This window comes from Cetorhinus maximus, chromosome 1 (genome assembly GCF_964194155.1).
Source record: "Cetorhinus maximus chromosome 1, sCetMax3.hap1.1, whole genome shotgun sequence".
NCBI classification, from domain to species: Eukaryota; Metazoa; Chordata; class Chondrichthyes; order Lamniformes; family Cetorhinidae; genus Cetorhinus; species Cetorhinus maximus.
The window spans coordinates 239,026,034-239,151,315 of NC_135879.1; the positions used below are offsets into that span (position 1 = coordinate 239,026,034).

Below are 125,282 nucleotides of genomic sequence, written 5' to 3' on the forward strand. Positions count from 1 at the left end.
GAGACTCCCATGATCCTTCCAAATAGCCAGAACGGACATGATGGGCAAATGGTCTCTTGTGCTCTAGGGTAATGCTTGTACAACAGCTAAAAATGCAGAGTGAAATGTACAAATGCAGAATTATACGAACGGATAGACAATACTAGCACCTAATTATCAGTGAGGGTGATGTGCCTAGATCCTGGAGGGAGGTTTGAACTCTCAACCATCTTACTTTGAGTGCCACCGCTGAGCTTAAGCACCTCCTTTGTTTATCACCGAGCACTTTCCCTGATTTCCTGACGGTGTTAGAACCACAGGACCATAGAAAAGTTACAGCGCAGAAAGAGATCATTCAGCCCATCGTGTCAGCCAAAAAAAGAGAGAAAAAGAATCTAGCCACTCATTTTAATCCCACTTTCTAGCATCTGGTCCGTAGCCTTGTGGGTTACAGCACTTCAGATGCAGATCCAGGTACCTTTTAAATGAGTTGAGCATTTCAGCCTCAACCATCAACTTAGGCAGTGAATTCCAGATGCCCGCCACCCTCTGGGTGAAAACGCTTTTCCTCATGTCCCTTTCAATCCTTCTGCCAATCACCTTAAATCTATGCCCCCACCCCAGTAATTGACCCCTCAGCTAGGGGAAAACAAGTGTTTCCTGTCCACCCTATCTAGGCCCCTCATAATTTTGCACACCTCAATTAGGTCACCCCTTAGCCTCCTCTGTTCTAAGGAAAACAACACCAGCCTATCCAAAACAAAAACAAAAATACCTGGAAAAACTCAGCAGGTCTGGCAGCATCTGCGGAGAGGAACACAGTTAACGTTTCGAGTCCGAATGACCCTTCAACAGAACTAAGTAAAAATAGAAGAGAGGTGAAATATAAGCTGGTTTAAGGGGGGGGGGGTGGGACAAGTAGAGCTGGATAGAGGGCCAGTGATAGGTGGAGATAACCAAACGATGTCACAGACAAAAGGAGAAAGAGGTGCTGAAGGTGGTGATATTATCTAAGGAATGTGCTAATTAAGGGTAGAAAGCAGGACAAGCAAGGTACAGAAAGCCCTAGTGAGGATGGGGTGGGGTGAAGGAAGCTTGCTTGTCCTGCTTTCTACCCTTAATTAGCACATTCCTTAGATAATATCACCACTTTCAACACCTCTTTGTCCCTTTGTCTGTGATATCTTTTGGTTATCTCCACCTATCACTGGCCCTCTATCCAGCTCTACTTGTCCCACCCCCCCTTAAACCAGCTTATATTTCACCTCTCTTCTATTTTTACTTAGTTCTGTTGAAGGGTCATTCGGACTCGAAACGTTAACTGTGTTCCTCTCCGCAGATGCTGCCAGACCTGCTGAGTTTTTCCAGGTATTTTTATTTTTGTTTTGGATTTCCAGCATCCGCAGTTTTTTGCTTTTTGCTTTTATCCCAGCCTATCCAATCTCTCCTCATAATTGCAATTTTCCAGCCCTGGCAACATTCCTGTAAATCTCCTCTGCACTCCCTCCAGGGCAATTATGTCCTTTCTGTAATGTGGTGACCAGAACTGTACACAAAATTCCAGCTGTGGCCTAACCAATGTTTTATGCAGTTCCATCATTACATTCCTGCTTTTGTATTCAATACCTCGCCCAATAAATTAAAGCATTCCATTTGCTTTCTTGACCACCTTGTCCACCTGTCCTGCCACCTTCAGGGACCTGTGGACATGCACTCCAAGGTCTCTCACTTCCTCAACCCCTCCCAATATCCTCCCGTTTATTGAGTATTCCCTTGCTTTGTTTGTCCTTCCCAAATGTATTACCTCAAACTTTTCCGGATTCAATTCCATTTGCCACTTTTCCACCCACTCAACCAAACCATTGCTATCTTTCTGGAGACAACAGCTATCCTTTTCCCTATCAACTACCTGGCCAATTTTTGTGTCATCTGCAAATTTCCCAATCATGCCTCCCACATTTATCCAAATGATTCATATATCATTAATAACAGTGTTGACTGTGTTGGTTCCCTCTGCCTTCCTCCATGTGATAGTCTGGACAGTGAGCATTGGCAAACAGTTCTTGGTGCACCTGGGGCAAATCCTCACGCCCTCATTCAAATCCTCCTGGATTGCATGAATCTCTAATTCTGCACTAGCCAACAGTGCTAGTGAGTGGTGGGGAAGGGGAGGGAAGGGGCTGCTAAGGCCACCTGTTGTACTTCTACTATCTCTAACTGTGATGGCCTATTGGCCTAGGTAGAGATGGAGGGCCTTTCCTAATCTGTGTGCATGAGCCGTTCATTGCCTAATTAGCTAAGGCACTGAGGAAGCCTCCGTTCCTTCTATTAAAGTCAGTCTTAATCTTGTTTGTCCAATATGCAGGATTTGATAGCCGGATAATAGAGTTTCTCCCATTATGTTCCAATTAACAGGCCTCCTCCATATCATTGCTACTGTCTTTATTCACATCCCATTAACTCCGTTATCAGAATCCTCCCAATGGATTACTCTCTCGACTGATCTCCTGTCACCTCCCACTCTCTGTGGCCCCTGCCTCGCTGAGTGGAATTAACAGTATCCATCCCCAGATTGGATTACATTACCAACCCTAGTTCTGCACTTCCCTTCCCTTTGGGAAAACCCTTGGCGCCGACTACATCAATCAGACACTTAAAAATTGGGCAAAATACACAAAGCCAGAGTGACAGTTCCCTCACTTCACTTTACAATCAGCAGGTTGGAAATGAGCCTGAGGAACATCATTAGCAGGAAAACAAACACACACACACGTTTATATACACACAGGCACACACAGACATACAAGTATATACACACAGACACACACACATACACAGAGACACATACAACTACAGACAAACACATACAAGTATACACACACGTGTATATACACACAGACACACAAATACACACATATATGCACACAGACACAAACACACACACAAACACACATATATACACACACAGACACACACTTCTATGTACAAACACATAGGCACACACACACACACATACAACTACACACATACATGTACACACACACACATATATACACATAGACACACACAAACACACACACACATTTACATCAACATACATATGCATGGAGGCAAGCATGCACATGCACACAAATGCAGAGACACACACATGCAGGCATATATAGATACAAAAACACAAATTGACAGCCACACAAATGAACACACAAAGATAGATAAACAGACATATAAATAAAATATACATACATACATGCAGGGATCTGAACACAAGGTCACACATAGACACACAGAGCAGGCACACACATTCACACACACACACAAACACACAGGACAGACACATAGACAAACATACACAAACACACCTATCGACAGATATGTCCATCGAATGCAGTGAAGCCACTGTTTAGAAATAAGAGGCCACCCATTTAAAATGGAGATGAGGTGAAATTTTTTTATCTCAGACGGTGGTGAGTCTTTGGAACTCTCTTCCTGAAAAGGCGGTGGAAGCAGAGTCTTTGAATATTTTTAAGGCAGAGGTGGATAGATTCTTGGTAAGCAAGGGGATAATAGGTTATCGGGGTAGGCCGGATGCCGATTTGAGGTTACCAACAGATCAACTATGATCTTGTTAAATAGTGAGCAGGCTCGAGGGGCCGAATGGCTTACTCCTGCTTCTTGTTCATATGTTTGCAAGTGTGAAGTGTTGCATTTTTGTAGTAAGAATGAAGAGAGGCAATATAAAATAAAAGGTGCAATTCTAATGGGGGTGCAGGAGCAGACAAACCTATGGGGTGTTTGTGCACAAATCATTGAAGATGCAGGTTGTGCATGTTGATAAAGTGGTTAAAAAGGCATGTGGAATTTATAAAGAGGAATAGAGTGTCATGCTCAGTACAAACGTGAGGATATTGGATATTATGGACTGCAAGATCATACGTTGTGAATGTGGACATAAACTCTTCTTTTGATGGCTGCAACTGAATATATCACTATGGACATTTAAAGTGTGGACAGTATTTGATTCTGTGGTCAATATTTAGTTAATCATGGGTCTGAGTAAAGGTACTTCGCAGGCATGTGAAGTTTACACATCTCATTGTGTAAGGATGAACCAGCATTTGAGGAATATGAAATCTCAGAGTGTCACATTTGAGCTCAAGTTGGAACAGAGATAGGAGTGAATGAGCGTTGCCAACTGCTATCATACATTGGTGGTCTGGACGCCAGAAGTGTTAACCCTGCAGTCATGTGACTGAAACTAACTTTCAGAGGCTGCAGTATACAATCTGAACACAATCTGTGTGGGTGAGAAACATCTGAAGCACCAGGAAATATCTGAAACAGTTGAGCCATCATAGCTGAAAGCCTTCTAATGCTGCTAAAGCACGGTACTTGTTTCACTTGCAACTCCACCTGAGAACCAACCTCCTGGCTATTCATCTACAAGAGGCTTTGCAACTTCATTAGAGTCCTTCATTTCTAAAAGATCGTCACTCCAATTAAAGTATCAACTCAAACAAGGAGACACCAGGCCTATATCCATATCAAGAATGAGCTATAAATTCTATTTTTGTAATTACGGCTTTAACTGCATCTGTGTCTAATATTTGCATGTGTGATGGTGTGAGTGAGAGGAGTGATTGAGATGTTGTGTTCAAACATCTGGGGAAAGTGTGTGATAATAAGTAACCTCCTTTACTTTTAAAAGTTACTAGAAAGCCGGCTCTCGAATTTATTGTAAACTGAGAAAAATCACTCTGAGGGTAGGGCAATACAGATACCTTACACACAAACATCCTGATCACAGACTGGAAGGGACCACGCAAATCCAGTCCATAGCCAAAAGGCATGACAAACCTTTAGAGAACACTGTTTTGGGATCCACTGGAGTAACGTGTCCAACTCTGGACACTGCAGGAGGACATAAAGACTTTAGAGGGAGTACAGAAAACATTTACAAGGATGGCTCCAGGAATGAAGGACTTCAGCTACGTGGATAGATTGGAGAAGCCGGGGTTGTTCTCTCTTGAGAAAACAAGGTTGAGAGGAGATTTGACAGAGGTATTCAAAATCATGAGGTGTCTGGACAGAGTAGATAGGGAGAAACTGTGCTCATTGGTGGAAGGGTCGAGGACCATGGGCACAGCTTTAAGGTGATTGACAGAAAAAGCAATGGCGACATGAGGAAAAACTTTTTCACACAACGAGTGGGTAGGATCTGGAAAACACTGCCTGAGAGTGTGGTGGAGGCAGCAGATTCAATTGTGGCTTTTGAAAGGGAATTGGATAAGTAGCTGAAAAGCGGAAGTTGTCAGGATGACAGGAAAAGGGTGGGGGTGGGGGACTAGCTGAGTTGCTCTTGCTAACATGTGCATGAAGGACCGAATGGCCTCCTTTTATGCTGTAACCATTCTCTGATGATACGATTCTACATGCGCACACAAACAGACATTATCCAAGAATAAAACATCAGGTTCTAAATATGCATAACTTTACTTCAGCACCACCTCTCTTGACCATTCCATTGTCTCTAAATTATCAGGCTGCTTGTCCAACGTCCAGTGCTGGATGAACATAAATTTCCTCCAATTAAATAGTCCTAATACCTCTTTAATTGACTCAGCTTCAGATATTTTACAACATGAAAGGCGCTATATAAATGCAAGTGGCAGTTGCTGTTCTTATTGACCGGCGGAGATGGGGCCTGTACAGGCCGGACGGGTTGCACTGAAACAGAGCCAGACCAATTTCCTCGTGGGGTGATTTCCTCATGCTATTGGGGAGGGTGTGGGAACCTGGAGGCAATACCAGAGAGAGATACCAAGGTGCAAAGAATACAGATAACACTAGAGTCGGAAATAATAAGGTAATATGTGAGTTCAGCATAAGGGGGATGTGATAAATCTAAATTAGGGTTACAGTGCATGTAACTCCAAAATAAGGCTGCAATAAGCTTTTAAATTCAGCACACTAATCAGGCAGCATTGGTGAACTGATTGTTTAATGAGCGCAGCTTGAAGAATGCTGCAGCCGGACCGTGAGTCGGCGGCACAACACATGGAGAATGCGCTAAAATGGAAAAAAAAATTAAAAGGAGAGTCAGAGCAAAATATAGGCTTCAATTCAATTCTCCAAGCTTAGGAAAGCGACTCACTGGTCAAAACAGTTCATTCAAAACATTTTATGCACAATCGCTGAAGTTTAAAACAGTTCCCTCACTATGATGGGAGCCCGCCAAATCTCGGCAAGCGCAGGAAGTCACTGCCAGACCAACTAAGGCAGACAGAAGGGCCAACCCAGGCACAAAATTGGGTGTTATGGAGAAGAGGATTTTAAGATATATGATGGCATCAGGCTTGAATAAGAAAACAAAGGCTGAACTAGTGAACACACTATTATATTCAGTTGGTCCAATAGCCAACGACATAATTGTCAGACCAGGAATAAATGAATCTCCCAATAACTTTGAAGAGGTCATGAAGTCCTTTGACACTTACTATTACCTGAGAAAATTTTGGAGCAAGCACAGGTTAACAAGAGTGCGCAGAAGCCTGGGGAACCCATAGACTCCTTCATAAATGGGTTATACAGATTGGCTGAAGGCTGTGAATATAGTGACCTTATACCCTACTATATTCCTTTTTTTCTTCCCCCACTTGGATGGCTTCCTGTACCACGCTGCCGTGGTCAGTTACCTCATCCACCCTGCTGCCCCCACTCTCATCCAAACAAGCTGAGAGAACCTCAAACCTGTTGGACAATTGCAAAGGCTCATACTCCTGCACTCCTGCCCTCTGGGTCCCCTTACCTGCCTCACTTGCAGTCGCACCCTCCTGTCCTTGGCCACTGACCAATCTGAAGACCCTATCCTAAGTGGTGTGACTGCCTCCTGATACAAAGCATCCAGGTAATGTTCCCCCTCCCTGATGCGTCACAGAGTCTTCAGATCAGCCTCTAGCTCAATGACTCTGAGCCAAAGTTCCTCAAGCCACAAATATTTACTGCAGGCGTGTTTGCCCTGGATCACAATGTTATACAGGAGCTCCCACATGGCTGAAGGCTGTGAATACAGTGAACTTAAGTCAAAGCTCATAAGAGACTGAACAGTATTGGGAGTGGCTGATGGTACTCTTTCAGATGTACTCCAATCTAAAGAAGAACTGACTCTGGAAAAAAAACATCCGAATTGCCAGATAATCAGAGATCCGCCAGCAAGACTGATCCATTTTGCATGACGAAGTTAAACTGTGGTACAGAGAAACCCCAGCAATCCAGCTCCAGGGCAAGGAAAGCAATACTCAAGCAAAATACAAGATGGTGACGGACCATGTCAGTGCTGTGGCACCAAAAGGCCACGCAGGCATGAGCAGTGTCCAGGAATCATTGCGCAGTTCTTTCACTGCGACCGCCTGGAAAGATGTGTAAGTTTCGAACCTCGAGATGTGCAGAGGATCCCAAACGAGATAGACAAGCCACACGATAAAGAAGTCCAACAACGCTTCTTGGGAGAAATCAAGGATCCCAGATTCCCATTTTGGAATTCTGACGTATCTGCAAATAGCCACTGCACAAATTTCAAGGTAGACGCAGGAGCCAGTGTGATGGTTCTGTCAGATCAGGAACCGTGGCTAAAAGACCTCTGGCTACGGATGACAGACACATCACCGTATGGTCCCAGAGGAATCCAACTACTGGTCATAAGCCTGATTCAAGAGTCGCTCCAGCAAGGCAACAAGCAAATAATTAAAATTCTGTACGTCACCCGCAATCAACCCTTTTCTCCCCTGAGCAGATGTGCCTGTGTTGGCCCCAACCTCCTCAAAATGGCAGAAGGCATCAAAACAACCGCTGTAGTCAACTACTGAATTGGAGACCCCCGAGAGGTCCATCTGTGCTGATAATCTCGGCTGGGACTTCAGTTCGGAATTGTCCTCACTCTTTGCTGAGGCAGTTATTCCAGCTCCTTTGCAGACGACAGAAAATACTCTTCTTTGGTTAGACCAGCCAAACCTTCAGATGAGCACCAACACACTGAAAACAGAACGTGCAGAGGAGAAGGAGCAGCAGCAGAAGGTAGAGCCCGAACTTCAGAGTCAAACAGCCACTGTCACAGAACCAGGAAAAACTACAGCAACGAAGCTGGAGCTTCAACTCACATGCACAACACGAATCCGATCCTGGAGCAGGAGAGAAGCGACCACCAACTCACCAGGACAAAACTCAGGGAGGCACAAGTGCACATGAGGAAACAGGGCACAGCAATAGCAGCCAAACTGTTGGCTGAGCTCAAAGGTGAGGAACATACAAATATAAGGCAGGTAAACCCTCAACTTCCAGGAAGAATATAACAGACCCCACTGAGAAAGAAAACCAGAGTCCACTCTATGAATGAACGGAGCAAACATTCCCTTTGGAAGAAGAGAGATAAGCCTATGGTATCCAACTAAGGAAAACAGATTGTCAACAAAAAAAAAACAACACCAAGGAGCACAAGAAGTGAATCAAATGTTGTCACCCGAGTATTTGAAACATTAAGTGCTACAATTCAACTCCAGACCAACAAAGTCAGCCCAAAGCAGCTGAGACTACCACTCCTCCAAACTTGAAAAGAAAAAGATCTGGAAGAGTTGTAAAGCCTCCAGAGCATCTGAATCTGCAGTCAGAGTCTTGGGGGTAAAGGGGTAGCATGTAAATATTATTGCAAATCCATTTGAGTAAAGACTTGGGGAATATTAGGGTGTTCAGTTCTGCAAGGGTTAATGCGGGACGGGGAAACAGTACCCGCCCACATTATGATGTAGAGAGTCACCTGGGAGTAGTAGAGTGTAATGATGAGTCTGGTAGAAGACGGCACGAAGATAGCACCTAGTCAGGAATGTATACTGTATATATACACATAGATATATATGTATTATTACTAAGCAGTTATGGTTCAACCAGATGAACCTCCAGACCTCTTCATGAGACAACATACAATCATACATATGGTACACACTGCTGTTACTGTGCATCAGTGGTGGAGGGAGTGAATGTTTGCGGATGGGGCACCAATCAAGCTGGCTGCTTTGTCCTGGATGGTGTCTTGAGTGTTGTTGGATCTTCACTCACCCAGGCAAGTGGAAAGTATTCCATCACACTCCTGACTCATGCCTTGTAGATTTTGGCCAGCATTTGTTGAGTTACTCATTGCAGAAATCCCAGCCGCTGACCTGCTCTTCTAGACACAGTATTTTGAGGGCTGGTCTAGATTAGTTTCTGGGTAATGGTAGCCTCCAAGATGGTGATAGCATATGGTGCGCTTCTTTCCGCATCCTTCTCAACTCACAGCTCCTGTCGGTCATGGTAGTGAGGATCTACTGGGACATTTCTCACCAGCTCTCCCCTTCCCTTTTTGTGTACCACATGGCCTCTGTATTTTATGAGGGTACTACTTCCAGGTCAAGGGTCACCAGATCACAGAGACTAGTATTTTTTATTATTCAAAAATTACAATCAATCCCTAACAAGTGATCTAAACTCTTAAAAGTACTTCCAAACATATTTTAAAACAATTACAGATTCCCCAAACATTTTGAAAGTAATACAAATTTTCATTATTGTTCCTGCTTTCAGGTCAAAAGCCATCACACTGTCCATCCGTTCATCTGTTATTCATATTTATACACAGTTATTTACATCTGTATCTATACCCTGCAATTATGCCTATATTTGTATTAATCTGTATCTATCCACATCTATCTAAATGTGTATTCTTCTATCTTTTTCTACCAATCTATATTTATATCTTTCTATCTGCATTTTTTTATGTATCAATAAGTTTCTGTTCTGTATTTATATCCAATTTTAGATTGAACTTTGGTTATGTATAGGTATTTATAGATATTTAGATCTATGTGGTCGTATTTTTCTATGTTATAGAATATATATATACATCTGTATGTATTCCTACCCATCTATAGCTTTATTTATATCTGCCTATTTGTATTTATATATTGTTAGCTATCCATTGTATTTCTGTACATCTCTTCTTAAAAATACACCTATTAATTTGTGTCTGCATTTCTATCTATCTGCAATTGTATCCATTCATTTGAATCCCCCAGGATCTGTCTGAATAATATCAAACTGTGTATAAATATTTTTTGGGGGGGATCCTGTGGAAGTGATGGGGGTCTCAGCTGCCTGCTCTTTTAAGGAAGGTCTGCCCCATCTTTTACCACTCAGGCACTTAACAGGCCAGCAGCGGGACTTCCCTGGGATCAAGGACCCCGGGGGCTTAAGTCCCACCCAGTGAGTGCAGCCAGCCAACCAGAGACCGGCAGCTCTTCTGAACTTAGCAGCGCCATCGTGGTGCTGGTGGCAGCTGCCAGTAATACAAAGACCCAAGTCCTCAAATCAAGGAGGGACCCAGGCCAGAGGTGGGCGATGGCAGGAAAAGGGTCACAGGTTTGGGGTCGCAGGGAGGGTGTGTGAGGAGTGTCAGTAACATGGGCATGGGGTCAGCGGGCCCTCTCCCTTCCTGATGCTAGGTCCCTCAATCAGGCACTGAGTACCATTGAATGATGGACCACCCCCTCCCGTTCCATCCCCTGGAAACATGCAAGCAAAGACACCAGGGCTTGCTTGTCATGCTCCCTGCATGCCAATGACATCCTTCCACCCCCCCACCCCTTCGCCTGGCACTGGGTTAATACCAGCAGCAGTGGATGAGGTGTTTAAGTGAGCATTAATTGCCCAGTTATGGGCCTCAATTGGCGGCAGGGCAGGACCCACCCCGGACTTGGTCAAGGTGCAGGGGGGAAGATGGTGGGTCCCTACATGCCAACATCCTGACTGATTAAATATCCACCACCACCATACTCACCAATGGGGAGGGCACAAGATTCTGTCCTGTGTATCTTTGTTTATACTCATTTACAAATCAGTATATATCTCCATCTATCAATGTTTATATTTACCTATCTTTATACTGATCAGTGTTTATATTTATTCGTTTTTGGATCCATGTATATTTACATCTGTAGGTTCTGTAATGTTTCTGTAATAGTATCAGATTTAAATCTACCTGTTTATGTCTGTCTGCATTTATATTTATTGGTATTTGGGTTTATGTATGTCTATTCTGTAATGTTTCTATATTTTTATGTTTCAGTTGTTATAACTGTCTGTACCAATCTATCTGTTTTTCTACTTATTTATATTTCTGTCTGAATGTATTGCTACCTTTATTTGATTTTCTCAGAGATTATTTCTCTACATTAGTGTCAATCTGTATTTATCAGTATTTACATCAGCTGTATTTGAAACCATCTCTACATATTCCTATCTCTATTCCTCTGTGTATTGGGGTCTATCTATTTGTCTAATTAACTTATGGATAGAGACAGACAAAAAGTGTTTCTTGTGATGGGGTGTTCCTCTCTCTGTCTCTGTCTCTCTCTCAATCTTTCACTTCTTCCCTCAATGCATCTCAATGTTTCTACTCCAGGTTCAACTCATCCTTCTGCAGGTTTCTGACTAGGTTTCACTAAAAGATGCTGGTTCAGATTTATTTCTAAAACATGCAATGAACTCATGAGAAACAAGAAAGCCAGCCAGGTGCAGAGCTTGACTGTTGACATCTCTGTTTGTTCAAGTGCACCAGCAGCGAATCTCCAGTAGAGTTATATTTGGAAATGGCAGCAGGTGGGAGAGTAACCGTGTGCGGAACAGGTCCATTCTTATCCTGACAATCTTCAGAATAGTACAATTACGCCGGGGAAAAGGGAGGGAAAAGATATTCAAATTAGCCGGTTGAAATGTCAACAAAACATGTATGAACTCCGTAGCAATGCACCTTCCCTCAAGGAGAGAAAGAAGGAAAAGAAGCAAAGGAAGGAAAGGAAGAAGCTTAAAATGATGAAACACCTTGTCACATATCTCAAAGTTCTTCACACAATTGGCGCAACAGGGATGCCCGTCCACCGACTAGAAAATCAGTTGGCCTCCGGGCGGGAAGACTACCGTCGAGCCTTCCCACCCTGGACTAAATTGGAAGAGGGGGCAGAAAGGCGGCAAGGAAGTTAAGTGTCAATGACATTGCTGTTGGTCTGGAGTCACATGTAGGCCAGATGGGGTAAGGATGGAAGATTTCCTTCCCTAAAGGACATTAATGAATCAGATGGGTGTTTACAACAATCCAATTGTTTCATGGTCACCATTATCGATAATAGCTTTTTATTCCATATTTTATTTAAATTTCCCAATTCATCTCATGGTCACTGGAACATTAGCCCAGGCCTCGGAATTACTAGTCCAATAACATAAGCATTCTACCATCATCCCCAGTTTTGAAATAGGTACTGAAGAAGTTGAAAGGGACCTTGGAGTCTTGATAAACTTCAATGATCAACATAATGAATGCATAGAGTGTAGCATTATATAAACTGAACTAAAGCCAATAGAATTATAGAGAATGTTACAACACAGAAGCAGCATGTTTGGCCCAACAGGTTCGTGCCAGTATTTATGCTCCACATGAGCCTCTTTCCCATTCATCTCACTCTTTCAGAATATCTTTCTTTTCTTTTGTGCTCATGTGTTTATCTAGATTCCCCTTAAATGCATCTATGGTAATCACCTCAACCCGTGTGATAGCGAGTCTGAGCAGAAACTCAAACCACATCGACAAGACAATAGAATACAGAGGGATAAAAGCAAAATACTGCGGATGCTGGAAATCTGAAACAAACCGACTCGAAATGTTAACTCTGTCTTCCTTTCCACAGATGCTGTCAAACCTGCTGAGCTTTTCCAGCAATTTCTGCTTTTGAATACAGAGGAAGTTGAACATTGCTGAAAAGAGAGAGATGTTGTCAAAGCTTTTTGTCTTGCACGCATCAGGACAAACACCTGGATACCATATTTCAAACGGTCACAACAATTTATACCGCAGCAGAAAAGGAAGCTGATTGGTTGGCAAGACAGAGGAAGTTATGGTCAAATTGTATAGACCACACCTCGACCACTGTAGACCATTACCATGGAACAAGAGAAGACACTCAGCATTGAAATCAGTCCAGAGAAGAGCCATGGGGCTGCTCACTGATTTTAATGGGCTATGATATGAGGAAAGAACAGAAGAAATTTGACTTTTCAGCCATCAAAAGAGGCACCTCAGTGTTGATCTTATGAAGGTATGTGATAATAAATGACGTTATTATGATAGCCTCTTCCTCACAGATGAAGATCATGGGAAGGCTTGTCTCTGTGGTATTTGACTGAAGAGACCAATTCTTGATCTGCAGCTTCTTGGGCAGTTGTGCCACAGGAACTCTGGGATTGGAGGAGCTCAGGTATAAGCAGATTCCTTCTGTTCTCTGCATCATTCTTCAGTAGCCTCACATCTGTTTGTCTTGGATTTGTAGGATGCTTTCTTGATTGCTGTGTGCCAACTGTCTCCATTGACAGCTTCCTGTTCCCCCATCAGTTGGCCGATGTCAGCCAGAGACAGCAGTCTTTTCAGCTGATCTTTGAAGCTTTTTCAAGCTGCACCTCAGTCTCACTTACTAGAGCAGAGTTCACCATATGGCATTGCTTTAGGCATTCTAGAATCCTCCATGTAAAACATATGTCCTGCCCAGCACAATTGGGATTGTAAGAAAATGCATTCAATGCCGGGAAAACAGGCTCTGTTGAGGATTTCATTATTTGTGATGTATACCTGCAATCTGACATGCTTAATGGATCAGGGTGTTAATGGAAGTGCTCAGTCACTGTCTTCTGTACAGAACCCATGATTGTAACCCATCCAAGAGGGTGCTGATGACCACCACTCTGTATACTTGAGTTTTGGGAGAGAAGCATGGTGAATGGTGTAGTGTAATAGGTTAATAGAGATGCTAATGAGTGATGTAGATGATGATGTATCAATGACATCAGACAATGAAGTGTTAGACTCTCTCTCAAGAAAGAGGATGGACCGTAAGAACATAAGAAACAGAAGAAAAGGCCATTCAGCCCTTCAAGCCCACTCCACAAATCAATGAGATCATGGCTGATCTTCTACTTCAATACCACTGTCCTGCACTATCCCCGCATCCCTTGATGTTTTTAATATGTAGAAATCTATCGATGTCAGTCTTGAACATACTCAACGGCTGAGCCTTCACAGGCCCTTGGGGCAGAGAATTCCAAAGATTTACCACACTCTGAGCGAAGGAATTCCTCCTCATTTCAGCCCTAAATGGCACACTCAGGAGAGACATACCTACTCCGTAACCCGTTTATATATAGTGTTAACAAACCAGTTTAAAGCAAGTACCACAATAAGACCACAGTCTGTCCAGGGAAGATAGGTCATGCATACCAGTAACTTGGAACCAAGTCAAGAGCCCACAGAACATGGTGGCAGTACAAAGCAAATGGTTTCACCAAACCCACTTCAAGAGGCAGCCAAAGGAGCTGTTGGCTTTGGACAGTCAATTGTCTATGTTGACAGTGGCACCACATGAGATGATGCGGACCCGGATAGGTAAACTGTTCTACTGCATTGAGGTTGCTGCTGTCAACTCTGATCCATGATGGATCAAGAAGCTTGACACCATCTAGGACAAAGCAGTCACTTGATTGGCACCCCATCCACAAACATTCACTCCCCCCACAACCGAGGCACAGTGGCAGCAGTGTGTACTATCTACAAAATGCACTGCATCAAGGAACTCACCAAGGCTCCTGAGACAGCACCTTCCAAAGCCATGATCACTACCATCTAGAAGAACAAGAAGAACAGCCAATAGATGGGAACCCCACCACCTGGAAGTTCTCCTCCAAGCCGCTCACCATCCTTACTTGGAAATATATCGCCGTACCTTCACTGTCGCTGGGTCCAAATACTGGAACCCCCTCCCTAACAGAACTGTGGGCATACCTACACCACATGAACTACAGTGGTTCAAGAAGGCAGCTCACCACCACCTTCTCAAGGGCAATTAGGGATGGGCAATAAAGGTTGGCCTAGCCAGCGACACTCACATCCCATGAATGAATAAGAAAAAGGCTGTGATTGGTACAGCACTTCTGTTTTCTCCAGACTAATAATAAGACCAAAGGCATTTGCTGCTTCAGAGAAACAGTTTATAAAGAGCTCATCCATGTCTGTCAGATGGGAGCAACTGTCAGTAAAGAGAAACTCCAAGATAAGCTGTTCAGTGGTTTTGATATGTGCCAATTGCTGTTAAAGGTTGAAGAGACTGCCATCTGTTCAGAAGTGATGTATATTTTCCTCATTCTTCCATGGTGTGTGGGTGTCACTGGCAAAGCCAGCATTTATTCCCTAATTGCCCTAGAGCTGAACATTTCAGAGGACAGTTAAGAATCACAGTGCAGAAGAGGCCCTTCGGCCCATCGAGTCTGTACTGACACATGAGAAACACCTGACCTACCTACCTAATCCCATTTACCAGCACTTGGCCCATAGCCTTGAATGTTATGACGTGCCAAGTGCTCATCCAGGTACTTTTTAAAGGATGTGAGGCAACCTGCCTCCACCAGGCAGTGCATTCCAGACTGTCACCACCATCTGGGTAAAAAAGTTTTTCCTCACATCTCCCCTAAACCTTCTGCCCCTCACCTTGAACTTATGCCCCCTTGTGACTGACCCTTCAACTAAGGGGAACAGCTGCTCCCTATCCACCCTGTCCATGCCCCTCATTATCTTGTACACCTCGATCAGGTCACCCCTCAGTCTTCTCTGCTTCAGCGAAAACAACCCAAGTCTATCCAACCTCTCTTCATAACTTAAATGTTTCATCCCAGGCAACATCCTGGTGAATCTCCTTTGCACTCCCTCCAGTGCAATCACATCCTTCCTATAATGTGGCGACCAGAACTGCACACAGTACTCCAGCTGTGGCCTCACCGAGGTTCTATACAACTCCAACATGACCTCCCTACTTTTGTAACCTATGCCTCAATTGATAAAGGCAAGTGTCCCATATGCCTTTTTCACCACCCCACTAACATGCCCCTCCGCCTTCAGAGATCTATGGACACACACGCCAAGGTCCCTTTGTTCCTCAGCACTTCCTAGTGCCATGCTGTTCATCGAATACTTCCTTGTCAAAAGTCGAACACATTGCTGTGGGTCTAGGGTCATACATAGACCAGACCAGGTAAGGATAGTAGATTTCCTTCCCAAAAGGACATTAGACTGTCAAGACTGCCTTTGTCTCTTGAAACATTATATTGAAGAAAAAAGGCAAAAGCCAGAAATACAATTTTACTTCACACCAGTGGAGATAGGAAAGCGCTCTGAGAGGGCTCCATTCTGTTTGACATTACTTTTCTGACCTTAGTGCAGTTGCTGGAGAATGGGGAGGAACCTTAGAAGGCACTCCCATTGAGAAAGTGTCTTCCAAAGTCCATCCCAGCTGACTGTATCAAATGCCTTGGTGAGATCTACAAAAGTAAAGATCAGCCCAGCTAGTTTAACATCAGTGGTGGGGAAGCTTTTCGAAACAATAATTCAGGACAAAATTAAAGTCACTTGGGCAAATGTGGGTTAATTAATGAAAGTCAGCGTGGATTTGTTAAGGGCAAATCATGTAAAACTAACTTGCTGGAGTTTTTTGATGAGATAACAGAGAGTGGTGATATGGGTAATGCTGTTGATGTGATGTACATGGACTTCCAAAAGGCATTTGATAAAGTGGCGCACAACAGACTTGTAGGAAAAGTTAAAGCTCATGGAATAACAAGGACAGTAGGAACATGGATAGGAAATTGGCCAAGTGACAGGAAACACAGAGTCGTGGTTAACAGATGGTTTTCATATTGAAGGAAGGTTTGTAGTGGAGTTCCCCAGGGGTTTGTGTTGGGACGCCTGCTCTTCTTGATAAGTATTAATAATCTAGGCCTTGGTGTGCAGGCCACAATTTCAAAATTTGCCGATGATATGAAACTTGGAAGTGAGGAGGGTAGTGTAGAACTTCAGAAGGACGTAGACAAATTGGTGGAATGGGGGGATATAAGTGGCAGATGAAATTTAACGAAGAGAAGTGTACAGTCATTCATTCTTGAGGAAGGATATGAAGGCATTGGAGAGTGTACAGAGGAGATTCACAGGAATGATTCCAGGGATAAAGAACTGTAGTTATGAGGATGGATAGGAGAGGTTGGGACTGTTTTCCTTGGAGAAAAGAAGGTTGAGAAGAGACTTCATAAAGGTATTCAAGATCCGGGGGAGTATGCACAGAGTAAATAGTGAGAAACTGTTCCCACTCAAGAGAGCATCAAGAACTAGAGGGCATGGATTCAAAATAATCAGCAAAAGAAGTAAGAGTGATGTGAGGAAATTTTTTTTCACCCAGAATCACAGAATTTTAATGGCACAGAAGGAGGCCATTCAGCCCATCGTGTCTGCACCGGCTCTCCAGATGAGCACTATGACCTGGTGCCATTGTACTGCCTCTTCCATATACCCTTGCACATTGTTTCTATTCAAATGATCATCTAATGCCCTCTTGAACCACCCTGGAGGGTGGTTGGAGTCTGGAACAAACTTCTTGAGAGTGTGGTGGAGGCAGGTTCGATTGAGGTATTCAAAAGGGAATTGAAGTGCTATCTGAAAAGAGAGAATGTGCAAGGTTATGGGGATAAGACGGGAGTGGAACTATGTAGAATGCTCTCTCAGAGAGCCAGTGCAGACCCAATGGACTGAATAGCCTCGTTCTGTACTGTAAAGATTCTGTGATTCTGATAGGAAGAACACGGAGAGACAATATAAACTAAAAAGTACGATTCTAAAAGGGGTGCAGGAGCCGAGGGACCTGGGTATATGTTTGAATACATTATTAAAAGTGGCAGGACAGGTTGAGAGAGCAGTTAATAAAGCATACAGCGTTCTGGGCATTATTGATAGGGACATAGAGTACAAAAGCAAGGAAGTTATGTTAAACTTTTATAGAACCCTTGTTCAGTCTCAACCGCAGCATTACGTTCAGTTCTGGACTATACACTTTAGTAAAAATGTGAATGCATTAGAGAGAGTGCAGAAAAGATTCATGAGAATGGTTCCAGGGATGAGGAGCTTCAGTTACGTAGATAGATTGGAGATGTTGGGACTGTTTTCCTTGGAGAAGAGAAGGTTGAGTGGAGATTTGATAGTGTATTCAGATTCATGAAGGCTCTGGATAGAGTCAATAGAGAGAGAAACTGTTCCCATTGGTGGAAGGATTGAGAATAAGAAGGCACAGATTTAAGGTAATTGGCAAAAGAAGCAATGGCAACATGAGGAAAAACTTTTTCACACGGTGAGTGATTACTACCTGGAATACATTGCTTGAGAGTGTGGTGGAGGCAGGTTTAATTGAGGCACTTAAGAGGAAATTGAATTGTTATCTGGAAAGGAAGAATGTGCAAGGCCACGGGGAGAAGGTGGGGGAATGGCACAAGGTGAATTGCCCCTTTGGAAAGCTGGGCCAGACATAAGAGGTCGAATGACCTTCTTCTATGCTGTAAAAATTCCGTGATTCTGCAAAGTCAAGTACAAGGCTTATGTTTTTGTTCTATACACATCTCCTGGATCTGAATCAGCACAAAAAACATGTCTGTATAGTTCCCCTATTGGGTCTGAACCTGCACTGACTTTCAGGGAAGCTTTCTTCGACTGTTGTCAGAACAAGTCTATTTAGAAGAACTCTTGCCAAGATTTCACCTTCAGTGAAGAGGAAGGTGGTGGCTCTGTAGTTTGAACAGTCAGACTCCACTCCCTTGTTTTGTAGAGGGAGACAATCATTGCATCTCGAAGATCCTGAGGTACTTTGCCCTTCTCTCGTTTTGTGATAAGGACCACATCTTCACCCCATTTAAAGACCTCAGCTGGAATACCGTGCATTTCGGGGGCTGTGCGTGATTTCCATGTCATTTTCATCCAATTAATCTTAATTTCTTCTGGTTGAGAAGCCAGCCACTTCTGCAGTTGTTTCTTGTGGGACAGAGTTCTTCAGTTCCCGCTGCTCTGCTGGGTTAGCATCACTGGCCTGGAGTCAGCTCACTGTGGAGTCTGACTTCAAGCTTGCTCTGGAAAACTGCTTTTACCTCTACTAGATGGAGTCCATGGACTTGTAGTTCCCTTGTTTGTCAGCCTTTCTTTTCAGGTGATGGGTTGATTCTAAAGGCAACATTAGCTCAAACCAGCCTGTTTCTAGTCAAACAGTCAGCACTGGGCATAACTCTCATGTGTAGTACATCCTGTATGTCACCTTGGAGCAACAGAATATAATTCAAAAGATGCTGGTGCTTTGAATATGGGCACTTTAGGGTGGTTATAGATCTGGCTTTCTGCTGGAATAGAGAATTGCTGATGTTGGATTCATGCTGGATGCAGAATTCCGACAGAAGTCGACTATTGTCATTACAGATACCAATGCTCTGTCTGGCCAAGACACCTTTCCAATGCTCTTGGCCATGCCCACCTCTTGCGTTGAAATCTCCAAGCATGATGAGCTTATCTTTGGAGTCAGCTTTCAGTAAAAGGTTGTGCAGGTCAAGGGTAGAAGCTTTCTTTTGTTACTATACCGCTTTGAAGGATGGGAGCATATCGGTTGATAATGGTGGTGAACTAGTTGTCCTGGATTGGTAGTTGTAGGGATATGCGTCAATCAGAAAAAAACAATGGGGGAGGGGACAGCTCTGAAGCCTGCTGGCAATGGAGTTCTTCCATCATAAATCCAACATCTTTACCATTCCCTGACCAGAAAAGAAGTGTATGACCTGCTCCATGCTCTGTCTATGATGCTGGGAATGAACATTACCGAGTGCTGCGATGTCAATTTCCAGCCAGGCAAGCTCTCTGGCTACCAGTGTGGAACTGAAAACGAGTCATACAGACTCAAAACGTCAACTCTGTTTCTCTCTCCACAGATGTTTCCAGACCTGCTAAGTTTTTCCAGCATTTTCTGTTTTTATTTCAGATTTCCAGCATTTGCTTTTATTCTAAAAAAAAAGACTTGGATTTATATAGCGCCTTTCACTGCCTGCTGACTCTGACAAGACAAAGCCAATGAAATGCTTTTCAAGTGCAGCCTTTGTTGTAGTCAGGGAATCGAAGCAGCCAATTTGAGCACGGCAAACTCCAACAGATAAGAATGAGGTCAGCTCTTCTGCACTCACTTTTCAGCTATAGTGACACCCCAAACCCTGGGCTAAAGTAGAGACGACTGGACAACTTGCCGTGTCAATTTGGCCAGAAGACTACACGACTGTAAGTGACTGGCATTGATATTACACATATCTTGGGACGATGACAAATTGTGAATAGAGATCTAAATATACACCCATTGTTCATGCTTGTACTTTCCCTTGGCAAAATTAACTCAGAGTGGAATATATGGCCACTGTTTTGTCAGCTGCCTAAACACGTTTGCAATCCAAAGATATTTATACAGAAAGAGCGCACTGTCTATAATGCCTTTCATGATTTCAAAACATCCCAAAGCGCTTCACGGTTAACGATTTACTTCTGAAGTATAGTCACTGTAATTAAACATGTAATCCGGTTCATGTTTTTTGCAATGGAAGGGTTCCCATGGCAACAATACCAGTTTCAGGCCCTCCCCTTAATTACTTTTCCATTGTCCTGGAAAGGCTGTCTCAGGCACGCTCGCACACATCCAGCGAGAGGTACCTGAAGGCAGTGGGCACAATTGCAAGTGGTACCCACCCAGAGCAGGTCAGTCTTCAGAAGATGAAAGATAGGAAGGAATATTGTATAATTATATAATGCCGTTCACAATCTCAGGGTGACCCAGGGCATTTTACAGCCAGTGAAGTACTCTTGAAGTGCAATCACTTTGTAACATAGGAAACATGGTGGCCAATCTGCACACAAGCAAGATCCCACACACAAAGGCAAACTTGCATTTAGGTTGAACCTTGCCATTTCTCCAAGTGCTTCACATATAAAGAGTCCAATACGCCAATACAGTACTGAAGGAGTGCTGCACTGTCAGAGGAGCCATCTTTCAGATGAAATGTTAAACTGAGGCCTCACTTGCCCACTTAGGTGAATGCAGAAGGTCCCAAGGTAGTATTGGAAACAGACCAGGCAAATTCCCCAGTATTCTGGCCAATATTTAACCCTGAACAAACATCACTAAAATATGATCTGTTCATGATCTCATTTCTAACTATGGGACATTGCTGTGCGCAAATTGGCTCCCACATTTTCTACATTACAACAGTGACTAAAATTCTAAAGTACCTCATTGATAGTAAAGCCCTTGATATTAAAGCCCTGAGGGCATGAAAGGTGTTATATAAATGCAAGTTCTTTCTTCCCTTATCAAGTGCATTGATTTTTTTTATGTATGCGTACACAGCATTCATTTTGAGCAGGAATGAGATGGATGACATAGTCCTGTTTAGGGAAGACAGGAAGCTGGGGAAGATCTCACTGCTCTTCTTCAGATAGAGCCATGAAATCATTAGCACATACACCAGAGTCACCATATCTTGAAAACCCCTCAGTTAAACTCTCATGTAAAGTGCAGCACCTCCTGTCATTGGAGATTCAGGCTGTAATATGTGTTCAGCTTCTAGGATGGGGCTTGAGGCCACACCTTCCTGACTTAAAGACCAACAGTGCAACTGTGTAAATAAGCAAGTGTCAAAGGCTTTGATATATGCATTTCATGTCCAATGATTTATGCCTGGGACTTCACCCACAACATTTTAAGAAAGGTTGTGATGTTCACACAGATCCTCAAGTGTCACAAAAAGATTACATGTTTTGCTTTAATTTGTTGGTTCCCACACCAAAGACACTGAGATGACTTCTCACGCAGTCCATAACATGGGCTGTTCACTCTTTTATTGCTTTGTTTGGGTACAGCTCTCAGAACTCTAGTAAACCTTCAGACCCTCGCCATAGTGTGTGAGGGTGAAGAGTGAATGACGACATTAAAGTGAAGAAAAACAAGAATTTGCACTTGTAGCACACCTTCCACACCCTCAGGTTGTCCCAAAGCCCTTTACGAACAAGTTGAAGTTGAGTCACTCTTATAATGTTAGAAACACGGCAGCCAATTTGCGCAAACTCCCACAAACAGCAATTTGGTAATGACCACATAACCTGTTTTTTGTAGTGTTGTTGACTGGGGGATAAATGTTTGCCCATACATTTGGATGAATTCCTCTGCTTTTCTTCGAAATAGTGACCCTGAGTGGCCCCCTTCTTTGCAGGGAGGTTCTATGATTCTATCCTAGATTGCGTCCTTGAGTCTTTAGTGGCGTCTTGAAGCTGCAAATGTCAGGACTCTGAGGTCCGAGGGCTATGAAGAGATCCACCCTGATCTGACGCCAACCGACTCAAGCCCATCTCTTTCATGAGTCATGTAAAATTGCTCTTGCTAGTGACTCTGCCCGCCTTATTCCATCCCCGTCTACAAATTTCTCTTCAGGAGCAAATGATGACTGAGTGCCTCTCCTTCTCTTGCACTCTCTCGTGTTGACTCCTTGACGTGCAGCTTAGAATTAACAGCTTTCTGACTGAGGGGGTGAGAGTTCCACTCGCTGAAAGACAATCACACTCCAGTGAATGAATTCCTCCATGACCCCCGATGGCAACATCACAGAACAGTGTCGAGTTTTGTCTAAGGACAAGAAAAATAAGACGTTCAGGTATTGCTGTGGAAATTGGCAGGTGAACCCATTATAAACCACAGCTCATCATTCATGACTGCCACTTGATTGCAGGGTTTGTATTTTGAATATTATTATTAAGAAGGTGAAAGAGGAAAGGAAAACTTTCTGTGTTGGTTTTGCAGAGCCTCAGTTGGATGTGCCCCATTATTACAGTTTGGGTGACATAATTGTTTGCGAGTCATTCAATAGATTTACTGCCACCAGAGATTACAGCTTTTCATCCACATCATAAAATATCCGGTATTGGACAGTTCACCTCTGCCTTTCTATCTGCTTGTGCATTGTTATTAGGGAGCCAAGGAGGGCCATTGAAGCCATCAGAGAATGGTTACAGCACAGAAGAGTCCATTCAGCCCATCATGCCTGTACCGATAGGAAATGAGGTCCGCAGTAAATATTCACTAACCATAAAATCATTGACTTAAAATGTACAAGAAGGCCATTCGGCCCATTATGTATCTTCCGGCTCTTTAAAGGTGACATTTAATCAGTCCCACTCCCTTACTCCTCCCCCACAATGATGCAAGTTTGTCCTTTTCAAGTATTTGTCCAATTCCCCTTGAATGTTACTATTGAATCTGCTTCAGGCAGTGCATTTAAGATCATAGCAACTCACTGCATTAAAAAAAAAATCTCCTAATCTCCCCTTTAGTTGTTTTACCAATTATCTTAAATTTGTGATCTTTGGTTATCAACCCCTTGCTCAGTGGAAACTTATTTTATTTATCCTTATTTAGTGTATGAAAACCGATCATGATTTTGAACACTCCTATTAACTCTCCATTCACCAGCCATTGAGTATATTCAAGACTGAAATCAGTAGATTTCTGCATATTAAAAACATCAAGGGATATGGGGATAGCGCAGGAAAATAGTGTTGAAGTAGAAGATTTACCATGATCTCATTGAATGGTGGAGCAAGCTCAAAGGGCTGAATGGCCTACTTCTTTTCCTATTTCTTATGTTCCCATGTTCTTAACTGCCTTTGCTCTAAGGAGAATAGCCCAGCTTCTCTAGTCTCTCCAGATACCTAAAGCCCCTCACCCTTCATTTTGCTAGGCCTCCTCTGCACTCTCTCCAATGCTGTAATGACATCCCTCCTACAGTTGGTTGCCCAGAAGTGGGCACCATTCTCTAGCTGAGATCTTAGCAGTGATTTATAAGGTTTTAGTATAACTGCTTTGATTTTGCAGCTATGCTTCTACTTATGGATCCCATACTGTTTTTTTAGCCCCTTTCTCAGCTTGTCATAGAAACATAGAAAATAGGAGCAGGAGTAGGCCATTCGGCCCTTTGAGCCTGCTCCGCCATTCATTATGATCATGCCCGATCATCCAACTCAATAGCCTGCTCCCGCTTTCTCCCCATATCCTTTGATGCCGTTTGCCCCAAGAGCTATATCTAACTCCTCTTGAAAACATACAATGTTTTGGCCTCAACTACTTTCTGTGGTAGTAAATTCCACGGGCTCACCGCTCTCTGGGTGAAGAGGTTTCTCCTCATCTCAGTCCTAAATGGTCCACCCTGTACCTCAGACTGTGACCCCTGGTTCTGGACTCCCCCACCATCGGGAACATCCTTCCTGCATCTACCCTGTCTAGTCCTGTTAGAATTTTATAGGTTTCTATAAGATCCCCCCTCATTCTTCTGAACTCCAGCGAATATAATCCTAACTGACTCAATCTCTCCTCATATGTCAGTCCCACCATCCCAGGAATCAGTCTGGTAAGCCTTCGCTGCACTCCCTCTATAGCAAGAACATCCTTCCTCAGATAAGGAGACCAAAGCCGCACACAATATTCCAGGTGTGTCCTCCCAACTTCAAAGATTTGTGTGAATGCTTTAAAACTCTGAAACTCCGGTTGTTAATATTGTAATACAATCTTGATGTTAGTTCATTTTGAGCTGAATTCTGCAACTACAGCTGAACTGAAACTAGAGTCCGTGCCTCCTATACTCTATGCAAACTACTGCTCCCTTTTTATGTTGCTGTTCTTTCAGCATCACTGGGTCAAATCCTTTAAGCTCCCTTTATAATAGCACCATGAGAGCACCTTCACTACGCAGGACTACAGCAGTTCGAGAAGAAGGTCCAACAGTAAAAACTTCTCGAGGACCATAAATGCTGACAACACTCACATGACTAATAATAAAAAAAGGTTTCCTTTTTAAGAGTTACAGGACATTGACCAGCAGAACTGCACTACACACACCCAAATGGAAAAGCAATCTCAGAGGTTAGTTGTGTCACAGCTCACTGGGGATAGTGCACAATAATATCGAGTCCCCACTGTTCCTCGAGCCACAACAAATGTGAAAAGTTTGACTAAACCACCAGATTGCCCCAATTCTACCTAACTGTTTAATTTAGGTTAACAGAATACGAGCACTAGGTTTGTAAACTTAATAAGTAAATAACTGTTTATTGAACAAACTGTTGTTAACCAGTAGCAAAAGAAAGAAATATGAACTGGTAACTTCTAACACTATAACTTAAACTTCACCCCCTTCTTAAGTCCCTATACACACACATTCAAGGCATGTAAGACACACAAAACATGGATTTTAAGGATGGGATAAAACAGTTCAAAAGCGCCAATCTGGAGTACAGGATTCAATGGGTTGGTTTTGATCGATGTCTTCCAAATTCCTTTCAGTTCTTGTTGATGACACGAGGTGGTCTTCCAGCACTTTCAGTATTAGTTCACTGGTTGAGAACTTGCGTTTCAATGTCTCTAACGATGATTTTCCCCTTTGCCTCTTGGCAGGGGTTTTCAGAGAGAGCAGGTTATAGAGATATGAAAGAAGAGACTTTAGATGTTTTCTCTTTACAGGCCAGGAGCTTTCTGCTGCATTGCTACCACACAAAACCCTGGTCACAAAGTCAGGAGCCAATTAAAATGCTGTTGTCAGGCAGCTCCCTTGGTCCAGGACTCCTTTCCAGCACCATCCTGTCTTTCATGGGAGTGAATGTTTAAGGTGGTGGGTGGATTGCCAATCAAGTGGGCTGCTTTGACCTAGGTGGTGTCGAGCTTCCTGAATGATGTCTGAGCTGCACTCATCCAGACAATGGACAAAATTCCATCACACTCCTGACTTGTGCTTTGGGGAGTCAGGAGGTGAGTTACTCTCCGCAGAATTCCCAGCATCTGACCTGATCTTATGGTCACGGTAATTATATAACTAGTCCAGTTCAGTTTCTGGTCATTGGCAATCCCCAGGATGTTGATAGTGGGGGATTCAGTGACAGTAATGCCATTGAATGTCAAGGGGAGATGTCTAGATTCTCTCTCATTGGTAGATTATCATTGTCTGGCACTTGTAGGGCATGAATGTTACTTGCCACTTATCAGACCAAGACTGAATGTTGTTTTGGTCTTTCTCTATGCAGGCACGGATGTTATGTTATGCCTGGTGGAAGCAAATTCAATAATAACTTTCAAAGAGAATTAGATTAGATAAAAGGAAGTGGAATCCCTATCTCTGTAATCTCTTCCAGCCCTTCATGCTGCTGAAAACTTTGTGTTCCTCCAATTTTGATGCACATCACTGACTTCTTCAGCCCCACCTCTAGTGGCTGTCCCTTCAGCTGACCAGCCCTCAGCTCTGGAGTTCCCTCCCTAAACATCTCCACCCCTTTATCTCCTTGAAGACCCTCTTTAAAAACCACCTCTTTGATCAAACTTTTGGCCACCTGTCTTTTAGCTCTTTATGTAGCCCAATAGCAAATCTTAACTGATCACACTCCTGTGAAGGACCATGGAACATGCTAAAAAAGCTCTACGAATGCAATTTGGTGTTCACTTCTGAAGCCAACTGCTACCTGGAGTTCCGATTTCCCTCTTATTTTTCTTTTTAATGCAAGGACTGAGGAAAAGATTTGGATCAGGCTCATTGTTTTTAACTTGACCAGTCATTTTGGAATGATTGTAATTGGACCTCACTTACAGTAATGCCAGGGTTCCAACCCTTTGAGGAATTTGGGAGATGTTTCCCTGATTCAGATAGAGGAGGGGTGGTATTACTCCCATTTTATGTGCCACACTAATGGATTGGCTAGGCGATGCCATACAGCTAGCTCATTGATAGACTACTCTGCACATCTTGAATGCTTTATAAACTGGATATGTTTAATGCCCTTTGGTACTAGATGACGTCAAAAATATAATATTTATCAATATTATATCATATAACAAATAATTAGTGTCAAATACTTTTATTCATCAGCAGGATGTGAGGGACACTAGCATAAATAATTATTGTCCATCCATGATTGTCATGAGAATGTGGTGGTGGACTTTCACCTTGAGCTTTGTACCAAGCATTAAGAAAATGGTGTCAGAATAGGATAAATCAGTTAGGGGTAACAGGTTCCCTTCACTGAAGGAGTTCAGTGAACTATCAGCATTCACAGTCATTCTTCCTGGTGCTGGCTCACATACTAAAAGAGCAGGGAAGGGGAAGACGAGATTTGATAGCGATGTTTAAAAATCATGAAGGGCTTAGGTAGAGAATAAAGAAGCGAAATAGTCACTTGGTAGTATAGAACTTGAGTATTACTGATAAACAAGACATGTTGTTGAAACTTTTCATCTTGCACTCATCAGGACAGATGCAAAAATACCAAATCTCAAAGGGGCAACAATTTATAGTGCATGAGAAAAAAGTGCTGATTGGTTGGCAAGTGGACTCTGATTGTTAGTGCTGTTGCCTTAGAGAATGCACCAGGGAACAGTTAGCTGCCAAGCTTTTGTTTAAATTCAAACCAGAGAAGTAGAATCTGAATGGTCAAGGCATTGTCATGAGGAATGAACCAGGGAATGACTGTCCCCAAGCTTTTGTTTAGTTCAAAAAGATGCAACGCATGGACACATTCTTTTTGTCTGCACAATCCTGATTGTGCTAAGAACTATATGAACAACCAAGTTAAGGTTATCAGTCAGACTCATAGTGTGGCTCAATTACACGAGCTAGAACACACAGGACCCTGTCCTTTGCAAACAAAAAGAACATGTCCATGCATTGCACCCTTCTCAACTAAAAAAAAACTTAGGGGGCAGCTATTCCCTTATTCATTCCCCAAGGCAATGCTATGACCAATCAGAGTCAACTCGCCTGGTTTGAGTTTAACCTCAAAAAAGAGAAACTTTTCCAATGGCTTGAAGACTAGATGGCAGAGGTTTAAAAGTGATTGGCAAGAGAACCAGAGATAACATGAAAAAAAACCTTTCTTAAAAAACAAATGGATAGAATTTGAAATTCACTGTCCAGTAGGGTGGTGGAAGCAGATTCAATAGCAGCTCTTAAAAGTAACTGATGAAATACCTGGAGAAGATTAAATTGTGGGGAAAGAGTCGGGGCAATGAGACTAACTGGATTGTTCTGAAAAAGACGCATTGACCCAATGGGCTGAATGGCCTCCTTCAATGCTGCATCATCCTATGATTCTATCACTGGCAGGGAGTTATGAAAGTGATCTTTTCTATTCTCAGAACCTTTCAGATGGGCAGCAATAGCCCCACCCATTTATAAAAAATTGTTCCCAAGGTGTGGATGATCTTGGCAAGGCTGGCATTTATTGACCATCCTTATTACTCTGTGAAGGTGGTAGCAGTATGCTTTTTTCCCTTGTATCGGGCAATTCTTGTGTGGATGGTCAGATGAAGCAGTCCATCTTCAAATGCAACAAGGCCTGGACAATATCCAAGCTTGGGCTGACAAGTGGCAGGTAACATTCGCACCACACAAGTGCCAGGCAATTACCATCTCCAGCAAGAGAGAATCTAACCATTGCCCCTTGACATTCAATACAAACATAGGAACAAGGAGCAGGAATAGGCAATTTGGCCCTACAAGCTTGCTCCGCATTAATAAGATCATGGCTGACTTGATAGTAACCTCAAATCTGCATCCCACCTACCCCGATAACCTATAACCCCTTTGCTTGCCGAGAATCTATCTACCTCTGCCTTAAAAATCTATCCAAAGATTCTTCCACCACCTTTTCAGGAAGAGAGTTCCAAAGACTCCAATACTAATGTAGTTGACTCTTAAATGCCCTCTGAATGAGAGCAATTAGGGATGGACAATAAATGCTGGGCACCCACATCCCATGAATGAATACAAAGAACTTACAACCCTCAGAGAGAAAAAAATTCACCTCATCTCTGTTTTAAATGAGCGACCCCTTATTTTCAAACAGTGACCGCTAGTTCCAGATTCTCCCACAAGAGGAAACATCCTCTCCACATCCACCCTGTCAAGACCCCTTAGGATCTTATATGTTATCATTGCTGAAACTCCCCTCTATCAACATCCTGGGGGTTACCATTGACCAGAAACTGAACTGGATTAGCCATATAAATACTGTAGCTACAAGAGCAGGTTAGAGGCTAGGAATCCTACAATGAGTAACTCACCTCCTGACTCCCCAAAGCCTGTCCACCATATATAAGGCACAAGTCAGGGGTGTGATGGAATACTCTCCATTTGCTTGGAGGGGTGTAGCTTCAACAACACACGAGAAGCTTGACACCATCCAGGACATTCAGTACCACTTCCCTAGTGATTGTAATTTCATCAAGTTCTTCTCTCCCTTCCACCTCCAGATTTACAGTTATTGCTGGAATGTTTTTCATATCCTCTACAGTGAAGAAAGAAGCAAAATATTTGCTCATTTCATCCACCATTTCCTTATTATCTACTATTAACTCCTCATTCTCACTCCCTCGGGGACTAACATTCACTTTACCTACTCTTTTCTTGTTTAAACGCCTGTAGAAACTCTGGCTATCCATTTTTACATTTCTAGCTAGCTTCCTCTCATGCTCTAATTCCTTTCTCCTGATTAGCATTTTAGTCATTATCCGCTGTTCTTTATATTCTGACCAATCATCTGACCTGCATCTCATCTTTGCGCAGTTATATAATTTTTCCTTAAGTTTGATGCTTTCACTAACTTCTTTAGTAAACCACGGATGGTGGGTCCTCCCCTTAGAATTTTTCTTTATAGTAGGAATATATTTATTCTGACTATTCTGAAATATCTCCTTAAATGTCTGCCACTATTTCTCTGTTGATCTATCCCTTAGCCTAGTATCCCAGTTCACTTCAGCCAGCTCAGCTTTCATGCCCAGATAGTTGCCCTTATTTAAACTTAAAATTCTAGTCATAGACTCACTTTTCTCCCTTTCAAACTGGATGTAAAATTCAATCATATTGTGGCCATTGATACCCAGGGGTGCCTTTACCCTGTGGTCATTAATTAATCCTGTCACATTACACAATACCAAATCTAATATAACCTGCTCTCTGGTTGGTTCCAGAACCTGCTGCTCTAAGAAACTGTCTTGAAAGCGTTCTATGAACTCTTCATCCAGGCTACTATTGCCAATCTGATTTTTCCAGTTTATATGTAGAATAAAGTCACCCATGATTAATGCTGTCCCTTTATCACAAGCCCCCAACATCTCTTCTTGTACATTCTTGTGGGTACCTACATCGTGGGTACTGTTAGAGGGCCTGTGGACCACTCCCACTAGTGACTTCTTTCACCTACTATTTCTCACCTCCACCCAAACTGACTCTATACCCTGACTTTCTTAACCAAGGTTATCTCTAACTTGCACAAATGCCATCCTTGATTAACAGTGCTACCCCTCCATTTTTACCTAGCTTCCTAATCTTCTTGAAAATCATACACCCCTCAATACTCAGGACCCAATCTTGTCATTGTGCAGTTATGTCTCCGTAATATTTAACCAAACTTGAAGCAATCATATTTATTTACTTCAGTGTGCACTATCAATTTGTTTACTTTGTTATGAATGCTGCGTGCATTCAGATACAGAACCTTTAGTTTTGTCGTTCTGTTATCTTTGTTACATCTAGTCTTGATTCTTGGTGCATTCTTAGGTTTTTTTCTCTCTGTTCCTCCCTGCCATTCTGCGACCCTCATTTCCCATATTACTATTTTCCTCTCTTACCTTGTCTCTGCTCTTTGATATGCCACATCTTTCCACATTTGATCCCTTGCCCCCACAATTTAGTTTAAAACCCTCTCTACTTCCCTAACTATGCAGTTCACAAGAACACTGGTCCCAGCAATGTTCAGGTGTGGACCATCCCAGTAGTACAGCCCCCACTTTCCCCAGTACTGGTGCCAGTGCCCCACAAACAAGAACCCACTTCTCCCACACTAGGCTTGAGCCACATGTTCATCTCTCTAATCTTATTTGTCCTATGTCAATTTGCACACAGCTCAGGTAATAATCCAGAGATTACAACTTTTGAGGCTCTACTTTTCAATTTCATACCTAGCTCCCCATACTTTCTATGCAGAACATCTTTCCTAATTCTAGCTATGTTGTTGGTACCTACATGGACCAGGACAACTGGATCCTCCCCCTCCCACTGTAAATTCTTCTCCAACCCTGAGCAGATGTCCCGAACCCTGGCACCAGGCAGGCAACAAAGCCATCTGGACTCTCGCTCTTTGCTGCAGAGAACAGAGTCAATCCCCCTCACTATACTGTCCCCTACCCCACTATATTCCTTTTTTTCTCCCCCCACAGTGCCATCGTCAGTTAGCTCATCCACCCTGCAGCCCCCACTCTCAACCAAACAAGCTGAGAGAACCTCAAACCTGTTGGACAATTGCAAAGGCTCATACCCCTGCACTCCTGCCCTCTGGGTTCCCTTACCTGCCTCACTTGCAGTCGCACCCTCCTGTCCTTGGCCATTGACCAATCTGAAGACCCTATCCTAAGTGGTGTGACTGCCTTCTGATACAAAGCATCCAGGTAATGTTCCCCCTCCCTGATACGTCACAGAGTCTGCAGATCAGCCTCCAGCTCAATGACTCTGAGCCAAAGTTCCTCAAGCCACAAATATTTACTGCAGACGTGTTTTCACTGGATCACAATGTTATACAGGAGCTCCCACATGCTGCAGGATTGACACATCACCTGTCCTGCCATCCTTATTGTGTTTTAAATAATTACTTAATTGTAATATTCACTTAGTTATGTTGCTTTTTTATATAATTTATTCACTTTAACACTAAGTTGTATACTATTTTAAACCTTAAGAATAGAATAGACATTAACCACTCACCAGATACTCACCAAACAGTTAGCTCCTTTCCCTGTAGCAGAGCAAGGACCAATTCCTACAGGGGGAGAAAGATAGATAAAGGAAACAAAAGCCTCCTTCCCTCACCTTCACCGAACTCCCTCACTCACTCACCAAACTTCAAGTCTGATTCAGTTTCTTCAGTTGCACTCCATTTGCTTTAGTTTCACTAAAGAGGCCTGTATGTATAGCTAACTGAACTGGGGTTGGAGTAACCAAATTCAACCATTTAGCTACTTAAGTACTCAACTCTCACAGCAGAGAGTGAGTTTACCCTGCCTAAGCTTCAAGAAAAAAATAACTTCGCCTGTATTTTCCAGTTACTGCTAATTACAGACTGGATTAGATTTTAAGAGCAAAATTTAAAACAAAATTAACACTTTAAACTCCCCCACTCGCCAAACTCCAAGCCTGCACTCAGTTTCCTCAGCTGCGCTCAGTGGTAGTGGCAGCAGTGAGTACCATCTACAAGATGCACTGCAGGAACTCAGCAAGGTTCTTTACACAGCATCTTCCAAACACATGACCGCTACCATCCAGTAGGACATGAGCAGCAGATAGATGGGAACACCACCATCTGGAAGTTCCCCTCCAAGCCACTCACCATCCTGACTTGGAAATATATCGCTGTTCCTTCACTGTCGCTGGGTCAAAATCTGCAACTCCCTCCCTAACAGCACCATAGGTGTACCTACACCACATGGACTGCAGCGGTTCAAGAAGGCAGCTCACCGCTACCTTCTTGAGGGCGATTAGGAATGGGCAATAAATGCTGGCCTAGCCACATCCCATGAATGAGTTTTAAAAAAGATGCCAGAGGAGGCTTGTGTGGAGCATGCACACAGTAGTATGGAAAGATTGACAATTTGCAGCACGCAGGTCTCTCAGGGGATTAAGGGACATGAGGGGCAGGTAGGAAAATGGAGTTGAAGCCCAAGATCAGCCATAATTGTATTGAATGGTGGAGCAGGTTTGACGGGCCATGTGGTCCACTCCTACTCCTATCTTGTGTTCTTGTGTAAGGAGGTTATTCAGCCCATCGTGTCTGTACTGGCTGAAAAAGAGTTATCCAGCCTTATTCCACTTTCCAGCTCCAGGTCCACAGCTCTGCAGGTTACAGCACTTCAAGTGCAAATCCAATTATTTTTTTAAATGTGATGAGGGTTTCTGCCTCTACCATACTTTCAGGCTGTGCGTTCCAGATCCCCATTACCCTCTGGATGGAAGGACTTCTCCTCAACTCCCCTTCCATCCTTCTGCTTTAAATCTGTGCCCACTTGTTATTGTGGAAGGAAATCGATCTTTTCCATCCAGACTATCTAGGTCCCTCAGCATGTCAATTAAATCTTCCCCCAGCTTCCTCTGTTCCAGAGGAAACAATTCCAGCCTATCCAATCTTTGATGCCAGCAGAGAGACCAAGCAGGGCTGAATGGCCTTGTCAAGTGCTACAAATGTGCCGTTTTACAATTCCGTCTATTCCTACGTTGACATGAGATTTGTGCAAGCTCCCGAGATGAAGGATGATCTGAACAGGATCAAATTATTCTTTCTGTGTGAGCATATGGTAAAGAGCTCTTAATCCTCATGCTCAGCTCCTCCCAAACAAGACAGCAGGATGACACAATGCGGAAAGCAAACCGTAACAAATTCTAATTTGTCTCGCTTACTGGTACTCATTAACCGAGCAGATCTTAGCCCCCGGGACATCTATTCATCATGAATTCTGCCAGGCTACAGGCAACGTAAGAGGGCTTACACGATAAAGGCACCAACGTTATTGCAAAGTTTATTTTTAAAATGAAATTCAAATTGTTTTTTTTTTCCATTCTGTGTGGTGGAAGGATTAAGATAATTAGGTTAACGTGCAAATCCTGCGTTAAATGTGCATTCTGAATCTTATGAAATTATGATAGATGGCATGTCAGGAAAAGTTGCATTATATTGTGAGTAGACATAATTAAACTGACCAAAATAGCCTAATGGATTGCATCATTCTCCATTGCAGCTGCCAGAGATTTGATTTTAATCTGTAGGTTTTTAAGGCTAAAGGGCCTGGGGATTCCATGAGGTCCTGAGGAGCTGAAGTCCGAGGCAGCATGATCAATACAGGGGAGACGATGGTGTAGTGGTAATGTCACTGGACCAGGGCCCAGGAGAGGGGGGTGCACAGGATGCTAATCATCAAGGCCCATGTCTTCAGAGGCCCTCTCTCAAGTGGCCGCCTCACACCTCAATGTGCTCGCAGACAAGTGTACAGTGGGTGCTCCACTCCAGATCAAAGTTCTGTAATACGAGGAGTTTTTGGAGCGAGAGCCCGAGTCTGCACGGCCATTTTTTTGACAGCCAGAGTGCATTCTGGATGATGTAGTCCACCCTTGCATGCACTGGCCCCCTCAAGGGCTACAGGAGTCAAGATGGTGGAGTGGGCCAGGGGGATGCCATGAGGAGCAGCAGTTGCAGCAAGAGCAAGAGCCAGGGCAGCTGGAGTGTTGACTGGGCAGGGAGGCAGCCCATCTTTCCATCTTCACAACCATCTCGAATTCCTACTCAGTGAGAAGATTCCAAACCTCCCAGGCCGGGGGGGATGTGAGTGAGGAAGTGCTGGTTGTGAAAGGCTGTAGCTGGATATAGGCTGTGTAGCTTTGAGTACACTCAAATAGAAAGGATATCAAAGTAAGAGAAAAGGGGCACTGTGGGTCCACCAGGATATTATGAAGAATGAGAAGGCAGAGCTAGGAAGAGAAACTTGAGAAGTTTGGTCTTTTTAACAAAAGCTACAAAGAGTGAATATGTGTGAGAGTGGGTGTGTGGGTGTGTGTGCTTGTGTGTGGGTGTGTGTGAGAGTGAGTTAGTATGAGAATGAATGTGTGTGTTTGTGAGTGTCAGTGCTTGTGTGTGTGTGTGTGAATAAGTTAGTATGAGAGTGAGTGAGTGTGTGTGTGAGTGAGTTAGCATGAGAGAGTGAGTGTGTTTGTATGTGAGTGTGAGTGAGCGAATGTGTGTGAGTGTGATAGAGTGAATGAGAGTGTGTGTGAGTGAGTGAGTGTGTGTGCATGAGAGACTGAGTGTGTGTGAGGGAGTGAGTAAATGATTGTGAGGGGTGAGTGAGTGTGCGTGAGATTGACTGAGTGTGATAGAGTGAGTGAGTGTTTGTTTTTTTAAAATATTCATTTACAGGATGTGGGCATCTCTGGCCTGTCCAGCATTTATTGCCCATCCCTAATTTCCCTTGAGAGGTGGTGAGCTGCCTTCTTGAGTGTGCAAGTGAATGTGAGTGAGTGAGTGAGTGAGTGAGTGAGTGAGTGAGTGAGTGAGTGAGTGAGTGAGTGAGTGAGTGAGTGAGTGAGTGAATATGTGTGAAAGTGTGTGTGTGAGAGTGAGAGTGCATGAGTGAGTGTGAGAGAATGTGTGTGTGAGTGAGTGAGTGAGTGAGTGAGAGAATGTGTGTGTGTGAGAGTGAGTGAGTGTGTGTGAGTGAGTGAGTAGAGAGTGAGTGAAAGAGAGGAGGAGGTGGTGGCATAGTGGTATTGTGACTGTACTAGTATTTTAGAGACCCAGGGTAATGCTCTAGGGACCTGGGTTCAAATCCCACCACAGCAGATGGTGAAATTTGAATTCAATAAAAGTCTGGAATTAAAAGACTGATGACCACAAAACCATTGCTGATTGTCATACAAACCCATCTGGTTCAGGAAATCTGTTGTCCTTCCCTGGTCTGGCCTAATTCCTTGACTCTTGAATGAGGACAATTAGGGATGGGCAATAAATGCTGGCCTAGTCAGCAATGCCCATATGAGCAAGTTAAAAAAGAGAAAGTCAGTGAGGGACTGAATGCATATGTGAGAGAATGAGTGTACAAGAGAGAGAGGAGACTGAGACTGAACCACACACACACAGGGGCTGATTGAGGGGATACAGATGTACACACCTACCCTCTCCTCCTTATCCCTCCCCTACATGTGAACATACAAATTAGGAGCAGGAGTTGGCCCCTCAAGCCCGCTCTGCCATTCAATAAAATCATAGCTAATTTGATTGTAACCTTGACCCCACATTCCTGCCTACCTCCAATAGCCTTTCAGCCCCTTGCTTATCAAGAATCTATCCACCTCTGCCTTAAAAATATTCAAAGACTCTGGTTCCACTGCCTGTTGAAGAATAGTTCAAAATGACCGTCTGAGAGAAAAACTTTCTCCTCATCTCTGTCTTAAATGAGTGACACCTTATTTTTAAATAGTGATCCCTAGTTCTAGATTCTTCCATAAGGGGAAACATTCTTTCTACAGCCACCCTATTAAGGTGCTTCAGGATCTTATATGTTCACATCTAGTCACCTCTTACTCTTCTAAACACCAAGCCTAACCTGTCCAACCTTTCCTCATAGGACAATCCACCCATTCCAGATAGTAGCCTTCTTTGAACTGCTTCCAACGCGTTTACATCTTTCCTTAAATAAGGAAACCAATACTGTACACAATATGCCAGATGTGGTCTCACCAATGCCCTGTGTAATTGAAGCATAACCTCCCTACTTTTGTATTCAATTCCCCTTGCAATTAATGATAACATTCTATTAGCTTTCCTAATTACTTGCTATACCTGCATACTTTTGTGATTCATGCACTAAGATACCCAGATCCCTCTGCATCTCAGAGCCCTGCAATCTCTCACCACTTAGATAATATGCTTCTCTTTTACTCTTCCTGCCAAAATGGACAATTTCACATTTTCCCACATTATATTCCATTTGCCAAACCTTTGCCCACTCACTTAACCTATCTTTTTCTCTTTGTAGCCTCTTTATGTCCTCTTCACAATTTACTTTCCTACCTATCAACTAATTTAGCAACCATACTTTCAGTCCCTTCATCCAAGTCATTTATATAAATTGTAAGATGTTGCGGTTCCAGCACTAATCCCTATGGCACATCACTTCTTGCCAACCAGAAAATGATCCGTCTACGCCTATTCTCTGTTTCCTGTTAGCTAGCCAATCTTCTATCCATGCCAATATGTTACCCCATATACCATGAGCTTTTATTTTCCACAATAACCTTTGATGTGGCACTTTATCAAATGCTTTCTGGAAATCTAACATCCACCAGTTCCTTTCTATCCATAGCACATGTTACTTTTTACTCTCTAGTACCTCATTCATCTTCATTATACTGTTACATAAAGTTTGCCTTTTCCAAGAGGCCAGGCTAGCTATTTTGGCCAGAGTAATGACGCAATTAACTGAATGCACATTCTACAGTCATAATATTTGAAGTGTATGAAATTTCATGGAAAGAAAAACTTGCATTTATATAGCACTTTTCACCTCAGGACATACCAAAGTGCTTTGTAGTCAATGAAGTACCTTTCAAGTGCAGTTGCTTCACTTAACTGGCTTCCAGTTAAGAAAAACAGCCAATTTACACACAGCAAGGTCCCACAAACAGTAACGTGATAATGACTAGACAATCTGGTTTAGTGGCATTTGTTGAGGAACAAATATTGCCCAGGGCACCAAGGAGAGCTCCCTTGCTCTTCTTCACAGTATTACCTTGAGATCTTTTATACCTGGATGGACAGATGGGGCTTCAGTTTAATGTCTCATCATAAATATGGCATCTCTGACAGTGCAGCACTCCCTCAGTGCTGCGCTGCAGTACATAAGTGGTATTTAAGCTAACAAAATATTAGTTATTATCTGCTAATATCAGTTTGGTTATTTTTCAAAATGACTTCAAGTAAAGTTGAAAGCAAAATGTATTTGAACATTTTTTTAACAATGGAAAAGGTCATATCTTGATTCTTGTACATGTGTGAGAGAGATATAGAGAGACAGAATTGTTATTAATAACACTACTTATTACATATAAGCCTCATCTTTTGTTGGTTTCCAATTATAAATATTTTATAAACATATATTAAGCAGAGATAGATACATACAAAGACTCACCCTTATGTTTTAAATAAATTATGTTGAGTTTTGAAGCAAACAACACCTGCAATTATCTTTTGTGTTTGATTTATAGAAACCTGAGCACTGTAATTACTGACTACTATAAGTCAAAGAAAATGAAAGGAACAGGCAGGCAAAATGTCTTTTCTTATTCTAATTTGGGTTAATCAAAAGCAATTAAGTTGATTTTTTGAAAGAAAAAAGCCCATAATTGTCATTTGATTCTCATAAGGACATAGAAGTAGGAGTCAATCATTTGAATTGCAGGCATCAGTGAGACACAGTATGTGAATGGTGTTGTAAACTGTTAGGCATAGTTTGGTAAGTCTTATTAAGGTATTCGTAGCCTTAGGTAGTTTAACATTAAGTATTTATTGATTATTAGAAACTATATACATAGGTACAATAAAGGTCCAAGCTGGGAGCTGTCTCCGTGCTTGCTTCTACACACAGGTCTGTCCAACAGTACACTGACCCCTAGGTGCAGGTCATGTGTTCTCTTACCTTATTGTGTGGGCGTTATTGTACTCAGTCCCATATTAACCCTTTATGTACCAGACCTTTATACTACACTTCCCCCCAAGTCTTTGTATAACATATTTACAAGCTATCTCAGTTTACCTCATGTATTTACATCATTACTACTACCCCCGCCCCCCCCCCCCCCCCCCCCCCAACCCCTCAAGCCTCTGAGTTCATAGGTTCAGGTGGTCTGGAGCCCTTATAACCCTTCCATATCTTGCTCTCATTACTTTCATAGGAGTGATCAGCTCTGTTGCTGCAGGTAAACTTTGTTGAATTGGTGGTTGTTCTGGCATCTGGGTGTCTTCCTTAATTTCTCTTTTTCCATTCTTTGGCATTGAATCACTCTTTGTAAATTCCCCAGTTGTAGGGATAGATGGCAGTTGGTTTATCCCATTCTTTGTGGGGCGGACAAACTCTGGTCTCAGCTCTATCCCTGGTTGTCTCAGATTTCAGGTCACCATAAGCATAGCCTTCAGCCTTCTGCCCAGCTCACTGATGAAGGCGTCAACAGGTTCTCCCGACTGACTGACACATTAAATTTAGTGCTTTCAGGGATTTTGTTACTTCTGAGGTTAAAAGAAGCTTTGAACTGATTTTAAAACTTCATCAAATTTTGCAGATGATTCATTGATTCCTTGCCTAGCTATTATATTGTCGGCAATCAGGCCCACCGCATAAAGCAGCGTGTTATTATTTTTAACCACTGACTTTTTAACCAAACATGAAGCAATCAGGTATCTCCAGAGTTCCAAAATTAGTCATTGATCCTGGCCATTGATAAGTAAAAATTGATCTGGAAGAGTGGATTTCTGATCCACGGTTAGAATTTTTAAATTGCAGATTCAGCTGTAATTGCAGATTTCCGAAAATCCAAGATGGCGCTGCTGGATGCTCCTTCAGAAAAGGTTTTCACGTGCTTGCCAGTTTTGCTGGGCTCCCATAGTAACGATGTTCACAATCTCATCTTTTAATTTTTTTCCAACAATTGCTGCCTGGATCAACTGGTTAGAGTTTTCCCCTCTTTAGTGCAATGCCCTCGGGTCTCGGGACCGTCGAATCTTAGCTTTTGCTAAGGGTTTTTTTAAGCTGCCTACTCAGTCGCAATTCATTTTTAATTAATTATTATTATTTTTCTATGTCCGGAGTGCGCTCGGCCGCCATCTGTTCAGGCGCTGACTCGGGTTTCCTCAGGCTGCAATTTAACCACAATTTCTGACCCTTGCAGTATTTAACTTTTCTCGGGACTTGTGTTGTCGAGGAATTTACTTTTTTTTAGCTCACCCTTTTAGGTCTGCTGACTCTGCATATTCTGGGTATAGAAGCTGGACCGCCATGGGATTCAATGGAATCTGCTGCTGCAGTGAGAAATATAATTTCTGCCTTCAGCTTCCAAGCTTTTCTTTGGAGCTTTTCTCTGGCGATTTCCTTCCGCACCTTCGCTTCTTGAGCTTTGCTTTTAGGTCAGAATGTTTCTTTGATTTTTCCTTCAGTTTTCCAGGATCTTAATTTTCTTCTACAGTCTCTGTGAGGTTTTGAATTGTTCCATTCACTGCCACCATGTTTTAAGGTGTTGGGCATAGTTCAGTCAGTCTTGTTAAGGTATTTGTAGTCTTAGGTAGTTCAGCAATAAGAATTTATTAACTCCTAGAAACTATATACATAGGTATAGTAAAGGTTCAAACTAGGAGCTGTCTCCATGCTTACTTCTACCTATGGCTTTGTCCAACACTACACTGACCCCTAGGTGTGAATGATGTGTTCTCATACATCACTGTGTGGGCAGAACTGTACTCAGACCCACGCTAACCTTTTACGTGCCAGATTCTTATGCTACAAAAGAAGGAGATGGAAACATAAAAGGAAGTGGAAGAGAGGGCAAAGGAAGTACATTTCCAGGATCTAATGACAAAAGGTACATAAAAACATAGAAGTGGGAGTTGGTCATTTGAATTACTGGTACCATGAAAGGAAGGGGCAGAGAGAGAAAGAGAAGTACACTTCTAGGATTTAATCACAGAAGAATCTTGAAAAGCTACAAACAAGTGCTGGATAGCCCCTCCCCACCCACTGCCACCTTCCTTTCCTCTCAACATTTGAAAATGGGGATGAGAATTGAAAAAGCAAGGTATTGTTTAACAGGGAGCCAATGTAGTTCAGAGAAGATGAGTGGTCCAACCTTGGTATGAGTTAGGAAATGGGGCAGAATGTTCTCTTCGGCATGCGAGGATGGATCCCGCACGCCAACGCGTAAAATGCTGCGCGGTGATGTCGGGCACGCGTCCTGACATCATCGCGCATCATTCTGATCTCCTGTTCAGTGGGCACGCGCCGGAGGCTGCTCTGCGCCTGCCAAGCTGTCCAAGGTCTGTTAAGGGCATTTAAAAACCAATTTACATAATTGACGGGGCTGCCCATCCAACCTTAAGGTTGTCGGGCAGGCGAAGAGCCCAAGCGACCTCTGCGTTTTTCATGAAACCTCATCCACGGGCAGGATGAGGTTTCATGAAGGGTTTAATAATTAAATAAATATTTTTTCCTCAATTCGTGATCATGTCCCAGCTCATGTGACAGTATCACATGAGGGCTCATGTCTGAATAATTTTAATCTCTCCTTTTTTCAATCATCAAAACTGAACTTAATCTCCCTGAGGCAGCTCTGTGCCTCAGGGAGATTTCTGCGCTCTTTCACGCTCATGCGCGAAAGAGCGCAGGCCCTGACTCTCCCTTCTCCCCCCCGCCCGCACAGGTAGAGCTGAGCGCTACCGGCCGTGTGTCACGCTGGGCGGGCCTTAATTGGCCAACCCACGTAAAATGGCAGCACAGAGCCAATCACAGGCAGCGATCGGCTTCACGCCCACCTGTGCCCACACCTGACCAGCTCACCAGCAGGCAGAAGATTCTGCCCATGGCCAGCACAGGGCAATCGATGCCATTATGTTTGTTTTACATTCCCGCCTGACACAGAATAATGGAATGTTTTGGAAAATTCAAAGCACAAAGCATCAGCATGCTTCCCAGCGCATCATTTAATAGAAAAGGAATCAGACTTATTCAGCCACTGTAAATCAGTGGGCCTAATGTCTGATCTCTTTGTTCAAACTTTTGGCCATATGTCCAAGTATCTCCTTACGTGATTCAGTGTCACGTTTAGCGAAATTTTGTTTGATAGTGCTCCTGTGATGCACCTTGGGTTTTTGCTATATAAATGCACGTTCTGTTGTTAACCTTTACAACTCCATCTCCAACATAAAATGAGCACAAGTACAGGGCCGGGATTTTCAATTCTGGGTTGGGAACCCAGCTAATGATATAGTTCCGATCCACATGGAGCCTTCCAGAGATGCCCACCCGGGACTTTCAAAAGATCATAAGAAAAAGCAGCAGGAGCAGGTCATTTATCCCATCAAACCTGTGCCGACATTCAATAAGATCATGTCTAATCTGATTGTGGTCCTAACTCCACTTTCCTGCCTGCCTCCCTGGTTGCTCAAAAATCAACCCTGAATATATTTAGTGACCCAGGCTCCACTGTTCTCTGGGGAAGAGAATTCCAAAGACTAACAACCCTCTGAGAGAAGAAATTCCTCTTCATCTCCATCTTAAATGGGAGGCTGCTTATGTTCAAACTGTGCCCCATAGTTTTAGATTCCCCCACGAGAGGAAACATCTTTGCAGCATCTACCCTGTCAAGTCCCCACCGAACTTTATGTTTCAATTAGATCAATTCTCATTCTTCTAAACTCCGGTAAGTATAGGCCCAAACTACTCAACCTTTCCTCATAAGACAACCCCCTCATCTCAGGAATGAGTCTAGTGAACCTTCCCTGAACTGCTTCCAATGCAAGTATACCCCTCCTTAAGTAAGGAGACCAAAACTGTACACTGTATTCCAGGTGCAGTCTCACCAATGTTCTGTATAGTTATAGCAAGACTTATCTACTTTTATGCTTCACCCTCCTTGCAATAAATTCCATTTGCCTTCCTAATTACTTGCTGTACCTGCATCTTTTCTTTTTGTGATTCATGTACAAGGATACCCAGATCCTTCTGTACTGCAACATTCTGCAGTCTCTCTCCATTTAATTAATATGCTGCTTTTCTATTCTTCTTGCCAAAGTGGACAACCTCACATTTTCCCACATTATGCTCCATTTGCCAATTTTTTTCCCTGCTCACTTAACCTATCATACTCTTTGTATCCTCCACACAACTTGCTTTCCTATTATAATAAAAACAGAAAGTGCTGGAAAAACTCAGCAGGTCTGGCAGCACCTATGGAGATAAGATAGCTGGTTACCTCTGTGCTTTAATATATGTGAACATACAAAACAGGAGTAAAAGTAGGCATTCCAGCCTGCTCTGCCATTCAATAAAATCACGGCTGATCTGCTCGTCTTTTGAATTCCACATTCCCATCTATCCCCGATAACCTTTGATTCCATTACCTAACAAGAATCTATCTACCCCGCCTTAAAAATATTCAGCGCCTCCACCACCTCCCAAGGCAGAGAATTCCAAAGTCACGCAACCCTCTGAGAGAAAAAAATTCCCCTCATCTCAGTCCTAAAAGGATGATCCCTAATTTTAAAACAGCGCCCCCTAGGTCTGGACTCATGCACCAGGGGAAACATCTCTTCCACATCCACTTTGTCAATACTGTTCAGGATTTTATATACTTCAATCAAGTCACCCCTTCGCTCTTCTAAACTCCAGTGGAAACATGCCCAGTCTGTCTAACCTTTCCTCATAAGACGACTCATTCATTCCCGTATCAATCTAGTAAACCTCCTTTGACCCTCAAATAAGGAGATCAAAACTGCACACAATATTCAAGATGTGGTCTCACCAATGCCCCCTATACATTCTTACTTTTAAGTTCAATTCCTCTCGTAATAAAGGATAGCATTCCATTAGCCTTCTTAATTACTTGCAGTACCTGCATAATTTCAGAAGGCTTTTGACAAAGTGACGCAAGACAGACTACTGATTAAACAAAAAAAACTGCCTATCTTTAGGATAGAAATGGGTCAGAAGTTGCTTGCAGAATAGGAAGCTGAGCTTAATGTTGGAATGGAAGGAAATGCAGAGTGAGGATCTGTAGAGACCAGTGTTGTTTCTAGTCCCCATAAGCAATTAAATGGTGAAACTAAGCATAATCTTATACATTATGTTAATGAGTGCAAAATAGGGAGAAAATATCAGAACAGAGGTGCAACTAAATAGTTGATAGATCATAGAATTAGACAGCACAGAAATAGGCTATGCCTCTTTGAAAGAGCTATCCAATTAGTTCAATTCCCCTGCCCTTTCCCCATAGCTCTGTGAACTTTACCCCTTTAGGTATTAATCCAATTTACAAGTTACTATTGCATCTGCTTCCACCATCTTTTCAGGTATTGTGTTCCGAATCAAGCAACTCACTGAACAAAAACATCCCCCCTCTGATTCTTTTGCTTGTGCCTTCCTCAAATGCTTCAGGCAGGTATTTACTTTTACTGTTAAAGGAAAACTTCAAGATGAAACAGGCAAGCAGGATTAACATAAATTAGTGGGATAGTTTCAGATCGGGATCAGGTGGAACTTCTTGACTCAAAGAGCAAGAAATGTACGGAACTAACAAATGCATTGGGGCTATTCAAGGAAATACTGGAGTAAGGACAGGAGATTAGTTAAAAATGAGCATTGAAAATAACATTTTGCAAGCATGATTTTTTTTTTTAACCAAGACTGAGTCACCCAAACGAAGCAGGATCCACTGAGGATATAGTCAGTTTACTTTTATAAAACCTATAAATGTGAAATCCCCAATGCTGGTTTCAATGCTGGCAGCTCTGCACAGGCAGGAAGATCTCCCAGGCTCATTTAGGATGGTTCATGTCTGTTTAATCAAATTTGAAAGGAACTGCAAACTAGAAGCGGCATTTAAGACAAAATTTGTGTGTAATGCTGGTGCCTTAGGCTGCACTTTGAATCGTCTTCAGTGGGTGACTGAGATCCATAGGAATGCACAAAATGAACAGCCTCCAATATTTCACCAGCCAAGTATATTTTAATAATACAATATGCTCTCATAATACACTGTTACAATATAATTGTGAAATCATAGAATGGACTATCAAAAGTTATAGCATAATGTACATTACACCATTAGCATTTAAAAATGCTATAATCAAATTGTACGATAATATATCCTCAGCATATGTTTTATACACAATGTAATGATGTAAATAATATAGCAGATATTTTGAACCTTAATGATTCCATATTCTATTGCACTTTAAATTACTATGGTAAAGTATTAGAACATATTATAAGGATCGACTATTAACAACAACTTTTATTTATATAGCGCCTATAATGTAGTGAAAGGTTTCAAGGCACTGCTCATCATCATCAAATAATATCTGACACACAGTCACATAAGGAGATATAAGGAGATGTTAGTTTTAAGGTGTACCTTAAAGGAGGGGAGAGGAGTAAAGAGGCGGAGAGGCTTTAGGGAGAAAATTCCAGAATTTAAGGCTGAGGCAGCTGAAAGCACAGCCACCAGCGGATGGAGCGATTAAAACCAGGGATGATCAAGAAGCCAGAATTATATGAAGGCAGATGCCTCAGAGGGTTGTGGGGGCTGGAGACTATTACAGAGACAAGGAGGGGCGAGGCAATGGAGGAATATGAAAACAAGGAAGCGGCTTTAAAAATCCAGGAACTGCTTGATTGGGAGCCAATGTAGGGCAGCCAGCACAGGTGTGATAGGTGAACCAGACTTGGTGCAAGTTTGGATATGGGCAGTAGAGTTTTGGATGATCTCAAGGTTACAAAGGGTAGAAAGTGGGAGGCCAGTCTGGAGCGTATTATAGTAGACTGTCTAGAAATACAAAGGCGTGGATGAGAGTTTTATCAGTAGATGTGCTGAGACAGGGTGGACTCTTATCATAATATCACAAGATTAATATATATTATCGAAACATAAAATGTCACATAACATAGAGGACCATTGAATCATAACATGATCATAATAATTGGTTTTAAAAATATTTTCTTACATTATAAATCCATTCTAAGTCGAAACTGTTTTTCGTTCCAATCTACCTTCCAGTGTATCTTAATTTGATTTCGTTAGTCCCTTTGTCTAATTTTTTTTTTTCAAATCATCGATTTTAAATGCGTCGAGATCTTGTCTCGAGTCGTTGCCCTTCTAGTTTTCGTTCATAGGTTTGTTCCTTGGTCTCGGTTCCCCGTCTGCACGAGGGACGCACAATCTCTAATGTCAGCTCTCCCCCTCCTTCGTTAACCTGATAAACACCTCTCTTGTGTTCGTTCAGTTTCATTCCCCTTTGCCCGGGCTGCGTGTTCTGCCGGTCATTCAGCCACCAGGTACCTGTGGGGCGAGTGGAAAAGGCCCAGAGATGGACATGGGGCCGTGGCTGAACTTTCTGGAGCGGCACTATTATAGCACCCCGCACCTTATTGGTGATAAATCTCTCATACTGGGAAAGGTTTCAATGTCCTTGTAAAACTTCCCAATCCGTGTAATCGCGTGTTCGTTACATCTTAGCCTTTCCTCTAATTAATGTGCAGAGCCTTTTAAATTGAATCAGCGACTGAAGGGGATATCTCATGTAGCAAAGAGTTGTCAGGGAGCATTTTAATTATCGCGGTGAGATTGCATTAAATGTAATTTAATAAGGATCTTGTTCTAAATAGCCCATGAGGTGTCTGCGAGATGCAGTTTGTCCTTTGTGCAAGTTAGAGCCAGTGCTTTTTAAGAGTTGGATGCCCTACCAATTGGAGCGCGGCTGTTTTTAACAAGCATTAATGAACGGCTGGAATTGAATTGGACACTATGGACAAGTTCAGAGTGACAATCCTGTCAAAAATACTTCCTCCGCTTTTTGCAGTGCTTCGAATTCGAGGAAGAGGCGTTAGACCCTGCCGTGTAGAAATTCCGGGCACGTTGCTAATTGGGGTTAAAATTGCGCTGGATTTCGCAACCAGCTGACAGCTAATCTGCCGGGGAGAATGCAGCGTGGGGGGGGTGGGGGGGGAATGGAGGAAATGGAACCAATGGAACTGGGAGAAAGAGAGAATAGCGGGTAAATAAAACATAATGCAGAATCAAAACAGGGGGATAAAATGAGAGGAAACAACGAGAGAGGGCGAGTAAAGAGGGGAAACAAGGCAGAGACACGATACATTCTCCATTGTTAAACAAGTCCATGGCTAAATGATGAACTTATTTCCTATAGATACCCCTCTATTGGTGTTCTATAAATGCTCGTCTATTAGTGCTCTATAGATACCCCTCTATTAGTGCTGAATAAATGCCCCTCTATTAGTGCTCTATAGATGCTCCTCCATTAGTGCTGAATAAATGCCCCTCTTAGTATTCTATAGATACCCCTCTATTAGTGCTTTATAGATACCCGTCTATTAGTGCTCTATATATACTCCTCTATTAGTGCTCTCTATATACCCATCTATTCGTGCTCTATAGATACTCCTCTATTAGAGCTCTATAAATACTCCTCTATTAATGCTCTTGGACACCCCTCTATTAGTGCTCTATAAATGCCCCTCTATTGGTGCTCTAAAGATACTCCTCTATTAGTGCTCTATAGATACTCCTCCATTAGTGCTCTATAAATACCTCTCTATTAGTGCTCTATAAATGCCCCTCTATTGGTGCTCTAAAGATACTCCTCTATTAGTGCTCTATAGATACTCCTCAGTGCTCATATCTCTGTCTATTGCTACTATATGTATCTCGAATCCATGTATTTGTATGTATCGATATATGCAACATGTGGTTATTTATATAAAGAGCATATAATTGAACACAGAAACATGACTGATCTATATCTATCTATCTATCTATCTTTCTTTCTTCCATCTCACTAGCTAACTCATTAAGTAAACGAACACTTTTCTATCCCGCACACATTCTCCACAGATACTCGGAGCAGAATACTGCAGTTCCCATGCACTTACCTCATTCATCTAACCTAGTTTCAAAAAGGGAAGGAAGGCTGCTGGAACTGCAGGGCAAGGCCAGTGGCTGCCTTTGGGAGATTATTGTATTAAAGAATATTTGGCGGGGGAGGGGGGGGAGAGTTGCTGCTCAGACTCAATGGCTGAAACTGAAGCTGTGGGTTAACTCATGCCGGTTACAGCCAGAGCCTAACGCTCATGTAACTCATAATCAACATTTAGACATTGAATAAAAGGCATGTCGACACTTGGGATAATTGCCGCCTCTGTCATAACCTTAATGGGAACAGGTTTAGCCCGATTCGGGAGAATTAACGGCAAGTCAACATGATTAACGGAAAAGAGATGAATGGCAGAATTTGAATTAATCGCAAAACACCAAATAATTGTCATAATATTTCAGAATAATACAAGCAAGTGTATAATGAGTGTGCTGTTTAAACTCTATTTGCTTTTTGTTTTAAACAATCGTGTTAACATGATTTGATTTATTCAACAAAGTGTTAAGAAATGAAAACCTAATTGCTCTCTGTTGGTGTGGGCGCCTCTTGAACCCGAGAATTATATTCCCGGCGCAATCCTGCAGGCAAATTTAAATCGACAAATGGTTTTAGTTGAAAGTTTAGCAGAACAAAAAATGAGCTCACGTTTCAACGGAGGGAGATGAGCTGAGCGTGTAGGCGCACATTGAGGAAGGGACAGGGAGGGTGGTGTAAATACAATTTCAATTTACATCGAGATTTTTATTTGAGAGAGAGAGGATGGTTAAATGGGAGCTCATGTTGAATTGGAGGGGTTTTCCTCCCGGCACTGTGGCAAAGAGAGAGCGGTAAAGATACTCACATTTCTGGTATCCTTAAATACGTATCGAATAACCATCGAAAACTATGTTGGATTTGTTGATCACCTATGGCCTAATAGATATATGTCTGGAATTGGTTGAATTGGTCAATCATAAAAAGTGGGAGCTAATTCGACGCGGCCTTCAAATACACCATTGGAACTGATAAGGGCGCTTTTGCAACTCCTCCTGCAATGGTCAGCTCACACAGATTAAACGTGGATATATTCATATCCACATTTGGATTGTTCTGTTAGAAGTTGTGCCGAATGGGACAGGCTGTTTCCCTCTTGGAGTCCGGCCAAACAATGGTTTAAAATTTCCTGCTGCCCCTCTCATCCGGCCCCCATGACAGGAGGTGCATTTCGGGATGTTTAAGTGATACACAGAACACTTTTTGACATTTTCAAATAAAGAGAGAGAGAGAGAGAGGGTGTGCCAGGGTTGGCTTGAGGATCTGGGCATTCCTGAATTAGTCATTTTCAAAAGGGAATTGGATAAATACTGGAAAGTTGGGGTGGGGGGGAAACTGGCAGGGTTTGGGGGAAAGGGCAGGAGAACGGGATCAATTGGCTAGCTCTATCAAAGGTCCAGCCCCGGCACGATGGGCTGAACGGCTTGCCTCTGGGCTGTACAGTTCTCTCCAATCCAGTCGAGCAGAAAAAGGAAGCAGGCAGAGGGCAAGGAACACAGCACTAATTCATAAATAAAAGCATCAATAAATGATGACATTAAGGCATTGTGTTAAGTGTAGCTGATCTTATTAATATCTACAGCCTTCCGCGCAGGTAGGAGTAATGAAAAGCGTCAATCTCGGTAATACATCAGCAGGGCCGAACGGGAGAAATCGAAACAAAATAAATTCTATTTATATGAAGTCTTTTTATAAAAGCATCATCGAGTCTTTCAGAAACGTCCCCAGCCGCGTCGTTAATGAATTACTTTTCAATCCACTAACTTGTGCAGGCAAACAGAACATTGTATAAAGCAGCGGCAGTGTCATTATTTGCAGTAATATTAGGCACAGTTGCTATTAACTGCGGGCACCCACTCAATCTGTATAATTTATCTTCGGCTTTTAGGGAAAGTGAATGGTCAAACACCGCCAATCCTTCACATCTAAGACAATTAAGGAGGAACTCATGAGAGAAATTTCTATTCACGAGGTCACAAATATATGTGTTAAATATTATGTATTTATGTCATATTTGGTGTAAAATGTATTCTGCATTGCAATATCTGACTAATAATTATCATTCGTTTAATTTATTACAGGGAGTGCGGGGTAGGGACTTTCTATCACAAATTAATTAATGGTAATTATCGGGCGGAATATATTTTTTGCACTCGATCCTGTTTGGTTGATTTCTCGTTTGTAATGTTACCTCGTTTCTTTATCTCAGTTATTGAATTCTCCAGTTCCAGGGTTCGATGTTGATAAAATGAGAGGGTAATAAAATCGAATTCAACAAAAAGCACAACAAATGACTAAGTATTTGAGCCCCAAATACATCCCAATGTCGCTCCCTCACCAAAAAAAGTAAGCACAAATACTCTAAACAAAAAAACCAAGGGAAAAACACGGGTCAAGTTCCCCTAATCTGATCTGAATGTTTAAATTATATATTAAAATTTGTGTACAATTCATTTGTTTTATTAATATATATTGCAATGCATATAATTGATAATTATATTATGAATATTATTTTATATTGTATCATATTTGCTTCGATTTAAAATTCATTTTGAAACTTTCTAGAAATTAAATTATAGGCTTGTGAAACAATTTGATATTGTAATTACCAAACTCGGATTATGCGCTTCGAAAAAATTACGTTAAATTGGATTAAATATCGAACTACGCAAGGCAGGAATTCAGCAAATCCTCATCCTTTATCATTCCCAGTTTTAGCGATATGTATGGAGAATATGAATTGCGGGGAAGAGTTTCCAGTGTTAAGAAAATAAAACTAGATGTGCCATGCAGTCTGATAAATCCTCTCGCACACGCAAAAACAAATCCCTGGTCAGAATGTGAGTGAGATAAATACTCACCAAGGAGACACCCTCCGACTTGGCAGAATGGATTTACCGTAATGGCGTTTTTGCATTTTTAAAACACAAGTGTTTGGGGGTATCTTTTTGGATACCGAAACAGTTTACCACGAGAATAGTTAAGATTCCATTACCCCTAGTCTAGGCGCCCCAGTCAACTCGGCGCATTTGAGGCTGTGATGGAGCTTAACCCAGCTGAAAACTGAATAATTTAAACCTAATTTGGTAACGTTGTATTCTCCCTGCAAATATTAAAAGCATGTTTTCATCTCTAAAAAAAAGTGCATTGATAACGAATTCAGGAGAATTTTTTGAACATTTGTTGATGGATTTTCCATCTCTGCGTTTTGCTATTTGTTAACAGCAAATAGAGGGGATAATGATGCAAAAAGCAAAAGACGTTGGGATTGTTTTGTCCTTTTTCGCGTTTTTATTGCAAGTCATTTTTCATTGCTATTGACCTCCTCTGCTTGAGGTTTTTTTTGCTGCAGAGGGCGCGTGCCTGAGAGCCGCCCATCAATCACGCCGCTGGCCAATCGGAATCCAGGCCCCTGAATGGAAGGCGGGGCGAGGAAGGGGCCGCCGAAATTCTCAATGGGAACCCACTGCTGCTGCCAGAAGCTGGGGAGGCTCCCGCCCAGAGCCGAGGCAGGATAGGGGGACTCGGACGTCAATCATAGCAGGGCTAGAGCCAATGGCAAGCCGAGGTGGGCGGCAGGAGGAGGTGAGCTGTCAATCAAGGACGGCGCCGACCAATGAGGAAGGAGGACCCTGGGATTTTCGGCGCACCGGCTCGGCTACCTGCAGAAACTCGGATGTAACTCGCCAGAGAGGAAATGCGCTCCTAAATTTTTTTAAATAATTATTATATTTTTTTATTTTATTTATTAATTCACCCAAATCAGGAGGAGGAGGAAAAAAATAATCCATCGTGGACCGTGTGGATTATTTTGTTTACTTTGCTTTTCTCATTCATTTTTTGCAACAGCAACAACTACAACAAAAAAACATTTTGGGGGAGAGAGAAAAAAAATTGGAAAATTGCGACAAAAATTATAGTTCAAAAACATGGATCATGCTGCAATTGAGCAAACGCATTCACAACACGAGCCTATAAACTTTGGAATTGACCAAATACTGAACAATTCGGAGCCAGGCAGTTGCATGCACACTAACCGAGTTGCTGAATCGGATTACCAGATCGCTACCAACGCGTACAACTCTCACCCCGATGGCTACAGTAATGCTTACAATAGCGCCTGCAGTATGGCCGGATTACCGGGATCCTATAATGTTAACATGTCTATGAATATGAATGTAAGTATGAATATGAATCTTAATATGAACAGCGGGGCCGGGGTGATCCGAGTGCCCGCTCACAGACCTATGCCTCCTCCACCTCTCTCGGCCGGGATGCCAACCGTGCCCTGTCTCCCCAGCATGGGCAACATGGCAAACTTATCTAATTTAACTTTTCCCTGGATGGAGAGCAGCAGGCGGTTTGCCAAAGACAGATTAACAGGTGAGGTCTTGCATTTGTGTGGGTGTTGGGTGAATGTTTGATATAACTTGTATTGTTTTTTTTTAAATTATCACTGAAAGAAATCCAGGGCTATGGTGAAAGATCAGGAGGAGTGGGAGCAATTGGCTAGCTCTTTCCAAGAGCCGGCACAGGCACTTCGGGCCGAATGGTCTCCTGAGCTATATTAATAAAACGTCTGGATGAGAGCTAAATCTCATAATGGGGAAAATATAAAAAAACGGTATGAAAAACGAAGTGATCATTTGAAAACACTACTGTAACAGAAACGCGAAAAGAGAACTTCTCAAAAATAAATCGCAGAAAATTTATTCTATTTGGAAGTTGAAGAAAATTAATCACATTTGGAACCAAACAAGGACGAATTGTCCATCCCATTCTGGGATGAAGACATTGATAGAATTTCCATCATTTGGAATCATTGCAATGATATAAAGGATATTTCGTGTGACCTGTTTCAGTAATAGTTTGGGCCTTGTTCGGTTTTAATTATCTATAATTAAACGCCACACTAACACCCTAAAGACAGAGCAACAGAATAGTATATAGAATGTATGGATATACACTAACACCCTAAAGAAGAATATAATTACATATATGTATATAACCACCCTAAAGAACAGAATAATATATACATGTATGTATATAACCACACTAACACCCTAAAGAACAACAGGACTATATATATGTGTGTGTGCATAACCACATCAACACCCTAAAGAATAGAATTTTAGAAACATATAATGCATGTATATAACTACATTAACACCCTAAAGACAGAATAATGTGTACATGTATACATATATAGAGAGAGAGGATTAAGCAAATCAATCACTAAGGACATTCTTAAATACCATATAATAATTTTTTTTTAGGAATGTCCTTAGCAATTAGCTTATTTTTTTATTTAAGAGTATATGTGTCCAAAACGCATGCATCATTTAAAATGTTTGGTGTGAATTTATCAATAGGGCCTCCCTACGAGTCAGCCCGTGACTTGAATGATATTTATTACAGCTTTATAGCAGTCTTGCTGTGTAATAGATCTCGGCTTTGAAGAATGTGGTGTTTTATGCGTTACATTAAATATGATTTCACTTCTAACTGAGGCCGCGTTTGCTTTGAAGACAGGCATTAATATCATGGATGCTGCTCGCCGTGGCGTTAGCCCTGTTGTGTTTGGCCCCACATTGTTCATTGATTTTGTCAGTTTTATTAGCTCCTGTTGTGTTGCCGCACATCTTATTCCGCCCCATCTCCCAGCTTTCTTGTATTGCGCCGAGCCAGCTGTGGGTTCCCCACGCTCTGCCTAAAGACTGGACGCAAACTGAAGGCTCCCCCCACCCCCTCAAGCCACACACATTATATTCAGTGAATTATCATTTCCAAAAGAACTGCAATAGACCCACAAAATAACAGTCGTCCACTCCATCCAAGAGCGTTAAACTGCAAAGCTTTACGTGTTTTCCAGAGATAAACGGCATTGTTTGGAAAAGTGAACATTCGTTTATTCATTGTTATTTTAAATTACAATGTTCACTTAATGATTTCATATAAGTTCATATTTTGTACATAAACATTCTCCCCGATGCATTTACACGTATATGGTTTGTTGGTTTTAGTCATTCTAATATTCAATCATTTCAAAATATAAACAAGTTTCTGATTTTAAACTCTTTTAAATATATATATATATACATATTAAACCATTATTGGTAAGTGTGTATAAGGAGCACCGATCATTATTTCAAAGGGAGCACAGAAAGAAGGTCCAGAATTGAAATGAGCGACCAAATCGTCGCATGTTGGGGAGAGCAATTCTTCTTCCAAGAGTGGGAAATGTCTGGAGTAAATCAGCCGTACGAATTATTTGCGGCAGCGCTATTGGAGGTTATTTGAGGGACAATTTAGATTCTGTAATGAGAAGATTAATGTAATGCAGAGATGAACTTTCCAATCCAGAAACTCCTTGCTGTTGTTGACGGTCTGTGCGGGCCTTGCAACTCCTATAGTCACACTTTGCAAATTAATGCACTTTCTTGCGCTGACGCAGAGAGCGTATATTTGAAGAAGTTCGAAGCTGTTAAATAAATACACGCTCCGCATCTGCTCTTATGTCTATTCACCTACCGCTTTTAGTAATAACATTGGCACGTGTGCGGATGTATTAATATTTCGAGTATCTGGGTGCACATGTGTCTCTGTGGACACTGGGCCCGCTGATATCTGGATAGGCATGTTTAGGTACAAATAGAATTATACCTTTGTATGTGTGAGTGACTGCTAAATTAATTGGAGGCCCTTTGTAAGTGATGATTTTGATAAAGAGAGAAAAAAAATGATAACATCGGAAATCTGAAAATACAATCAGAACATTCTGGAAATATACAATGAGGCCCAAGGCCTCTGAGGGACTGATCAGAACAAATAATTTTTAAACAAAGACATTTCTTTAAGACGTGGGTCTCGCTGTCTGGGCCAGCATTTATTGCCCATTCCTATTTGCCCTTGAGAAGGTGGTGGTGAGCTGCCTTCTTGAACTGCTGCAGACCATGCGGTGTTGGTACACCCCACAGTGCTGTTAGGGAGGGAGAAAAGGTACCAGTCGGCTTGATTATCGCAAGAAGGTGGTAATCTCTGTACAAATGTTAATGCAACTTAGTGAACAGTTTTTTGGATTTAGGGAGGGAGCTCCAGGATTTTGACCCAGTGACAGCGAAGGAACGGCGATATATTTCCAAGATGGTGAGTGACTTGGAGGGGGTGCCTTGAGAGGTGACCTCATTCCAAACATTATTTTTCCATCATATCCTCGCCTTCCCTGCTTGAGACGAGTTTCCCTGACAGCTTCTGATCCGATCTTGGAAGCTTAAAGTGAGATGAAGATTTTAAACGAAGATCCAGTCTGCCCTTTGAGGTGAATGTGGAAGATGCCAGGACACTATGGTCGGATGAGCAGGACAGTTCTTCCAGTGTCCTAGTCAATATTTATCCCTCAAACCAGAACACTAAAGCAGAGGGTCTGGTCAGGCTCATGATGTAGCATCTTGCTGGGCCCAGATTCATTCTGCCATTGCCGTCCACGACAAAGCCTCAAACCTACTTGGAAGGAATCAGATTCCACTCCAATCGTTAACTCTGCTTCTCTCTCCACAGATGCTGCCAGACCTGCTGAGCTTTTCCAGCACCTTCTGTTTTTTTGGTTATTATTTTCAGAAGTGTTTCCTTGCTTGCAAGAGGACCTGGGGCTGAGCCGCATGAACGAGGGTCATTTCCTTGCTCGGCCTGACCTGTCTCATTCAGAAGCCTGCTCTCTGACAACTTTCTTTCTGCGTCGCGAACCTTTGAGCATCTTCAGCATTTTTCTGGCTTCGTCCTGCAGCGGCTGTCGGCTCACTTTAGGTCACCATGGCAAACCCAGGCGCGACACCGTGGGCTGCATTAATGCTCTAACAATCGCAATGACCTGGCTTGATCCACAGGTCTGAAAAGACAAGTCAGTCGCAGGCTGGGGCAATATTAACCCGTGGAAAGGGATCAACTGGGCGCCGGGGCACTCGCTCCACTCCACCTGGTGCCTGGGAATCAAACGAGATGTCTCAGCGGCCCCTAACTGCCTTCTCCGTGTATATTTACAAAGATACAGGAAAAAAAGGAGAGTGAGATAGAGGCAATAAGAAAAGGGGGTTGGGAGGGGTGGGGGAGATATATAATTGTGATACATTAATAAGTATAGGCAGAGAGAAGGCAAAACAATGGATATTTAAAAAATAGGAACGAGAGGAAGAGAGAAAAGGGAGAGAGAAGAAAAAAGAATAAACGAAGGAGAAAGAGGAAGAGATAAAAGGGGTGAAACCGTGAGCGAGAAGGAATGCAGGAGGTGAGGATGGAGAATGTAAGATAAAAGGCGGGAATAAATGGAGATCAAGGTTTTGATTCTAACAAGTGCCGCCTTTTATATTTCTGGCGGATATTTAAGAATATTCCAGACACTGCAACACCGAATAATAATGTCTCTGTATGTGGGGGGACACAGCTTTTTGTCGACATGCACTTCTCTGGGGGGAAAAACGGACAATTCAGTAAAGACTGGGATGGTTGAAGTTTTTATTTGATATAATGTAAAGCGTCACTTGGACCAAGCAGGGGATTCAACCAGTTCCCGTCACCCCCACTGCTCACTGAGCATCCCCCCTCTGCCCTGGGCCTGGCGGTATGGTAGTCTTCATATTTTTTTTTTCTGTGTAAAATATCGATTGACAGCCGCACAATGCAAATAAAATTAGTGGTAACAAATCATGCCCGAGCCGACCTCATTCCATGAGTGGGGAGCCGGCGTGGGAACGTCAGGCCGGTCTCTCTTGGCCTTTATTCCCGACCCCTACCCACTCCGGGCAGATCTTAAGGTGAAAAATAACCTCAGTGATTTACTTGGCACCTTCCAACTGTGGAACTCTGTGCTACAAACCTGGAATCTATTTAGATTCTTATAGCACAGGAGGCCGTTCAGCCTCTGTGTCTATACCGGATCCGTGGATAGGGCTGGCTAATGAATCCCACTCCCCGACCGCCCTCCCCGACCCCCCCATTTTCAAGTATTTATCCAATTCCCTTTTGAGGGTGACTGTTGAATCTGCTTCCACTGCCCTTTCAGGCGGCGCAAACTAGATCATAGCAATTTGCTGTATAAAAGGGACTCCTAACTTCTAAACAAAAATAAAAATACCTGGAAAAACTCAGCAGGTCTGACAGCATCTGCGGAGAGGAACACAGTTAACGTTTCGAGTCCGTATGACTCTTCAACAGAACTAAGGAAAAATAGAAAAGAGGTAAAATATAAACTGGTTTAAGGGGGCGGGTGGGACAGGTAGAGCTGGATAGAGGGCCAGTGATAGGTGGAGATAACCAAAAGATGTCACAGACAAAAGGTCAAAGAGGTGTTGAAGGTGGTGATATTATCTAAGGAATGTGCTAATCAGTGACATTAAGGGTAGAAAGCAGGACAATCAAGGTACAGATAGCCCTGGTGGGGGTGGGGTGGGGGGAAGGGATCGAAATAGGCTAAAAGGTAGAGATAAAACAATGGATGGAAATACATTTAAAAATAATGGAAATAGGTGGGAAAATAAAAATCTATATAAATTATTGGAAAAAAGGGGGGATCGGAAAGGGGCTGGGGACGGAGGAGAGAGTTCATGATCTAAAACTGTTGAACTCAATATTCAGTCCGGAAGGCTGTTAAGTGCCTAGTCGGAAGATGAGGTGCTGTTCCTCCAGTTTGCGTTGAGCTTCACTGGAACAATGCAGCAGGCCAAGGACGGACATGTAAGCATGAGAGCAGGGTGGAGTGTTGAAATGGCAAGCGACAGGGAGATCTGGGTCGTGCTTGCAGACAGACCGAAGGCATTCCTAACTGCTCCTGTTTCCTTTTCGCTAATGATCTTAAATCTATGTACCCTGGTCACCGAGCCTTCTGCCAGAGTTCGTCCTCGTCCACATTGTCAAACTTCTTCCAGATTTTGAATGCCTCTATTTAAAAACCTATTCACATCCATTGCCAGAATCCACCCCCCCCACCCCCCCCCCCCCCCCCCCACCACCCCACCCCAAGACTCATAGACATTATCCGTGCCTCGGTAACCTTATAGAACCTGGCAACATTTTGTTTGGGGGTGGGGAGATGGGGTAAAGGTCTATCAGGAGTTGGAAACAGGCACACAAGCAAATTGAGCATGTTATCTGAATGAAGAAGAGGTCCACATATCCGCTTAATATTTAAACATTGAATCAAGGAGAGACTAGATTCATTTCCAGACCATTATTTCGCCCCCTCCCTCACCAGCTCGTTAATCATAGTTGCCTTGCAACAATATTTAACCACAAGAAGGGGAGGTGGTGGCATAGTGGTGTTGTTGATTGACTAGTGTTCCAAAACCTAGTGTAATGCTGTGTGGTACCTGGGTTCAAATCCCATCTATGGCAGATGGTGAAATTTTAATCCAATAGAAAGTCTGGAATTTAAGCTCTGATGATGTTAATTGTTGTTAAAAAAAACCCATCTGGTTCACTAATGTACTTTAGGGAAGGAAATCTGCCATCCTTACCTGGTTGGGCCTACATGACTCCAGGCACATAGCAATGCTGGTCTGGCCAGCACTGCCCAGGTCCAATGAATAAAAGAAGGGAGATTTTCACAGCCAAATTATTATGGTTTGGAATGAATGCCTGACAGGGTGAGTAGAGAGATTCAAGCATAACTTTCAGAAGGCTATTGGATATATACTTGGAAAAAAAATGAACATGCAGGTCTATAGGGAAACTGCAGGGGAGTAGGGATTATGGCTAATTCTCTCAAAGAGCTGGAGCAGGTATGATGGACCTTCTGAGCTGTAATGACAATGTCAAACACAATAGGTGGGGAGCACAGCATTTACCAGCGGTGGCTCAGTTGGTGCCCCTCTCTTTTTTGACTCAGAAGTTTGTGGCTTCAAGGCCCGCTCCATGTGCCTCTAGGGCTGACAGTTCAGTGCAGTGCTGAGGGAGTGCTGCACTGTTGGTGGTGCTGTCTTTTGTGTGAGACCTCGAACCAAGTCCCCAGTTGTTCCTTCAGGAAGATGGGGGGAAAACAATCCCATGGCACTCTTGAAGAAGAGTTCTCCATGGGCGACATGGGCCAGTATTTATCCCTCAAGCAACATCACTAATTAAAGCCAATTTTCTGCTCGTGATCACCACGGGTTTGTGCTGTGCACAAACTGGTTGCACCCCTATATTACAACGGCCAAAAGTGGCTGTAAAGCGCCCTGGTGCGTCATGAAGCGGCGAAAGGCGCTATATTACTGCAAATCTTTTCATAAAGACGGTTCCTTAAAACGAGAAATTGATTGTCCTGGATAATGTCATTTTAACACGGACAGATTACGTACAGTCCAATGTGAAGAAACTTTTGTTTTCAGATTCTATTTCGAAGCTAAAATATGAACAAGCATTCAATCCAAACAGCCTACAAGCTTTTAAAATCAGAGGTTGACCCATTGGGCTCGTTAAAACCCATCAATTAGAGATTTATCTGCAGCTCAATCTGTCTGGTGTCTGCACTATAGGACCTTGCATTATTCAGTCAAAAATATAACAGTATGCTCCAAACAGTTCTAAATCCACCATCATAACTTTGGAAATAAATCTATATCTTTTCAAAATCATTCCCGGCAAGAAATATAGTGGGCACAAATATGTTGCAATAGTTATTGAACAAAGATGATATATATTGCATAATGATTAAGGCTGTCCTATATATATATATATATACACACACACAATATAAATTAATAATTTATGAACACAAAATAAGCGGCGTGTCGTCCTGTTTATATCATTTACTATGTATATGTAGTTTAAATGTAACAGTAGATTAAATAATCCGCCAGCCTTGAACTCATAGATATATCTTTACTATATTTTAATAACAAATGTATAATTTGTGGTCGATTGATAGCTGAACAGCTAGCTACACATATACTTATCTGTGCGTGCCCGGGTATATATGGGTCTGGATATATCTATATTTTTTTAATTGCATAAAGTATTGTGTATGCTGTGTGTATTTGCCTGTGTAGGTAGGCCTATTGATTTACAGCTTCTCTTACCTTTCCATCCTCAATGGACAATCATTGGCACAACCTTGTATTGAACCGCTGACTGTATGGTCCCATTAAGCTCCACAGCATATCTTTCTGTCCCTTTCCCATTTCTACTCGCTTGATCATTTAGCTACATGACCTTCCTGCACAGACACTACTGTATGGGGACAAAGGTTTACCCGGGAATCCGCCTTGGGTCGCCAGCGTTTCACACAATTTGTGTCCCGCCTAACCCCAAGTCATCGACCCCTTTTGTACGTCAATGATGTTAGATGTTTTTTGAACAAAACCAGGGTTATAAAAAAAAAAGCACAATTCCGCGCATTGGAAAAATGTGACCGCTCGGACTGGTGATGGGCTTCTAGAAAACAGTGACGTGCATAGTAACACTCAAAATATCACTTCAGCGACAGGTCTAAGAAATGATTTTTAATGTCCGTAACTACATACCCAGGTAGCCCGTTTCTCGCACACAACACCGGTTATCTGTTACAGGAAACGAAGCAGAAAGTAATGCAAAATGAAACAAGTACTGAGGTCAGAGTCTTGTTAAATGTCACAGCTCAGTAATTGTCTTATCATATATTATAGTGCATTATCTGTACCTAACGATCAGTAATGAGCGTGCAAGGAATGGTTTGCCTGCCTGTTGTATAAACGGCACATTATATGCATGCAGAGGTTTTGTATGTGCAACTATACACTATAAGTCACAGATAGACCACAGCGTTTCTGTCCTTGTCTATTAATGTTTGCGTTCCAAAAACATAGTTGTTTTCTAAAATCTATCTCTAAAGACGCTGATCACCTCCCCCCCTCCCCCCCCAACCCCCAATCCGTGTACTTTATGATGTGCTTTCCATAACCCTGATTTTATTTTTAATATTCTAATCATTTTCATCAGAATGATTTCCTCAGTGATTGTGGAATTGGGATTAAACAGGGGAGGCTGTGAAACTCAGTCCCGTTCTTCAGCCGGTGGCCCCAGGTAGTGAAATCTGAGCAGTGTAGAGGCTAGTTCTAATAGCAGAGCATGTCCATTAATATTTCACCAGGGGAATATGCTCTTTAGGATCCGTTTATCAATGGTTAGACCCTGCAGTGAACACTTTGTGGGAGAAACTATTATTTTATTGCTCTGTGTATGTCTATGTGTGTAACACAGGTATGTGTGTGTTCCCTCTAGGTACAGTATATATGTATATATGTATGCATACATGTATGTGTTTGTGTGTGTATATATATAAATATATATTAAAGACACCAATATTCTCTCTGCCTTTAACACAGCTCAACTCCTCCACTGTCTCCAAATTATCCTGCTTGTCCAGCATCCAGTGCTGGATGAGCAGAAATTTCCTCCAATTAAATATTGGAAAGACTGAAGCCCTCTTGCTTGGTCCCCACCACAAGCTCTGCTCCCTCTCCACCGACTTCGTCCCTCCCCTTGGCAACTGTCCGACGCTGAACCAGACTGTTTGCATCCTCGGTGCCACATTTGATCGCGAGATGAGCTTTCAGCTGCATATCCTGGCTGTTGCCAAGACCGCCTATTTCCAGCTCTGTAACAGTGCCTGACTTTGCCCCTCCCTCAGTTCCTCTGCTTGTTGAAATCCTCATCAATGCCTTTGTTACTCCGAACTTGACTATTCTTGCACATCCCCGGCCAGCCTCTCACATTATACTCTCCATAAACTTGAGGACAAGTGTGCCTGTGTGCTAACTCGCAGTAAATCCTGCTCACACAAACTTCCCTGTGCTTGCTGATCTATACTGGCTCCCAGTTAGGCAACGGCTCAACTTTAAAACTCTCATCCTTGTTTTACAAACCTCTCCATGTGCTCATCCCACCGCCTCCCCCCGCCCCTCCCATCTCTGTAATCTCCTCCAGCCCTACAATCCTCTGCAATATCTGGTGTTCCTCTAATTCATCCCCAAATTTAATTGCCCTACCACTGTTGACCATGCTTTGAGCTGCCAAGGTCCCAAGCTCCGGAAATTCCTCTCGAAACCTCTCCACCTCTCTACCTCACTTGCATTCTTTCACATCCTGCTTAAAACCTACCTCTTTGATGAAGCTTTTGGTTGGTTTCCCAAATAACTCCTAATGTGGCTTGGTGTCAAATTTTATTTTATAATGCCTCTGTGAAGCACCTTAGGCCATTTTATAATGTTAAAGGTGCTATATAAATACAAATTGTTGTTGTTGTGTAGCTCCAGATAACAATGGCAACTCACATCCATATACCACCCTTAACCTAGAAAAAACATCCCAAGGCACTTCCCATCGACTGTAAGCGGGAGAATATTAGGAAGGATGGCTAGAGACTTGCTCAAGAGCTGGGATGTGGAGAACAAGAGAAGTTTAAAGAGATTGTGCAAACCTAAGGACCTAATTGGCAGAGGGCGCAGCAATCAGTGGTGGAAGAAGGGAGTGGGTGATAGACAAGAGTGCAGGGACTTCAGAGAGTTGTAGGGCTGCAGAGGCTTACAGAGGTAGGGAAAGGTGAGACCATGGATGGATTTAAACATGAGATTGAGAATTTTAAACTTGAGATGTCTGCTGGACATGGAGACAATGTCAATCAGTGAGTAAAGGAGCAATGGTTGAATGGTGAACTTCTCCCAAACATCAAGTTCTCCTTCTCTGACTCAGTTTTGTCCTGATGTCTTCCTTCCTCTTTCTAGTAGGCTTCGCAAACCAATGCTTGCCATCAGTCTCACTACTGCTTCCTCATTGACCTTAGCTCTCCTGCCCTTTTCAGCCTCATCGGTCTTGGCCCGCTTTGTGGGTCTTCACCTGTGGAGTAAGTTATAACATTTAAATCCATGCTTGCTTTATTTTTCATATACCCCAAGTTACCAATATCAACAGACTTCAAGGTGTGTTTACACTGTTATGATCCTGGACCAGACTCCCAAGTTTTTGGTAAGATCCAGTTAGGGGACCGATAACAAAGTTTGAGATTCAAGACACTTCGTGGAGAGAATAAAGCCACAAGATTCTATGGGTTCCAAGCAAACAAAAATAAACTTACTGTACAAGGTCAGAAAGATAAAACAATTTACAATATCTGTCTTATACTCTAACACTCAGGGCTAATATGAGGTACATGTGAATTAACAGGCAAACCGCGGTTGAACATACCATGTTGCACAATAAATGGCAGGTGCAACCAAGACAGGTGCCATGGATTTCTCAACAACCAACCCAGATGTCAGTAAACACTGGGAGTCAACCAATCTCACTGAAGCTCTGTCTCCCTCACGAAGGATTTCAGTCTTCACCTTTGAAGATCTCACCTTGGAATTCACTCCAAAGGCCGCTCCAACTCAGATGATGTCAACAACAGCCCACCTCGTAGGGTTTCAATCTTGTTTCCCGAGATTCCGTTCCCCTGAATTCCTGATTATGCACTCGGGCACCAACTCACTAGCGCAGCTTCAGCTCTTTGGCTGTGCTGAGCAGAATACTACTGCACCAAAGGGGTATCTTCGCCCCCAATGCCCCGCAGCATGCAGTCATCAGCCTTCTTTCATCACCAGGGCTTTTCCTGAGCCCTCTTGGCTTTCCTGGTCTGCACACATGCGGAAACACCCGGGCCTGTCAAGGACTTGGAGTTCCATAAAACCATAGAAAAATTACGGTGACGGTGCAGAAAGAGGCCATTCAGCCCAGCGTGTCTGCGCCGGCGAAAAAGAGAAAAAAGAAACTAGCCATTCATTTTAATCTCACTTTCCAGCATCTGGTCTGTAGCCTTGCAGGTTACAGCACTTCAGGTGCAGATCCAGGTACCTTTTAAATGAGTTGAGCGTTTCAGCCTCTACTATCAACTTAGGCAGTGAATTCCAGACACCCACCACCCTCTGGGTGAAAAAGCTTTTCCTCTTGTCACCTCTCATCCTTCTACCAATCACCTTAAATCTATGTCCCCCAGTAATTGATCCCTCAGCTGGGGGAAACAAGTCTTTCTTGTCTACCCTATCCAGGCCCCTCTTAATTTTGTACACCTCAATTAGGTCACCCCTCAGTCTTCTCTGTTCTAAGGAAAACAACCCTAGCCTATCCAATCTTCCCTCATAGCTGCGATTTCCTGACCTTGCACACCAACAAGCCTAGATTTCCAAACAACACTTCTTTTGCCTGATTGCTGTGCAACCAAAGTGGGCTAATAAACATGAAAACTGCAGTGCAAACTCAACAGCTACAATGTTACATAGAATTACATACATCACAGAAACAGGCCATTCGGCACCACAGGTGCTTATACAGCACATTCCTTTCATTCATGGGACATGGGTACTGCTGGCTAGGCCAGCATTTATTGCCCAACCCTAATTGCCCTTGAGAAGGTTGTGGTGAGCTGCCTTCTTAAACCGCTGCAGTCCATGTGGTGTAGGTACACCCACTGTGCTGTTAGTGAGGGAGTTTCAGGATTTTGACTCAGCGCAGTGAAGGAATGGTGATATATTTCCAAGGCAGGATGGTGAATGACTTGGAGGGGAACTTCCAGACAGTAGTGTTCCTATCTATCTGCTGCCCTCGTCCTTCAAGATGGTAGTGGCCATGGGTGCTGTCTAGGGAGGCTTGGTGAGTTCCTGTGGTGCATCTTATAGATGGTACACACTGCTGCTACTGTGGGGTGCCAATCAAGTGGGCTGCTTTGTCCTGGATGGTGTTGAGCCTCTTGAGTGATGTCGGAGCTGTGCACATCCAGGCAAGTGGAAAGGATTCCATCAGAGTCCTGAATTGTGCCTTGTAGATGCTCCTCCTACCCAAATCCTCCTTCCTGTACTTTTCTTACTTCCCATTAAATGCAACAATGTTTCAGCCTCCCCTTGTGTAGCAATTTCCATATTCTCACCACCGTCTAAATGCATTTTTCTGAATTAGGATTGAATTTATTAATCACTATCTTATATTTATGACGCCAAGTTCTATCAAACATGTTCATCATTTTAAAGACCTCAATCAGTTCACCCCTCAGCACTCCCTTTTCTGGAGAGAACAGCCCCAGCTCATTCCGTCTTTCTGAAATCCATGCCCAGGGAATTTAGACAGCGCTCTTTTAGGTGTGTTACAAACACCAAGTGGGTTGTGGTGCCGGACTAGTGACTCATGCAGTGAGAATTCAAATCACACCCTGGAAAGTTGTGTCACTATAGGATAAACAATTATGGAGTAGTATGGAGTAGTAGGCCATTCAGTCCATCAAGGCTACACTGGTTCTTTCCGCAGTTTAATCCCAACCCCCAGCTCTTTCCCCATTCCCTGCAACTTTTTACTCGTTCAAGTATTGACCTGATTCCCCTCTGAAGGCTACTATTGGACTTGTTCTCACCTGCCTGTCAGGCAGTGCATTTTAAATCCTAACCCTCGTTCCATAAAAATGGTTTTCCCCATGTCTCCTCTCATTATTTTGCCAATCACCCTTAATCTTTGATCTCTGGTTATCAACCCTCAGCCATTGGAAAGAGTTTCTCCGCTTACTCTATCTAAACCATTCATGATACGCTGAACCCCCTCTTAGCATTCCCTGCTGAAATGAGAACAACACCAGGTCTCCCTCATCCCTGGAACCATTCCAGTCAACCTCTTCAGCACCCTCTCCAAAAATTTCACTTCAATCTTAAAAATTCCCAAATAATTTATTGAACCTGTTCCAGCAATGATAAGACACAGCCATTCTTTTCTCTCAGAGGTTCATGAGTCTTTGGAACCCCCTTCCCTGGAAAGCGGTGGAGGCAAAGTCATTGAATATTTTTAAGGCAGAGGTAGATAGAGTATTGACAAACAAGGGAGTCAAAGGCTATGGGGGTAGGTGGGAATGTGGAGTTGAGGCCACAATCAGATCTGCCATGATCTTTTTGAATGGCAGACCAGGCTCAAGGGGCCAAATGGCCAACTTCTGCTCCTAATTCTTACGTCACTATTTTTTTTTCCTTCATTGGAAGTGGGTAATGCTTGCTAGGGCAGCATTTATTGCCCATCCCTAAATGCCTTTGTTCAGCGTATTACCAGCCCAGTGACAATACCACTATGCCACTTCCTCCCCATTGTCCTAATGTCCTTCAAGAAGGGAATGTGCCACTCCCATATGATCTGGCTTACATATATCTCCAGTCCTATGCTCCTTGGTTAGCCCAATGTCCCCTGAAGTGGCCTAACAAGCACCTAATCTATAAAGAAACAAAAAGGGGGGAATAAATAAAAAAAACATTAATTGAACAGCCTGGATCTAAAGTCAGGGCCCCACCTGAGTCCAGAATTAGCCTAAGCAAGGATCACAGGAGGCTCACGGGATCAGTTCAGGCCATGGTCCCTATTGCTGTGCTATGTTTAGTATCAGTAAGAAAGTGGTTGCACTGATACAACATTTGTGAATGAAGGCTCAGTGTTTGGGATTTGTTCAGCAACAAGGCAACAGTGCTGAGCCTGAGTCTTTCCAAAGCTCAGGGACAGCAGATTTCAAACAGAACAAATCAGGGAATAAGAAACCTTCAATGGAAAAGAGACCCAGAACCTTGCTGAGGAGATAGTCTCATTTGTTGGAAATGGTCATTGCCTGGTGTTTGTGTGGCACAAATGTTACTTGCCACTTGTCAGCCCAAGCCTGAATGTTGTCCAGGTCTTGCTGCATTTGGACATGGACTGCTTCAGTATCTGAGGAGTCGCGAATGGTGCTGAACATTGTGCAATCATCAGCGAACATCCCCACTTCCACAACCATCTTTCTTTGTGCTAGGTGTGACTCCAACCAGTGGAGAGTTTTCCCCCTGATTCCCATTTATTTGACTTCAGTTTTGCTAGGGCTCCTTGATGCCACACTCAGTCGAATGCTGCCTTGATGTCAAGGGCAGTCACTCTCACCTCACCCCTGCAGTTCAACTCTTTTGTCTATGTTTGAACCAAGGCTGTAGCAAAGGAAGGCAGCTGGCAGAATGATACACGTCACTCTAATTTCTTGCTAGGTTAATTTTGTTTTATTCTCCCCCTTATCCCTTCATATTTTCTTTCCTGCCTTCCTGCTTCTACAAGTTACCAGTCAGAGTAAAGGAGGTCCGAGTGTGCACAAGTCTAAACAGCTCCTGGCAATGACACTCTGCAACTTGCAACAGGAGATGGGTCTTATAGGGCAGGATAGATCTCTCAACCGTGAAGCCTTTCTCACGGAATAGTAAAATCTTAAAGTGGGCGTAGAAACAGACAGACCTATTGCAAGATAGATACACAGATTAGTATACACACAGGCACCGGCAGGAAAAGATAATAAGGTTGCTAAAATGCCCAATTATGTAATCCCTGTCTTCATACAAAAGCAGGGAAATTCTTCTAAACCTTTACTTTGCCCAGCTCTGGGCAACACCCTTTAGGGAGAATGTGAAGGCTTTAGAGCGAGCATAGAAAAGGTTTACTGGAATGGTTCCAAGAATGAGTTCCGCGGATAGGCTAGAGAAGTTGAAATTAGATTCAACAGTAACTTTCAAAAGTGAATCGGTATGTATTTGAAGAGGAAAATTTTACTGGAAGAATTTTATGAAAAAAGAGCAGGGGAATGAGACTAATTAGACAGCCATTTCAAAGAGCTGAATGACCTCCATCTACTTGCATACGAACATGCAAATTAGGAGCAGGAGTAGATCACCTCCGAGGCAGCTCCACCATTCAATAAGATCATGGCTGAAATGATCATGGCCTCAACTCCACCGCTATCTAGGGTAGAGTTCTAGGGACCCAAGGCCCTCAGAGAGAAAAAAATTCTCCTCATTTCCATTTTAAATGGGAGGCCCCTTATTTTTAAACTGTATCCCCTGGTTCTGGTCTCTCTCACATGGGGAAACATCCTTTTAGCACCCACCCTGTCAAGTCCCCTCAGGATCTTACATGTTTCAATAAGATCACCGCTCATTGTTCTGAACTTCAATGGATATAGGCCCAGCCTGTCAAACCTTTCCTAATAAGGTAACCCCACCATCCCAGGAATCAGTTGAGCGAACCTTCTCTGAACTGTTTCTAATGCAATTATGTCCTTTCTTCTGTTCAGTAAGATTCTATCATTCGTTTAAGGAAAAATGTGGTTAGGATTGCGACAGATACAACAATTACAGCACTGCAGTCAAACTCAGTATTCCTTTGAGTTAGGTTGTGGGTTGTGAGCTCAGAAGGCTGCAGTGTAGTACTGAGGGAGTGCTACATTGTCAGAGACGCTGTCTTTTGAGTGAGATGTTAAACTGAGGTCCTCTCAGGTCAATGTAAATCACATGACACTATTTTGAAGCAGAGAAAGGGCAGTTCTCCCCAGTGTCCTGGCCAATATTTATCCCTTGACCAACATCATAAAATACAGTTTATCTGGTCATTATCACATTGCTGTCTGTGGGATCTTGCTGTGTGTTAATTAGCTGCTGCCTTTCCTACATTACAGAAGTGAGTATGCTTCAAAAAGTACCTCATTAGCTGTGAAGCATTTTGGGATGTCTGGTGGTTATAGAAAAGTACTATTTAAATGCAAGGCCTTCTTCTTTTGAGGGGTTGTGCCAATTGTCTTCCACGCTTCCAACAATTAAACCGTGATTACACTTCAAAAAGATGCTTCATTGGCTGTAAACCTCCTTGGGGACAGAAGACGTGAAAGGTAGTTCATAACTATAAGTTTTTCTTGCCTATGGCTAAGATGGGGAATATCAGGCAGGTTGCTGATGGGAGAGTGTTGGTTACCGAAAGTGTCTGTTAAAGGAGTCTTCGTAGTCTTCTTAACTATATACATATAAACAGTAAAGGGCACAGGCAAGGAGCTATATCCATGTCCAGGGGTGGAATTTTCTGTGCCCGCTGGCTTTGGGCACCATGGCGGGTGTGGGCGGACACTCTGGTGGGAAGGCCAAGAATCTGTTTCATGCCGTCGTGAAACACATTTGCGATCATCCGCTCCACCCGTCAATGGCGGGCCGCATTTCCTGCTGCCGGGCGTCAGGAACTTCATTGTAATACGTCTGCATATCATTATAGGCCCAGCTCACCGGGATCATCCCCCCACACTGGATCATCCGAGCACTTCAGGCCGACGTGTTTCACAACAGCCTATATAAGGCATGCAGCTGGCGGGCTGCACCTCGAGGGAAACTCGGAGGTGAGTGCACAGTAACGTTGCGCAGCACTCGTGAGGGTTGTCTGTTGGACCTCAAGGTTGAGGCACCGCACACTCAGGCGAGGGCACAGGCAAGTCGCTTTTTCCCAGCTGGCTGACAGTGCAGTGCTGGGGCAAGGGCTGCCCTGTGGTTGAGGCAAGTTAGTGGGGGTCAAGAGCTGTCCTGGGGTTGAGGGGAGTTGGGGAGGGTCAGGGGCTGCCCTGGGGTTGAGGCAAGTTGGTGGGGGGCAAGGGTTGCCCTGGGGTGGGGACGTGTTGGGGCGGGGGAAAGGGCTGCACTGCAGTTGATGGTGCTGCACAAACATGTGTGGGGGGAGTGGGTGGAGGGATGTGGCCACGCCTTAGGGAAACTTTGTATAAAGTAACCATTCCTCTGCAGCTGAGACAGTTCAAGCACAGCCACATTACACACTTGCAGTCGGGCCTCTGGCTTACCTGCCCATTCAAGCAACGCAGAGTCCTGAAAGTACTACCAAATGTTCCAGAACTCTTTAGCCCTCAGGCACAGACTGCAAACTAATGAGCATTTTAGTGGACTCCAGTATGGTTGGACAACTGGGAAAGTTGTCCAATTTCCTTGCTAAAACTGGAGCAGTCACTGGTGGAGGGGCTCACAGCCCCTTGCAATGTCATCATCCCAGTTTGGACCAGTCTCCCCCTGGCAGCCTTGCAGCGCGGGTTCAGAGAATGCCTGTGCCTGAGCTGAGCGCACAGCATGCAGTCCAACGGGCGAAGCTGTGGCCAGTTGGTCAGGTGGAGTGGGGCAGAGGTGGGTGGGCTATCGGGCAGCTATGCAGTGCACTGAACTCTGGTCATCCAAGTGGTTGCCAACACTTCTGGGATGCATTAAGAGGCCTTCGGACTTGACCAAGAGAGGTTCTTCGTGCACCCATGCTAACCCAAGTGTCTCTCTCTTTCCTCTTGGAGGAGTACATCAGGAGCATGGAGCCTGGTGACAGACCTGTGTGTCTCATTCCTCACAGAGAGTGGAGACAATGGAGAGAGCGATGGAGGCACTTGGCTGGGCAGAGGGAGGAGCAACACCTTCAGGATGAAGGGACATCTGCGACTCCTGTTCACGCTGCTGAAAAGCCACAGCGAGCTGTCATTGGTCGGTGCCTAGCTAGACGCAGGATCTATAGCCTTTCATTCCTACAGGTGACCAAGAACCAGTGTCGCTGAAGACCGCGCGTGTCCAGGGAACTGGTCGGTCACATCTGCCACTTGCTGCAGGATTTGGAGCCATGGGGACATGGAGGGCATCCATTTCCACTGGCCGTGAAAGTGACAACGGCACTCGGTTTTTATGCCAGTGGCTCCTTTCAGGGCTCCACAAGCCCTCATGTCACAAGCCTCCGCCTACAAATGTACCCATGAGGTCACGGATGCCACCTTTGCGATGGCACACAACTTTGTGCATTTCGCCCAGGACCAGGAAAGCCAGGGAGCGCTGGGATTTGCCCAGATCTCAGGTTTCCCACAGGTGCAGGGTGCCATCAACTACACTCACGTGGTGTTCATACCTCCATGGCAACAAGTGGTCAACTATGTCAACAGCAAGGGCTTCCCTCGCTGAATGTTCAGCTGCTGTGCAACCATCACAAATACATCTTGCAGGTCTGTGCACAGTTCCCAAGGGGTGCCCATGACTCCTACATCCTTAGCAGGTCTCAGATCCCTGACATCTTCCAGGGTCCACAGAGGCTGCAGGGGTGGCTCCCCAGGGACAAGGGCTATCCACAGAGGACGTGGCTGATGACGCCCATGCGGCAGCCTCAGAGTGTAGCAGAGCGAAGGTATAACGTGGCTCATGCTGCATCTCACAGCTTGGTGGAGCAAACCATCAGGATGCTGAAAATGAGGTTCTAGTGCCTGGATCGGTCTGGTGGAGCTCTGCAATACAGTCCGCAGAGAGTGTCACACAGTTGTTGCCTGCTGCGGCTTTTACAACCTGGCACTTGAACAGAGAGAGGAGCTGACTGAGGAGGAGATGGAGGAGCTGCACGTCTCTTCCAATGAGGAGCACGTCGACGGGGATGAGGGTGAGGAGGTCCTCGAAGGTGAGGATGCAGGCGATAAGGTTATCGCGCTGGCCAGGTGAGGCAGGCATGCTCGGGAGTCCCTCATAGCTGCTACATTCATAGAGGATGATGACGACATGCAGTGAGGAGACAACATAGATCCTCACATTGCATCTGTGAATGTTTGACTCCAATCTGGCTTATGACAGCGCACATACCCTCTGTGAGAATGTTCCTGTATTGGAGATGCAGCAGCCGCCCTAATAGTCGCTCGATTCCAGGAGGATGATGATGACATGCAGTGAGGACACTCCATAAATCTTCACATAGTCTCTGAGAATGTCTGACTCCTGTCTGGCTGAGGGCAGCTCGCTTGGGCTCTGTGATCAGGGTCATATCATGGAGACGCAGCCATGAAACTTTAAAAGCACCTGATCCTTTGTCAGGCTTCAGCACCTCAGCCCTTCAGGAGCACAGCATCACTGGTCACAGATGCTGAAAAGATGGGAGCCAGCCCCATCTTAAAGGTGCTGAGAGCACACAGAGAGAATGATGGAACTCTGTGATGCCTGCCCACGACATTCTGGCAACAATGACAAGCACCGTAGAGGTGCAGACAATGGTAATGTCTCCAGAGTGTGAAGCTGGACCATCGCTTTGGTCTGAAGTTAACACACTGCACAGGGAAGAGGACCTGGACTGAGACACCTGCCTTTATCTTGTGCAAGGACCAAGATTTCACAGCTGAGCAACACGAACACTGCTCATCAGAACAAGGAGCCATAGGCAGGGAGACATTCTTGGAGTTCATTTACAAAGTCATCCAGCTGGCCAGCGAATATCTGGACCGTTCCTATGCTGATGGTGAGGTAGTTATGCACAACTGATTAACACCCATGCCCAGCTGTGCAACTACATCCTCTTAACTTCCCTAACCCTGCCACTACGTCTTGGTGCTCTCCGGACATCCACAGCGGAGGTAGAGGCAGCCTGCTGACTGCTACGCCCTGTCTGTGATGATCTTGATGGGTGTCCTCTGGAGAGCCAAGACCTGGAGGGCCCCAAACTCCTTCCGGGGTCCTGCTGTGTGGCAGTGGCACCCTCCTAGGCCTGTGTAGCTGGATTTTCTGGGGTCACAGGAAGAGGGAATTAGAATGGGCCAAACACTCCCGGAGTCACTTGGGTGGATGCCCCTGGGGGGTGCACACACTGATCCTCCTCCCTATGGGTGCCTGAGGGCCCATGGCTGACTCCTTTAGGAGAAGGGGAAGCTTCAGTGAGATCAAGCTGCCCCAGCCCCCTCTTGCATTGACACTGTTGGAGGCCAACTATGTGTCAGCAATCGAGTTCACCTCACGCGGCAGTGCAGGACCAATGTCCTAGACTAAAGTCTCCATGGAGGCCGCCATCCTACCAGTGTTGACCTCAGTGTTGTTGGCATGCCGGCGCTGTCACTCCTGACTGAAGGCAGATGGACTCCTCCATCTTGCCTTGCAATCTGAGGAGCGCAGCGGACATCCCTTCCTGATGTTCCCGAGCTTGCCTTTGCAGCTCCAGCAACTGAGGTATGACTGAGTCCAGAGGCTCCTCATCTAACTCGGACTCAGCAGATTTCTGGCCTCCAGCAGTCCTCTGAGTGCCGGAGACCTGGAAAGTCCCTGTCTCCGCCTGCTGTGGATCAGACAGTGCGATGTGCTCACCAGATTGTGATCCCAAGGCTATTCTGGAACTAGGTCCCACCGAGGTGTGTGTCTCTGCACTGGTGGAGGGTGTGGGTGAGCGCTGTGATGGGACTTCAATTGGGGTTTCAGCAGATTCTTCTTCTGAAGTGTCTTCGGGGCTTGAGTCGAGAACCTTGGTCATGGTCTTCCTCAGCTGTTTCCCAGATGTGCCTGCAAAAGCAAGGAAAGATAATTAGTGCACAGCAGTGGCCTGTGAAACGGGACACATCACTCATAGCATGGAATAGTCCAGATCCTCGCCGGCCAGCTGGATGACTCTATTTTCAAAGTCCGTGAGGACCTTGATTTCAGGCATTCCTCCACCGTTCTGCTACCTGTCCCTTTCGTTGGGTGCCAGCTTGTCCTGCATGAATAGAGATGGAGAGAGCATAAGCAGGACACCTGCCAGGCCAGGTGATAAGTATGCCTGGCATATGTGGCTGGTGAGTTGTTCCATGGACAGGATGAGGGCAATGAAGGTGAGTATGAGAGAGAGAGTGGTAATGTCCCTTGAGTGAGTGAGATTCCTGTGGATGTGCGATGGGTTTGTGAGTGTGTGAGTTGAGAGTGATGAGAAGAGTGACTTCCCTGGCAGGACGGAGGAGGTCATTCACCCTCTTTCAGCACTGGGCGGCTGTCCTCTTTTTGCAGGGCGTTGGCACTGACCACCGCTGCCTCCCAAGCCGAATTAGTGATGTTGCTGCCCATCCTGCGGGCGAGCGGGTATAGAGAACATCACGGCGGGCCTCCACGGCATCCAGAAGGCAAACCAGGGACGCGTCACTGAATCGGGGGTCTGCAGTCTTCTTGCCTTTCGGGGCCATATCTTATGTGCAGCAGTCCCGTGCTGGAAGCGCTGAGAGGTGTGTGCACGGCTGCACTTTAAATATGGCGCCTGGCATGAGGAAGCGAGGAGGTGATGGCGTGGCGGGTGGATAAGAGCCCGCCCGCCACCGAAACGGTGTGTTTCCCGGGAATGCATGATTAGCGAGGTGGGTTTGGGATGATGCGGCGTGAAAAACCTGCCAATGCGGCCGGCGGGTAAAACGTTCTTTTTCCTGCCCGCTACCACACTTAGTGCAAATCTGGGACGATTCTGCCCTAGGTCTCAACACGTGCTGCCCAGCATCACACTGATCCTAGGTCTGGGTCACGTGCCTCCTTACACCACTGCATGAGCAGGACTTTACTCAATCCCACACTAACCTTGTATGTACAATTTCCCTGCTCCTGTTGCCGGCCATTGGCCCCTGCAGGATTATGTGAGTTTGTGGACACCAGTTTTGGGTCCAGTTCAGGCGCGATGCCCCTTGTGGTGCAGTAGTCCTGTCTACACTCACACAAGAAGGATCACTGCTAGTCACAGTACCAAAGGAGGAGCAGTCCCTGTGGTTGATACATTATAAAAGAACATGTCGACAGTTTCGCAAAAAGAACTTGAATTCCTGCAATGATAAGACATAGGAACAGGAATAGACCACACAGCCCCTTAATCCTGCCCCTCAATAAGACCCTGGCAAATCCCCTACATTAGATCCACTTTCTTGCCGTATCCTCATATCCCTTGATTTTGATGTATCTATATTGCACTTGGTAGCATCTCAGATGCATCTCAAAGTACATTGAACCCAGAAGACAAGGAGCAGATGGGCCTTGGTTTAAGGTCTTATCCAAAATATGGTATGTCCGACAGCGCAGTACTGCCTCAGTACCGCACTGGGAAGGTCAGTCTAAACTACATTCTCAAGCCAAAACAAAAACAGAATTACCTGGAAAAACTCAGCAAGTCTGGCAGCATCGGCGGAGAAGAAATCAGTCAACGTTTCGAGCCTCCATGGCCCTTCGGCAGAACTGCAGCATAGTTTCAACAAGGGAGAAATATAAATTGGTTTAAGGTGGGTGGGGGGGCGGGGGGGAAGAGACACATTGAGGGTGTGGTGTGAGCAGATAATAATCAAAAGATGTCAGAGACAAAAGGGTCAAAGAGGTGTTGAAGGTGGTGGTCTTTGTCTGAGAAAAGTGCTAATTAAGAATGGAAAACAGGATATTCAAAGTACAGCTCTAGTGGGGGTGGGGTGGAAAGACTAAAGGTTTTAGTTTTAGATTTAAAAATAATGGAAATAGGTGGGGAAAGAAGAATCTATATAAATTATTGAAAAAAAAGCGGGTGGGGGGGGAAAAAGAAACGGGGTGGGGATGGGGGGAGGGGGAGTTTAAGATCTAAAGTTGTTGAATTCAATATTCAGCCCAGAGGGCTGTAAAGTGCCTAGTCGGAAGATGAGGTGCTGTTCCTCCAGTTTGCGTTGGGCTTCACTGGAACAATGCAGCAAGCCAAGGACAGACATGTTGGCAAGAGAACAGGGTGGAGTGTTAAAATGGCAAGCGACAGGGAGGTTTGGGTCTTTCTTGCGGACAGACCGCAGGTGTTCCGCAAAACGGTCGCCCAGTTTGCGTTTGGTCTCTCCAATGTAGAGGAGACCGCATTGGGAGCAACGAATGCAGTAGACTAAGTTAGGGGAAATGCAAGTGAAATGCTGCTTCACTTGAAAGGAGTGTTTGGGCCCTTGGACGGTGAGGAGAGAGGAAGTGAAGGGGCAGGTGTTGCATCTTCTGCGTGGGCATGGGGAGGTGCCATAAGTGGGGGTTGAGGAGTAGGGGGTGATGGAGGAGTGGACCAGGGTGTCCCGGAGGGAACGATCCCTACGGAATGCCGTCAAGGGGGGTGAAGGGAAGATGTGTTTGGTGGTGGCATCATGCTGGAGTTGGCGGAAATGGCGGAGGATGATCCTTTGAATGCGGAGGCTGGTGGGGTGATAAGTGAGGACAGGGGGGACCCTATCATGTTTCTGGGAAGGAGGAGAAGGCGTGAGGGAGGATGCGCGGGATATGGGCCGGACACGGTTGAGGGCCCGGAATGGGTGAGAGGAGCAGAGAAATTGAGACGGCTAATGAATTTCGGGCTCGGCATGATGCTGAACTCTTCTTCCGCCGTCTTCGTCTCCGTGCTCACTTCTTTGGGCAGGAGTCCTCTCCCCGTTCAACGGATCCTTTTACCCACCTCCAATATTCTCCCTCCACTTGGACCCCTCCCTCTGGATTCTTACCTTCTCTTGATCTTTTCATGCATTTCACTTGCATTTCCCCTAACTTAGTCTACTGCATTCGTTGCTCCCAATGCGGTCTCCTCTACATTGGAGAGACCAAACGCAAACTGGGCGACCGTTTTGCGGAACACCTGCGGTCTGTCCGCAAGAAAGACCCAAACCTCCCTGTCGCTTGCCATTTTAACACTCCACCCTGTTCTCTTGCCAACATGTCTGTCCTTGGCTTGCTGCATTGTTCCAGTGAAGCCCAACGCAAACTGGAGGAACAGCACCTCATCTTCCGACTAGGCACTTTACAGCCCTCTGGGCTGAATATTGAATTCAACAACTTTAGATCTTAAACTCCCCCTCCCCCCATCCCCACCCCGTTTCTTTTTCCCCCCCACCCGCTTTTTTTTCAATAATTTATATAGATTCTTCTTTCCCCACCTATTTCCATTATTTTTAAATCTAAAACTAAAACCTTTAGTCTTTCCACCCCACCCCCACTAGAGCTGTACTTTGAATATCCTGTTTTCCATTCTTAATTAGCACTTTTCTCAGACAAAGACCACCACCTTCAACACCTCTTTGACCCTTTTGTCTCTGACATCTTTTGATTATTATCTGCTCACACCACACCCTCAATGTGTCTCTTCCCCCCCGCCCCCCACCCACCTTAAACCAATTTATATTTCTCCCTTGTTGAAACTATGCTGCAGTTCTGCCGAAGGGCCATGGGGGCTCGAAACGTTGACTGATTTCTTCTCCGCCGATGCTGCCAGACTTGCTGAGTTTTTCCAGGTAATTCTGTTTTTGTTTTGTTTTGGATTTCCAGCATCCGCAGTAGCTTTTAGCTTTTTGTTTTTACATTCTCAAGCCGTTTGAATGAAACTTGAGGCTGTGGAGATTCTGACTCAACAGAGAGGGTGATACTCACTTATCCAAGTTTAACAATGAAGAGCTTTTTGAAGTACTATACTATACTAGTATACCACTGCTTTAACACCTGCACGTGCACACTTCAACCAGTTGTCGCTGGGTAATGATCAAGAGCTGGGGCCCTGTCTGACCTTCACTGTCCCTGGCCCAGTGACACTTGGGTCAACCATTTCACACTGTTATCGCAAACTAGCTGAGAATCAGTGAACCCAGAAGAGACCAGAGGGCGAGTCTGGAAGCTGCTGTCCTATGTAAAACATTCTCTTAACTGACATAGAGGGAGAAGGTACTGCCTGCAGTTCACGGGGCATGGCAGCATAGTGATTATAGGAAAACAGGACTTAGGAGCAGGAGTAGGCCATTCAGCCCTTCGAGCCTGCTCCACCATTCGATAAGATCCTAGCTGACCTGGTTGTGGTCTCAACTCCACTGCTGCCCCCCCGTCCATAATCCCTTACCTATCAAACATCTGTCTAACTCAGCCTTGAATAAATCCGATGACCCAGCCTCCAATGTTGTGGTTATGTTACTGGACTAGTAATCCAGAGCCTAGGGGTATCGCCATATACAGACAGGCGCGTGCCATTTGGTCCCCAGAGCTGAACTCACCATTCATGGAAACAGCAGCGGGCCATTCAGCCCCTCGAGTCTGATTCAATTGGATCATGGCTGAACCCACTTTGGTTCCAAAGCCTCACCTAATAGAAATGTTTATGAATAAGTGATCACAAAGCCGTCATTTGTCATAAAAACCCAACTGCTTCACTGAAGTCCTTTAGGAAAGGAAATCTGGGATCCTTACCCACTCTGGACTACTCTTGACTCTAGTCCCAAACCACTGTGGTTGCCTCTTTGTTCAAATCAGTTGCCATAAATTACTTTAGGGCAACTAAGGGTGGGCAATAATGCTAGAATGGTTAGTGACACCCACATCCTGAAAATGATTTTTTAAGTATACTTTGTGGAAGGTCTGGTTCAGCTTCCTCCAGCCCATTCATAAAATGCCACCCAGTTGTGAAATACTAGTGAACGAACCAAGAGATCAATGTTCCCTGTGCAAGGGAGAGTCTAAGTTAATATCTACCTCAGGGCGCTTGCACCCAATGAGTCAATGAAACAATGTGAAGTGGTTGCCAATAGCAACTGTAGTATTCAACAAAACAACAACGCTCGCTATTGTTTAACTCTCACTGCATTCCTTTTTCTCTTCAACTCTTTTTGTAAATTTTGTGCTAAACAGGGTAAGAAGAAAAACATGAAAGTCCCAAGGCAAATGCAGCACGGGGTTAGATACAGAGTAAAGCTCCCTCTACACTGTCCCCATCAAACATTCCCAGGACAGGTACAGCATGGGGTTAGATACAGAGTAAAGCTCCCTCTACACTGTCCCCATCAAACACTCCCAGAACAGATACAGCACAAGGCTAGATACAGAGTAAAGCTCCCTCTACACTGTCCCCATCAAACTTTCCCAGGGCAGGTACAGCACGGGGTTAGATACAGAGTAAAGCTCCCTCTACACTGTCCCCATCAAACTTTCCCAAGGCAAGTACAGCACGAGGCTAGATACAGAGTAAAGCTCCCTCTACACTGTCACCATCAAACTTTCCCAGGGCAAGTACAGCACAGGGTTAGATACAGAGTAAAGCTCCCTCTACACTGTCCCCATCAAACATTCCCAGGACAGGTACAGCATGGGGTTAGATACAGAGTAAAGCTCCCTCTACACTGTCCCCATCAAACACTCCCAGAACAGATACAGCACAAGGCTAGATACAGAGTAAAGCTCCCTCTACACTGTCCCCATCAAACACTCCCAGGACAGGTACAGCACGGGGTTAGATACAGAGTAAAGCTCCCTCTACACTGTCCCCATCAAACTTTCCCAGGGCAAGTACAGCACGGGGTTAGATACAGAGTAAAGCTCCCTCTACACTGTCCCCATTAAACTTTCCCAGGGCAAGTACAGCACGAGGCTAGATACAGAGTAAAGCTCCCTCTACACTGTCCCCATCAAACTTTCCCAGGGCAAGTACAGCACAGCTTACGTACAGAGTAAAACCTCCTCTAATTTTTATGATCTTATGATCTTGTATTATCATAGTGTGACTCAGGCCTAAGCACAAATAAGGTGTACCCTAAACACAAGTGTGATATTTTAACCATTCTTTGTAAAGCCATGTTGCCAAGTTAGTGTCATGCCACATTTACTGTTTTGCTTAGTTGCAGGCCACAGCTAGCAGAGCTACGTAATTTCCAAGCATATGGGCTTTATAAATAAAGGCATAGAGTATCAAATTAAGGAAGTTATGCCAAATCTTAATTAATCCTGGGTTAGGCTACAGCTGCAGAATGGGCTGAATTTTCCAGCGCATTGGCAATGGGCCGGGAGGTGGGAGGGCTGGAAAAATGGTGTGGGGGTGGCATCAGGAGGGAAGCACAATGTCTTGCTGCCACCTTGCCTTTTGTCCACCAGGTGGCCTATTGAGCCACTTAAGTGGCCAATTAAGGGCCACTTGCTGCTTCCATGATAATTTTACCAGCATCAGCAGAGTCCACCACCGCGTGGGGAGATCACCGGGTGAACGCTGGAGGCCTCCCAGCGTGTTCTGGAGGGGGTGGCCCTCCTTGATGGAGAGGACCCCGACAGCAAGGTGCAGCCAGAGCTCCACGACCCCTGACCTTGGCTTCACCGAAGAAACCTACCGGCTCTTCGAGGGTGCCTCAGCATCGAGGCGTCTTCGTCCTGGAGCTGCAGGAGCTGCTGAGCTGCCGATCCCCCGATTGGGCCAGCAGCTCCTGGGGGCACCCCGTCATCCTTTAGTGCCTCGGGGGCAACCTCTTAATTGGCCGCAGCCAACAATGTGCCACCCAGGGCCCCGCTGCCTGCCGAAGGAGTTTCGCCTCCCACTTTTGCCCCAATGGCGGGACTTTCAAATTAATGGCAAAATTCAACTCACCGTGTCTAATTCCGGCAGCCACACACTAGGAAAGATGTCAAGGCCTTGGAGAGAGTGCAGAGGAGATTGCCCGAACTGGTACCAGGGATGAGAGACTTCGGATACATGGAAAGACTGGAGAAGCTGGGGTTGTTCTCCTTAAAGCCAAGAAGATTGGGAGGAGATTTGACAGACAGGTTCAAAATTCGGGGTTTTGAGGGAGTAAGAAACAGCACCCAGTAGCAGGATCATCAATAACAAAGGGCACAGGTTTAAGATATTTGGCAAAACAACGAGAGATAAGGTGAGGAGAATTTCTTTATATATGGAACTATGATCTGGAATGTGCTGCCTGAAAGGGTGATGGAAGAAAATTCAACAGTAACTTTCAAAAGGGAATTGGGTATAAACATGAAAATGAACAAAACTGCAGGGCTATGAGGAAAGAGCAGGGGAGTGGGACTAATTGGATATCTCTTCTAAAGAGCTGGAAGAAACATGACCGGCTGAATGGCCTCCCTCTATATTTTATGACAGCTGTAAGGTTAAAGAGCTGATGCTGAAAATTCACTGCAGGGCTCAGTAACTAATGTCATTAGGCACTGAAATATGGATGCCAAAAGTGGATGACATCTTATAAAGCAGATGTTACCCACCAGGTGCAGCCTGCTGGAAAAGTCCCAATCTAAGATGCTGTAGCAAACTGGCCACTTTCAAAATGGAGCGTTACACCTGGCTGACCAGTCTGAAACAGGAGCGATGCCTCAGACTGACTGGTCCCAAAACAGAGAGGTGCACCAGATGGTTTAATTTTAAAATCAGAGATTTCGATCAGCCTTTCTGGTTTTAAATGCGAGAGGTACAATGCAGTTTGTCCAGGTGTAAACTAGAGGCGTTTACTGACTGGTTCATCCCTATCCACAGGGTATTCCAGCAGCAGTAGATTCATTGTGCAATATTGGGTATTTGATTGGATGTAGCTGTGACTGGCGTCGCTTGGTTTCTCTGTAATCTGAGTTTATTGAATTGCACAGATATACACAGAGACATGTGACTGGCAATGAAGTCCTCTTATTGAATATAAATGCTATTTTTTTACATGAAGACACTCTATCTCTCTTCTCTTCCACCGCTTTCTCAGATTAATATATCTGATTTATTTCTATAATTTCATTTTGATTCTCTACACACTATATAACATTGAACATACAAGATTGGGGCTAACATAGAGCAACACTTCAGTGTCAGAAACGTTGGTGAAGTTGTACGGTCGCGGGTTAGACATCGTACTTTGTTCCTTGCTGCTGTATTTGAAAAGTCGGGATGAAATCCAACCTGCAATTTCTCTTCGGAGAATCCTGAAGGAACTCTCTGAATGGTTAGTCCTTTCCATTGATGAGAAACTAACTCTATGGGGCGGAATTTCACGCCCCCTCCCACCAGCGGGATTTTGCGGTCCCGCCGAAGCCAATGGACTTTTGAACGGCTCGCCGCATTTTCCGGCCCCACCCCCACCACGACGGGGCCGTAAAATTCCGCCCATAGAGTTTAACTGCTAGCCTCCCAACTTGTCTTCCTGGCCCCATGTTAGCAATCGTTGTAACTTATACCTTTACTTCAGGTACTGTACCCTCCCTTTCAATCTGTCACCATTATCACTTCACTCAATAAAAAAATCCTTGGCTTCCCTGACCTTACAAACTAATGTCCCATCTCCAATCTCTCTTTCCTCTTCATAATCCCTTAGGGGGCATAATTTAAAAATAAGGGGTCTCCGATGTAAGATGGAAATGAGGGGGAATGTTTTCTCTCAGAGGGTCATTAGTCTTTGGAATTCTCTTCCATAGAGAGCAGTGGAGACTGTGTCATTAAATATATTCAAGGCCAAATGAAACAGATTTTTGATCTACAAGAGGAGTCGAGGATTTTGGGGGCAAAGTGGAGTTGAGGCCACAATTAGATCAGCCGTGGGCTGAATGACCTACTCCTGCTCCTATTTCTTGAGACCTTATGACCTTATGAACATGTGTTCTGATGAAAGGCCATAGACCTGCATTGTTAACATTGGCCCAGATTTTCACTACAATGGAGAGGCTCTCTGTAGTGGCGAAAATCCCGGAAATGGCTGAAAATTCCCACCCCGAAACACGTTCCATTTTTGTGGGGGCAGAAGTGGAATTGGGCACAGTTTATGGAGACAGCTGGCCCTTTAAATCACCAGCTGCCTCCACTGAAAGGGGATTTTGGTAGGCTAAGAGTGTGAAAGCTGGAGTGTGCAGATGAGACCAGCTAAGAGGAGGTCTGAACTTGGTGGATTTACATGGCTAGCCAGGGAACTCCTTTGGAGAGGTAAGGCACACCTTTGGTATGGTCCCAGGACACATTTGGGAGTGGTAAAGCACCCGTTAGGAGAGTTAAGGTGCCCTTTGCGACTGTTAAAAGTGAACATGTCAATGCACTTTATATGCACAAACTCACTGGAACTGTCAAGGAACTGTCAAAGAACTGTCAAGCTTTCAAAGAACTGTCTAGTTGTCACTGGGTTGTCAAGCTGTCAAAGAACTGTCCAAGAACTGTACAGCTGTCAAAGAACTGTCTAGTTGTCGCAAAGATGTCAAACTGTCAAAGAACTGTCCATTTTTCAAAGAACTGTCCAGCTGTCAAAGAACTGTCAAAGAACTGACTAGCTGGCAAGGAACTGTCAAAGAACTGTCCAGCTGTCAAAGAACTGCCAAATAACTGTTCAGCTGTCGAAGAACTGTCCATCTGTCAAAGAACTGTCTATCTGTCAAATGGCTGTCTCGCTGTCAAAGAACTGTCAAACTGTCAAGGAACTGTCAAAGTTGTTACAGCTGTCAAGGAGCTGTCAAAGGATATTAGGTGAGTTGGCATGGAGGCGGTAAAGGCAAATGGTGGTGGGTGGGGTCATGAGTTGGCACCAAATTCTCATACGGGCTATAAAGGCCCATGGGTATGTGGACGGCATGGGGGTATGAGGGGCCATGGGAGGTGAGTAGAGGGGAATTGGTTAACATACTGTGTATGAGGAGCCATGGCAAGGTGAGTAGAGGGGCATGGGTTGGTGTAGAGGTATGAAGGGCCATGGGGGTGGATGCAAGGCACGGGAAGACGATGTCATAATGGTAATGTCACTGCACTAGTAATCCAGGCTACAGCTCTTGGGACATGGGTTCAAATCCCACCGTAGTAGCTGATGGAATTTGAATTCAGTCAATAAATCTGGAATATAAAGTTAGCCTGAGTAATGGTGACGATGGAACTATCATTGATTGTCATTAAAAAAAACCCCATCTGGTTTACTAATGTCCTTTTTAGAAGGAAATCTGCCATCCTTACCTGGTCTGGCCTACGTGTGACTCTAGACCTAAGGCAATGTGGTTGACTCTTAACTGCCCTCTGAAATAGCCTAGCAAGCCACTCAGGTCAAGGGCAACTAAGGATGGGCAACAAATACTGGCCTTGCCAGCGACACCCCCATCCCATGAAAGAAGAAAGGAAAAAACAGGCATGAGGTGGCATAGTTTGGCATGGGTGAAGCATGTGGGGGCTGGGGGGGTGGGGGTGGGGTGGGGTGCGGGTGGCGGGTGGAGGTAAGAGGTGGATGGACGTTTTCCTTTCTCATAATTTATTTCAGCGCAGAGTCGGAGCATAGGAAGCCGGCCTTCTGCACCCGGCAACCTCCGCACTCCTTCCAGAGGCAGCGGGCCCGACTTCCAATCCGGCCCACTCCACGGGATGAAAATCCGACCTGCGGGCAGCCATTTTTAAAGGCCAGTTCACAGAGTTGGGAGCAAGCATCTGCACCACTGTATCTCTTCTCACGGTGCTTCCTGAGTTGTTGACTATTTGGGGCATTTTCTATCATTTAAGATCCAGCATCTGTAATGTTTTGCTTTGGTTCTTTGAATGTGCCATTGCCACCCAAAACCATGCCGTCAACTCCCAATGTTTAAACCTCTCCAATCAGGTTTTTTTCCCCTGCCACAGTACTGAAGTGGCCTTTATCAGAGTCACAAATGACTCCCCTTGTGATTGTGACCCAACACATCTTTTTTGACCTCTCTGTAGCCTTTGACGTGGTTGACCACACCATCTTTACCCAATGCCTCTCCTCCATTGTCCAGCTGAGTATTATTGCATGCTTTTGGTTCTTGTTATATATTGTTGTATTACTGTAAGTATCTAAACTAATTAGCTAGGAACTAATTTTACGTGTAAGTGTTCCAGGGGGTCACTTTTCATGGCTGCACTAGAGACTCATGAGTGGTGTAACAGAACCTGTTCAAACCGATCCTTCTATTGTGCAAGGCAACATGGTAGGTAGAGAATCATTTTCAATAGCTCCTTTTCCCATTAACTCTGGAGTCTGGTAAGTAATCAATTCTTGGCTCCATCCCATTTCTCATTTACATGCTGCCCCTTGTCATAATGACAAGACTCCACGTGTACTATGACAATACCCAATTCCATCTGATCACTACCTTTCTGGTCTCCTCCACATCCTCTGATTTGTCATGCTGCTTGTCCGATATCCAGTACTCGGTGGATCGATTTCCTCCAGTTGAGCAATGGGAAGACTGAAGCCATTGTCTTTGGGCCCTGCCACAAGCTCCGTTCCTTTGCTATCAATTCTATCCCTCTCTTTGGCTACTGTCCCAGGCTGAACCACATAGTTCACAATCTCAGCGTCCTGTTGGACCCTCAGCTGAGGTTGCGAACCCATATATCTCTATCGCAAAATCACCTCTATAACATTACCCAGCACTACCCCCTGCCTCACGCCTCATCATTTGTCACATTCAGCCTTGGCTATTCCAAAGCTCTCCTGGCCAGTGTCTCGCACTCCCTGTTAACCACACCATTTACCCTGCCATCTGGGATGGCTCCTGAACTTGTATGCTAAACCTCTCCCTAAAAGAGATCCTCTTTGAAAATGATCTGTTTCACCAAGCTTCCTAAGGATATAACTAAGGAGTTCTTTAGCTCAGTATCAAGTTTTGTCTGATTACGTTCCTGTGAAGTGCTTTGGGACATTGTGCTACATTAATGGTGTTGTATAAATGCAAGTTGTTGTTGCTGCTGTAGTAGTACCTTTTGTGTGAAAAAGTGCTTCCTGATTTCATTCCTCTATCACCCAGCCCTAATATTAAGGTTGTTCTGCTTTGTTCTAGAATCCCTTCCAAAAGAAATAGTTTCTGTCTATCCGCCCGAACACATTGTCATTTTAAACACCTTGATGGATCAGCCCTTAACCTTCTACACCCAAGTAAACACAAGCCAAGTATATGCAACCTGCCCTCATAATTTAACCCTTTGAGCCCCGGTGTCATTGTGGTGGCTCTGTGTTGCATGGCTTAAACATCCTTCTTTGATTCTGTGCCCAAAACTGAATGCAGTGCTCTAGCTGTGGCCTTACCAGAGCTTTATTGAACTGAAGCAACACTTCCAACCTTTATACTCCATTGCCCTTAAGATAAAGGACTTTTTGATTGGCTTTTGCAGGTCCACTAGCTTATTATTTGTGTACATGGATCCTTAAGTCTCTTTGCTCCTCCATAGTTCCCAGTTTCTCACCATTTGAGAAAATCACAGAATCACAGAATTGTTACAGCGCAGGAGGAGGCCATTCAGCCCATCGCATCTGCACCAGCTCTCCAAATGAGCAACTCACCTAGCGCTATTCTCCTGCCTTCTCCCATATCCCTGCACATTCTTCCTTTTCAAATAAGAGTCTAATTCCCCTTTGAATGCCTTGATTAAATCTGTCTTCACCACACTCAGGCAGCACATTCCAGACTGAATCACTCTCTGCGAGAAAAAGTTTTTCCTTGTGTTGCTTTTGCTTCTTTTGCCAATTACTTTAAATTGTTCCCTCTTGTTCTCAATCCTTTCACGAGTGGGAACGGTTTCTCCCTATGTACCCTGTCCAGACCTCTTATGGTTTTGAATACCTCCTTAGGCTCCTTAGACAGCACCTTCCAAACCCACGACCACTACCATCTAGAAGGACAAGGGCAGTAGATAGATGGGAACACCACCGCCTGGAAGTTCCCCTCCAAGTCACTCACCATCCTGACTTGGAAATATATCGCCATTCCTTCACTGTCACTGGGTCAAAATCCTGGAACTCTCCTCCCTAACAGCACTGTGGGTGTGCCTGCACCACATGAACTGCAGCAGTTCAAGAAGGCAGCTCACCACCACCTTGCCATCAAGGAGCATGACAAGCAAACCCTGGCGTGTTTGCTCGTGGGCTCCAAGACAGAGACCCTCTTTCACAGGCCTGATCAAAGGACGCAGCCCACTGAGCGCCACCCCCTACCCTGTACACAGAAGGAGGCCATTCAGCCCACCCTGCCTGTGCCAGCTCTTTGAAAGAGCGATCCAATTAGCCCCACTTCCCTGTTCTCTTCGAGTCATACAATCGTACTGCACAGAAGGCAGCTCATAATGGAAGCCACTCAGCCCTCAATGTCATCAGTCAATCACAGGGTAAAATGAAGTTGCTCTCCCGCATTGTGTAAAAGAAAGTCTTTGACTGTTCTGAGGTCAGGGAATGGTCCTCTTCCCCAGCCCAGCTCATTGTGTTTGTTTTGTGCCTGAATTTCCCATCAGCATTGAAACCATAGCAATGGTGTAAGTGCTGGTGTTGAGGTAACATCAATTGGATAATCTGTGCTTTGTGACACTATAAATAAACACTGATATTACAGTTATAAATCACGTCAAGTATTTGGTATAGATTTGATATGGGAGCGCTGCCAATAGCCTCTTTAACAAAATACAAACTAACTTTTAAACACATACTTGTCCCACTTTGTCTCTCACTTGGAGCTGTAATTAACCCATTAAAAACCAACGTCAAGATGTTCTGTTTGCTATTTTGAGAATTTCACTAATCTGGAGGTGCCACTGTTTTTTTGAGGACTGTAAAACAACAAAGTCCCAGGGGCATTTTTCCTGGGGCCCTGGCAAATGGGCATGGCAAGTGGGGGGCAGACTGACACCCATTCTCTGGTCCCGAATTCCTCCTGCGGGGTAATTTTCATGCCTTGAGTGCCACATGGACTCACATTAAGGCCTCCTGTTGTACATAGGCATGAAGACACAGACCATAAGACCATAAGACATAGGAGCAGAAATTAGGCCAATCAGCCCACCGAGTCTGCTCCGCCATTCAATCATGGCTGATACGTTTCTCAACCCCATTCTCCCGCCTTCTCCCCGTAACCTTTGATCCCCTTACCAATCAAGAACTTATCTATCTCGGTCTTAAATACACTCAATGACCTGGCCTCCACAGCCTTCTGTGGCAATGAATTCCATAGATTCACCACTCTCTGGCTAAAGAAGTTTCTCCTCATCTCTGTTCTAAAAGGTCTCCCCTTTACTCTGAGGCTGTGCCCTCGGGTCCTAGTCTCTCCTACTAATGGAAACATCTTCCCCACGTCCGCTCTATCCAGGCCTTTCAGTATCCTGTAAGTTTCAATCAGATCCCCCCTCATCCTTCTAAACTCCATCAAGTATAGACCCAGAGTCCTCAAACATTCCTCATATGTTAAGCCTTTCATTCCTGGGATCATTCTCGTGAACCTCCTCTGGACCCTCTCCAGGGCCAGCACATCCTTCCTGAGATACGGGGCCCAAAATTCCTCACAATATTCTAAATGTGATCTGACCAGAGCCTTATAAAGCCTCAGCAGCACATCCCTGCTTTTATATTCTAGTCCTCTCGAAATAAATGCCAACATTGCATTTGCCTTCCTAACTACCGACTTAACCTGCAAGTTAACCACAGGAACCTGAAATGCTGCTGTAGGCCTTCAGGGGCCTGGATGGGCTTGGGGACACGCGTGGAGGGAAACCCTAACAAGCAGCTAGACAAAATTACAGGCAGACACCCTGGCGTGTTTCTGAGAAGTGATTTTCTTTGTTGCCAGAAGTTAATCTTTTAACGTGACATTGCAAGTTTTCATGGCAGCAGTTAAAGTAAAATCACTGTGGGATAGATCTGTAATGAGGGCACATCACAATAGAGAAGGCTGCATTGATGCCGAGACACTTGAAGAACTCCTGCAGGAAGTTGAGCATTGGACAATGTTCCATTTCCTCAGCATTAAAAGGTCAGTACTCACATGCCCTGGTCAGTACTCACAAGCTCAAGCCATCAGCAGGAGCAATGCCGGAAGGAGTTTAATGATCTCACCAGGACAGTGAAGTAAGTATACAGCTTTATACAGATTCTTAAAAGATGTTTGTGAGCCTTGTGCTATCCTCCTCGTGTTTGCTATCATTCAATGTTAGTGAGCTGCTTAAAATAGCCTCTTGTAGGTATGGTGTGGCCCCCTGTATAATTAGGACTGATTGACCAATCATAATCCATTCCCGCTCCACGGAAATATTTGCGGAATTAATGGAAGAAGGTTCGGTGAAGCAGTCCCATCTTCGGAGTGGCTGGAACTCCTTCTGAATGCAAAGGGATCAGATACCTCTGATGTAGGAGGCCATAGTGCTGGAGAGGTGTCGCACAACGCTTAAATGCGGAAGTAGGCAGACTATCCCCAACTACTTTTTAAAAATTTGTTCTTGGGATTTGTGCATTGCTGGCTGGGCCAGCATTTATTGCCCATCCCTAATTGTTCTTGAAAAGGCGGTGGTGAGCTGCCTTCTTGAACCGCTGCAGCCCATGTGGTATAGGTACAGCCACAGACCTTTTTGTTTCTGCCGTGGCTTACCCGACCATTCCAGAGGGCAGGTAATAGTCTATCACATTGCTATGGGTCCGTAATCACATGGAGGCCAGACCAGATAAGGCAGATTTCCTCCCTGAAGAGCATTAGTGAACCAGATGGGTTTTTTCAACAATCCGACAGTTTTGTAATTGGTATTAATGAGACTATCATTTTATTCCAGTTTCATTAATTAATTGAAATTTCCCCCAGCTGCCGCAATAGGATTTGAACACATGTTTCTGGAGCATTAGTCCAGGCCTTGGATTATTAGCCTAGTAACATCACCACTGTGCTCGCGTTCCACTGCTGGAGGGAGACCTGTTACAGTTCAGCAAGTTACCACGTTTGAGAAATGGGCTGTAAAGTTCCAGCAACACAGGAAGGGATAAGAAGGAGGTGGTGAAGTGGATGGGCATGTCCCCATTTTTCTTTCCATCTCAGTACTGGTCAATATGTCCAAAGAGGGCATCACACTACGAAGGATGTCAAGACCTTGGAGAAGGTGCGGAGCAGAGTCTATAGCGAGGCTAGCGAAGGATTGTTCTCCTTGGAGCAGAGAAGGTTTGTCCAAAATTCTGAAATGTTTTAATACAGCAGATAGGGAGAAACCCCTTTCGCTGGCTGGAGGGTCAGTAACCAGAGGGCATAGATATAAGAAAATTGGCAAAAAGAACCCAAGGGACAATGAGGAAAATCTTTTTTCACAGTGAGTTGTTGTGATCCGGAATGCACTGCCTTAAAAGATGGTGGAAGCAAATTCAATAGTAGCTTTCAGAAAGGAATTGGCTAAATACTCGAAGGGATAAGATTTTCAGGGTTATGAGCAGAGGAGTGGGATGCATTGGATATCTCTGCCAAAGAGATGACATAGGTAGGATGGGCCGAATGGCCTCCCTCTGTGTTGTATGATTCTAGGTCAACTTTCAGGACCCTCCAATGCATAAGGTGGTGAGGAAATCCGTGACTGTACGCTTGCCTAGTTATTAATTTTCTTTCATGTTTTCCCTCTTCTTTATGTCTTCACAGGGATAGCAGAGCTATTAGAGGCAGAATCCTCCCAGCAACCTTCAAGAAGTAGCTCACCTGTCACCTTGTCACAATTCCAAAAGTTGGCATTGCAGCAGCCTCCACTCGGGGTTGGGGGGAGGGGGGGCAGGGGTGCTGAGGTTGGAGGTGGGCGGTGGATGGGGGATTGGGGGGAGGGGTGCACTGACGAATGCAGTTGCAGAGTGCAAGGGGAGCACTGAGGTGAAATCACCGAGCACTGGAAGAGCAGACGGAGGAAGGAGAGGAGGTCCCTCATCAGAAGACGAGAGAGCCTCCTCTAGCCGCAGTATAGGCGGCGGTGGCAGATTCCCTGTACTCTAGACAAAATCCTTGTAGACCATGACAGGCCATTACTGTCATTGGGCAATGTGTCTGTCGAGCAACTTCCGCCCCACGTGGACTAGTGTGCGAAAGCTCACTACCCGCACGTGTGAGGTGCTGGTGCGCATGTGTCCCTGGAGTGAGTGACAATACGAGGCCTCTTTAATGAGCAGCCGGTCTGAGCTGAGGCCTTAAGTCGTCAGGCTTCGCTCCCCTGTGAAGGCCCAGGCTTCCTGCAGCACAGGTGACTGTGGCATCCTTCATACACGAGTCCCAAAGAGGGAGCTCGGAAATGTATCTGTAATGTACTGGTTACATTACTGGACTAGGAATCCAAATGGTCATGAGCTCAAATCCCACCACAGTCGTTTGAGAACTTGAATTCAGTTAAAAAAAAATCTGGAAATGAAAAAAAAAAACTGGGATCATGAAAAAGTGACCATGAATCAGTTGGATTGTTGTAAAAACCAAAAAATCAGTACCTTGCTTGTCCTGCTTTCTACCCTTAATTAGCACATTCCTTAGATAATAAACCTTCAACACCTCTTTGGCCTTTTGTCTATGACATCTTTTGGTTATCTCCACCTACCACTGGCCCTCTATCCAGCTCTACTTGTCCCACCCTCCCTTAAACCAGCTTATATTTCACCTCTCTTCTATTTTTCCTTAGTTCTGTTGAAGAGTCATACGGACTCGAAATGTTAACTGTGTTCCTCTCCGCAGATGCTGCTAGACCTGCTGAGTTTTTCCAGGTATTTTTATTTTTGTTTTGGATTTCCAGCATCTGCAGTTTTTTGCTTTTATCAGATAGTTTACTGATGTCCTTCAGGGATGAAAGCTGTCTTTACCAATCGGGGCCTATCAGTTTCAGTCCAACATTAACATGGTTAATTTTTAACTGTGATCTGAAGTGACATAGCAAGCCACTCGGTTGTATTAAACCAATGATTTAAAAAGAAAGACCACTACTAACTAGGGATCAGCAATAAACAATGGCCTCACCACTGACAACTGCATTTTGTGAGTGAATGATCATCAGTTTTTTTTTAATTCTCTCATAGCTTGACAATTTTATGGGCCAGTGTGACAGAAAACCAAGTGAAGGGGAAGGTACCAACAGATCGTCGATGTTGGTCTCTGGGAGGGTCCATTACTATCAGTCTCCCTCCATGACAGGAGTCCTGAGGGCAGACAGGACTAGACTGTCCCTCTGCATTAGACGAAAAGCGGCAGGCTGAAGTGACTCAAATGGTGCATGTGCTCACCCACTCAGACCCTGTTGTAGGGCGACATGTAGCTACCATGCCCTTGCTCGGCGCATCTACGCATGTGAGTGGATAACCATGTGGCTATTGCTGCCAGTGACTCTCTGAAACCCAACTGTTACATAACAGTTACTTGCGGAGCATTGTTATTTTCACAGATGCTGGAAGCTTAGGTGGCTCAGGGAACATGGCTTCAGGTCGTCTGGTAGCAGGTGTCAAAGCTCTTGAGCCCACCTAAGCATTGCAGCTGTGAGAGGGAGCCTCGATGGTCTGCAAACCCGCTCAACTGGGTACCTCCAGCCTCACCTGGTGCTGTCTGATGGCTCTTACATCCAGGAAACAGAGAGTCGGGTTAAATGGGTCGTTTTCAGGTTGGCAAACTGTAACTAGTGGAGTACCACAGGGATCAGTGCTGGGCATTAACTATTTCTCTGAACTGGCTCCAATGCAAGTATATCCCTCCTTAAATAAGGAGGCAAAAACTGCACATAATACTCCAGGTGCAGTCTTACCAACTCCCTGTTCAGCTGTAGGAAGACTTCCTTACTCTTATATTCCACCCCTTACAAAAATGACAAAAGTTTATTTGCCTTCCTAATTACTGCATGCTAACTTTTTGTGATTCATGTACAAGGACACACAGATACCTTTGTACGGCAGCATTCTGCAGTCTCTCTCCGCTTAAATAACATTCTGCTTTTCTGTTCTATATAAATGACCTGGATGAAGGAACAGAGTGTATTGTAGCCAAATTTTCTGATGATTCAAAGATAGGTGGGAAAGTAAGTTGTGAGGAGGGTACAAAGAATCTTCAAAGGAAGGTAGATAGGTTAAGTAAGTGACAGATGGAATATAATGTGGGAAGATGTGAGGTTGTCCATTTTCGTTGAAAGAACAGAAAAGCAGAATATTATTTAAAGGGAGAGAGACTGCAGAATGCTGCAGTACAGAGGGATCTGGGTGTCCTTGTACATAAATCACAATAAGTCAGCATACAGGTATGGCAAGTAATTAGGAAGGCAGATAGAATACTCACTTTTATTGTAAGGGGAATGCAGTATAAAAGTAGGGAAATCTTGCTACATGTGTACAGGGCATTGGTGAGACCGCACTTGGTGTATTGTGTGCCGTTTTTGCCTCCTTATTTAAGGAGGGATATACTTGCATTAGAAACAGTTCAGAGAAGATTCACTAGGCTGATTCCTGAGATGGAGGGGTTATCTTATGAGGTAAAGTTGAGCAGATTGGGCCTATACACATTGGCGTTTAGAAGAGTGAGAGGTGACCTTATTGAAACGTATAAGATCCTGAGGGGGCTTGACAGGGTGGATACTGAGAGGATGTTTCCCTCAGGGGAGTCTAGAATTAGAGGCCACAGTTTAAAAATAAGGGCCGGGATTTTCCGGCCTCGTCGTGGTGGAAGCCGCCACGGGAGATTTGGCGGCCCAGCCAAAAGTCCATCGACTTTTGGCAGGACCAGACCACCCCGGCAGCGACGGGGCCGGAATATCCCGTCCAAGGTGATTTAAGATGGAGTTGAGGAGAAATTTCTTCTCAAAGAGGGTCATTGAAGGAGTCGAGGGTCACGGGCGGCGGGGTGGTGGTGGTGGGAGGGGGGCACGTAGGAAAGCCGAGTTAGGACCATGATCAGATCACCACGATCTTATAGAATGGTAGACCAGCTCGAGGGGCCGAATGGCCTACTCCTGCCCCTAATTCGTACGATCTTATGTTAAAATGGCAGACAGAGGAATCATACCTTGGCCTAAACACCTCAGTCCTTTTTTTTATTTTCACCCCAATTTTCCTGTGTTCCTCACTAACGTCAATGCGACCTAACCCAACACTTCAAAAAAAAATAGCGTATTAAAAAAAGCACACTGAGATATGCACAGAAGGATAGAATAACCATACGTCTCTCAGCATAATGTATTAAGTTATTATTGGTTGTGACTTTCTGGCTTCTTCGGAATGTTGGCAAAGAAGTTGCTGATCATAGATAGGGAATATTATCTTAACATTAGAACATGGTCATTTCAGAGTGAAATCAGGATGCACCTTTTCAAAGGATACTGGAAATCTGGAAGTCTTCTTCAACACTAAGTTGCATTTATATAGCGCTTTTAACGTAGCAAAATACTTCACATAATCAGCCTAACATGGACACCAAGCCACGTGGAACTTATAAATTTAAGTTTCTGATATTTTATTTCCTTTTCTTTTCCTGTCATCTTGTCCTCAATCTTGGAGGTTGGGGTGATTTTATTTCAAATTTTAATAGGACTTAACCTGCCTTTGGAGGTCAGCTTTCGAGTCAGTCAAAATCCAATCCTGGCTAATCCTTGCCTAGAAAAATTAAATCGCAAAGCGCTGCTGCCATTAAAATAAAGGAAAGACTTGAATTTCTAAAATGCCTTTCGCGACCTCAGGATGCCCCAAAGCGCTTTACACCAAATGAAGTACTTTTGAAGTGAAGTCACTTTTGTAATGTAGGGAAATGCCAATTTGCGCACAGCAAGCTCCCATAAACAGCAATGCGATCATGACCACCTAATGTGCTTTACCAGTGTTGGTTGGGGGATAGTTATGAGCTATATTAAAAAGAAGTGATGGACTTTCCCTCATTACCACCACACGCACAGCAAATAGAGTCATTTACAATATTAGTTGGGTTAAAAGATTAATCACAGCATTTGGTCAAAAATTCAGCCCATTTAATTTTTTTAATTTTATGAGCATACAAGAGCATGTGAATTAGGAGCAGGAGTAGGCCACTAGTCCGCTCGAGCCTGCTCCACCATTCAATAAGATCATGGCTGATTGTAACCTCAACTCCACATTCCCACCTATCCCCAATAACCTTTCATCCCCTTGCTTATCAAGAATCTATCTAGCTCTGCCTTAAAAAATATTCAAAGACTCTGCTTCCACTGCCTTTTGAGGAAGAGAGTTCCAAAGGCTCACTACCATCTGAGAGAAAAAGTTTTTCCTCATCTCTGTCTTAAATGGGAAACCCCTTAATTTAAACCGTGACTTTTAGTACTAGATTCTCCCACAAGAGGAAACATCCTCTCCACATCCACCCTGTCAAGACCCCTCAGGATCTTAATGTGTTTCAGTCAAGTCACTCCTGACTCTTCTAAACTCCAGTGGATACAACCCTAGCCTGTCCAAAGTTTCCTCATAAGACAACCCGCCCGATCCAGTTATTAGTTTAGTAAGCCTTTTATTCATGAGGGAAACAGAAAAATATTTATGTACATGAGTCACAGGGAGACATAGCAAGATAGGGAGATGAAGAGATACATACAGGCTAGAGAGAGAAAGAGCGAGACCAACTTCTAGATAAGTCAAACACGGGTCACAGAAAGGCAGTGAGCAAGACAGATACACAAAAACACGTTCACACACACTGAAAGAAAGGAAGATAGAGGAACATAGGAACACAGCCCCCTGAGTCTCTTTTACCTTTCAATTCGAGCATGACTGATTTGTACCTTAATTGCATTTACCCCCCTTAGTTCCATATTCCTTCATACCCTTGCCTAATAAAAATCTACTGTTTTAATTTTGAATGTTTCAACTGACCCCCATCCTCAACAGCTTCTTGGGGGAGAGAGTTCTGTGTATAAAGAAGCACTTCCTGGTCTCACCCATTGTAGTCCTGGTATCATTCCTGTGAATCTGCACTGCAAACCTCCCAGATCAATATGTGGGAGAGAAAGACACACATGTACAGAGACAGAGCAAGATAGAGGCAAAACAAGAGTCACAGTGACAGAACGAGACAGAGACAAAGCAGAGGGACAAATGGGGAGTGAAAGAGGCAGAAATAAATACAGTTATAGGGAACAGTGAGAATTATGGAAAAGTAAAATTGAGAAAGTGAAAGCAAGAGAAATGGAGACTGAGCGAATGAGACACAGAGGCAGAACAAGAAGTTTAGAGCATGTCTGAGAGAGGAGAAAGGATACAGTCTGCTCAGTGCACACGTGCTTGTGTTGGTCTGCGGCAAATTGGTATCAAACCTTGAGATTCACATCGTGTCACAAACTGATGAAGAAAAAAGATTGAGATTAAACATTGCCCTGAAGTCTTAGACTAGTTCTGCCAGGATTGAGATTAAACATTGCCCTGAAGTCTTAGATTAGTTCTGCCAGCGCTCAGTCTGCTGGCTCAGTAACATTTATACTACAGGTTTCTTCAGGCATGGGTGTGGTTTTGTGCTATTACTGATCCATCCTGGGGCATGATGCTTAACATCCACACTGAAGGATTACTGATTTGTGATGCTAACCCCACGGTTTCCTCTGCTTTTCTTTTCATTTCTCTCTCTCAGTTTGCTGCAGGCACTGATTCCTGCAGGAATACAGTTCCAGGGTCACTGATATAACCCAGGCAGTGATTGTTAGAGACTGGGCGCATTAGCACCCATTTCTGGGTTACCCAGAGTGTCCTTAGAGCTCCAATATGGTGCTTGCAGTTCGCACGCACATTTGTGGCATGAATTGCATATCGGTGAGAGCATTAGTGTATATGCAGTGAACGTCTGCCGGAAGTGTGCAAGCAGATCATGATGTGTGTGCTGGCTTGATGCCAGTGGTGCTATTTTGGTTATTAATGTTCTGTTAATCTTACAAAGCCGAGTATATGTTCAGCAGCAGGAAGGACCACATCCCTCGTGCAGTTTAAAGGGATCATGAGCTATTCCACCATAGCTGCTGGTTATTTCTCACCAGTTGTTGCTTCAATTCGGCAAGGGTTTAATGTTTTCCATCGTTGTTTTAAATTGCTAAGTCAGCAGGGAGTGGCTTGGCAGATGCTGAGGAGCTTTTTGCTGACTTCAAGGCTTCTGCACAAATGAGTTACTCCCAGACCCAGGTGTACTAAGTGGGAATTTCCCTTGGAATACAGCATGACTTGGAGAATGAACTGAGGCCACATAGAGAAAGGAGGAGGAGAAGGAGAAGGGCGATCAGCAGGAGGCCTCATCGGCCCAGGGTATACAGGAAATAATTTTTCTACCTGAACTTCAGTGAAACGTTTGCACTTCAGTCAGGACATCCTCACGGAAATCAGCCAGCTGCTGCCGGGCAAGGCAAAGGATCACATGGCCAGTGGCTGTGAATCTTCTATACGCCTGGCTCCTACCAGGCTGGAGCTGGAGATATTTATACCATCTCACAGTTGGCCATCCACTGTTGTGTAAGAAAAGTCATTGAAGCTATCTGTTCAATGAAAGCTAATTACATTTCATTCTATCTTGAGAGAGACAAGCAGGCAGAGTGAGCACATGGCTTCTCTAGGGTTGCAAGCTTCCCTAAGGTAAAGAATGCATTGGTGGTGAATCATGCAGGTCAATGGCTGGTATCCTGGCAGCAGTCATGATGTCTATGGCAGTACACTGTGCCAGCTACCACAGAAAACCAAAGGCAGCAAGGACTATTGCCTGACCACAGGGTTGCTCTGGTGTGCAACCCCAGTGTGCTCATGTGTGTAGTAAGCAGATGGCCTTGGAGGACGACAGCTCTGGCCCCAGAAGGCCTGGCTGCGGACTGAGCCATTTCTCAGAATGGCAGAGATTAGCCTGAGCTGGCTAGCTCAGCATGCAACAGCAAGTGCACTAGCGGAGTGGCAGCAGTGGCGGGGGGATGAATGATGTCTTCAGCAGATTCATGCTCCAGGGAGCTACTGCCACTCCCCAAGGGGCAGCACCTCAGCAATTCCAGTAATCTGAGGACAAATTGCTGGCCTACTGTAAGAGCCTGCAAGCCCGTTTCAGCACTGTAATCTGCAGCTATCACAACAGCATTGTCAGATTCAATCATTGGGCGATTGCTGCTCATGCTGCAGTGAGAGCTGCAACATTGGCCTTGAGACACTGCATCATGTTCGGGTCCTTGAGTTTGTGGACAAAGTTGTCCATCACCTCCACATTGGAAGGGATGGTGTTAAGCTCTGTGCAAAACCCTGTGCCATATTGGGACTGGGCTTCTTTGTGCTCCTTCATATTGGACACAACCTCCTCAGTGCACGAATCATTTTGTTGTGTACATCCAGCAGTGTTCTTCTGTCAGCTGTCCCATCGAGATGCTCACCTGACTCCTCTGTAGTGGAACATGTGTGCGATCTCACCCCCCACCCCCGCCGGTGATCTCATAATTGCGCTGTCCTTGGTCTGCCCTGATTACTACTCACTCATACCTGGTGTCTCACTACATTTAGATCCCACCTCTACTCCTATCCTCTAAATAATGAGCAGTGTAAGTATCTGGGCTGGTGACTGCGAGCGTCCAATCAAGTGACGGTGTTTTATCAATGCTCTCTTCTTGGTGTTCCTCCACTGCCTGGCCAGATTGCAGATTTTGGGTGTCTGATAGGTGAAAGGCAGAAGGGTAAAGTTGTGGCGCAGGGTGGGAAGGACATTGGGAGGAGCTGCTTACACCATGTGCAGCTTATAAATTAGAAGAGAGTGTGAGCTGAGGGGGGAAGTGACATGTATGTGAGAGGGAGAACTAGGTATTTGGGTACCCAGACCTTCGATAGTTTCAGCCCTGCACAGCCTCAACTATGACCATCCCCATAATGGCGAGCACTCTTCTCTATGAAGGTTAGGACATGCACACTGGCTTGTCCCCCCGGTTTAATTCCTGCTGCTTCCGGTTGCGAGACGCTGAGTCCTCCAAGAGAGATAGAAGTGTGTCACTGAGCGTCGTGTAACCTGTTTGATCGGTGTGGCTCTCATGGTTGAATAACTGGCAATATGTGCAAACTGTAAGATGTGGGTGTGAGGCTCGCAGCAGTGCTAATCATGTGAGGGTGTAGTGGAGCATAATAATGTCAGGTATGAATCCTGTTTGGCTGAGATTGTTGGTAGGTAACTGTTGTGGGTGTGATGATTGGAATAGTAGGTTAATGCTGCAGCTAGTGGGATATAACATATGATGATGCATTCGCTGACCTTGAACACTCATGTGAGATCATTGAACTTCTTGTGCCATTGCATCCAGGTCCTCAGAGCTGGACTCTTGACCTCTGCAGCTAACTGATTCTAATGCCTTTTGAGTGTTTGTCTGCAAGGTCTCCTGGGCCCCTGTGGATATAGGCATGTAGCAATCATTCAAATAAGCAGGCAGCACAAAGTTCGCGTGCTACCTGCATTGCATTGAAGGTGTAGGGGTTAATCGCGCATCGCAATCCCCAGGCCCATTTCTGAGGGCTATCCAATTTAGCCTCCGAGTGTTTTGTAGGCTCTTCAACACTGTGTCCTCACTCATTGCTCACATGTGTTTCCAACAGAAGTCACTGGAGTGCAGTGAGAAATAAAAATAACTTGCCTTTATATCGTGCCTGTCATGACCTCAGGACATCCCGATGTGCTTGACAAACATTGGAGTCAAGTCCCATACCAGAGACATGAGCTTAAATTCTCGGCTGACACTCCAGTGCAGTACAGAGGGAATGCTGCACTGTCAGAGGTACACTGCCTGCCCTCTCAGGCGGAAGTAAAAAATCCCACGGTGAGTATTTCAAGGAAGAGGAGGGGAGATTTCCCCCCCCCACCCCCTCCCTGGTGACCTGCCCAGTTTTTATCCCACAAAAGCTGTGAAAGGCACTATATAAATTTAAGCCGGTCTTCCTTACTACTTTACTCCAGAATTCTGTACTCATTGGTGTTTGGAAGAATGGGAGGTGAACTTGTTTAAACATATAAGTTTTTGAGGGGGCTTTACAGGGTAGATTCTGAAAGGATGTTTCCTTTCCTAGGGGACACAGTTTAAGATGGAGGTGAGAGGAATTTCTTCTCTCAGAGTGTTGTTACTATTTGGAATTCTCTTCCACAGAGAACAGTGATGGTTGGGCCATTGAACGTATTCATGGCTGAATTAGACAGATTTTTGATTGACAAGAAAGTCAATGGTTATGGGGGACAGGCAAGAAAGTGGTGGCAAGGTCACAATCAGATCAGCCATTGGAACATTAGGGCAGGAGTAGGCCATTCGGCCCTTTGAGCCAGCACCACCATTCAATAAGATCATGGCTGATCTGGTTGTGGTTTCAGCTCCACTTCCCTGTTTGCCCCCACCCCCCACATGCCCCTTGACTCACTTGCCTAATAAAAATATGTCTAAATCTGCCTTAAATAAACTCAAAGACCCAGCCTCCACTACTTTCTGGGGAAGAAAATTCCACACATTAATGATCCTTTTGGAGAAAAAGTTTCTCCTCATCTCTGTCTTAAAAGGGAGACTCTTATTTTTAAACTATGTCCCCTAGTTCTAGTCTCCCCCACAAGAAGAAACATCCTCCCGGTATCCACCCTATTAAGGCCCCTCAGGATATTACATGTTTCAATAAGATCACCTCTCACTCTTCTAAACTCCAATGGATATAGGCCTAACCTGTTCAACCCTTCTTTATAAGATAAACCCCTTCATCCCAGGAATAGGTTCAGTGAACTTTCTCTGAACTGCTTCTAAAGCAATTATTTTTTTTTTTAAAAATAAGGAGACCAAAACTGCACACAGTACTCCAGATGTGGCCTCAGCCCTGTACAGCTGTAGTAAAACTTACCTACATTTACATACCATAATCTTATTGAATGCTCGATGGGCTGAATGGCCTACTCCTGCTCCTATTTCTTATAACAAACAGCAGATTAGCTGGTCATTATCACCTTTCTGTTTGTGGGATCTTGCTCTGCTCAAATTGGCTGTCACATTTCTCTATCCTGTGCATTCCAAAATGTTTAATTTTCTGTGAACGGCTTTAGGACATCGTGAAAGGTGCAATGTAAATGCAAGTCTTTGTTTTTAATGTTCTGAGTCAAGAAAGGCTGTATATCAGGTGTAGAACCTTGGGAATATATAAAAAACCTTATGTTCACACTAACTTCTGCTCTACAGAAGCTTATGCCCTGTTGTCAGATTTCTATCACACTTCCATGTCAATTTTTTTCCTTTATGCATTCCTATGTCCACATTAATGTTAGAATGTGCCAATGTAAACTTGTCACACTGGAAGGAAACCCTCCTGCAAATGATAGTACTGTAGTGCCTCAGTTCTGCATCACCCAGCTATCACTGCCAGGAAATCTTTACATTCCAGACAACTCCTCAGGGGCGATTTTAACTCTCCCTGCGTGGTAGAACGCAGGCTGGAGGGTAGGCAATTAAAGACTGCCAGGATACTTACCTGTCAATGCCTTCCTTCCTTCCAACAGTCTTCCATTTGAACCTGCTCTTCTGTGCAGCTGGCAAAGACGCCTGACTGATTCCTGCAGGGCCCTCGTTTAAATACGCGAATTGGACTCCGGCAACATTATCGGGGCCTGCGTTATTTAACCTGGTGGACAGAACGGGGAAGCCATCGTGGTTTTCCCCCTGGGTGAAGCTCCAATAGCAACAACTTGCATTTATACAGTGCCTTTAAGGTAGTAAAACATCCCAAGGTGCTTGACAGGGACATTATTAAACCAATCTCGACACCGAGCTACTTGAGGAGGTAGTAGAACAGGTGCGTGGCAAAAAACATCTAGAAGGAGCGTCCTGAAGGGGGAAAGAGAGAGCTTTAGGGAGGGAATTCAAGAGCTTAGGGCTCAGGCAGCTGAAGGCACAAGAGGCCAGAATTGGATGAGCCACAGAAATACCGGAGTGTCGTAGGGCTGGCAGAGGTTACAGAGATATGGAGGGTTGAGGCCACAGACGGATTTGAAAACAAGGATGAGAATTTATAATTTGAAAAGCTAGAACAAAGGTTCAAAGAAGTAAGTCTTTAAATATTTCCGCTTTCCTTTCTTTGCGGGGGTCAGGAGGAGAAAGGGAGCGCACAGGTCAGGAAGATCCTAGGGCCTACACTGAGTTGGCTGATATCAGCCGGGGTCTTGGTTGGATAACCGTGCAGTAGAGTAGGAAAAGTGAGGCAATCCTACTCCCTGATCGCTGAGGTGTACTGGCATTGTCTCACATGCCAGACAAGAAGAAGAGCAGGTTTGACTGCAACACCCTCCCCAGTCCAACAGCCGCAGTTTGGACTCACCTGCGAAGCAAGTCTGGCTGGGCAGCAGGGTGATAGGGTGAGCCAGTTGCACCCAGCCCTCGATAGGCCAGCAAAAATCATTAGGAGGGGAGGGCGAGAAAGAGCAAATTGCAGCGGAATAAACTATAATAAAAATTAAAACATTAAACTTAAACGATGATGTAATTGCAGTGACCATGCAATCTCCCACGAGCTGAGAGCCAGAAGGCAATCTCACATTCCATAAAGACATAAGAAATAGGGGCAGCAGTAGGCCATATGGCTTCTCAAGCCTGCCTCGCCACTCAATAAGATCATGATTGAGCTTCTACATCAACTAAATGGCAACAACTCAGCCAATCAGAATCAATTTGCCAACAAATCAGCACCCTTTTCTTCTGTAGTAAAAATTGTTGTGATCGTTTGAAATTTGGCATTCTTGCATTTGTCCTGATGAGTGCAAGATGAAAAGCTTCAGCAACATGTCTCCCTTTTCAGCAATATTCAAGTTCTGTTTGACCGAGTGACAACTTCACTTTCCCGCCATACCCCCATATCCCTTCACTCCCTTTGTGCCGACAAAGCCGACTTGACAACCCCCGACCCATTGTTCCAATGGTGTGTGTTTTCTTTTCTCCGCCCGACCATTGACTTCTTTCCCTCTGCCTTCCCTAGCTGCCCTGTCCCCCTTCACCGTGGCCAGGAGGATCGGCCACCCGTACCAGAACCGCACCCCTCCAAAACGAAAGAAGCCCAGGACCTCGTTCAGCCGCCTGCAGATCTGTGAACTGGAGAAACGCTTCCACCGGCAGAAGTACCTGGCCTCAGCCGAGAGGGCAACGCTAGCCAAGGCCCTCAAGATGACCGATGCCCAAGTCAAGACCTGGTTCCAGAACAGAAGGACTAAATGGAGGTAACGCCAGTCATAAGAAGCAGTTGTGGGGGGAGGGGGGGGGTGCAAGTCAGCCCCTTGAGCCTGTTCCGTCATTCAACATGTCTCACTGAAACGCATAAAAATTCATAGTGTGCTCGCTAGGGGAGATGCTGAGAGGCTATTTCCTCTGGCTGTGGTATTTAGAGCTGGGGGGTGATGATGTATTGGTGATGCCACAGAATTTGGAGTATAGGCTAAACGTGCTGGGGCATGGGTTCAAATCCCACCGGGACAGCCGGTTGAGTTTAAATTCAGTTAAAAAAATCTGGGATGTAAAACAAGTCTTAGTAATGGTGATAATGACAACGTCATTATCAATGATAATGTCGTTGGTTATTATTAAAAACCCATCTGGTTTGCTAATGCCCCTTAGGGAAGGAAATCTGCCATCTTTATCTGGTCTGGCCTGCGTGTGACTCCCGGCCCACGGCAATGTGGTTGACTCTTAACTGCCCTCTGAAATGCCACTCAGTTCAAGGGGGATTGGGAATGGACAACAAATGCTGGCCTTGCCAGTGATGGCTGCGTCCCATGGAAGATATTAAAAATGAGGAATAAGGGGTCATCATTTAGGGTTGAGGTAGATGGATTTTTGGACATGGGATATGGTGGGAACGTGAAGTTGAGGTGGATGATCAACCGTGATCTTATTGAATGGTGGAGAAAGCTCAAGGGACTGTATAGCCTACTCCTCCTCCTATTTCTTATTCCTTATGTTATTATTGTGGTTGATCTCTTTCTTAGCTCCATGCAAAAGCAAAATACTGCAGATGCTGGAAATCTGAAATAAAAACAGAAAGTGCTGGAAACACACAGCAGGCCTGGCAGCATCTGTGGAGAGAGAAACCGAGTCAACGGGAAGAGCTTGAGAATTATTCTGCAAAAACATCGCAGGCAGGAATCAGGTTCATGGTGGCCCAAATGCAAAATGCCATGACTACTGGAAATCTGAAACAGAAACAAAACATGTGGGGAATACCCAACAGGTCGGACAGCATCTGTCAAGAGAGAACCAGAGGGCAGGATTTTCCGACCCCGACACCAGCGGGCATTGTCGCGGGCAAGACAGGAAAATTTGGAGAACCATATCTAGCTAATTTTCATAACTAGCTTTATAATTCTAGACTCATTAAATGAATTTAAATGCTATCAGCTACCATGGTGAGATTTGAACCCATGTCCCCAGAGCCTAGGCCTGGCTAGGCTAGTGACTTTACCACTGATGCTACCATCTGTCCCTATATTGAAAGCTGCACTGAACCTCATCAGTTTCTCAATGGGTGGGTTAGGTTAGAATTGCTGCTGACATTTCTGGGCTATGAGCTTTTATCAGAACTAGAAGAAGATAGAGATGGAGCAGTTTAGGAGCAATTCCAGGGCCAGGAACAGTTATTTGGGAAGGATTGTGGGTGGGGACGTAGGGTTGGGGGGGTGGAGTAAAGAGCAAAGGATGTAGATATAGGCTGCATTGCAGGAGTGATTCAATGACAAAAGAAATAATAGTCCAATACATAAAATGTTGGGTGGGAAAAGAAACAAGTAATAGGTCTGGAGGAGTTGTAAATGATTACAGCAGAATCATTACTAGCACCTGTTACCCTGAGAAAATGGGAAGGGAAGTTTTGATCTGAAGTTGGCAATCTCCTCGTCAAGGACTGAAGGCTGTCAGTTAAAGTATGGGGTGCTTATTCAGTCACTTTCCCCTCTCTGCGTCAGTAGGTTCATGGGAGGTGTTTGTGTGATGTTGGCTATTGAGGAACCAGCCTTAATGCCTGTCACTGACATAAGAACTTGATACTCTCCCTGAGGGAATGGCAATTACCAGAATTTGTGCAGTAAATTACAGCTCACTTTGCCGCCAGCAAGCTGAGCAGCCAATGTGTTCAAACATGCCGCACTTATGCAAAGTATAAATAGGATAATTTCAGAAGAATGTAAGAATAAGTGAAAGCCGAGTGCTTCCAACTTGCTCCCTCATCCAGCCCATTTAGATACAAGGTTGTTGGCTTATCTGCTGTCTGACCTCTTACCTTTGACCTCCAGCTTCTTGGAGTGGAGAAGGGAAGACTTAATAGAGGCAGTCAAAATTATCAGGCATTTTGATAAGGAGAAACTCTTTCCAGGAGAGTCGGTGACCAAAGGACCCAGATTTATACTATTTGGCAAACAAAATAAAAATACTTTTGGCAAAGTATCTACTAGATTCCTCTGAATACTTTTCAATGCAGGTGTTTATGCATTCAGACAGAAAATATGCTTCAATGTTTAGCAACACTCTAAGTGTATTTGTGAAGCCTTCATCTGCAACTTACAGACAGCAATGTCTCGATTTTAAAATTCTCACCCTTGTTTTCAAATCTTCCCAAGCCCTTGCCACTCCCTATCTAATTTCCTCCAGCCCTAAGGCCCTCTGAGCTCTCTGCGCTACTCCAATTCTTAGCCTCTTTCTTGTCCCTAATTTTCATTGCATCATCGATCCATTCAGACTGAGATGAGGAGAAATTTCTTCACTCAAAGGGTTGGGAATCTTTGGAATTCTCTAGCCCAAAGGCTTGTGGGGGAAATGGTAGAGTCTATTATAAAAGATGTGGTAACAGAACACTTGGAAAGCATTAACAAGATTAGGCAAAGTCAGCATGGGTTTATGAAAGGGAAATCATGCTTAACTAATCCACCGGAGTTTTTGAAGATTTAACTAGTAGAATAGATAAGGGAGATCCAGTGGATATGGTGTATTTGGATTTCAAGAAGGCTTTTGATAAGGTCCCACATAAGAGGCTAGTGGGCAAAATTAAAGCACTTGGGACCAGGGGTAATATACTGGCATTGATTGAGAATTGGTTGACAGACCAGAAACAGAGAGTGGGAATAAGTGGGTCTTTTTCCAGTGGCAGATGGTGACTAGTGTGTACCGCAGGGATCAGTGCTTGGGCCCCAGCTATTCACGATATATAAATAAGTTTGTTGATGACACAAAACTGGGCGGGGTTGTGAGGAGGATGCAAGGAGGCTTTAGGGCAATTTAGACAAGTTGTGTGTGTGGGCAAACACATAGCAGATGAAGTATAACATGGATAAATGTGAAGTTATATGCTTCAGTGTGAAAAACAGAAAGGCAGAGTATTATTTAAATGGTGATATTTTGGGAAATGTGGATGTACAAAGGGATCTGGGTGTCCTTGTACACCAGTCAACAGGCAGGTGCAGCAAGCAATTAGGAAGGCACATGGTATGTTGGACTTCATTGCAAGAGGATTTGAGTTCAGAAGCAGGGATGTCTTATTGTAGTTATACAAGGCCTTGGTGAGACCACACCTGGAGTATTGCGTGCAGTTTTGGTCTCCCTACCTAAGAAAGGATATACTTGCCATAGAGGGAGTGCAGCAAAGGGTTCACTGGGCTGATACCGGGGTTGGCAGGATTGTTGTATGAGGAGAGATTGGTTCGACTGGGTTCACTAGAGTTTAGAAGAATGAGAGGGGATCTGATTGAAACGTATAAAATTCTAACAGGACTCGACAGACTGGATGCAGGGAGAATGTTTCCCCTGGTTGGGGGTTTAGAACCAGGGGCCACAGTCTCAGGATATGGGGCAGGCCATTTAGGACTGAGATGAGGAAAAACTTCTTCACTCAGAGGTGGTGAACCTGTGGAATTCCCAACCACAGAAGGCTGTGAAGGCTGGGTGACTGAGTACATTCAAGAGAGAAATTGATAATTTTTTGGATATTAGGGGCATCATGGGGTATGGAGAGAAATCAGGAATATGGCATTGAGATAGAGGATCAGCCATGATCATATTGAAATGGCGGAGCAGGCTCAAAGGGCCGAATGGCCTACTACTCCTCCTAGTTTCTGTGCTCCATTTTTGAGTCTATTCAAAATTGGGATAGACAGATTTTTGATTTCTCAGGGAATCAAAGGATATGGGAAGTGGGGGAAAGTGGAATTGATCAGCAGTGATACTGTTGAATGGCATAGCAGGCTCAAGGGGCCAAATGGCCTACTCTTGCTCCTATTTTTTATGTCTTTATGTTTTCTGGAATTCCCTCCCTAAACCTCTCCACCCTTCTACCTCTCCCTCCTCATTTCCGATATTCCTTAAAACCAACATCTTTGAGCAGGCCTAACAGAATATGTCCTCGTGCAGTTCAACATCAAATTTTGTTTGATAACACTCCAGTAAAAGCCTTCATGCATTTTATTACATTAAAGATGCTTTATAAATGCAGATTATTGTTGCTTGGTATTGATCAAGAATTTTTTTAATTCATTTACGGGATGTGGGCGTTGCTGGCTAGACCAGCATTTATTGCCCATCCCTAGTTGCCCTTGAGAAGGTGGTGGAGAGCTGCCTTCCTGAACCGCTGCAGCCCATGCGGTGTAGGCACACCCACAGTGCTGTTGGGAAGGGAGTTCCAGGATATTGACCCAGCAACAGTGAAGGAACGGCGATATATTTCCAAGTCAGGATGGTGAGTAGCTTGGAGTGGAACTTGCAGGAGGTGGTGGTTTTCCCATCTATTTGCTGCCCTTGCCCTTCTAAGTGGTAGAAGTCTGGCAGGGGAGGAGTTCAGAGGAAACGTGAGCAAGGTGTAGGCTTTGCTGTAAGGAACACACCACTCGCGATGATAGAACCCCACCCCCCACAAATGGTTCAGAACGTGTTCTCTCCATCCGCCTCTCAACTCAAACAGGGCCAGTTAACCTAATGTGCACCTGCTCCAATGCCGTGCTCCACTACAGAGGTGAGAGATCAGTTCTATAAGGAGTTTAACGCTGCTACCAGCAAAATCCCTAAGCCAAGAACATCCTTACCTACTGGGAGATTTCAATGCAAGAATGGGGGTGGACCATGAGGCATGGTCCTCCTGCCTTGGACATCGCAGGAAAGAAAAATGAGAATGGACAGAGACTGCTTGAGGTACTACCATGAGCTTTGTGTAACTGACACCTTCTTTCAGAGCAAACCGTGCCATAAGATGTCCTGGAGACATCCAAGATCTGGGCACCAGCACCAGCTGGATCCAACCATCACCAGACGTAACTCTGAACAGCATTCTACCATAGCACTGACTGTGATACACATCACTCCCTAGTGTGCACTAGGGTGCGGGTTCAAGCGTTGACGCTTTTTCATTCAAAGCCCACCCAGAGAAAAGCCAAAAATTCCACGGCTCGATTGAACTGGCATTCCCACACAGAGGGCAGGAGCAAAGTGGAACATACTTCGAGACACCATCTACAATGCCCTACTCTCAACATTGTAAGCAAGAGCAGAAACATGCTGATTGGTTTGAGGCTAACATCACTGTGATGGAACCTGTCATTGAAGCCAAGAATTCTGCTCACATTAATTACAAGAGATCCACGCAAGAAGATTTTCAATGCACTAAGAGCAGCTCGGAGTACAGTCCAACAAACTGCTAGGTAGTGAGTCAATGACTACTGGTTACAACTCTTCCAGAATATCCAGATGTCCTTCGACACAGCGAATATAAGGGGTACGTATGAAGGAGTCAAAAAGGCAACAGGCAACTGGAGCAAAGAAAACGGCTCCATTGAAAACAAAGGCAGGGGAGGTCATCACTGACTGTGATAAACAATTGGAGAGATGGGTGAAACACTCCCTTGAGTTGTACTCAATGGGGAACGTTGTCTCTGAAGAAGCTCTAGAGACCATAGAAAGCCTGTCTGCCATGGTAGAGCTGGGTATCACAATGGAGGAGTTTAACCAAGCTATTGACTTGCTTGTCATGGGCAAGCTCCAGGTACTGATGCTATACTGCCTGAACTCATTAAGCATGGGAAACCAGCACTCGTATAGTACTTGCATGAACTTCTCTGTCTCTTCTAGAGGGAGAGGGCAGTGCCCCAGGATATGTGTGATGCAAAGATGATGACCCTGTACAAAAACAAGAGCAACAACAAAAATTGCAACAACTATCGAGGCATCTCCCCCAGCTGAGCATTGTGGGGAAAGGTATTTACCTGTGTTGCCCTTGTCAAAGTGCAGGTCTTGCTGAACGCATCTATCCCAAATCCCAGTGTGGTATCAGAACCGGAAGATCTACAATTGACATGACCTTCTCAGGCCAGCAACCACAAGAGAAATGCTGTGAACAAAGGAGACCATAATATATTGCCTTCATAGATCTCACCAAGACACTTAACCGTGTGAGCAGAGGCGGTCTATTTAAGCTGCTGGAGAAAATGGGCTGCCCTCTGAAGCTGTTCAGTGTGATCTCCTCTTTCCATGATGGGGAAGGTCAACTATGACAGGGCAACATTGGGACCTTTAGAGATCTGCAGTGGGGTCAATAGGGTTGTGTTTTGGCACCGACACTCTTTAACATATTCTCCTCCTTGCTGCTGTCATATGCCTTCAAGTCATCGACAGAGGATGTCTACTTACATACCAGAACTGATGGAAAGCTGTTCAGCCTTGCTTGTTTGAGATCCAAGACAAAGGTGCGCTAAGTCCTCATCGGAGAGTTGCTCTACACTGATGATGCTACACTAGCATTCCAAACGGAGAAACATCTGCCGTAGCAAATGGACAGACTTTTTTTTATTCATACACGGGATGTGGGCTTCACTGGCTGGGTCAGCATTTATTGCCCAGCCCTAGTTGCCCTTGAAAAGGTGGTGATGAGCTGCCTTCTTGAACCGCTGCAGTCCATGTGGTGTAGGTACATCCACAGTGCTGTTGGGAAAAGAGTTCCAGGATTTTGACCCAGCGACAGTGAAAGAATGGCGATATATTTCCAAGTCAGGATGGTGAGTGACTTGGAGGGGAACTCCAGGTGGTGGTGTTCTCTTGCCCTTGTAAAGAGTTTGGTTTGACCATCAGCATCGGGAAGGCAAATGTCATGGTCCAGGATGTTACTATATCACCATCCATCAGCATTGACAATGTGACACTGGATATTGTTGATAGCTTCACATATCTAGGCTCCACAATCGCCAGCAATTTGTCACTTGATGCTGAAATCAACACGTGCATCACAAAAGCTGCAATTGTAGTGTCCCAGCTGAGTAAGAGAGTGTGGAACAACTGTAATGTGACTGAGAACACCAAACTGTGAATCTACCGAGCCTGCAACATCACTGGTGAGACCTGGAAAATATACGATAGGCAGGAGAAAAGGCTGAACAGTTTCCTTCCGCACTGTCCCAGTATCCTCGGCATCTCTTGGCAGGAAAAGGTCACATACTCAGAGGTCCTGGAACATGCTAATTCCATCACCATACACTCATTGCTAAGCCAACAACGTCTGCGTTGGCTCAGCCACGTTCATCGGAAGGATGATGAGCATTTACCCAAAGGCCTTCTATATGGTGAACTGTCCACTGGGTCACAACCTGCTGGGCATATTATACCTTCACTACAAGGAGACCTGCAAGTGAGTTATGAAGGTGGCAGACATTGACACCGACAACTGGGAGACGGCCGCTGAGGGCCGTGACCTCTGGAGGTTGACTGTTTGGAAGGGCATTGGAAGAGGCAAGCAGAAGCGAAAGGCTCAGCTGGCCAAGAAGAGGGCCCAGAGAAAACAGAGGCACCTTCTCAGCCCACTGTCTTCCTCTGCAGCAAATGTGGCAGAGACTGCCATGTCGGACGAGGCTCCTTAGCCACACCAGGTGATGCTTAACACAGCGTCGACCACCGTGGTGCAAACTCCAGAGACGGAAGGCTGTCACCAATCTTTTTGAATGGTGGAGCACCACTGAAGGGCCAAATGTCCCACTCCAGCTCCTATTATGTCTGTATATTCATATGAAAGTCTTTAATATGAGACTTTAATCTCATATTAGAGTCTGGAACACCTTACCTCCTTCCATCTTCCTAGAATATAGTTTAGGTGCTCACTCATCTTAACCAAATCGCAATGGCTTCTTGTCCTGCAATGCATCCATTTCCAAAACCATGTGGACTCATTTGTAGAACCGTCTATGGGCTTACTCCATCCTGCATCTGCAATCTCTGCTAACCCTTAGCTCTCAGCTCAACCCTTCCTCTTCCAATTCTGGCTAACCCTACATGCACTGATATACTTAGGGGTCTGGTTGCATGATGGTTATGTCACTCGACTAATAATCTAGAGCCTGGGCTAATGCTCTAAGTAATATGAGTTCCAATCCCACTATAGCAGCAATGAAACTAAGTTCACAACTGGATTGCCATCAGGTTCACTAACCCCCTTTAGGGATGGAAAGTTCCTAAAGAGGGTTAGTCTGATCTGGCCTACATGTGACTACAGACCCACAGCAACATGGCTGACTCATGGCCTTCCAAGCCACTCAGTTGTATTCAAGAAGGCAGCTCACCACCACCCTCTTAAGGGCAGTTGCAGATAAAAGTGCAATTACATTACCAGCAATGCATAAATTCCATGAGTAAATAAAAAATACACATGTACTCAAGAACAGGAGTAAAAAGGAAAGACCTTTGTTTATGTAGCACCTTTCACAACTTCAGGAGGTCTCAAGGACTTCATAGCTACTTTTACAGTGTAGCCACTATTATAATTTAGGAAGTGCAGCAGCCAATTTGCACACAGCAAGCTCCCAAAAAATATATGAAGACTAGATAATCTGTTTCTAAACAGATGTTAGTTGAAGGGTAAATATTCTCCCAGGACACTGGGCTCATTGTACAAATAGCACCTTGTACATTCACCCAACAGACAGGGTCTCACTTTAAACACCATACCTGAAAGACAGCACCTCCAGCAGTGCAGCATACTCTCAGTACTGCACTGGGGCCATCTGCCTGGATTGTGTCAAGTATCTGGACTGCTTGAACCCACAGCCTTCTGCTTCAGAGATTGGAGTGTTACCACTGAGCCACAATCACCCTTCAAGCCTGCTCTGCCATTGAATTAGGTCACGGCTGATGTGTATCTTAATTCCATCTCCCCACCTTAGCTCTGTTTCCCTTGACGCCTTTGTCTAACAAGAATATCATCTCTTTCAGGTTAAGAAGTCTCTAACTCACCTACAAGAGGCTGATGCAGGCACCCATACAGACACAGTACATGTGCTCACACACACAGACTCATAAACATATAAATAGGGTAGACACGTTTTAACAAGGGTGTCACCATCACTGGTTAAGAGTCAGAAAAAAAAAAATTGAGGTAATGAAAAAGTAGCAATGTGTTGACGCCAAACTCGGGCTTCGAAAGCATGTCAATTGTGGTGGAAAGAGAGCGAGCGAGTACTTTCCCTAATACACAGTTTTCTCTGTGATTGTCTTTAAAACCAGGCGGCAGACGGCGGAGGAACGGGAAGCCGAGCGGCAACAGGCGAACCGACTGATGATCCAGCTTCAACAGGAGGCCTTCCAGAAATCGCTGACTCAGCCCATTCAGCAGGACCCCTTGTGCCTGCACAACGCCTCACTTTACGCCCTGCAGAACCTCCAGCCCTGGGCTGACGACAACAGCAAAATCACCTCGGTGACCTCAGTGGCCTCGGTGGTCTGAGCAACCATGAAATTGACAATCCTTTTGGGTTTTTTTTTTTTCTTTCTTCCCCCCCGCCCCCCCCACCACTGGCACAGACGCTCAAACCCCCCTGGTTACCAAATCGTGCTGCACATTACTGTATATTACTGGCTGGAATCTTTTCTTCTAAAAATGTAAAATATAAGGTTGTCACACACGCAAAAAAAAAAAACAACTTGCTAAAGGGTTAATGCAATGCAAAAAAAAAATTTAAAAAAAGCTCAATAAATCAAACTTTTATTTGCGCTGTTTTAAAAACAAGTATGAGTCAATTGAGTGGATACAACAGTTTCCTTTTAAATAATAGAGAAATTGAAAATGTCCCAAGGCACTTGGCTGAGAACAAACATATGCCAAGCCTTAACCAGATGATTTCTTTGTGCAAATTCAGTCAATGACAGCAAGCAAATAGGCTCATGAGCAAACTTTGCTCAAAGCGTTTATGCATTAGAAATTTTCCACTCTGGAATACTTGATTTTTGGAATTTTTGTGATTATAGAGTGACGGTAGATGGTAGAATACCTAACCACAAGTGTGTGAACAGGAAAACAGCACAGATACATATACTTTTGTAGAAACGGGGGGGGGAATGCCACACACTGTTCCCATTTATACAACGAGCATTTAATAAGTTTTCATTATAACCAAACTGGGAATCTTGAGGAACTCAAGCACCAGTCCCAGGACCTGAGTATCAGCTCTGCTCTCTGTTCTTTCATCATCCTTACAAAATTGCTGGTCATGGGATGTGAGCAGGGTCAGCATTTGCTGCCCATCCCCAATTGCCCCTGAACTGAGTGGCTGGCTAGGCCATTTCAGAGGGCAGTTAAGAGTCAACCATCATGGCTGTGGGTCTGGAGTCACATGTAGGCCAGACCAGGTAAGGACGGCAGATTTCCTTCCCTAAAGGGCATTAGTGAACTAGATGGGTTTTTACAACAATCAATGATAGTTTCATGGGGGAGAATTTTCTCCCCACTGGGGGTGATGGGCTTGGACGGGAGCAGGCGTGCAGCTGACCGCCACCCGCAATCGGCTGTGTGCCGCCGTTTTTCGTGGACAGGCCAATCAAGGCCCGCCCAGCATGACATGAACCCGGAAGCGCTGAGCCCTCCCTGTGCGGGCGGGGGGAGAGAAGGCTGAGTCGGGGCCTGCGCCCTTTTGCGCATGTGTGCAAAAGAACACAGAAATCTCCCCGAGGCACAGAGCCGCCTCAGGGAGATGAGTTTGATTTTTTTAAATTTTAATAAAGAAAAAAATAATTTTAAGATGTTTCCCCTCATGTGACAGTGTCACATGGGCGGGGACATGTCAATGAACTTTAATAAAAACTTTCATTCAATTTATAGACACTTCATGAAATCTCATCCCGCCCGTGGATGAGGTTTCATGATAAATGTGAAGGCCGCCTGGGCTCTGCGCCTGCCCCCTCGCCAACCTTAAGGTTGGACGGGCAGCTCCATTAGTTAATTTAATCGATATTTAAATGGCCTTAATAGGCCTTTGACAGTTCGGCCGATGCGCAGCTGACTCCGGTGCCCATTTTTGGGTCATCCTCCCTGTGGTAGGGTTTATTACACTGCGTGCAAATCGTGATTTCCGAGGAGCTCCAGATATTGGGCTGGGGGAAGATAGAGCAGGGTAAATGCTTCCGATACTAGTGCAGAGGCCCACGGATAAATGGGGTCTTTGTACTTGGGACAATAGGGTCGGACTTGATATGCGTGGACCTTGGAAATATGGAGGTTGAGGCTGGGGTGAGGGATGGGTGACACATTGAGGGAACAGATGGAGGCCATTCAGCCCCTCATACCTGCTCTGCCATTCAGTTAGATCATGGTTATTCGAGATCTCAACATTCTTGCCTTAATATATCTATCGACTGGCCTTGGTTCTATAATATTTAAGGCCCTTGTCTAACATAAATCTCTCAAACGCAGTTTTGAAATTTATCAGTTGCCTCCCCCACCCCTCCCACCTACCCGCCACCAACCTCAAAAACTTTTTGGGGGAGAGAGTTCCAGATTTTGTCTACCTTTTGCTTGTGAAGGAGTGCCTGATATCACCCCCCTGAATAATTTTAAGGCTATGCCTTCTTGTTGTGGACTCCCCACACCAGAGGAGATAGTTTCTCTCAATCTATCCTGTGATATTGTTCATTCTGCAGCTAACTACTGGTGGCCCAAATGTGGGGTTAGCTTGGGTTGAAGTGACAGCACTGGCACTGAAGTAACTTGTTACCGAATTTAACTCTGCTCACCGTTCATGCACAAAGAAGAGTGATCCAGGAATCCCACCTCTGGCAGAAAATGGAAAAATTAACTTCCCTCTCTTTCCCTCAGCTCTGCATTGACACCTCCTGCGAGGTATTTGGACTTCTGATACCTCGCTCGTTCGGACAGAAACACTTCTCAATTGACTTTGAGGTTAGGAGAATACAGTTTAGTGTTGCTGAACGAAGAGATGTGCTGTGGAAACTTTTTGTCTTTCACTCATCAGGACAGGCGCAAAAACGCCCAATTTCAAAGGAAGTAACAATTTATACTACATGAGAAAAGGGTGCCGATAGGTTGGAAAGTTGGCTCTGATTGGCTGAGGTCTTGCCATGGAGAATGCACCAGGGAACTATGGTCCCCTTTTGTTTTTGTTCGGTTGGGTTTTTTTAATGCTGTCATTTCTATGAAATTCTATGTTTGTGTGGGGACATCACGACATGTGGGCACATAGCTACATAGAAGGAGCAAGTTCTTGGCTCAGTGGCAGTAGTTCTTGCCTCTCAGTCAGAAGATGAAGGGCTCGAGCCATGCTCCAGACAACCCCAGCGAGAGGAGACTAGAATTTGGTTTCTAAATACCAGGTGGACATTGTAGAATCATATAAATATACAACATGGAAGGTGGCCATTCAGCCCAATGCTTCTGCACCAGCCAACAGAAGCCATCTAGCTCTTGCTTTCCCACTTTTAATCCATAGCCTTAGGTTACAGCACTTCAAATACATATCCAAGTACGTTTGAGGTGCTATGAGGGATTCTGCCTATATCTCCCTTTCAGAAAGTGAATTCCAGATCCCCACATTTCTGCTCAAATCCCCTCTAAACTTTCTATCTTTGACCTTAAATTTATGAACCCCTCAACAAAGAGGAGTGGGACCATCCTATCGACTGTATTTAGACATTGCATAATTTTATAAACTTCAATTCAAACCTCCTTTGTTCCAAGGATAATAACCCCAGCCAATCCCACAGGGGGCTTGCAGCTCCAGGCTGCTTAGATGCGCAGAAACTGTACCACCTGCTCTGAATACTTGGTACTTACATTCAGGCGGCTCCTTCCCTCATTGTAAAGGGTAGATGGGGTTCACTAACCTTGCTTTTAGCCCACCTTGAAACTATATCGCCATTCCTTCAGTGCCACTGAGTCAAAATCCTGAAAATCCCTCCCTAACAGCACTGTGCGTGTACCTGCACCATATGGACTGCAGCGGTTCGAGAAGGTGGCTCACCTCCATCTTGTCAAGGGCTATTAGGGATGGGCAACAAATGCTGGTCTAGCCAACCCACTTTCCACGAACAAATGAATTGAAAAAAGACCTAGGGAAGGTTCTCTAAAGATAGATTCCATGATGACCTGTTACCCTTCCTTGGTGAGTGGCTCAAGAATCTCATGTGAGACTTGAATTAGAACCTGACCTAGAGCAGAACCTAATCGATGGATGTCATATAGAAGTAAGGTTAAAAAAAAGTGATAAAAGAAAAAGAGGGAAGCGAGGAATAAAACTATTTGGAAGGAGGGATTGCTCCTCTCATGGCAGTAAAGGTGAAGGGAGATCTAACAGAGTTAGCATATGTTTTAACTAGAGTTAATAGGGGTGAGCTGTTTCTACTGGTAAAGTGGGTCAGTAATCATAGGTCGCTGATTGGCAAAAGAATGAGAGATGAAATGAAGAGAAAGATTTTCACCCCTATCTAAAATGCACAACCTGAAAAGGTGTGGAAGCAGATTAAATAGAAACTTGCAAAAGCAGATTGGACATTTGCTTGCAGGGGAGACGGTGGTGTCATGGTAATGTTACTGGACAAGCAATCCAGAGCCCCAGGCTAATGTTTGGGGGACATGGTTTCAAATCCCACCATGGTCACTGGAAAATAAAGAAAACTGGAATTGAAAGCTAGTCTCAGTAATGATGACCATGAAGCTATCATCAATCGTCATAAAAACCCCTCTCGTTCACTAATGTCCTTTAGGGAAGGAAATCTGCTGTCCTTACCTGGTCTGGCCTACATGTGACTCCAGATCCACAGCAATATGGTTATTCTTAATCCCTCTCAAGAAAGGGCAACTCAGGATGGGAAACAAACTCTGGCTTTGTCAGTGGTGCCCACATCCCATGAATGAAAAAGAAAGAAGACTAACGTGCAGGGTTATGGGGGAAAAGCTGAGTTGTGGGACTGAATTAGACAGCTCTTTCAAAGACCCGACACAAGCACAGTCGGACAGATGGCCTCATAGCCTCCTTCCCTGCTGTAAGGTTCTATGGGAAAGAAGATTATTAAGCAGAAATTATGCATTTGCATTAAAACTCAGTTTAAGTATTGATTTAGAGTTGAAATCCATGAGCCAAAGCAATTCCTCACATCTGAGTAGCTTTGTATTGCTGTAGTGTTTGTTGTGGAGTCACAATGGGGTCCATGATGTAACGTACCATAATATTGGGGATGGTGGTCAAAGGTATCCCTAAATATAGCTGGCCACTGCATAGAGCATTGGAAGGTAGAACAACAACTGTTCAAAAAAAACTGATTAAGCTTTTAAGGGAATATCTAAATTAGGGGTCCTCAACAAAATGCAACTGGGGCGTTGGAACTGCATTCCAATCACTGAGAATACCCACTGAATTTGGGCCTAAAGAGGAAGAGCTGTGTACTTCTGTACAATGTGAGTGAGTGAAAAGAGATTTTGTGTCAAAAATTCATACAATGCATCTCTACATGAAGAAGAATGAGAGCACTGTGCAGTTATGGGTATGGAAACTGTTGGATCCTGGTCACCAGTTCTGTTGGGACTTATGGATCCGAGTTGCACTCTTGTTTTGGGATGGCCAAGTTGGTACAATAAACAGAGTAGGTCAGTAGACAGTTCTTAGGTGGAACACATGCTGTTTATTTACAAAGGTATTCAGCAGCTACACTTGTGTACGTTCAACTCAAACTCTGCCTTTACACTACAGACTCTAACTATAGACTACTGACTACTGAGGTAGCACACACTACTCTTCTATTGGATGCTAAGACCATGTGATCTTCCATTATAACATTCTTCTTAAAGGTAAATTACAGTAGCCAGTGCTATCTCTTGCACCTTCTTAAATTCCAAATTTGTTTCAGACAGTAATCTCTTCTGAATCGTGTCCTCATTCACACCGCACACTAAACGATCTCTGAGCATGTCATTTAAAGATGTACCAAACTCGCAATGTTCTGCCAACTGTTTCAAACTTGCCACATAACAAGCAACTGTCTCCCCTGGGGCTCTATTTCTTGAGTTAAATTTGGGTCATTGCATCATTACCGAGGGCCTTGGCTGCAAATAATCTTTTACGAGGTCCACCAGTTCCTCAAAACTTTTCAAATCAGTGGCACCGGATGCTGTCATACTTCACATCAATCCATAGGTTTTACTCCCACATGTGGATAAGAGGATCGCTTGTCTCTTACCACGCAATGTCAGTCACTTGGAAAACTAACGCGAGGCATTCAATATAATGAGACCAATCATCCGTGGCTGGATCGAAAAGACCAATTCTTCCAAATTGCGGCATTCTGTGAGGGAATTGCTTCGACCATTAGGACAGAAATTCTACTTATAATTGCCGTGCAAGGTACAGCCCAATGTTGTTTCTCTTGATTTCTTTCATTAATTTCTTTTATTCTCGAAGCCTGTTTATTGTATCTTCACCGTTTTCCTCGTTTTCTTGCTTTTTCCTTGTCACCAGTTTGTTGGTTCCTAGTCACCAGTTCTGTTGGGACTTATGGATCCGAGTTGCACTCTTGTTTTGGGATGGCCAAGTTGGTACAATAAACAGAGTAGGTCAGGAGACAGCTCTTAGGTGGAACACATTCTGTTTATTTACAAAGGTATTCAGTAGCTACACTTGTGTGCTTTCAACTCAAACCCTGTCTTTACACTACAAACTCTAGACTCTATAGACCGCTGACTACTGAGGTAGCCCACGCCGCTCTTCTATTGGATAATAAGGTCATGTGATCTTCCATTATAACTTTCTTCTTAAAGGTATATTACACATCAGATTACCAGAGAAACACAATGGTGATGTTGCTGGACAAGTAATCCTAAGATCTGGATTACTAATCTGAAAATGTGAATTAAATTCAGTTAACTAGAATTTGAAAATTTAGCATCAGTAAATATGACCATGATTGAATTGTTATAGAAACCCAACTGGTTCATTAGTGTCCTTTAGGGCAGGCATTTGTGCAATAGTTAGAGATGACCTTGGTTCAGGAGATCAGGATATAGAATCGGTTTGGGTAGACATGAGGAATAGTAGGGGAAAAAAGTCACTAGTTGGACTGATCTACAGGACCCCTAACAGAAACCACAATTTAGGACAAGGTATACAAGAATATTGGGTGCTTGTGATAAAGGGATAACAATAATCATGGGTGATTTTAATCTACACATAAACTGGGAAAATCAGATTGGCAATAGCAGCCTGGATGAGGAGTTCATAGAATACTTTCGAGATAGTTTCTTAGAGCAGCACATTCTGGAACCAAGCAGAGAGCAGTTTATATTAGACTTGGTATTGTGTAATGTGACAGGATTAATTAATGACCTCAGAGTGAAGGCACCCCAGGTAGCAGCGACCACAATATGGTTGAGTTGTACATCCAGATTGAAAGGGAGAAGAGTGGGTCTAAGATTAGTATTTTAAACATAAATAAGGACAACTATGTGGGTATGAAAGCTGAGCTAGCTGAATTGAACTGGGTTACTAGGATAGGGCATTGATCAATAGAGAAGCAGTGGCAGACATTTAAGGGGATATTTCGGAACACTCAGAATAAATATATTATATGTAAAGAAAAATTCTGAAGAGAGGACCCACCATCTGTGGTTAACTAAAGAAGTTAAGGAAACCATTAAACTTCGGGAAAAACCATATAACTGCACAAAGATGAGTGGCAGGTCAGATAATTGGTCAGAATATAAAGAACGGCAGTGAATGACTAAAAGGCTAATCAAGAGTATGAAATTAGAGTATGAGAGGAAGCTAGCTAGAAATGTAAAAACAGATAGCAAGTGTTTCTACAGGTATTTAAAAAGGAAAAGTTTAAGTAAAGTGAGAGTTGGTCCTCTGGAGAGTGACAATGGGGAGTTAATAGTAGATAATAAGAAAATGGCTGATGAAATAAAATATTTTGCTTCTGTCTTCACTATAGAGGATACAAAAAACATTACAGTAATTGCTATGAATCAGGAGGTGGAAGGGAGGGGGGAACTTGATGAAATTACAATCACTGCAGAAGCAGGAATTGCCAGAAGATAAGGATTGCCAGTGATGCCCACATCCTGTGAATAAATTAATTTTTAATAATTGGAAGTAACTGAAAGTGAGTTGGGCCATTGCATTGCACAGATAGGGAATAAATTAGAATTTATTTTTTATTCATTCATAAGATGTGGGCATCGCTGGCTGGGCCAGCATTTATTGCTTATCCATAATTGCCCTTGAGAAGGTGGTGGTGAGCTGCCTTCTTGAACCGCTGAAGTCCATGGGCTGTAGGTACACCCACAGTGCTGTTAGGGAGGGAGTTCCAGGATTTTGACCCAGGGACAGTGAAGGAACAGCGATGTATTTCCAAGTCAGGATGGTGAGTGACTTGGAGGGGAACTTCCAGGTGGTGGTGTTCCCATCTATCTGCTGTCGTTGTCCTTCCAGATGGTAGTGGTCATGGGTTAGGAAGGTGCTGACTTAGAGGCTTGTTGAGGTCCTGCAGTGCATCTTGTAGATAGTACATACTGCTACCATTTTACGTCGGTGGTGGAGGGAATGAATGTTTGAGGATGGGGTGCGAATCAAACGGGTTGCTTTGTCCTGGATGTTGTCAAACTGCTTGAGTGCTGCACTCATCCAGGCAAGTAGAGAGTATTCCATTACGCTCCTGACTTGTAGATGGTGGACAGGCTTTGGGGAGTCAGGAGGTGAGTTACTTGCCACAGAATTCCTAGCCTCTAACCTGCTCTTGTAGCCACAGTATTTATAAGGCTAGTCCAGTTCAGTTTTTGGTCAATGGTAACCCCCAATTTGTTGATAGTGGGGGATTGGTGATGATAATGCCATTGAATGTCAAGGGATGATGGTTAGATTCTCTCTTGTTGCAGATGGTCATTGCCTGGCACTTGTGTGGCGCGAATGTTACTTGCCCCTTGTCAGCCCAAACCTGGATATTGCCCAGGTCTTGCTGCATTTGGACATGGACGGCTTCAGTATCTGAGGCGTCGCAATGGTGTTGAACATTGTGCAATCATCATCGAACATCCCCACTTCTGACCTTATGATGGAAGGAAGGTCATTGATGAAGCACATGAAGGTGGTTGGGCTGAGGACTCTACCCTGAGGAACTCCTACAGTGATATCCTGGAGCTGAGATGACTGACCTCCAACAACCACAACCATCTTCCTTTGTGCTAGGCATGACTCCAACCAGCGGAGAGTTTTCCCCTTGATTCCCATTGACTCCAGTTTTGCTAGGGCTTCTTGATGCCAGACTCGGTCAAATGCTGCCTTATTGTCAAGGGCAGTCACTCTCACTTCACCCCTTGAGTTCAGCTCTTTGTGCATGTTTGAACCAAGACTGTAGTGAGGTCAGGAGCTGAATGATTCTGGCAGAACCCAAACTGAGCCTAAGTGAATAGGCTATTGTTAGTAAGTGCTGCTTGATAGCACTGTTAATGACCCCTTCCATCACTTTGCTGATGATCGAGAGTGGACTGATGGGTGTTAAATGGCTGGGTTGGATTTGTCCTGCTTTTTGTGTACAGGACATACTTGGGCAATTTTCCACATTGCTGGGTAGATGCCAGTGTCATAGCTGTACTGGAACAGCTTGGCTAAGGGTGCGGCAAATTCTGGAGCACAAGCCATCAGTACCATAGCTAGAATATTGTCAGGACCCATAGCCTTTGCAATATCCAGTGCCTTCAGCTATTGAAATACCTGGAAAAACTCAGCAGGTCTAACCTGCTGAGACCTGCTGAGTTTTTCCAGGTATTTCTGTTTCTGTTTTTGTTTTGGATTTCCAGCATCCACAGTTTTTTTTGTTTTTAGCCTTCAGCTATTTCTTGATATCACGTGGAGTGAATCAAGTTGGCTGAAGACTGGCGTCTGTGATGCTGGGGACCTCTGGAGGAGGCCGTGATGGATCATCCACTCGGCACTTCTGGCTGAAGATTGTAGCAAATGCTTCAGCCTTATCTTTTGCACTGATGTGCTGTGCCCCGCCCCCACCATCATTGAGGATGGGGATATTTGTGGACCCTCCTCCTTCAGTGAGAAGTTTAATTGTCCATCACCATTCACAACTGGATGTTGCAGGACTGCAGAGATCAACACTGATCCGTTGGTTGTGAAATCACTTAGCTCTATCACTTGCTGCTTATGCTGTTTGGCACGCAAGTAGTCCTGTGTTGTAGCTTCAGCAGGTTAACACCTCATATTGTATACAATTAAAGTGAATGGAAAGGTCTTTTGCTCATTGGAAATGTATACAACAGTTGTTGTAAAAGGGGTATGGTCCACTGGGCTTGTATAAAATGGAAGCAAATTGGAAAAAATTAGGTATTTCAGAATTCTATGTAATGAGAGCGAATATGAAGTGGTTTGGTCCATTGGACATCTATGCTTGGAACAGGGATATGGAGACTTTCAAAGTATTTGAAAAGTTTGTGTTCACTTTCATCTAGAATGTCTACCTGCTCTGAAACAATCCTTCAGCCACTTGTCAATGAAACAAATAGTCAAGAATGCGTCTAACACATCAAAACAAGAGCTCTGAGGGATCCCGTGGAAAAAAAAAGGATTAGTTGTGTTATAACGATACAGGGCTGTTGGGGACATCAAAGAACAATGTGCAACAGGGAGGAAATGCAGGCTGGAGGTTTACAGCTGGAAAGCACTATGTCACTGAAAAGATGCTGGTGAACCATGAACTATTTGCAACTGAATAAATAAAGCAGGTAGCTAGACTTTGAGGAAATGTTATTGAAATTCCATAAACATACAATCATCACAGAGACATCTGAGGTAAGCAGAAAAACACGGGCAAGGGAATGCTGAGAAGAATACTCAAGGGGCAGTGTTGTCTTACAAATGCATTGGCAAAGCAAAACATGCTTCAAAGTGAGTCGAAGCTAATGCACGTTGCAAATTGATATTGCAAATCCAATCCAATGTCCACATAATGTCCACAGCAGCCATTGAATAACAATCAGAAGCAGATACTATCATAGAAGCTCAGGATGACATGGCACAGAAGGAGGCCATTCACTTCATCATAGCTGTGCCAGCTCTTTGAGAGAGCTCTCCAATTAGCTCTACTCTCTTGCTCATTCCCCATTGTCCTAGATCAATGGTTAGGCCAAGTGTTAATTTTAAAACTGAGATTGATAGATTTTTGTATGCCAAATGTATTAAGGGATATGGGCAAAGGTTGGTATATGGAGTTAGGTTGCTGATCAGCTATGATCTTCCTGAACAATGGAACACGGTCAAGGGGAAAAATGGCACACGCCAGTTCGTATTCTCCAGTGTTTTGCAAATTCTTCCCCTTCTTTTTGTTTATCCAATTCCCTTTTGAACATTACTTTTGAATCTGTTTCCATCACCCTTTCAGGCAACTCTTTTTTTATATTTGTCCATGGGATGTGAGCGTCACCGTCATGACCAACATTTGTTGCCCATCCCTAATTGCCCTTGAAAAGTTGGAGGTGAGCAGCCTTCTTGAGCCGCTGCAGTCCATGGCGTAGGAAGGGAGTTTGGGATTTTGACCCAGCGGCTATGAAGGAACAGCGATGTAGTTCACAAGTCTGGATGGTGTGTGGCTTGGAGGGGAACTTGCAGGTGGTGGTATTCTAAGGTATCTGCTGCCCTTGTCCTTCTAGGTTGTAGAAGTCGCAGGTTTGAGATGTGCTGTCAAAGGGGCCTTGGCGAGTTACTGCTGTACATTTTGTAGACTGTACATTCCAGATCATAACCGCGTACAAATTCTCTTTACCTTCCTTCTGATCCTTTTGCTGATTGCCTTAAATCTGCATCCTCTGGCTGTTGACTCATCTTATGAATATTACAAAGTGTTTACAGTGCAGAAACAGGCAATTTGGCTGAAACAGGCAATTTGGCAAGCTCCACACTTGCCTCCTCCCACTCCCCTTCATCCAATCCTATCAACATATTCTCTATTCCTTTCTCCCTCATGTTTATCTAGCTTCCCCCTAAAATCATCTCCACTATTCACCTCAACTTCTCCCTGTGTAGTGAGTTCCACATTCTCACCACTCTCTGAGGGTAAAGAGGTCTCGCCCCAATTCCCTACTGGATCTATTAGTGACTGTCTTATATTTGTGACCCCTAGTTCTAGTCTTGCCTACCGGGAGAAAACTTTCTCCCTATTTACCCTATCAAAACCCCTCTTGATGGGACAGATATGTGGTTGGAAACTCTTCTCAGGGTAAAATACGACACCAAGATTGTGAATCGTCTGGTTCAGCCTTAGACATCTGCCAGGGAGAGGGATGGAGTTGGTGGCAAGGGAGCGGAGTTTGTGGCGGAGACTGAAGGCAATGACTTTGGTCTTCCATATATTTTGCTGGAGGAAATTTCTGCTGGTACAATATCAGTCAGGCTGCTTAGACAATTTAGAGACATTGGCGAAGTTGAGAGAGAGCTGAAAGTGAGGTAGCTGGGTGCCAGCTGCGTACATGTGGGATCTGACTTCGGATGATGTCACCAAGGGGCAGCGTGTAGCTGAGAAACCGGAGGAGGCCGAGGATTGATTACTGGGCAGCATGAGGGACAACGGCGTGGGAATAGGAAGAGAAGCCAATTCTCTGCTGTGACTGATTAGATAAGAATGGAAGCAGCATGTAGATGCAAAATAGAATGATAAGTGGTCTAGGATAAATCGATCGTGCTGAGGACATTTTGTCCAGGGTGTTACTCATCTCAATGGTGCCATCAGATTTGCAGTCACACCAAGCAGTCAGGTATGATGAGGGATTCGTTGGAGTTGGCAGAGACGAAGATATCATGAAGAAAAAAAAACTTTTATTTATATAATGCCTTTCGCAACCTCAGAAAAATCCTAGGCTGACTTCTCAGTCGCATTTGAATTTCATGGATCTGGAGATTTGGGAAGTCTTGTTTTAAATTAAGGCTTGGCCATCCCAATGGTGTGAACATCTTCAATCAGAATTGCAATGTTTCTCCAAGAGTATCAGCCAATGGCCCAGTGGGCAGCAAGCTCAGGTGTTGAGTTAGAAGGTCAAGTGGTCAACTCGCACTCCAGAGACCTGAACACAAAATCCAGGCCGACACTCCCAGTGCAGTATTGAAGGAGTGCTGTGGTGTCAGAGGTGCCATCTTTCAGATGAGGCCCTGCCTTCTGTCTCAGGTGCTTGTAAAGGTCCCAGGGCCACTATTTCGAAGTTGAGCAGAGGAATTCATCCTGGTGTCCTGGCCAATATTTGTCCCTCAAAACCAGCAGCTTTGATCATTATCACATTGCTGCTTGTGGGAGCTTGATGTGCAGAAATTGGCTGCCACATATCCTACATTAGAAAAGTGGCTACACTTAAAAAAAATACTTGATTGGCAAATTGTGAGGCTGTGAATTGCAAGTCTGCTCTTCTTTATCAATGGGATGAATGGAAGGGGTAGGGAATGCTGGTGCAAGCTCATCATACCTGTTGCATCTTAAAGGGCTCCCGTTCACCATGTTACTGGTTCCCCTATCAGCAGAAAAGGTTCCAAATAAGCGACATCACTAGTGCTCCAGCTCTTGGAAAAAAGTGTTCACTTCACAGAATCCCACGGAACAGGAGGACGCCATTCAGCCCATCGTGCTTGTGCTGTCACTTGAAAGAGCTCCTTGCTTTTTCACCTGTGGCTCCGCAACTTTTTCCTTTTCAAGTATTTGCCTAATTCCCTCATGAACATTACTATTGCGTCTGCTTCCAAATCACTTGCAGGCAGCAAATTCCAGATCTTAACAACTCGCTGAGACAAAAAAATAACTTCACTTCTTCTTCCTGCTTTTTGTTAATGATTTCAAATTTGCATCTGCTAGTTGTCAATCATAGAAACATAGAAACTAGGAGCAGGAGTAGGCCATTCGGCCCTTCAAGCCTGCTCCGCCATTCATTAGGATCATGGCTGATCAATAGCCTGCTCCCGCTTTCTCCCCATACTCTTTGATCCCTTTCGCCCCAAGACCTATATCTAACTCCTTCTTGAAAACATACAATGTTTTGGTCTCAACTACTTTCTATGGTAACGAATTCCACAGGCTCACCACTCTCTGGGTGAAGAAATTTCTCCTCATCTCAGTCCTAAATGGTCTACCCCATATCCTCAGACTGTGACCCCTGGTTCTGGACTCCCCCACCATCGGGAACATCCTTCCTGCATCTACCCTGTCTAGTCCTGTTAGAATTTTATAGGTTTCTATGAGATGCCCCCTCATTCTTCTGAACTCCAGCGAATATAATCCTAATCGACTCAATCTCTATGTCAGTCCCGCCATCCCAGGAATCAGTCGGGTAAACCTTCGCTGCACTCCCTCTATAGCAAGTACATCCTTCCTCAGATAAGGAGACCAAAACTGCACACAATATTCCAGGTGTGGTCTCACCAAGGCCCTGTACAATTGCAGCAAGACATCTCTGCTCCTGTACTCGAAACCTCTGGCTATGAAGGCCAACATATCACTTGTCTTCTTTACCACCTGCTGCACCTGCATGCTGACCTTCAGCGACTGGTGTACAAGGACACCCAGGTCTCGTTGCACATTCCCCTCTCTCAATTTATAGCCATTCAGATAATAATCTGCCTTCCTGTTTTTGCTACCAAAATGGATAACCTCACATTTATCCACATTATACTGCATCTGCCATGCATTTGCCCACTCACTCAGCTTGTCCAAATCACACTGAAGCATCTCT

General features: G+C 44.4%; 1 protein-coding gene across 1 annotated transcript; it reads left to right on the forward strand.

Moving 5' to 3' along the window:
• The first annotated feature begins 51,076 nt into the window (after positions 1-51,076).
• tlx2 (T cell leukemia homeobox 2) lies at positions 51,077-111,053 on the forward strand. The gene is made up of 3 exons (XM_078554733.1): positions 51,077-51,676; positions 101,268-101,505; positions 110,798-111,053. The coding sequence occupies exons 1-3, from the start codon at positions 51,223-51,225 to the stop codon at positions 111,015-111,017; spliced, it is 912 nt and encodes a 303-aa protein (XP_078410859.1). The 5' UTR covers positions 51,077-51,222; the 3' UTR covers positions 111,018-111,053.
• Positions 111,054-125,282: the final 14,229 nt, after the last annotated feature.

What these genes read in the sequence shown, in the direction of transcription:
- tlx2 (XM_078554733.1), top strand. Translation starts at nt 51,223, where the DNA reads ATGGATCATGCTGCAATTGAGCAAACGCATTCACAACACGAGCCTATA. An exon ending in TGCCAAAGACAGATTAACAG is followed by an intron (nt 51,677 to 101,267) that starts GTGAGGTCTTGC and finishes TGCCTTCCCTAG; the next exon opens with CTGCCCTGTCCCCCTTCACC. An exon ending in AACAGAAGGACTAAATGGAG is followed by an intron (nt 101,506 to 110,797) that starts GTAACGCCAGTC and finishes CTTTAAAACCAG; the next exon opens with GCGGCAGACGGCGGAGGAAC.